Source organism: Gigantopelta aegis, chromosome 5, assembly GCF_016097555.1.
Source record: "Gigantopelta aegis isolate Gae_Host chromosome 5, Gae_host_genome, whole genome shotgun sequence".
Taxonomy (NCBI): domain Eukaryota; kingdom Metazoa; phylum Mollusca; class Gastropoda; order Neomphalida; family Peltospiridae; genus Gigantopelta; species Gigantopelta aegis.
In genome coordinates, this window is record NC_054703.1 from 19,513,724 (window position 1) to 19,622,319 (window position 108,596).

The 108,596-nt window shown below is 38.1% G+C and overlaps 1 protein-coding gene across 1 annotated transcript; it reads left to right on the forward strand.

Moving 5' to 3' along the window:
* Window positions 1–24,255: 24,255 nt before the first annotated feature.
* On the forward strand, window positions 24,256–101,603 carry LOC121373359 (tyrosine-protein kinase Fer-like). The gene is made up of 17 exons (XM_041499957.1): window positions 24,256–24,364; window positions 52,632–52,861; window positions 53,265–53,438; window positions 54,645–54,741; window positions 58,544–58,736; window positions 61,023–61,163; window positions 61,853–61,975; window positions 63,107–63,247; window positions 68,225–68,393; window positions 71,877–72,161; window positions 74,872–75,078; window positions 77,952–78,128; window positions 81,940–82,153; window positions 83,390–83,513; window positions 90,324–90,475; window positions 91,655–91,777; window positions 92,006–101,603. Exons 2-17 carry the CDS (start codon window positions 52,649–52,651, stop codon window positions 92,143–92,145), a joined length of 2,673 nt encoding a protein of 890 aa, XP_041355891.1. The 5' UTR covers window positions 24,256–24,364; window positions 52,632–52,648; the 3' UTR covers window positions 92,146–101,603.
* The last annotated feature ends 6,993 nt before the right edge of the window (window positions 101,604–108,596 follow it).

Consider the following 108,596-nt stretch of genomic DNA (forward strand, 5'->3'; position numbering starts at 1 on the left):
AAAAGTTATAAGTTCGTTTTGTTTAATGACAGTACTAGAGCACATTGATTTATTAATAATCGGCTTTAGATATCAAATTTCTGCTAAATGAGCTGCAAACGAAAACAGACGTAGATTTACGTGCAAAGTAATTTAGTACTTCTACGACCGGCTTCGTGAAATGGAGTAAATTCAGTAAACGTACACGTAGAGGTAGACGTACGACAGGTGTAAGTTTTACACGTAAACGTAAATTTACGATGTTTAGTGAAATAGGCCCCAGTACTAGTTGTAACTTCACGCCGCGATGGCCTTTACAGGCAAGCGCTCCTCCTCCACGAGATGGACAATTACACCGTTCACAGGATGCTATAGCCCGAGTACTCTGACTGTAAGAGAGCTAGACGGACATTTGGACATAAATACGCTCTCATTACAGTCAGAGACCAACCTATGTATATTTTTGGCAATTCCTGACTACCAAACGGTAGGCAAAGATTCCCGCTCTAATACCACAACAATCCTATGTTTGACGTCAAATACCTTTACATCGATCATTTTCGAGTTAACTGATACAAAAAAAATCCACATATTAATCACTAATACACATACTACAGAAAGAAACCCGACAGCACCCACATTCAGCTACGCTTCGTGACACTCCGTCGCAACAATTACAAAGCTCGGCGATCTATTTCGAGACGTAGATCACGTGATCGCCACTGGGCGATTCCGCCTTGTGCAGCAGTTACAGGGGCCGTTTCATACCAAGCGACGTTACAACATGGAAGAGTTGGCTAATGCCGTTTTGGATGAATTTGGTTTTAATTACGTCATCAATAGTTCAAATTTTGTTTTGGGTTGGTTGTAAGTATTCTGTTTGCTTAATAACTAATTTTATATGAACGATCGTTTTATCCAAGCAAATGTAAATCACATGTATGTATGGTAGTTAATAATTATTGACAATGCATTAACCTACGTAGAACACAGCCTAATTGTTTTCAACAACTGAACAAAGCCCGATTCTGTAACACAATACTCAATGATCAGCTGTAGACAGGAGTTCCGTCATAGTAGACAAGCTGACGCCTAGGGACCGATGGCATTGAGTTTCGCCGTATGCATGTATGGCCACAAATGACTGCCAGGTCCGATGTCGGGAATTAACCTGCTTATATCAGTTTGATGTTCAAGTACGCTCGTTGCTACCACGATTTCTGATCAGGGCCGCAAACTGTACTCAGAACGAGAGGGGGTGTGGGAGTTTTAAAAAAAGGTTTACAACTTTTTTTCAGCGTAGAATGTAGCCACAATTAATGAGATTACCCATCGATACGCATTGGCAGTTAACAGTACGACAATGATATTTGTCGCTGATTTACAAGTTCTTTTTTGACTGACGTTGCTGGTGATTTGTTTAGGAAAATAATAACCTCTCCGATTAAAAAAAAAATTGAAACACAATTTTTACATTTTAAACAGTTTAAAACAAAGACATGTTGTAACGTCGCTTGGTATGAGACGGCCCCTGTAACTGCTGCACAAGGCGGAATCGCCCAGTGGCGATCACGTGATCTACGTCTCGAAATAGATCGGCGAGCTTTGTAATTGTTGCGACGGAGTGTCACCCCCGGGAGAAGCCACAAAAAGGCAAAGACGGTAGGGCAAACCCCTTAAACGAATCCGCAAGGTAGCATTCAACAAAAAAAATCCTACTCTCTACCAATACTTATACTGGCAGCAGACACTGGAGAACCACCATGCCCAAACCAAAGGGGGAATTCCCGACTTGATCTACCATGCCCAACTAACGAACGGGGACACCTTCGTCAAAGGTTCGGAAGAGGCCTTAAAATCCTTAGGGACAACCCTCCACCTTAAAACCAACCCTGACTCGGACGAGCTAACCTTAATCCAACTCCTTCCAGTCATGCCAAACTCCGACCCGGCCAGCCCAACTAAATAGCCCAAATTAATGTCAGCCACCCGCGAAATCATAACAGTTAGCCAAAAAATCCACAGCGCCATTAAAGCCAAACTAATGGCAAATAATCTACCGAAATCTTGCCACAAAAAGCTTAACTTTGACCTGCAGATCAACCAAGTTAGCCCAAACTTAGAAAGCGACAACCGACCAGCCACAACCGCCGCGTCACCAATGGATAGCCAGCAGACAGTAGCAGACTCGGACAAAACGATCACACCCGCCGTCATGACAGCTGTTAGACAACTGCGGAGGGCCGATTGGCAGACAACACAAAATCCAGAGTCCCAATAGTTGATAAAAGTAGGCAAACCAAACCAAGTGGCGTAGTCAGAAAAACCTTTAGCGTTAAGAACCAAACAGGTAACCCAACAGCCAAACTTCCCCCTAGAGCTACGGCAATAAAAAGATTAGCATACCACAAAAGTAGAAGCCCACTTAAAAGCACACTTACGGCAACCAACTTCCTAAAAACTAGAGTGCAAAAAGTCGGTCAGTACACCAAGAAAACAGTTTCGCCCGTCAACAGGAAATTCAGCAAGCCCACTCCACCAACAGCCCCGCCAGCCAACCAAACCACCCCTCTCACCATCTCCTTCTCCAACACCATCCCCCACCCTCCCTCACCCCCACCACTACCCCAGCCCCAAACTCCATCTCCACCCCCTCCCACCCACCCTCCCTCACCCCCACCACTACCCCAGCTCCAAACTCCATCTCCACCCCCTCCCACCCACCCACTACTACCCCCACCCCAACCCCAGCAAGTCCCACCAGTTCCTCACCCCACCCCACCCCCCGCCCCGTACCCCATACCAACAAAGAAAACCCCACCCTGCAGGAAAACCCAACCCGTCCAACCACCCCATCAACCACCCCCCGGGATGCCCATAACCACCAAAACCCCAACCCTGCTACTAAATGGCTAATCAAACTGTACCCCGTACTAGCCCAAGAAACCTCTCTAAACCGCCTACAATCCAACAACCCGCAACTCGATAATACCGATGCCACAACATGGACAAATGGATATGTGCTTATCACAGCGGAACTAAACAATAACAGGTTCATCCAAAGCCGTCAATATCAACTCCTACCATATGAAATTAAACCCTCTAAATGTCACCACTGCCAACAATGGGGCCATGGCGCCAATAAGTGCAAACATCACAAGGAGCAGCCCACCTGCTACAGGTGCGGCCAAAAACACCCCAGGAGCTCCCGCAATTCGCCATGTACCCGACCCATCCAATGCCCGAATTGTCTAAGTAAGCACATGGCCCATGATGACAAATGCCACCACTATCAACGTGCGCTTAGACAGCTCAATAATAGAAGAGAACAACCAAAACAGCAAATAACTAGCTACCCCACGCCAAAACCAGTTACAACAAATATAACCTATGCGGAAAAAGTAAAAACAAATGAACAAACTCAAATAACCGAGCTTAAAACATTAATTGAAACACTGGTAGTTGAAATGAACAACATTGAAAATAAACTCAACAACTAAATCCGTTAAAATTTAAAGAAAAGTAAATAAATAAACTAAAATAAATTAAAAATAAATATATTAAATAAACTAATCAATTACGGGACTACAGTATGGGAGATAAGTCTCCACACGCCCATATTAATAAAAAATAAATCTATAAGTAAAGGCCTTAGCGTTCTCCAATGGAACGCTAAAGGCCTCCACTCAATGGGACATGGTGCCGAACTCATTCAACTCATTAGCACCAACAACACCAAGCCAGATATTATATGCATACAAGAAACTTGGCTAGGAAATGGCTCAAAAAAATAAATAATAATAATCATAAAATAACAACAAAAAATTCAAAATCCCAGGCTACACAACCTACTACAAAAATAGAGAAAATAGCACTAGAGGTGGAATAGCCACACTCATTAAAAGTACCATACCGCATAGCGAAATTAAATACGAAGCCTTAAATGCCAACCTGGAAGTCCTAGGACTTGCTGTATTAAATAATAAGATGCCTATAGACAGATAAATATTCTGAAGTTTTAGCATTTCTTAAAACAATGAAAAATGACAAGAGCCCCGGATCGGATGGATTTACAGCCGAATTCTTTAAATTCTTTTGGATCGATATAGGACATTATATAGTTAGATCTATTAATTATAGCTATACCATTAAAGAAATGTCTCATGTACAAAAGCTAGGCATTATAACATGTATCCCAAAACCAAATAAACCAAAATAATTCTTACAAAATAAAGACCAAACTGGTTTCATAAAAGTAAGATATATTGGAGAAAATATTAGATTAATTTATGACATCATGTCATACACTGAAGAACATGATATTCCTGGATTGCTGTTATTAATCGACTTTGAAAAAGCCTTCGATTCTTTATCTTGGTCCTTTATATATAAAGGGTTAGATATATTTAATTTCAAATCATATATTAAAAACTGGATAAAAACGTTTTACAATAACTCCCTCTCTAGTGTCATACAAAATGGATTTTTATCTGAATCTTTTAAATTAGAAAGAGGTTGTTTGACAAGGTGATCCTTTATCACCTTATATATTTATTTTATGTGCTGAAATACTTGCAATTATAATAAGAAACTCGAGTAATATCAATGGTATCAGTATAGATGATGAACAATATTTAATTTCACAATATGCAGATGATACAAGTTTCATTCTTGACGGTTCTCCCGAGTCCCTGTACAATACACTTTCGGTTTTAGACTACTTTGCATATATATCAGGCCTAAAAATAAACTTTTCCAAATCTAAAGCTATTTGGATAGGAACGAAAAAGTTTTCTAAGGATGTATTCCATCATACGAGATGGAAGTTAGAATGGGGTCAAACTCATTTTAACCTGCTTGGTATCAACTTTTCAGTGAACATGGAACATATAATCGAACTGAATTATGATTAAAAAATATCAGAAGTACACAAATTGATGAGAGTATGGTCTTGCAGAAGATTGACGGTTTTAGGAAGAATAACAGTATTGAAAACGTTAATAATGCCAAAGTTAACTCACCTATTAATAGCTTTACCGAATCCAAATGAAATTCTGATAAAACATATAAATACATTATTTTTTTAATTTATCTGGCAGAGTAAAACTGAAAAATTGAAACGAAATTTAATAACGCAAGATTATGAAAGGGGTGGTATTAAAATGATAAACATAAATAATTTTATAACAGCATTGAAATGTACATGGATTCGAAGAATGTTTTTAAATAACTCAAAGTGGATCACTTTGTTTAAGTCAATTACAAACATATCGTTAACAGACATGATTAAACAAGGTGATTATTTCCTAACGCGCAAAATAGAACATATTCGCAATAGGTTTTGGAGAGAAACACTGTCCAGCTGGATAAATATACAAAAAGTTCAAACCCACAAAGTGTGGATGATATATTAAGTATTAATATCTGGTATAACAGCAAAATATGTATAGGTAACAAACCATTTATATACAAACATTATATCAATGATGGTATCACATTTATTAATGAATTATTAAACGAACAAGGTGATGTTTTAACATACGAACAGTTTATAACAAAATATCATATAAATACAAATTTCTTGGAATATGCGTCAATAACAAATGCTGTTAAATCATTTATAAACAAATTAGAAAACATAAACGATGACACTTTCACAAGTCTTAAAAATCCTGTTTTCCCGTTCAAGATAAAACATTTGTTAAAAGACAAAAGCGGTTGTAAACATATGTATGATATGTTAAATTCACAAACTGTCATTCCAAAAGCACAATTGAAATATGCAAATGAAGGATACATGTATGATACAAAGAAATGGGAAACGTATTATGTTATTCCTTTTCGATGTGTAAAAGACACGACATTATCATGGTTTCAGTATAGAATAGTACACAGAATCTTAACTACTAATACATTTTTGTATATGATACATTACGTGGATTCTAATGCTTGCGACTTCTGCAAAGCTTCATGTGAAACGTTACAACATCTTTTCTTTGACTGTAACAAGGTTAACCACATTTGGGAATTAATACGAGAATGGATATTGACTGAAACAGGAATTGACATTATTTTTAGACAAGATATTGTTATGTTTGGTATGATCAATAACGAAAATAGTAACTTTGTAAATTGGTTGATTATCAACATTAAATATTATATCTACTATATGAAAGTACAGAAAAAACTATTAAATATCATTGGAGTTAAAAACATTTTGCAAAACAAGTTTGAAATAGAAAGATTTATTTTATATAAGAATTGCAATTACGAAATTTTTAATCAACAATGGACACCATGGCTTAATCTCTTTGATTGAAACGTATTTCCTAACAATAGCTTGTTTCGAATTCCAGGTCTTTTTCGTTTCGCGCTAATATAGATTTACACACACACACACACACACACACACACACACACACACACACACACACACACACACACACACACACACACACACACACACACACACACACACACACACACACACACACACCCACACACACCCATGTATTTATTTATTTCTTTATTTTATTTCTTTATCTATTTATTTGTTTTGTTTTGTTTGTTTGCTTATTTATTTATTTATCAATTTATTATTATGTGTTTTAACCATTATATCTTCTTTCTTTCTTCTCCTATATTTCCCAGTCCTTTCCATTATATGCGTCATAGCAATTTGTTTTGTTTTTTACCAATCTTTAATTTATACAGAAACATTACAAATGCATTTATGTATCAAATTGTTATATATGACTATATAACATTATTATACAACAAATTTGATATATGTACTTGTATATAAATTATATTACTTTGATGTAAGGCCATGAATTCAAGGCTCCCCATCCTTGACATGGTCAGAATGGACTGGGGAAAATAAATATTAAAAAAAAAAAAAAAAAAAAGATGCCTATAGACGTCATCAATGTATATAGCCCACCGGGAGCAGCCCATAAACAGCTAACTATAAACGACTACAATAAACTTATAAAACCAAATAATAACCTAATCCTAGTAGGAGACTTCAATAGCCATAACCCACTGTGGGGAGGTCAGCACTCCGACACACAAGGAGACATACTAGAAGATTTCATTAACATAAACAACCTAGTATGTCTCAGCGATGGCAGCTCCACCTACTACCACGACCAACTAGCAACCTCATCTGCCATGGATCTTACCATAACCTCTAATAATATAGGGGCAAACGCCCAATGGGAGTACTAGATACTCTAAATAGCGACCACCTACCCATCCTAACCAACTATAAAAGTAATATAGAATATACCGAACAAGAAAAATTCTTACCCAAATTCAAATTTAGTAAAGCCAACTGGGCAGGCTTTACAAGCGAATGCAGCAAAATTAAACTAGAAGCTAATATAGATATTGATGAAGCGACCACTAAAATCACCAACGAAATAATTAAAATAGCGGAAAATAATATACCCAAAACCAAACAACCTAAAATTAAAACAAAATGCGGCTTCAGAAACAGGATGCGAAAACTCTTTTAAAAAACAGGTAAACCAGAATACCACACCAAATATAAAATAGCAAAAAACGAAATAGGCAAACTAATCATTGAAGCTAAACAGACCAGCTGGCAGACATTCTGCGGGGAAATTAATAACAGAACATCTATTAGAGAAATGTGGAAAAAAGTTCAAGCTATACAAGGACAACGCACGATCGCTACAGTCCTCCAAAAAAATTAAATAGCTACCACAAATAAACAAAAAGCAGATCTCCTAAGTAAAACATTTAGTAAAAATAGCAGCAACGAAAACTTCCCTAAAAAATTCTTTGATAAACTTAAGAAAGATAACAACTTACCAACAAATGATACTATGATGGATAAACAACCTAACACGAATAATCTAGAATTTAATAAACCACTAACATTAATAGAACTAAAAGCGGCCATTAAAGCAAAAAAAAGCACCGCCACAGGTCCAAATCAAATCAGCTATACTCTACTAAAACATATGCCAGATGTAACCCTAGAGGTAGTGTTATCGCTCTATAACAGAATCTGGGAGGAGGGCCAAATGCCCACAGCATGGAAGCATGCAGAGTGTTTCAGCCTCCCAAAGGCGGGAAAAGACCACTCACTCCCGGGGAGTTATAGACCGATAACACTCACATCGCACATGTGCAAAACGCTAGAAACCATTATCAATAAAAGACTAAATAACTACCTACTAGAGAATAAACTAATTACAAATGTACAAAGCGGATTTAGAGCTAAGCACTCAACAATAGACCAGATAGTCAGACTCCAAAATAGCATAAATGTCGCCTTCCGCAAATCCAACAAAGTACTAGCAATCTTTATAGATATTGAAAAAGCATTCGATATGGTATGGCGCCAAGGACTACTCAATAAACTAAAAACTAACGGTATTAAAGGCAATATGTTCAACTTCATTAATAACTTTATTCACAACAGATCAATATCAGTCAGAGTTAATGGACACTACTCACATAAAACCGAAATAATCAATGGTATCTCACAAGGCTCGGTCCTATCACCAACCTTATTCAACATATTTATCAACGACATAAATAAAGCACTCAATGCTAAAAGTAAAATTAAATCAATTAAATACAGCACTATTCGCCGATGACTGCGCCATTTGGCGCACAGGCAGAGTAATCAAAAATCTATTTAGCCTCATGCAAAACGATATGAATAAACTAAATAAGTGGGCCCAGGACTGGGGCATTAAACTATCGGAAACCAAAACAGTCTGTATGCTATTCAATAAAGTCAACTCAGCCGATAATCTCCAAATAACTTCAAATAATAAACCAATCCCAAGAGTCAAAAAATTTAAATTCCTAGGAGTCACATTCGACTCAAAACTAACCTTTAGTGACCATATAAACAATATAATCAGACAATCTAAAAATACTCTAAATCTACTAAGAGCAATCTCAGGCACCAGATGGGGGGGGGGGGGGGGGGGGGGGGGGGGGGGGGGGGGCGCAAACGGAAGCAATGCTTATGGTTTACAAAGCATGTATACTCTCCAGGATAGACTATGGAGCCCAAGTCTACAGCTGCGCCGACCCAAAACTACTGCAAAAATTAGACGTTATCCAAAACCAAGCACTTAGAACAATAGCTAAAGTTCCACCCAATACTAGCGGCCAAAGCTTAGAAGTAGAATTTAACATCATGCCACTTAAATACCGCCGCAATATTCAACATCTCAACTACCACCTTAAAATCCATTCGCTTAAGTTAGACCACCCAGTTCAGGAACTTACTCCTATAATAACTAAACCAGGACTAGAATTTAACAAAAGTAAAAAACTCAATGACTCATTTGCCACTAGGGCTAGTAAACTAGAAATAGAGGTAGAAATTGATAATATACCAGTGGCTCTATACCATATCAATCAGCCTATGGAATGCCACACTCCATATCTAATTAAAAAAGCCACAGACGAAACACCTTTTCCACCATTTAAAAAAGTCCTGTTTGAAGCCGCAGCCAACGAAAATTACCCTGAGCACATCCACATCTACACGGATGGCTAAACACCCCCAGATAATGGTAAGGTTGGCTTCGCAATAGTCGAAGAAAAGATATCTAAACACTCCAAACTTGTTAAATACGCCAGGCTGTCAGACAATCTATCAGTCTACACAGCAGAACTGACAGCCATCTACGAGGCACTAATCTGGATTAAAAATAAACAATACCCTAAAAGTGTTATCTTCTCAGATAGTCTTAGCTCCATCCAATCTCTCCAAACTAATAAATCTACCAGGCCAGACATCTTATCAGCTATCCACAATAAACTCCACGAACTAAACCAACTTAACCTAACAGTAGTATTCGAATGGGTCCCAACTCATGTAGGGATAATTGGCAACGAAGTAGCTGACTATGGAGCCAAAACTGCACTCTCAATCACCAGTACAATTACTGCACTACCACTAGGAATAACAGAGTTAATGTCAAAAGCAAAAAAACACTACATAAATCAATGGCAAGCAAACTGGGACCTTGCAAATAATACATGGCACTATAACATCAAGCCACTAGTCAACTCAATAAGACCTAAACACCAAAACACTTATGTGGATAAACTAATCACTAAATTACACCTAGGTAAATCTTCACAACTCAACAGCTGCTCCTTTACCAAACTCTACTCGATGCTTTCCAACCTGGGGGCCAAAGGTGAACAGGTAAAAATAAGACCTACTATAGTGCTAATAAAGTATTTATAGGAATTACTCAAAACCACCCACTTGTAAGCCCCTACATAAGAGCTGCAACCAATATTGAACTCGGACCCGATGCACTCGAATGCAGGTGGCCAAAGGTGGGTCGGTAGCGAATATCCTAAGAATAACATTGAATAACCAAACAAGTCAACCAGGATAGGAACTCTAATTATCACTTTCTCTTTTTACAGCGCTCATTCATCCAAACCTGTCAACCATGATCCAGGAAAAACCACATGTATATATCGCACAATTCATGTACTCGCACCATGAACTTTATTATTAATGAACAATAGCAGACCACGGTAAGTCACCCACCCAGAGCCCAGAAGAACAACCGAACTCCAGAGAACAGAAGACAAACCAAGTAAGACAACAAACCAATAAGAAATCAAGCCTAACTAACTACCCTATACTACTAACGATTACCAACATATAGATATTAGTCAATTCATCAATTAGTCATTTCCATAAAGTAATTCAGGGGGCGGGTGTCGCTCAAAGTTATTTTACCTAACTAAACTGGGTGTGTCGTTTGAATGTGTGAATGCGGAAAGATTGTTCATTAATAATAAAATAACTATGCAAGCAATAGCCTTTTTAACCAATACATACACTATAAGGGCTTGCCCTTTAAATTAGATACCTAGATTAGTCTAATTTCCCCCCCCCCCCCAACCGCCATTGTGTTACATGCTACACAAAGACGGAGGGGGAGGGGTGGTTGTGAAGACCGTTGGAATCATTAGAGTAGGGACGTAAGACATTAAGTACAACCTTAACACCAAACTAGGACTACATACAGACTACAAGCTCACCGCAACAGTACACAAGATGCATTCACTAATGATAACAATGCATCCGCCCCCCATTCAATGGCCCAGCACGTGCTCTAATAAGGAACCGGACAAAAGAATACCGGTTCCGAGTACACAATTGCAATGCACCCGGGGAAGGCCGAACAAAAGAATATCAGCCTCCCCCACCCAATCCCCAAATACTTGCTGCTGTAAACTTGTACTTGGTGTCACTAAGGAGGAAGCGGAGGACCATGCCAACATCAGCACGTCGACCACCCCGGAACAAAACGCATTGCCTACCAGTGTCTACACAATTGCACGAGTCTCCTCTGGGTTGTCATGCCACGACCAGAAGAGGTCAGGTCCTTATAAGTGTAATGAAATTTACTTTCGGGTCCCTACGTCGGCTCCACTTGTAATGAAATTTACTTTTCGGGTCCCAATCTGGGGACCACGGGTTCGGCTACCCCTTTCGGTTGTAGACTTTTGCTGGTACTAAGAGTCGATTAATAATTCTCTAGAAGGCTGAAATTACCCTAAACCAGACCGACTTGGCTAGCACAGAAAACCCAAACTAACAAATAAACAGATTACACATTTATTCGAGGGAGTACAAATAACAAATATGTATGGTAGTCCTCTAAGAATCCATATATGAATTGACTACCACTAAATAAATAAATTTACACCCACATATCCATACAAATAAATATTTATATTTAGGGACGTGTATGAATGTGTCGTGGATAATCCCGACAAAGAGAATATTCGCGGAATTAAATTTACATCTGCAGGACAGCCCACACCAAATAATTAGGCTCTACACCTTACACGATTACCCATCCATGCCGGTGTACACGAACTCCGTTAAATCATATATATTGGACAGCCCCCTTCAAAGCTATTTTTAACCAAAACACCCTATTAAAGTAGTCGTTAATCCATATAATTAGGACTCACTTATTCGGAATGGGGTTACAAACCATCGACAATGACGAAGACCGCTTATTAAAATCAACGAGATCCTAATTTAATCAGGTTTAATTTATTCAGACGGGTCGTCCGTTCTCTAACTCAGCCAATACGATTAAGCGGACAGTTCGTGCACGGTAAAAACACGGAATTATATATGGGACGATTACACCTTACACGTAACACGGGTCATTGCATGACTCGCTTTACGTAGCTAATTTATAATTTTAATAACCAAATCTTATAGGATATACATTGGTTAAATGTATGTATAAATGGACAGACAGCTAGGAATGGAAGCAAACATGTTTACATATATATAAAACGAAAAACAACACAGCACACAAAAACAAACCTCACAGAAAAACAACCCGAGCGCAAGTGGGGATGAATAACGTGCGTCGAAAAATGATCTAACCTGACCAACCTGATTGGTTGATTCAGTCAGGCCACACTCTTGCACGGACTTCTGCCGACAACATTTAAAACGGTCGCACGACACTTATTGTATTATCCCTCGTAGCAATGAGAAAATAACGTTCCTGATATTCATAAGTGAGTAGAGTTAGATCATGCTGTTAATGTAATTAGTAAGAGATATAATCAGAATCTTAACTGAATATAATAACCAAGGAAAATATGAAAAGATAGACAGACTGAAAACCAGGAACGCTACATAAGGACCCTACGGACAACCTAGGGAGACAACCAGCATCACGAAGGTCTATAATTAACGAGCTACTCTCGACCCACTAACGAGCTATTCTCGATTCAAAACCTATACTAGCTCGCACATTTACCTTTCGACCGACCGTTCAAAATTGCGCCAACTTCCCTCAACAAAAATGCGCACCTTTTCTCTTTGGCATTAACAGCTCCATTCAAATTCCATAGCACCACCACCACCCCTGGTTCTAGTTTATTTACCCTTGCATAGGTGCTTGACACAGGTTTTATACTAATGACATTGTGTAAGCTTCAATCTTCAGCCTTTTTTAATTAGACGTGCAGACACTTCGTTTTGTTTGCATATTTGGTATTCTAATGTATATAAAGGAAACCATGTATGTATGCTTATTGAGGACAGAATACACCCATCGACATAAAGTGCATTATTCTAGACCAAATAATGCAAAGTACAGTATTGTAGATACTTGCCAGTATCTGATTACTTAATGTGCTGGGGTGTCATTAAACTAATACTTCTTCTCCTTTCAACACCACTATGCAGAACTGGTGCTTAATTACATTTACACAAGAATGAAATTATAACTTTTGCAGTTAAAAATTGTTATGGTTGGTATTTATTATATAAAAGGTACTTGGTGTGTATACTATATAGCGCACAATGGCTGTAATATCAGTTAATATTGTTTCGTGAATATGGGAAATAACTGAGGACTCCTTTTAAGTATATGTGTCCATGTAAGGCTGGTAGTGTATAATTTGTTATTGTTCATAAAAATGTGTATGATTTTGTCCTGTGAAAAATGGAAATATTTCTTAATTGTTATTTAATACACATTTGACAATGTTGATGGAAGCTGAAGAAGAATATTAATGTAAACACTGATTGCATAGATGTAAATATGACTTGACAGGTATATATTTATATTTTGTATAGGAACAAGTTAAGCCAACTTAACAACTATATTGTTTTCTGTAACGAACTGACTTGAAAAATGGGCAAGGATTTATTTTTCAGTAAGAGTAAAAATTAACAATTAAGAAAAAGAAAGTAAATGTTTGGTTGGGTTATGGCATACCAAATGTTTTTGAAAGATTGCCTTTGTTACTTTAAGGAATATTGGGTCATTCCTGGTAAATTCAACCAGGTACCAGCCTCGGTGGTCTAATTAACAAAGGTACTTATTAATTTTCTACCTCAGTATCGGCTTCCACCTTTCCTGGGAAAAAAAAAATGTTTTATGTGAAGTCATGGCAAATTATATGAGTGTTTGTTTACAGTATATAATATATTTTGGTTAGGTTGACTATATAAACACTGGCCTACATGGGATGAAGTATCATTTTATGTTTTCACTTGCCTTCACACACAGGATACTTTTAGAAGGGAGGGGAGGATGTTGAACTAGTTTTTTAAAAATTGTCAGAGACAGTAATGTATTTGATTTAATAAAGAAATATTTAATTACAAAAAAAACCCCCAAAAAACCCCAAAACAACCACTTGCTACCGATTCAATCGGGCTGCTGGTGCTCCCTTGTACCTGCCAGCGTAGGCGGTCCCTCCTTGGCCTGTTTTACATTGCGAAGGGGAGTCCCACACTGTTAATGGACGACTTGATGGAACTGACCAAATGTTATATCCAAAACAAAATATTGTACATATTGTAAGGTATGTTTATTTCGATAAGGCTGTCTGGCGTATGAATAAATAGCGAATATTTAATAATCATTTGTAGGAGACAGATCATAACTCTATATGTCAATCCACTTTCTAAAATTACATTTTCTACTAAGAAAATAACAACATTTTGTTTATTTTTAAAATATTAAAATCCTCCTCAAACGTTTTTCGTTCGTTAATAGTGTGGGCAATAAAGCAAAGTGGTAATCCACACCAAAATCTACTAACACTGTAAAGGTATTGAAAAAGAAAGTAAACACAGAATTTTTATCATTTCATAAAGAGGTGTTCAATAGTGCCCATCCCATCAATACATGACAAATAGAATAGACGAATAGAATAGCAACTCCCCATTTACGCCCATATGATAAACAAGTGTTCAGCAGTGCACATTCAACCCATGTATAACAAAGACGGGGTGGTTGAAGGGCGACTCATTCCCAGTCTGGAGCTCCACGCGGTAAGACGTGTTTGTTTCGCTTGTGCACACTGCACGTGCTTTCGTGTGCTCCACTTGGGGGTCCTTCATTTCGTTGTTTTTGTCAGCGAAATGAAGTTTTCTACTGGGATGTATGCGGCCATTGGAACTGATTGAACGCTGGAACGCTTCTCGTTTCGACAGCCTGCACCACCAGGTTGGATTCTTTTTTAGCGAGATTCCTTGCCTCCACGTCATTTCTCCGTCTGACTGTCGACTTGGGTTTTTTTCGTGACTCGTATGACGGCCAATCTGCAGAACGCCACGGTTGTTCCCGTTTAGTCTCTACATGTCCGAGCCGGTCGTAGCAGCACTGGAAGATTGACCGCCCCACTCTAAGAAGAAATAGGAAGCGCGATTGGCCCCTACTACTCTTTTTCTAAACTTTACCTTGCTTTATGGTGATACCATCTCGTATCCTCCGGAGTCGGGCCCGTCCGCACTACTATACCAAACCATGACGACTGGACTATACCCTAGTCTGATTCTCTCTCTCGTTCAGACGGATCCGGCTTCTCGAGATCTGTATTTCAGTACAGCACTACACCTTCAACGTCTATCGACTGTCAATCTAGGGGTTTTCTTAACGGGATGCAACCCACCTCGTCCCTTTAAGCTGTGCACCCAAACGGCCTTAACGAGGCCACTCGCGTGGACATATCGATCAGACTTTAAACTTTTAGATCTGCGTTCAAAATTTTATGTCGAAATTACTTCTTTCTTTTTTTTAAATATGATTAAATAGTCCGATCCTCTCTTCTTTCTCTTATTTAATTTTGGACTGTCCTTCTAAAATGCTCCAAATTATATAAATATTCGGCCGAGCAGTCAATTCTTTTTATTTCTGGCTTGTAACCTTTTTTTTTTTTTAAATTTATTCTATTAACTTTTTTACTAATTGCTATTTTCAAAATTCTGCCCATTTTCACCCCCCCCCCCCCCCCCCCCCCCCCCTCCATCCCGAGTCGGGCCACCGATCTTATCGGAGGTCGGACTCGGGGATGGGCGTGTTCGAAACCCTAGTGGTATATTGGCACGTTAAACTAGTTATCGTCAGAAGGGCGACTTTCACGATAACGCGATAAATTGGCGATACATTCAGATTAAATCCATATAGAATGATTTCTGGAATTAAACATAAACCTGACAACTGTGCGTCGAACTTGGGGATCTTTCTCTGGAGTAAAGTTATAAGGGTAATTTGGACTACAGGAAAATTATTAGAGGGTGACAAGCCATGTAATGAAATGGCACTTTCCAAACATTAAGTATATTCAAGGGTTGAAACAGAATATTTTGCATTAAAGGGGTCGTTGCCTCGTGCAATGACGCCTTCGACATTACGTATCAACTATGAAAATTATTGGCAAAGTATGCACAAAACGTAGACAAAATAGGCATGGAACTCCCGGTTTGTAGCTTTGGGGGCCAGACCCGCAAACTAGGTTAGAATCTTTTAACTGATCAATTTTAAACAACATACACTAAAGGTTTTTAAATGAAAACAAGAACACAAGCATGCAGTAAATATATTTTATTATGATACAAGCACAAACACCTTTAATGTACATATATTTTAAATAAATGGGGTAACCAGCAAATTGTCCGGTAGTGCCCGAAACGTAAATAATAATAATAATAAAAAAATCAAGGTAACGCCCCATCCATATATGTGGTACACAGTATAACTACACCACATTCGTTTACAGTCACACAATTCTGAAACTAAACATAGAAAGTTTATGAAATTCTACAGATTCATCCTCTAGTGCATGTTCTGTGGAAGTGTCTAGGGTACTTTGAGACTCTATCTGAACGTGACGCACCGTTAATTGTCGAAATTCGGAGATCAGCTCAATATTCAGATTAGACCCACGATTCTGAAACTAAACATAGAATGTTTATCCTATGATATCATTCTGTAGGAAATCCATTGTTACATGTGTCGTATGCGACCTGGCATTGTCCTGCTGAAAGAGTTCTCTCTTCTGTCGATCCAAAATGGGAAGCATGTGACGGCGAAGAATTTCATTCTGGTAGCGTACAGCTGTCAGGTTGCCTTGTACGAACCAAAGTTCATTTCTGCCGGTGTATGAGATGGTTCCCCACATCATGACACTCCCTCCGCCGAATCTGTCAATTTGGGCGACGCAGTTGTTGGCAAAACGTTCATTGCGGCGTCTGTAAACACGTTGTCGTTCATCATGTCGCTGTAGAATGAAACGTGACTCGTCGCTGAACCATACTCGCCGCCAGTTCCACCAGCGAACACGTAAATGTCGATGTTGACGTCACAGGACGGGGCCAACATACAGTCTCCTAGCCCGTAAATCAGTTCTCGAAGTCGGTTCCGAATGGTTTGTGCAGACACCCTTCTCAAACCAGGTATGCGTCCAGCAGCGTTCGTTGCTGTGGCGGTTCGGGGACGCAAGTGCAGAACCCGGATGTAGCGATCTTGTGCTGTAGTTGTTATGCGAGGTCTTCCACTTCTGGGCCGGTCTTCAACTGATTGAAACTGCTGGTACCTGTCCCAGAGACGTGTAATCGTGCTCTGATGGACGTTCATGTGGTGTCCGACTGCTGACTGCGATTCACATAACTGGAGGCGGCCTATTGCAATGTTGCGATTCGACAGGTTTAGTCTTGACATCTTGTAACTCGTCTACTTCGAAATGGACACGAGGCATCATTGCGAGAATTGCACCTGTCAATACCCATCACAACCCCAATCTTGTCCCCGAGTTTCACGTGCATTCGCCAAAATCTGAACATTTCACGCCGATTTCCTGCAACTGTCACACAACGTGCCACAACGTGCGTTAAATTTGTTTTAGGGTGCATTTGGGAATTATGAAACATGGTCATTCAACAACATTGTACAAAAAGACACCATATTTGTTTTAATCAAACACTTTTCTTCTTTCCCTATCACCTATGCGTTTCTTTTTTGACAGAGTATATATGGATGGGGCGTTACCTTGCTGGGTTTTTTTTTTTTTTTTTTTTTTTACATTTCGGGCACTACCGGACAATTCGACGGTTGCCCCATTTATTTATCAATATCCTACCTATTTACAATTAACCAGGTTCTCCTTGAATGTTAAAAATATCTGTATCTTGTTTAAAATTGATTAGTTAAAAGATTCTAACCTGGTTTGTGGGTCTGGCCTCCAAAGCCTATTTTTTCCTACGTTTTGTGCATAATTTGCCAATAATTTTAATAGTAGATACATAATGTCGAAGGCTTCATTGCACGAGGCAACGATCCCTTCGAAACACTAGTGTTTTAAGAATTTTTCTCTTCTATTAGGCCGTTCCAATGCGGCAAAATATTCTGTTTCAACCCTTGAATATACTAAATGTTTGAAAAGTGCCATTTCATTACATGGCTTATCACCCTCTAATAATGTTCGTGTAGTACAAATTACCCTTATAACTTTACTGCAGAGAAAGATCCCTAAGTTCGACGCATAGTTTCCAGGTTTATGTTTAATTCCAAAAATCATTCTATATGGATTTAATCTGAATTTATCACTAATTTATCGCGTTACCTTGAAGGTCGCCCTTGAACCACCCCGTCTTTGTTATGTATGGGTTGAATGTGTACTGCTGAACATTTGTTTATCATATGATAAACATTCTATGTTTAATTTCAGAATTGTGGGTAGCTTGATTTTACACTGTGCACGAAAATCAATCTTAGACCAACTGCATATTACGCAAGTGCTTTTACCACAGGGCTATGTCCCGCCCCAGCGCGAGAGAGAGAGAGAGAGAGAGAGAGAGAGAGAGAGAGAGAGAGAGAGAGAGAGAGAGAGAGAGAGAGAGAGATATGTTTCGAACTTTAACGGTGCGTCACGTTCAGATAGAGTGTCGAAGTACCCTAGACACTTCACATTTCCATAGAACATGCCCTAGAGGATGGATCTGTAGAATTTCATAGTCTTTCTATGTTTAGTTTCAGAATTGTGTGACTGTAAACAAGGGTGGTGTAGTTATACTGTGTACCGTATATTTTGACGGGGCGTTACCGTGTACGTTGCCCCTGAGCCGCCCTGTATTTGTTATATATCGTTGGAATGTACACTAGTGAACATTTGTTTATCATATCATAATCATTCTATTGTTTAGTTTCAGATGTGTGCCTATGTTGATGATTTTGCTATATAATCATTGTGTTTTGTAGATTTCGGCAATGCTTAGCTCTGTGCTGATTTCCGAGGCTCCACACCATATACTACCTTATATCACTAAGCCACCGTAGATTCACCATAGTATCGATCATAGGACATACACTTAAATGTATCGTAGATTTTAAAGAATGTCACATAATTGCGAGAAAAAAATGAATATTGAATGTTATTCTGTCAGAACAATATTGAATAGTGGATGTTGAACGTTAAATATCGAACTAACTTCAGCTTCCCGTGTGTGTGTGTGTGTGTGTGGGGGGGGGGGGGGGGCACTGACGGATCGGGTACAAATTCTATATCAGATTTGAGTTACAATGGCAAACATTAATGTGATAAAAAAAGGGTCACCCCCGCCCCCGGTCCCTACGGGCCTGCACTAGTGTGTGTGTGTGTGTGTGTGTGTGTGTGTGTGTGTGTGTGTGTGTGTGTGTGTGTGTGTGCGTGTGCGCGTGTGGAGGGGAGGCGCATCTATATCAATCTATAAGTTATCGACTAAAATTTGGTCCAAAATAAACTGGTTCAGGTGCATATGCGGAGGAGGCGGGGGTGGTGGTTCTAGGGTCGACCCCCTCCCTGCTAAAGGGAGTTAATTTTCTTTCTTTTTTCTTTTCTATTGAAAATATATTTTCCCGGGAAGCATGACTTGACCCACCCAACCACTGAAACATCTCTCGCCAAACTCTAAACACACCACTGCATAAATGCTAGTGCACGCACTTGTTAAAATTTAGTAACACATGCTATCACTTTTTTATTGGTCATAATAGACCGTGGGCCCACTATAACACCCCCCCATGCCCCCCCATAGGGATTTTTCAAGATGAGTATATCTTTGAAGCCTATCCATAGACATATTCAAATCAGTTTGTCTGCGGGCAATATGTTGTGGCATGTTTGACTGTAGGCACCCTATTTAGTTTTACCAGGGCACATTTCTGATCAAGGTGAATATTCTACCTAATTTTTGAAAATATTTGAAAATAATTCTGGACTATATCACTGCTTTTACTTTAAAGCTGGGTTACTGGTGAATGTATTCCACCAAAAAATAAATACATTTTTGGCATCTAAGTATAGTGAGGTAATGAATTTGAAATGCCCTGAGTATTACAAACATAATATATTTTTTTAAAACTGCATTGCAATGTTGAAGTTAACATCCAAACATATTTTGAACAGGTTTAAGACAAAATTATGAATGCTATTCATGCTAAACTCCATGTTCATAACAACAAACCACAACGCAATGCAATATATGTGGTATGGATACAGTACCAGGGGTATACTCACCAGCAAAAGTTACACAGTTCCTGCTATATAATTCTTAAAAGTTTTTGAACCTTTTATTATTGTAATGTATTTAAAGGCATACTGTCACAGATTTAAGGACCTTATTTCTCTAAAAATGGATAATAAATAGCAATTACATTAATTGTTAGAAACCAAATGTAGCTATTGCATCACCTTAACTGAACGATGATGGAGTAAAATCCATGTCAAATCTCTCGGCAATTTTAGTTTTTTAATTATGGACCATTGCCATAATTCAATTATTTTTACAAAATATCATTAATAAATGGAGTATGGTGGTTATAAAGATGGTCGAATAAAGTACATTTAAGGACAAATCAAATTATTTTTGCTCAGGTAATACTTTGTTAGACCATTAAATAGGTCAGTGGTCTGTGACAGTATGCCTTTAATATCTGAAAACTGCATTATTTAAATATGGTGCAATACATGCTGTCTAAACCATTTACATGGATGTTGTGAATATGTTTTATGTTAAACACAAGTCTTCAAACATAAAAAGGTGAATTTACATACCATTCTAGACAAGTCTGCATTAAATGTACAATTTACCTATCTCACAACAGTTTTTTGTTTGCTTAAATTTGTAATATTTTAGCACTATAAAAATCTAACTTTCATTCCCAATTCTCAATCATTTTATCTAACCCAAATATGATGTATATGAAGTTCACAATTTTCTATTTCTAGATCCTTCCTTTTATTCTACATGTATAAAGTAGATGTTATTAACAACTACAAAACAATATAATATGTGGTATGAATAATTATATACTTCTCAAAATAAATTAAGCAATACACATACTTAGGATTGCCTGAAGCTTTTATTATTAAAAACAATTTACCTGGGTGTTTTTTTTAACATATTGAGGCTTCATTATTCAAATGTGGTTCAGTAAATGGAGTTTACATACCGTGTTCACAAATTTATGAAGATGTCCCTCTATTCTTAGTACCAGCCAGTTGTAAGTACCTTTCCTCGGCATGTGTGTTTTAAATTTAAAATTTATCTATCTCACAGAAGCTTGTGATATTATTAAAAACACATTTTTATTTAAATTGTGCTTAATGTATGCTTAGGTGTATATAATTGACATGAAATATAGTCATCAGGCAAATCTAGCACTTGACTTTCTTTCCTATTTCAGTCTTATTCCAAATATAATGTCTATCATGTTCACAATATCTGTAATTTCTTATTTTTCCTTTGGTCCTTTGCTCTTGTTCCTCCCTCAATATGTCAACAGCTCTTGCATTATCAGATCACAAACCATCCAATTCAGCTTCAGTATTTCGTTAGACATTTTTCAGCCATGTCTATGTGATTGGGGAATACCAAATGAGACCATGGCAATTTGCTCTCTTGCAATTTGCTCTATTGGTACAGTGTATTTTCAGGGATTCTCTGCTGGATGGAAGGTTTGCCACTAATCCACAGTAGCATAATAACACCATTCATGGTTTGGCACCACATTTCTCATGTGAAAGGGGTTCTTCCAAGCACACTTGATCTAAGGAATCCCCACAAAGGTCTCAAGAGACTGGAAGACATTACTTTTAGGAAGAGTGTTCTATCTGTGAGATAAAGTACATGTTTCAAATGCAAGCCATGTCTGAGGGTGTTGTAAAGTACACAAGAAGATGCAGAGACAAAGATTATAATACTTCTATGTCTGTACATTGCTGCTAGTTCACCAACCCAGATACATACATTTTTATACACTAAACCTGGCAATAAGAGGCATCTTATAGATGTGCACGGCATCATTAAGGATGCAGGGAAGACACCAACTAACAATTCCAGCTGTGTTTGCCGTTACTGGCTATAATATCAACAGTGCTTTATGCAGAATGAAAAACTGATGGTTTTCAATATTCTCAAGCAACATCAAGACTTCCTTGAAATGTTGTTAGCTCATGTAAGGTCAGCAAAAATTGATGATCATATATTTAAGAAGTAGATTCTTTCATATATCTTCTCAATGGGAGTGCAGGTACGAATAACACAAAAAAAAACATTATGACTTGAGAGATATCTGGAAATGTTTGTTGACAAACCAAAGATGATAATATTGAACTACAGTAGAGTATAAATCAGCCTTCTCCACTCTACATGTATGTATTCACTGGTAATGCTCTGAGAATGCATATAAAGAAAGAAAGAAAATGTTTTATTTAACGAGGCACTCAACACATTTTATTTACGGTTATATGGCATCAGACATATGGTTAAGGACCACACAGATATTGAGAGAGGAAACCTGCTGCCACCACTTCATGGGCTACTCTTTTCGATTAGCAGCAAGGGTTTTTAATTGCATGAAAATACAAAGGAATATGAAAGGAAGTCAAAACTTTTCTAGTGCTGATGACAATATTCGATGTAGATACTAATTACATGTATATACACAGGAGCATAAGTTAAGCACAATGTAAATATAAAAGCAAATCTAAAAATATTACAAACACAGACTAGTATAAGATGAACATATGTGAGATAGATGAATTGTACATGTAATGCAAAAGAAATTACGGTATGTACACAAAACTGATGTTTAAATGTTTAACACTGATGTTTACTAAAGAGGGACATCTACATAATATTGAAACACATACATGTATACTCAACAAAATTAATTAAGGGCTAGCAAACTTTCTTATATTATAATATATAATTCTTTGTTACCGTCATATTATTTCAGCTAGTATGGGTCATATACATGACTTCTAAACATTGTTTCAGTCAAATTTGACTGGTGATACACACAAAAAACACTGGATATTTCACATATTTATGAAAAATATTGAAATGAGCATTAGGCTAGGATTTGCCATTGTGTTCTCTCTAAATTGTTATTTACATCATTAACTTTAAGAACATGGCACAATGCAAACAACTTTCAACGGAAGAAGTTGTATTTTCGCCATATTTAAAGGAAAATGCTAAAATATCTTTTGGCCCATAATTAATTTTGTTGAGTATAGTATAGGAAGATATACTGAACCATATTTGAATAATGCTGCCTCAATATATTAAATAAAGTGTTATTTTTAATAATAAAAGGTTCAAGCAGCCCAAAGTATGTGTAAATATAGAAAATAATGCATTTTAGGCATTGCTTAACGTTTGCCGATCAGTATATCATGATTCATACCACATATTGCATTGTTATTTGGTTTATTAATATTAACATCTAGTATAGGATGAATATCATTCATTTTGACTTGATATCTGCTAAAAATGTATATGGATGACAACTTTATGACTATATTTAATTTTTCCATATACTAATTTTGGAACACAAATGGCGATATATTTTTTAATCCACCAACATTTTGCTGCAGACAAGCAGATATTAAATTCATATGTAATGGGATATCGAAAAAATACTTGTCTCCAAAAATCCCTAGGGGTGTTTCGGTATTTGGCCCATAGACTATAATCTCTGCTAATACAAACACCGATATCAGTTTAAAGGATAAACAGAGGATACTCCATGAGTGTCTTGTGATATCATAATTTATCAGCACGAGTTGATACAAGTATGAAATCCGAGGCTTGCCAAGGATTTTTATACTTTTATCAACGAGTGCTGATAAAAAAAAAAAATTGTAGCAGATATATCACAAGACACAATGAGGTATTCTTTTTATCATCCATTATCATTATTTTCAACAATGTCAGTATTCTGGGTTGAATGTCACTACAAAAGCCTTTAATGAATGATAAAAGGTAGATATCGACTGCTTAGTTGATGTTCGTGTTACACTTCGATCTAGGTCGATAGGATATTTTAGGAGTTACATATTTCATGGATGCCTAAGATCGGAAACAAATCCTATTTTTATATAAACCAAAAATCTACACACAAATTGGTGACGTTTTACGCAAACAAGAACGAAGCGGAAGTATTCTACAAAAAATAAACTAAAGATAGTTTGGGGTGTTGCTTTGCGATGTTTTCTACTTATTCAGGCGTCCATTTCTCGGAATTTTTGTTCTACATCACAGGTAAAGAGATTGTTTAGCTTTTTGCTTGAAGTACTGTTGTATGGTTAATAAGTTTGAAATTGAGAGCGATTGAAAGATAGTCGGTGTTTTGCCAGCAGTCAGAAACACGCACGCATGCATGGCATGGTTGGATTGGAGCCTGGGGGGAGTTGAAACTTTATTACTGGTCCGCCCTGTTTGCAACTAATTTAGTTCATTATAAATATGTTTACAGAATATGTAAAGATTTTAGTGTATCCCCAGCACATTGAGTGTATATTGTTTGTTAGTAGAGCCTATGGATGATTATGGAAGGAATGATTCAGTGATTCATCTGTCACTGAAATGTATATTTCTGGGGGGTTTTAATATACAATTTACAATATACAAATTGACCTGACTTGAAAACTACTATTTTGTATTGGGAATTTAAAAATGAAATTACAGATACCTTGCCAGGGAACATTTTGTTCAATATCACATCACGATTCGCTACACAAAGTTTCAGAGATCGCTGCACAATTTTAAAACATTAAACGGTATCAGGTTGTTTTGGCCCTGGTGCATGTTCAGCCCTAGACGTTTTGGCCCCATATACAATATTTAAAGCATTATTGTTTGTAATTTCTAAATAATGTATATAATTATGTAGTTACAGGCCTTAATTAATGTTCCCGGCGAAATGAGCGTTGTTTTCGCAGTTATTAGCAGTAATGAGAAGTCAAAGTTATCAGAAGATTTTGGACCAAATCCTATTTCAAAAACAGAATCGCATAACAGACGTCAAGATCCCGACTTGTTTATTGCCATAGCTCACCTGGCACCTTGTCGCCATATGTCAGATAGTATTTTTTCTTTGGCACCAGAATGGGGGACCAGACAACTCGGACCGGGGGACAACTCGGCCCAAACATCTCGGCCCAAACATCTCGGCCCAAACATCTCAGCCACTGATAGACGGGGCATGCTGTGACACATTATATGCGTGTTAAGTATGATAGTTGGCCATGTCGTAGTGTCGAAGTATTGTACTATAGTAATAATAATGCATTATACTGATAGATACCGCTAACTATATGGTCACCATTAAGAATGACAATTGTTTATGTCGTAGGCGCATATCGTAGTGTCGGATGGGTTTCTAGAAGTATTGTACTATAGAAATAACGCAAAAGACATCGTTTGCCAAATTCCCACATTTATTACATTAAATACATACGCACATATGTATGCAAAAAACCCAACAGAACACATATACATAAATAGTTATAATAAAGAAATAATATAGAAATAAAACACCAATCACCAAAAGAACATAGAAATAAAACGTCCAACAAAATATAAACGTCAGTGTGCAACAGGGGCGTACAGCTTTCCACAGGCAGACAGGAATCTCGAAGTGGACACTTCACCATCTGTGTAGCGTCCCCACAGTTCGAAAATTTTCCCCTGCAGATTCCTGAAAGCCTTCCTCTGTCGCCGTCGCATCTTCCTCTCTGAGATGAACCGGCATGTCAGAGGAACCAGCCTGGCTTCAGTTTGGAGCATGGGAACCAACTTGTAGAAGGGAGGGGCTGTTCCAAGGGCACGGTGATTCAGTCGGTGATGCCAGCCCTCCACATCGTTGTTAGTCCTCACACTCTGGTTGAAGACTGACCAGGCGTTCACAGACCACACGCTGCTCCTCATCCACATAGTCCATGAGGGTCACCAGTCAACAATTTATCAATTTAACAAAAAACAAAAAACACATTCTTTTATTTCTGTGAGAATACTTTAATTTAAAAAAACAACACTTGTTCAACAATATTATTCAACAATAGACAAGATTGTCCATGGGCCGAGTTGTCTCAGAACTCTGGGCCGAGCTGTCTCGATGTGGGCCGAGTTGTCTCAGAACTCTGGGCCGAGTTGTCCTCCGGGCCGAGTTGTCTGGCATTCCCAGAATGTATCCTCTAGTAATTGTGAACCTGCTTATTAACAGAAAATGGTTTCTGTGCATGTGCATTGTAATGTGTGGTTGATTTGATGAAATGTGTTACTGTATTCAATTTATTATCAAAATCAACCAACAAATGTTAATAGTAATACTCATGCCTGTTTCTGTTGTGAAGAGATTAAATACATGTCGTAGTGTAATGTTGACATTCTTCAAATGCTCCCGTAAACATGGCTATTGTTTTTCAAAGTAACACATGTCGCACCTTGTGCCTTGACAAGGAAAACATTGTTAATCCTCGGTCATATTAATTTCAGTAAAATTAATGCCAGAAAATACCAATCTAATTAAAATTAGCTCCACTATTACATGTGGATCTAACACCAGCCAGTTGGAGCTCATGTCCACCAATCAAAACCTTACTTGCAGAATCCTGCCAGTGATTTAAAAATAATTTGAAAACATTCCGAATTATCCTGAGGGTATATAATATGTTTCATGTGAATTACGAATGCCTTATTTAGACCAGCAGAACTAATTTTAATCAGATTGCTAACGACACTGCTTATAGTCCTCAATGTCCAGGTAACATTTCGTCTGTAAATAATAATTTAAATATTGACCAATCACACTTCACCTTTTATAACGTTATTTGGGAGCATACAAATTCTAAAAATATCGGGCGAGTCTATTTTAGTGGCCTCAGTGCAGCGAACCATACCAATACATATGGGGTAGGTTATCAGTCTTCAATTTTACATTAAAAATTATTTATTTATTTATATTAAAAAACCCCAACTAAATCAGTCTTCAGTTTTACATTACAAATTATTTATTTTATAAAATAAAACATGTTTTAAGGCATTCGTAATTCACACGAAACATGTCGTATACCCTCAGGATAATTCGGAATGTTTTCAAATTATTTTTAAATCACTGGCAGGATTCTGCAAGTAAGGTTTTGATTGGTGGACATGAGCTCCAACTGGCTGCTGTTAGATCCACATGTAATAGTGGAGCTAATTTTAATTAGATTGAGAAAATACTAATTAATACTTTAATTTTAACACAACGGCACATTATCAACTACTTAATAATATCACGTTTTTAATTAAACGTACAACTGTTTTGTTTAAACTTTATTACCGGAAGTAGTATTTTATATCTATATATTACGATTAGAACCGAGTGTAAAATTCAGAATTTTTCCGATTGAACATGGAAACTGGCGAAACTTTACGAAATGTACCAATAAATGTTCACTTTTCCAATTTTTATCAAACTTCGCCCCTTTCTTCTGGAAATTAAGGGAGAAGTCACTTCTACTTTTTCAATTCTAGATTAGGGCCTGTAGTTACAGTCCCTAGTAGCATATCTAATTACCTTTTAAAAACGTATGATTGCTCTTAACATGCTAAATGGCCTCTTAATTCATTATCCAACAATGGCTAAATTAATTGTGGGTTAAACTATGTTTCATGTCAGTAATGTTAATTTTATGGAAAATAAAATAATAATTGGGATATAAGCATGTTAATACCCACCAAAGAAACATTTCTTTTTAATTTCTAATGTAGTAAAATGGCCCTCTAATAAGAATTGTTTGTGTACATCTGGAAAGTCTTTTTACACTTAAAGGCACACACTTTGTCAGAAATAATTGATAATTAATATATAGCACAAAGTATTGCACACAAACTAATTAACAAAATCTAAAATAAGTAACAAAATTTAACACACAGTGATTAAATAGTTTTATTTAAAAGTCCAGGCTTATGGCACATTATTAATACACAGTATATAAAAAAATACATAAATATTACAGTATTTAAAAAAGCAAAACAAAAATACCATCCCAATTATTAAGGAAGTGACTCTTTGTAAAATACTTGGGGGGAAAAACCCACTGCTTAGTCAATTTGACCCTTATCAGACCTGTGACGTAGCATGCGGCAGATTCCACTCATTCTGTTAGTAGGTCAACATGCCGACAGCAGACAATGATTTTTCGAAAAGCAGCTGATTCTTAATGGATGCTAGTTTGGACATTTTGGTCTTATCACATTTGTACATCTATAGCTATATATACTCTAATGGTACCTCGATTAGTCAGGAAGTGGTATATGAGCACGGTAAAACTAGTTGTGAGAAGCAGCTAGGACACAAGTTCAGCTAGGACTTTAGAAAGTAGGATATTAACATATGACTGTAATAAAAATGTGGGTTCAAACCAGAACTCATTTAAAACAAGAAGCAGAACAAATAACATTATTTTATGGATTAACATCACATGAAACAGGGGTCTGAATTTATAGTTTTATTGTTTTAGACAGATCAGTATGATGCAATGCAGGTATGAACACATACAAATAATAATATGATTTATCTTGCTACCTACACCTGTTACTACAGGTGTTGTTCATTGTTTATTAAGCTTTCAAAGAGGCGCGATTATTTCTTAACACTTTCTGTGGTGTCCTAATTACTGGGGAACTGCCGTCATTGTTTAAAAGTTGACCACTGGCAGCTACATGTAGTAGAGGTATGATCGCAGCTAATTACTACATGAACCGTTCTCTTGTTCTTGAATTTGCCTCCGAAGTCCAGAATAGAAGGCATCTGGTGTTGACAGAGTTTGTTTCCTAATAAATTAATGGTAGCTGAATGGGACTTTTGAAAAAGACACTTTTGTGGGTTATATACATTTTGTTGTATCTGTGAAAATGTCCTTTGCAATTGAATTTGAAAGAAAAGAGGCAACCTCAAGCCATGCCACTATTTTTTACACTACCGCCCCTGTACTGATACCCCCCCCCCCCCCCCCCCCCCCCCCCCCCGCCCTTTTGAGCTCTAGTTAAGCTGGTGCTCATCATGGTTTCTTGTTTGCTGTATCATGCACAATTGTAGAACATGCCGGTGTGGATACAAGCTTCGAACAGATATGTTTAAAAAATAAAATGGGTGTCATACTTATCGACCACCTTAAATAATTGTCATACTCCCCAGGGATGACGTGGTCACTGCAGATCCTATCCTATCGTGATGGTCCTTTCCATTACGCACAGGTTCGGTTTAAGAACCGCTTCCATGCAAACCCTGTGATTGTTGGTTTGTTTAAAGTTGGGGAAAACTGCAGCTTTGATACATCCAAACACTATAAACAATGGTTCACCATATTTTACATTTGAAAACTATCTCAGGTCAACTGTGAAAGGCTGTGCATAATAACATTTTCATAGTATGCCACATAGCACTTCACAGGGTCACATGACTTAGCTCGTGGAGTCAGAGGTGTTTTGGCAAGCGATGAGAAAAACGCAACTTTTTTTTTGCGAATATATTAAAAATGGGTAAATGTTTTGGAATTTATTTTATTGATACTTCATATATATTGTTAAAGGTATTCGTAGATACCAAACAATAGTGAATTATGTTTTCGATAAGCCTGGACCTTTAATCAAATGCAGATCGGGGCCAAAACGACCGGTTATGGTGCCGAAATTAACAAGGGCCATAAACGACTGCGGTTTTGGTGCTGAAATGACAAGGGCCAAAAAACGTCTGGGGCCGAAAACATCTTGAAAGTCATTAGACAGTAGTTGTTAATCAATTTTCAATTGAGTAGAAATATTGCTAATCAAGATTTTGAAAACAAAATGTTCTATACTAGAATAATGTAACTCAGTAGGCCTACCTATACATATAATATGTGATAAGTAGGACCTAGTAACTCAGTCAGTTGAGCGCTCGCGTGAGGTGCTTGCATCACAGGATTGAACCACCTCGGTGGATCCATTCAACTGATTTTGGTTTTTTTTCTCTCCCAACCAGTGCACCACAGCTGGTCAATTAAAGGTTGTATGTGCTGTCCTGTCTCTGGGGAAGTGCATATAAAAGATCCCTGGCTGCTAATGGAAAAATGTAGCAGGTTTCTTCTGATGACTACAAGTCAAAATTACCAAATAGCCGATGATCAATTATTCAATGTGAAAACAAACTTTTTGGTAACTACATAGTATGGGTTTTTGAGAGGGTACAAATTCTTACTGGGTGGGCACTGGAATTTTCACTTAAAAACAACAAGTAATTATCTGTATGGATTTTACATGTAGTAATAATTTTTTATGATTTTTTTTACTAAAATGAATAAAGTGAATATTACTGTTGATAACAAGTTGATGTGACAGAAATGAACATACACATATTTATAAGTTAACTATTTTTAACCCAGTGTTCGAAGTTAACGGCGACACAGACAGAAATTACTGCGGTTGAGATATAATAGTAAATGGCTGTGGGTTTAACCCAGTGTTCGAACCTAACGGCGACACAGACAGAAATTACTGCGGTTGAGATATAATAGTAAATGGCTGTGGGTTTAACCCAGTGTTCGAACCTAACGGCGACACAGACAGAAATTACTGCGGTTGAGATATAATAGTAAATGGCTGTGGGTTTAACCCAGTGTTCGAACCTAACGGCGACACAGACAGAAATTACTGCGGTTGAGATATAATAGTAAATGGCTGTGGGTTTAACCCAGTGTTCGAACCTAACGGCGACACAGACAGAAATTACTGCGGTTGAGATATAATAGTAAATGGCTGTGGGTTTAACCCAGTGTTCGAACCTAACGGCGACACAGACAGAAATTACTGCGGTTGAGATATAATAGTAAATGGCTGTGGGTTTAACCCAGTGTTCGAAGTTAACGGCGACACAGACAGAAATTACTGTGGTTGAGATATAATAGTAAATGGCTGTGGGTTTAACCCAGTGTTCGAACCTAACGGCGACACAGACAGAAATTACTGCGGTTGAGATATAATAGTAAATGGCTGTGGGTTTAACCCAGTGTTCGAGCCTAACGGCGACACAGACAGAAATTACTGCGGTTGAGATATAATAGTAAATGGCTGTGGGTTTAACCCAGTGTTCGAACTTAACGGCGACACAGACAGAAATTACTGCGGTTGAGATATAATAGTAAATGGCTGTGGGTTTAACCCAGTGTTCGAAGTTAACGGCGACACAGACAGAAATTACTGCGGTTGAGATATAATAGTAAATGGCTGTGGGTTTAACCCAGTGTTCGAAGTTAACGGCGACACAGACAGAAATTACTGCGGTTGAGATATAATAGTAAATGGCTGTGGGTTTAAGCCAGTGTTCGAAGTTAACGGCGACACAGACAGAAATTACTGCGGTTGAGATATAATAGTAAATGGCTGTGGGTTTAACCCAGTGTTCGAAGTTAACGGCGACACAGACAGAAATTACTGCGGTTGAGATATAATAGTAAATGGCTGTGGGTTTAACCCAGTGTTCGAACCTAACGGCGACACAGACAGAAATTACTGCGGTTGAGATATAATAGTAAATGGCTGTGGGTTTAACCCAGTGTTCGAAGTTAACGGCGACACAGACAGAAATTACTGCGGTTGAGATATAATAGTAAATGGCTGTGGGTTTAAGCCAGTGTTCGAAGTTAACGGCGACACAGACAGAAATTACTGCGGTTGAGATATAATAGTAAATGGCTGTGGGTTTAAGCCAGTGTTCGAAGTTAACGGCGACACAGACAGAAATTACTGCGGTTGAGATATAATAGTAAATGGCTGTGGGTTTAAGCCAGTGTTCGAAGTTAACGGCGACACAGACAGAAATTACTGCGGTTGAGATATAATAGTAAATGGCTGTGGGTTTAACCCAGTGTTCGAAGTTAACGGCGACACAGACAGAAATTACTGCGGTTGAGATATAATAGTAAATGGCTGTGGGTTTAACCCAGTGTTCGAACCTAACGGCGACACAGACAGAAATTACTGCGGTTGAGATATAATAGTAAATGGCTGTGGGTTTAACCCAGTGTTCGAACCTAACGGCGACACAGACAGAAATTACTGCGGTTGAGATATAATAGTAAATGGCTGTGGGTTTAACCCAGTGTTCGAAGTTAACGGCGACACAGACAGAAATTACTGCGGTTGAGATATAATAGTAAATGGCTGTGGGTTTAACCCAGTGTTCGAAGTTAACGGCGACACAGACAGAAATTACTGCGGTTGAGATATAATAGTAAATGGCTGTGGGTTTAACCCAGTGTTCGAAGTTAACGGCGACACAGACAGAAATTACTGCGGTTGAGATATAATAGTAAATGGCTGTGGGTTTAACCCAGTGTTCGAACCTAACGGCGACACAGACAGAAATTACTGCGGTTGAGATATAATAGTAAATGGCTGTGGGTTTAACCCAGTGTTCGAAGTTAACGGCGACACAGACAGAAATTACTGCGGTTGAGATATAATAGTAAATGGCTGTGGGTTTAAGCCAGTGTTCGAAGTTAACGGCGACACAGACAGAAATTACTGCGGTTGAGATATAATAGTAAATGGCTGTGGGTTTAACCCAGTGTTCGAACCTAACGGCGACACAGACAGAAATTACTGCGGTTGAGATATAATAGTAAATGGCTGTGGGTTTAACCCAGTGTTCGAACCTAACGGCGACACAGACAGAAATTACTGCGGTTGAGATATAATAGTAAATGGCTGTGGGTTTAACCCAGTGTTCGAACCTAACGGCGACACAGACAGAAATTACTGCGGTTGAGATATAATAGTAAATGGCTGTGGGTTTAAGCCAGTGTTCGAAGTTAACGGCGACACAGACAGAAATTACTGCGGTTGAGATATAATAGTAAATGGCTGTGGGTTGAACCCAGTGTTCGAAGTTAACGGCGACACAGACAGAAATTACTGCGGTTGAGATATAATAGTAAATGGCTGTGGGTTTAAGCCAGTGTTCGAAGTTAACGGCGACACAGACAGAAATTACTGCGGTTGAGATATAATAGTAAATGGCTGTGGGTTGAACCCAGTGTTCGAAGTTAACGGCGACACAGACAGAAATTACTGCGGTTGAGATATAATAGTAAATGGCTGTGGGTTTAACCCAGTGTTCGAACCTAACGGCGACACAGACAGAAATTACTGCGGTTGAGATATAATAGTAAATGGCTGTGGGTTTAACCCAGTGTTCGAACCTAACGGCGACACAGACAGAAATTACTGCGGTTGAGATATAATAGTAAATGGCTGTGGGTTTAACCCAGTGTTCGAACTTAACGGCGACACAGACAGAAATTACTGCGGTTGAGATATAATAGTAAATGGCTGTGGGTTTAACCCAGTGTTCGAACTTAACGGCGACACAGACAGAAATTACTGCGGTTGAGATATAATAGTAAATGGCTGTGGGTTGAACCCAGTGTTCGAAGTTAACGGCGACACAGACAGAAATTACTGCGGTTGAGATATAATAGTAAATGGCTGTGGGTTTAACCCAGTGTTCGAAGTTAACGGCGACACAGACAGAAATTACTGCGGTTGAGATATAATAGTAAATGGCTGTGGGTTTAACCCAGTGTTCGAAGTTAACGGCGACACAGACAGAAATTACTGCGGTTGAGATATAATAGTAAATGGCTGTGGGTTTAAGCCAGTGTTCGAAGTTAACGGCGACACAGACAGAAATTACTGCGGTTGAGATATAATAGTAAATGGCTGTGGGTTTAACCCAGTGTTCGAAGTTAACGGCGACACAGACAGAAATTACTGCGGTTGAGATATAATAGTAAATGGCTGTGGGTTTAAGCCAGTGTTCGAAGTTAACGGCGACACAGACAGAAATTACTGCGGTTGAGATATAATAGTAAATGGCTGTGGGTTTAACCCAGTGTTCGAAGTTAACGGCGACACAGACAGAAATTACTGCGGTTGAGATATAATAGTAAATGGCTGTGGGTTTAACCCAGTGTTCGAAGTTAACGGCGACACAGACAGAAATTACTGCGGTTGAGATATAATAGTAAATGGCTGTGGGTTTAACCCAGTGTTCGAAGTTAACGGCGACACAGACAGAAATTACTGCGGTTGAGATATAATAGTAAATGGCTGTGGGTTTAACCCAGTGTTCGAAGTTAACGGCGACACAGACAGAAATTACTGCGGTTGAGATATAATAGTAAATGGCTGTGGGTTTAACCCAGTGTTCGAAGTTAACGGCGACACAGACAGAAATTACTGCGGTTGAGATATAATAGTAAATGGCTGTGGGTTTAACCCAGTGTTCGAAGTTAACGGCGACACAGACAGAAATTACTGCGGTTGAGATATAATAGTAAATGGCTGTGGGTTTAAGCCAGTGTTCGAAGTTAACGGCGACACAGACAGAAATTACTGCGGTTGAGATATAATAGTAAATGGCTGTGGGTTTAACCCAGTGTTCGAACCTAACGGCGACACAGACAGAAATTACTGCGGTTGAGATATAATAGTAAATGGCTGTGGGTTTAACCCAGTGTTCGAACCTAACGGCGACACAGACAGAAATTACTGCGGTTGAGATATAATAGTAAATGGCTGTGGGTTTAACCCAGTGTTCGAAGTTAACGGCGACACAGACAGAAATTACTGCGGTTGAGATATAATAGTAAATGGCTGTGGGTTTAACCCAGTGTTCGAAGTTAACGGCGACACAGACAGAAATTACTGCGGTTGAGATATAATAGTAAATGGCTGTGGGTTTAACCCAGTGTTCGAAGTTAACGGCGACACAGACAGAAATTACTGCGGTTGAGATATAATAGTAAATGGCTGTGGGTTTAAGCCAGTGTTCGAAGTTAACGGCGACACAGACAGAAATTACTGCGGTTGAGATATAATAGTAAATGGCTGTGGGTTTAACCCAGTGTTCGAACCTAACGGCGACACAGACAGAAATTACTGCGGTTGAGATATAATAGTAAATGGCTGTGGGTTTAACCCAGTGTTCGAAGTTAACGGCGACACAGACAGAAATTACTGCGGTTGAGATATAATAGTAAATGGCTGTGGGTTTAACCCAGTGTTCGAAGTTAACGGCGACACAGACAGAAATTACTGCGGTTGAGATATAATAGTAAATGGCTGTGGGTTTAACCCAGTGTTCGAACCTAACGGCGACACAGACAGAAATTACTGCGGTTGAGATATAATAGTAAATGGCTGTGGGTTTAACCCAGTGTTCGAACCTAACGGCGACACAGACAGAAATTACTGCGGTTGAGATATAATAGTAAATGGCTGTGGGTTTAACCCAGTGTTCGAACCTAACGGCGACACAGACAGAAATTACTGCGGTTGAGATATAATAGTAAATGGCTGTGGGTTTAAGCCAGTGTTCGAAGTTAACGGCGACACAGACAGAAATTACTGCGGTTGAGATATAATAGTAAATGGCTGTGGGTTGAACCCAGGCTGTGGGTTGAACCCAGTGTTCGAAGTTAACGGCGACACAGACAGAAATTACTGCGGTTGAGATATAATAGTAAATGGCTGTGGGTTTAAGCCAGTGTTCGAAGTTAACGGCGACACAGACAGAAATTACTGCGGTTGAGATATAATAGTAAATGGCTGTGGGTTGAACCCAGTGTTCGAAGTTAACGGCGACACAGACAGAAATTACTGCGGTTGAGATATAATAGTAAATGGCTGTGGGTTTAACCCAGTGTTCGAACCTAACGGCGACACAGACAGAAATTACTGCGGTTGAGATATAATAGTAAATGGCTGTGGGTTTAACCCAGTGTTCGAACCTAACGGCGACACAGACAGAAATTACTGCGGTTGAGATATAATAGTAAATGGCTGTGGGTTTAACCCAGTGTTCGAAGTTAACGGCGACACAGACAGAAATTACTGCGGTTGAGATATAATAGTAAATGGCTGTGGGTTTAACCCAGTGTTCGAAGTTAACGGCGACACAGACAGAAATTACTGCGGTTGAGATATAATAGTAAATGGCTGTGGGTTTAACCCAGTGTTCGAAGTTAACGGCGACACAGACAGAAATTACTGCGGTTGAGATATAATAGTAAATGGCTGTGGGTTTAACCCAGTGTTCGAACAACGGCGACACAGACAGAAATTACTGCGGTTGAGATATAATAGTAAATGGCTGTGGGTTTAACCCAGTGTTCGAACGGCGACACAGACAGAAATTACTGCGGTTGAGATATAATAGTAAATGGCTGTGGGTTTAACCCAGTGTTCGAAGTTAACGGCGACACAGACAGAAATTACTGCGGTTGAGATATAATAGTAAATGGCTGTGGGTTTAACCCAGTGTTCGAAGTTAACGGCGACACAGACAGAAATTACTGCGGTTGAGATATAATAGTAAATGGCTGTGGGTTTAACCCAGTGTTCGAACCTAACGGCGACACAGACAGAAATTACTGCGGTTGAGATATAATAGTAAATGGCTGTGGGTTTAACCCAGTGTTCGAACCTAACGCGACACAGACAGAAATTACTGCGGTTGAGATATAATAGTAAATGGCTGTGGGTTTAACCCAGTGTTCGAACCTAACGGCGACACAGACAGAAATTACTGCGGTTGAGATATAATAGTAAATGGCTGTGGGTTTAACCCAGTGTTCGAACCTAACGGCGACACAGACAGAAATTACTGCGGTTGAGATATAATAGTAAATGGCTGTGGGTTTAACCCAGTGTTCGAACCTAACGGCGACACAGACAGAAATTACTGCGGTTGAGATATAATAGTAAATGGCTGTGGGTTTAACCCAGTGTTCGAACCTAACGGCGACACAGACAGAAATTACTGCGGTTGAGATATAATAGTAAATGGCTGTGGGTTTAACCCAGTGTTCGAACCTAACGGCGACACAGACAGAAATTACTGCGGTTGAGATATAATAGTAAATGGCTGTGGGTTTAACCCAGTGTTCGAACCTAACGGCGACACAGACAGAAATTACTGCGGTTGAGATATAATAGTAAATGGCTGTGGGTTTAACCCAGTGTTCGAACCTAACGGCGACACAGACAGAAATTACTGCGGTTGAGATATAATAGTAAATGGCTGTGGGTTTAACCCAGTGTTCGAACTTAACGGCGACACAGACAGAAATTACTGCGGTTGAGATATAATAGTAAATGGCTGTGGGTTGAGGGCATCACCGACAGCACTCTTGTGCTGCTGGATACAAATTACTGCTATCACTACATTGTATCAGCAAAACTCTTCAAACACAGCAAAATGTAAAAACACCTGGTTTACATTATCATCCAGTATACAACATTTGTACATTTGAAATATGTTGTCTACAAAATAACCTTTCAGTCATATTTATTTGCTGCATGTAATACAATACAATGCCACACCCCCCCCCCCCCCCCCCAATGGCCGGTCCCCCCCCTGAGCCGCCTTGGGATGCCTTCTCCTCCTACTGCTCGCTCTCTTTGGTTTATTGTCACCATAAAAGAGGATAACAATGGCCGAACTCCCATTGTGTTCAACGCGATACTCGGCCAAAGAGCCAAGCTCACGCAACACAGCCCCTAGGGTGGGGGAGAGAGAAACTTCGATGTTCGTAGAATACATCCGCATCCTTCGCTGTCTCAATTAGGAATAATTGTTGGAAATGGAACTCTATAATTTTAAGATATCTCAGTACAACTAGCAGTTTTATTTTATCTCTTACATTCGTATTTATTAGTCATGTGATGCATAAAAGCATAAATTGTTCTTTAACGGTCAGTTAAATCTTAGGCACAATATTAGTTTGATGAAGTGCATTTATGTCTTGTTATATATAAGATTGTATAGTGTCCGTAACCTTAATGTGAAAAAGAAAGAAGCTACTGACATTAGCATTATAAACTTAGAATTATAACTCCCATTGGTACATTTTCCAATAGTGAAATGGGCATACTTTTATTGAAATAAACTTTAGTTACATGTAGATTTACCATGAACTGTTAATACAAACAGAAATGCATTTTGAAACATTTTATGGATATCATATGGCATACCATAATAGTACATTTATGGCAAAGATAAAATATTAAGTTATACAACAATAATTATATCATTAAATTGTTGGAATACATTAAAAGAAGTAAATAAACATTCATTTAGGTTGTGTTTTTGTAGTTTTTTATATTTTGTCATGGTGTTATAGTACCAGTGTAGTGTCTGTATCCACCCTTTGTTGACAGATGAAAAAGAGTCATAACTTTTTTGTCAGTGATATTTGCTGAAGAAAAGTTTGGACATACAAACTTTAAACATTATACAACATATAAGTTTTGAGTAGCATAATTAAACTTTAAACATTATACAACATGTAAGTTTTGAGTAGCACAATTAAACTTTAAACATTATACAACATGTAAGTTGTGAGTAGCACAATTAAACGTTAAACATTATACAACATGTAAGTTTTGAGTAGCACAATTAAACTTTAAACATTATACAACATATAAGTTTTGAGTACCACAATTAAACATTATACAACATACAAGTTTTGAGTACCACAATTAAACTTTATTTTTGGACTCGTGTGGAAGTGAATGGGGCCCTTTATTGTCATTTAGTAAAAGTACATGTAGCCCCAGGACTTGAAATTAATGATGGCACCGATGACAATTGCTGTAGTTGCAATATGAATTGCCGTAGGTCACATGCTTTACTGTCGATGGATAAAAATTATTAATGTCAGGTGAAAGGATTATTTTTCAGTTTGTATATTTGTTGTAAAAGTGACTGATTTAAAATCGCTAAAGGCATGCTTAACATTGCTGTCATTGAACATTTTGCCCGAAGCAAAAAGATTTCAGAATTGCCGTACGTAACAAATTCTTAAGTTTGAGCACTGTATATGATATCATTGCCATACGTTTCATATGGATTGTGCACTGCGTGATGGATTGTGCACTGCGTGATAGCATTCATATGGATTGTGCACTGCCTGATAGCGTTGCCATACGTTTCATATGGATTGTGCACTGCGTGATGGATTGTGCACTGCGTGATAGCATTCATATGGATTGTGCACTGCCTGATAGCGTTGCCATACATTTCATATGGATTGTGCACTGCGTGATAGCGTTGCCATACGTTTCATATGGATTGTGCACTGCCTGATAGCGTTGCCATATGTTTCATATCGATTGTGCACTGCGTGATAGCGTTGCCATACATTTCATATGGATTGTGCATGATATCATTGCCATAAGTTGTGCACTGCATGATATCATTGCCATATGTTTCATATCGATTGTGCACTGCGTGATAGCATTGTCATAAGTTTCATATCGATTGTGCACTGCATGATATCATTGCCATATGTTTCATATCGATTGTGCACTGCGTGATAGCATTGTCATATGTTTCATATCGATTGTGCACTGCCTGATATCATTGCCATACGTTTCATATGGATTGTGCACTGCGTGATAGCATTGCCATACGTTTCATATGGATTGTGCACTGCGTGATAGCATTACCATACGTTTCATATGGATTGTGCACTGCGTGATAGCATTGCCATACGTTTCATATGGATTGTGCACTGCATGATAGCATAATAGTCATATGTTTCATATCGATTGTGCACTGCATGATATCATTGCCATATGTTTCATATCAATTGTGTACTGCGTGATAGCATTGTCATAAGTTTCATATCGATTGTGCACTGCGTGATAGCATTGTCATAATTTTCATATCAATTGTGTACTGCGTGATAGCATTGTCATAAGTTTCATATCGATTGTGCACTGCGTGATAGCATTGTCATATGTTTCATATCGATTGTGCACTGCATGATATCATTGTCATACGTTTCATATCGATTGTGGTGTTCAAGCAGACAACAAAAACTAAAATGTCATATTGTATCTAAAACTAATTTATCAACTGATTTTTATATTCATGGCACATGATGTGACCATTTTAATTTAAATTAGATGTCTTACATTTTCACGTTCCATTTCTTCAAAGTGAAATACATTTTTTTTCATTATGTTGTCCGTGGTTTCTTTTATTAAACATACTGAAAACAAGTATTTTCAGATACTTTATAACACTTTTAATGATGTTCTTGATTCTTGCATATTAGCAATGTGTCCCCTAATTTAAGTAACCTTTTATTAATGTCTTGAGAAAGGTATTCCCAGAATTTTTTTGTCCTGTCCACAACAATTCTTTCTCTTTGTTAAATGTAAATATTTCATCACTTTTGTTTTCATGAAAATTTAAATTAATAACATTTGAATTAACTGACAACATAATGCACACCTTAACTAACTAAAATGATGAGGGACAGAAAAAAATTACTCTCTATGACACCATAAACCTACATGTACCTGTACTATATAATAGCCCAGTATTTCGATTTTTCTAAATTTTAAGGTACATATTAATTTTGAACATATGTATATTCAGGGCTTTAGATCTGACTAATTTGGGCACAACATAATATATTTTGTATTGTTCCGAGTATAGCAAGATCTTTAAGGAAGACATTAATATAATTAATTGAGGATTGTATGAAATGGAAGTGATTTGAAGGGTTGTAGATACTAGTATTCAGAAATGTATTTTGAGTTATTTTAAGTTAATTTGTAAGGATTAATATTTCAGTAGTTTTTTGGGTTGAAATTGATCAGTAGTCGGTATGTTTACAGTTTTTTTTAGTTGAAATTGATCAGTAGTCGGTATGTTTACAGTTATTTTGGGGGCATACTTATTTTGGGCATACCGTTTACCATTGTGACTTTGATGCAATCTAAAACCCTAACATTGTATTCTATTCAACGAGCTACTCTCGACGCACTAATTCCAAACCTATACGTAGCTCCCTTATTTTACTCTTTAGACCGACCGTTCCAAACCTATACGTAGCTCCCTTATTTTACTCTTTAGACCGACCGTTCCAAACCTATACGTAGCTCCCTTATTTTACTCTTTAGACCGACCGTTCCAAACCTATACGTAGCTCCCTTATTTTACTCTTTAGACCGACCGTTCAAAAATGTGCCAAATTTCCTTCATCTAAAATGCGCACTTAATTATTCCCTTTGGCATTCATTTTGGCCATCATCCAAATTCCAAATTCCATAGCACCACCACACCCTCTGCCTGCTTCTGATCATTCAGGTGGCTGGTGCTCTCTTGTGCCAGTCAGTGCAGGCAGTTCTTTCTCCTATAACCTCCCCCACCTTTTTCTGTCCTGTCGTGCACATGATACATGTAGGTGTGTGCACCAACAGCTTGTTCTGAATGTACACGTTAAACCTAGTCCTGTCCTATTATATTCAAATTATCCATAAACGGAAACAGTTATGTCAAATTTGTTATCCTGGTGAAGTTACTTTTTTTGTTTGTTTGTTTTGTTTAACATATTAATATGTTAAACAAAACAAACAGACAAACAAAAAAAGTTACTAATAGTATTTATATATTTAAATCTGTTCATTAAAAGTAAAAATTAGCATAACAAATGAAATTATAAGTTAATGTACGGACACAATGGGTGCACTCCTTTTACTTCTCCTGGACATGTTTCAACTGTTCTGTCCTGGACAGCGAAAGGAATGAATTTGGAACAGGAAGTTACTTCACCAACATGGCTGCTTCTGTTGAGGAAGTGGCTGCTGCAGCATGATACTTGAATCGGAATAAGACGACAGTGATGATGATAGTCCATCACTGACCATGTTGACTTTATGCTACAGTGTTTGAAATAATAAATTTTATATATTTTGTATAAACTGCAATTAGCCTACATTTGCTGTTCGTCGCCACACTGGTCACAGGTTTAGTACAAGTGCCTATAACCTATTGTTATTAGCAATTAGGACGGAAGGAAGGAAATGGTTTATTTAATGATGCACTCAACACATTTTATTTATGGTTATATGGCGTCAGACATGGTTAAGGACCACACACATATTGAGGGAGGAAACCCGCTGTCGCCACTTCATCGGCTACTCTTTTTCAATTAGCAGCAAGGGATCTTTTATATGCATCACCCCATAGACAGGATAGCAGATACCATAGCCTTTGATGTACCAGTGACTGGAGCGAGAAATAGGCCAATGGGCCCACTGATGGGGATTGATCCCAAACCGATCGCACATCAAGCGAGCGCTTTACCACTGGGCTACATCTCGCCCCCTATTAGCAATTAGATTAGCATATTTTATTATTATTAGTAGTAGTAGGCACGGTGAAAGCATGTAGACATGGGGGGGGGGGGGGTGCTGCTGACAGATGGAGTGTGCAAAGCAAAGTTTCTTGGGAGTTCGGGGGTATGCTCCCCGTAAAATAATAACTTATTATTTAGTATAATCAAGAGTGGCACAGAGGTACGACATCACCGTACCACTTTTTTCTTCATATTTGTTATATCTGTAAAAATGTCCTTCACAGGTGAATTTGAAAGGACCGTACCACTATTTTTTACATTGCGTCGCTCCTGATAATTTACTACCAATAATATTTTTGATTCAGACAACCCAGCCCCTTCCCCTGCTCTGTCTTCTGAGTGGTAGTAGCAGCAGCAGTAGAAGAAGTAGAAGTAGTAGTAGTAGAAGAAATAGAAGTAGTAGTTTAGTCGCACCCAGTTATAAGTCGTGCCATCTGTATTTTCCATAAGCAAACTACCATTTGTTTAAGTTCACAGCACAGAAGTGCAGTCATGCAGCAAAGAACATTTTAATATATACAGGTGTTTTTTTGAAACAATAAAGGGCAAAAAGGGCATGACCCGTAATCTACATTATAACACTTTAAAAAAAATAAAATTATTGTTTATGGTGATCATGCAGAAAAGCAAAAACAAAACAACATTAATAATGGAAAAAGTGTCGTCTGCATGTGTATGTTTACATTTGCGTAGTGGTGAGTGACATCGGTAAAAGTGTGAGGTCACACGTCCATTGTTTTTTCTATGGAATCGAATCAATTCAGTTCATTTCATTTATTTCCATATACATATATAAATTATACAGACATGAATAATAATATCAACATCAAGAAAAAAAGAAGAAAAACAATACATGTTATAATGGTTACAATATCCTAGCACAATTAGGAGATAAACATACTCTGATTTCATTTACGAGTTAGGTTATCGTGGAATTAACACCGTGAAATGTCATTTAAAACCAAACGTGTTGGCATGAGGTTTTAAATGTAACATTTAGTGGTGTTAAATCCATGATAACCTACCTCGAAAATGAAATCAGAGTATGTTTATCGCCATTCTACCATGATTAAAACGTATTCAAAATTAGAACTATTTTTAATACATGGAGGGAATAGGAGTGAACAGGCAGGATAGTTCCACTTTGCTTATGTGGATAATGTTGACAGTATAAAAACATAACAAATAAATACGTACGACCATAGAACTTGGAACAAATTATTTAATCTTGTCTATTTTATTAACATATGTAACGGAAAATCCATAAACAAGAATAAATAATTTAATAAATCACCCCCACACCCCTTCCAAAACTCTACCAAGCTGCAATGTTTAATGCAGTCTTAATTCTGAAAATAATTATTTGTCACACCATTACTGTCTTCAATTTGAAAAAAATCCAGACATCCCGGCCCTTCTATTTTGTGAGATATTCAAAGGCTTGGAAACTGAAGCTGAGGCTGTTGTAAATGTGTTGCGCGCATCATTTTATAAAATAGCAGAATGGTGACGCTTTTGTGTGGTGGAAGATTCATGAGTATTTAAGAGGATAAACAAAATTTGATCGTCTGCTATAACTAGGCTACAGTATTATACAGCTGTTTTTCCATTTCTTCTTGTTAAAACTGCAGTTTGTGTACTTACTTTAAAAAAAATCTTGTTTTGGCAACTCTACATACATTTCTTCTTCAAACCAGTCTGGATTTATATAAAAAACTTCTTGAAGCGTACCGATGTCAAAGGTGCCCCTTTGTTTGGCTGACATGTTTGTAAATACCGCGTTGTATTCATACGCGAGTAAAGCGGCCTAATTAAATATTAGGTGGTTCTCCGTGATTAATCACCTAGGATTTAAGTTAACTGGTCAAACAGAATCAAGTATTTTCCAAAGTCATGATAGAATTATAATTTATATACATGTACTAGTAACAATATTTAACAAGTGACAATGTCATTAGGTAGGAGGTCTAGCAACTGAAAGTAGAAGACGTCTTTCTTCAAACATCTCATAGCAATACTGCCCTATGATTGGAGCAATATGTGCTGGGCAGAGAAGTAGAAAGAATAGTTTCTCAGTGTCTGTTTAAAATTTAATAAAGGCTGGGTTTAGTTGGTATAGTTTTTTTATATAGTAATTAGTATGTTTTTGCATTTTGTAAGGCCTCGACATTTTATTTTATTTATTTATTTCATTGTTAGGGTTGACCATCCTGTTACAAGAAGAGTAGTGCAGACATCAACACATACATATGAAATATGAAGATCAATCATAATATCTATGCATACTAACCAAATGACTTGAATTAACTATTACAGAATACTTCCCGAATTCTAAGTGCTTCACAAATAAATTTACTTAAATTCCACTTCTGTGTATGACATTCTATATTTAATAAAATTATCATTTTTAATCTATTGGGATGACACCTGTATTTTGGAGACAGATATTTTATTCTTAAATCCCTATATAATGGACATATAAACAAAAAATGGAATTCATCTCCCAATATGTCATCACAATAGTGACACTGTTTGGGCAAGTCATGTCTGTATCTATTTCTATGAGTGATTGTTAGTTGTATAGCCTATTAATCTAAATCTAAAGTTTTTAGAAATATTTTAACATCACCAATTCTTGAAATAGCCAGGCATAGCCAAAGCCGCTACGGCATAAAATATTTTCCAACTGACTTGCCCAATTATTTTTACCATTGCAACACAAATTATAAAGCATTAAGTATGTGTGTTTACATAGCCTAGAAGAAGGTAGCTGTAACAGACGTGTCCAATATTTAACAGCTTTGATTATAGTTATAATCTAAAGGGGATAATGACCAGTCTCAGAATACACCATTAGATTAGATTTGGGGTTTGTGAGGGAACACATAAAAACCGTTTACATGCAAATAAATGTACATTTTATTAAAAAGTGTAATTCATCTCCATACCAGAGTTACAGATTTTGCATATCCTTTTGAGTTGTTCAACATTTCTGTACCTACCAATTTCAATTTCAAGTTGGTGTGCACATATTCTTATTTTTGTTATGGCTTGCCGGAAGTTTGCATTTTTAACATTGTCAAGATATGTTGCATCAATATGTTTATAGTAAATTAAAGTAGTTTTTTTTTATATGTAGATATTTTGTGGTTATAGTACTGTTGGTGAGTGTTTTGTAACTGTGTTGAAGTATGATTTTTAAAATATATGCCGTTTGTGGCCATGGGCTTTAACAGGTCGACAATCCCAAACAAACAAGGGCTCTATAGAATTTAAAAAACGTAAACTTAGATACTTCCAGTACTAACTTTGAATAAATAATAAATGCATATTCAGATGAAAAAAATAAAAGCTATTTAAAAAAATCCCCAGTAGACGTTTGTCCCACCTTACCTTGCAATCAATATTTCAAATGACATGCGACAATCTGGTGACTGCTAAATCTATTTTAAAAAACAAAAAAATATCCACTCAAAACAAAAAAACACATTTTGGAACGGTTCCTTTTTTTTATCGATTGTTTCAACCATACAAATTTTAGCTTTATACATGTACTTTGTTCTTATGACATGTGGTAGAACTATACTTAAAAATAACGTGACTTAGGCCCCTGCGTTTCTTCGTTCAATGACTGTAATCATGTATGCACATTTGATGGCATTAATTATGCATTGTGGGTTCAAGTAGCAATGAAAACGTTTGTTCATTATAATACATTGGAAATCGATTTTAAAATATACTAATGAAGTTATAAAGTAACGCACTCCCCCACCCCACAAGGACGAAAATGTAAGGGGTTTTGTGTTGGCATACTCTATTTAAATAAAGGTAACAATATAGCTTGTACCCTCCAAGGTTGAATCCCCTCTCCATCAAACCAAACTGAAATTATTTACAAACACATTTTTGTAGGAGGATGGGACCTCACAAAGCAGATGACAACAAATCTGAACCATGCACGACACAAAATATCTAAATTTGAAACAATAGGTTTTAGGGCGAAACATCACTGTGTCGTAACGCATTCGTTTCAAGTATTCAACATAAAATAAATGCTTGAAATTGCAGACTACAGTCAATCAGAACAACAATGTCACCTGTTGGACTGGTGGTTATATTGTTTAACTAGTCCTTGTGAATTGGTTACTCGCATTTGGCTAGCTAATTAGTCATTTCTGCTTCCCTGAAAAACTAAACTTGAATTGTCTGCCATCTTATCTTCTGGCTGCACCACGTCATCGACTGGCAGACGTGGAGTAAGTCCTGGACAGTGTGCCCATTCCACCACGTCATCGACTGGCAGAGGTGGAGTAGGTCCTGGACAGTATGCGCGTTCACTCCATTGCTGTGCGGAGTACTCTGGCTCTCCGGGGGACCGGCCTCGGTGGCGGCGTGGTTAGGCCATTGGTCTACATGCTAGAAGGTAATGGGTTCGGATCCCAGTCAAGGCATGGGATTTTTAATCCAGATACCGACTCCAAACCCTGAGTGAGTGCTCTGCAAGGCTCAATGGGTAGGTGTAAACCACTTGAATTGACCAGTGATCCATAACTGGTTCAACACAGGCTTTGGTTTGTGCTATCCTGCCTGTGGGAAGCACAAATAAAAGATCCCTTGCTGCTAAACGGAAAGAGTAGTCCATGTAGTGGCGACAGTGGGTTTCCTCTCAAAATCTTTGTGGTCCTTAACCATATGTCTGACGCCATATAACCGTAAATAAAATGTGTTGAGTGTGTCATTAAATAAAACATTCTTTCTTTCTGGCTCTCCAGGAGAATGAATGGAGTACACCCAATGTACCCAGGTTTTGGTGCATACTTTCACTAGAACTTAAAATATATATATACTGAACAAAATAAGAAACTTCCGCTAACTTTGCTTGAACATAACTTGATGAAAACAAACCGGGGGAATAATTGTTATATATGCGTTTAAAGAGTGTTCCATGATGCATCGTTTGGTGCAAAAATCATGGCCATAGGTTAACAGAAACTGGGAGAAATTTTGACCAAGTGTGGTAGGGGTTAAAAAAAAACCCACCCACTTAATAACGGGTATGACCACCTCTTGAATTGACCACTGCAGTGCATCGCAGGCGCATAGAATTGACTAAAGTGTTGATTTCTGCCTGTGGAATATTGTTCCATTCCTGAATGAGCGCTTGACGAAGTTCGTTGATGTTAGCGGGTGGGTTGGGACGATGCCTCAATCGTCTGTCCAGACTATCCCAGACATGCTCGATGGGGTTGAGATCAGGACTTTTAGCGGGCCAGTCATCAATGAAATCAATGTTATTTGTCCTAAGACAATTTACAGTGTCTCTAGCTGTATGAGAGGTGGCATTTTCATGCTGAAAAATTGAGATGTTGGCGTTGTTATGGAACAGAGGAATGACGTGATGAGCGAGAATGTCATTGCGGTAACGTTGAGCATTTAAATTGCCATCAATGACGACTAGTGGTGAACGATAACCATGGGCAATGGCTGCCCATACCATGACACAACCCCCACCCCCGAAACGATCTCGTTCAAGAACACAACAGTCAGCATAGCGTTCATTTCTCCTTCGGTAGACACGCACCCTGCCATCACCACGTTGTAAAGAAAATCTGGATTCATCCGAAAAAAGAACGGTATTCAAGCGTCGCCGTATCCAACGAGTGTGTACACGTGCCCAATTAAGACGATTTAGACGATGACGTTGCGTTAAAATGCATCCGACATAAGGACGCTGTGCATGTAAACCGTTCTCCCGCAGACGATTACGAACAGTTTGCCCACTGATTTGGTTATTATGAAGCCCAGGTGTGTTAGCAGCAGTAGCAGTGGCAGTTTGGAATCGATTGCGCAAATGCGTGTTCATGATATAGTTGTCTTGACCACGCGTTGTAACACGCGGATGTCCACGACGTGGCAAGTCGTTGGTGCTTCCTGTCGTTCGAAATCTTACGTGAAGATTTCGTATCGCTCGACTAGAACTCCCCACTTGCCTTGCAACGTCTTCTGTCAACATGCCAGCATCAAGCATGCCAATCGCCCATTCGCGTAAATTATTGGGTATTCTTGGCATACTAAAAATGCTACAATGTAAAAAAACGTAATTGTTTTTACAAATTTTGAAGCGTTTTCGTTCACTTGACAACAATGTCAGTAAGACAAGTAAAACAAATTGACCGAATACTACACGGGACATGTCGAACCATGTATGCACGTGCAAATTGAATTTCACGTTGTCGATGATTAACAGTGCAAAAATAATCGAGAAAATTCATGAATCCTGATAATACAGCTCAAGGCTAATACTACCTATATATACTCTTCAAAAAAAGAAACGCAAAAGGGTACAAATGGGTTATAACTCCGATTTTATGTTTCCTACCGGTTCATGCTTTGTGAATATAAGGTCATTGCATGTCCCAAACACATTCCCACGGTTACATTCGATAAAACGCAGCTACTGTACAATAAAGTTCCAAAATGTGAATATTCGCAAAAACGCAGCCACGTGCAAACCATGTCACCACTGCACGTGCGTTGTCTGCACGTGCAACATGAACACCGACAGTATAAAAGTGCAGGGTGTTCGCTTGCCTGGCCTCTGTATCTGGCCGACAGTTGACAATCCAGGACATGCCACGTCTCAGTGAACCGCAGAGAAACAATGCCATTGGCCGACTAGACGCAGGCGAATCCAGAACGGCCGTTGCCAGGGCATTCCATGTGTCCCCAAGCACCATCTCCAGACTGTGGGACCGTTACCAGCAACATGGATCAACACGTGACCTCCCTAGATCCGGTCGACCACGGGTCGCTACCCCCGGGCAGGACCGCTACATCTGGGTACGCCACCTTCGGGAACGATTGACTACTGCCACCTCCACAGCCGCAGCAATACCAGGTTTGCGCAGGATATCCGACCAGACCAACGCAGTGTTCCAACATGACAACGCCAGGCCTCACACAGCACGTCTCACAACGGCTTTCCTACAGAACAACAACATTAATGTCCTTCCTTGGCCATCGATATCACCGGATTTGAACCCAATTGAGCATCTATGGGACGAGTTGGACCGACGCCTCCGACAGCGACAACCACAGCCCCAGACCCTGCCCGAGCTGGCAGCAGCCTTGCAGGCCGAGTGGGCCACCATCCCCCGGGACGTCATCCGTACTCTGGTTGCTTCAATGGGCAGGCGGTGCCAGGCAGTTGTCAACACACGCGGAGGCCACACCCGGTATTGACTCCAGATGACCTTGATCTTGGTGGTGTGTCCTATCACTTACTCACAATGGACTAGAGTGAATTGTGAACAATCCTGCAACATTTGGTAATTATCGGACTCGCCATTCAATAATTAAATCAATTCTCCAAATGTTACGACAATGTGGTTTTGCGTTTCTTCTTTTGAAGAGTATACTTTCATTACACAATGAATTCTTTAACACAACAAATACTATATGTACAAATCGGAAGTTTCTTTTTTTGTTCAATATATATATATATGCAGATGTCTTCTTTCTTCTCTAGTATTGGTATTTATTTCATGAATTAAAATATGAACGATTCAGGCACAGGTTTGAGGGCAAAATTAATTTTAAACTGTCTGAAAATGTTTCTTGTGCTTTTTATGTAGCATGAGTTACCAAAGAAGGCTGAATATTGCTCTGAAAGGAAGGGTTACAAAATGTTTACTAGGTTTACATATTATCCAGTAGGTCTACATGTAGGTCCATGGATACAATGACTGAAAGATCACATGTGAAACCAAATATTTAAAAGCTCTGGGTCCGCATTTGCTTGCATGTACAATGGTAGCAATAAAATTAGCATAATGATACACATGTATGTAACATTACATTTCATGAAAATATACATGCAGTTACCCGAACGGTAAAACTGTCATTTCAAATACAGGAAATTATGTATGCAGCTCTGTAGGCGTTAATATTTCATTCCAAATAGCATTTCATTTCATTTCAACTTATTTAAGTGCTTATATCCAATTACATGTAAGGTTCAAGCACGCTGTCCAGGACACACCTCAGCTATCTAGGTTGTCCATGACAGTGGGTTGTTAGCGGTTAGTGAGAGAGAAGAAGATGTAGTGGTCTTAAACATACAAACCCATTGAGTCGTTAAAACTCGCACTGGATGGGAACCGGTACTGGGCTGCGAACCCTGTACCAACCAGCCTTTCGTCCGATGGCTTAACCACACCACCACCGAGGCCAGTCTCTTTATTAGTCCCATACCAGCCCAACCGGAGGGGACTATAGGTTTTGTCTCTTGTCTTTTTTCTCTATGTCTGTCCATCCGTCGGTCACACATTTGGGTTTGGATTTTTTTCCCCACAACATTTGGGTCATTGTAGTAAGCTCAAATTTTGTGTATAGCTTTATCATGTACTGTTACAGATCAAGTTTGACTTTGTTGCAATATACCTATTTTTGGCAAAGTTATGGCCCGGAAGTTGACATGTATGTATTGCTTTAGCAGTATTGAAATTTGAAGTTTGTCATCTACATTTAAGTACATGAAATGCAGTGTCCAGTTTCAAAACATTTCAAACCCATAACCACATATATGCAGTGGCGTGTGTGTGTGTGTGTGTGTGGGGGGGGGGGGGGGGTCTAAGGCCCACCCCCAATCAGTTAATTTTTCTTTCTTTCTTTCAGTATTAAATGCATCATGCATACATATATACATACATACATACATCCATACATACTTCCATACATACATACATACATATTGTGGGTTGGTCCCCCCTCGATCTAAAACCTTGGCTACACCAGTGCATATATGGAGTACTTATGATCTGTTTTGTTTTGGTACTTATGAGCTGTTTTGATTTTATTGCATACCCTCAAATTATTTTCTGGCAGGAGGCCTGACCTCCCCAGTTGTTGGAAAGTTTGATGACTACAAATGTCCCTGTATGCTTTCCTTTGAAGAAGAAGTGATATTTGTATGTGTTAAATAACCACACCTTTTTCTTTCAGTAGCCTGACCTACATGTGCATGCAGCTATCTGTGTGACGTTTGTACATAATGCTAACTTTAATAAACACAGATAAGTGCTCCGATCAGAACAGAGCATGTACTACAGACATGCATATTACTTCCTGGTTCAATAATACTACATGTACTTACTTATTTATCTACAACAAGTTTAATCACATGACACAAGATGCTCCATGAGCCTAAAAGAGTTCATTGCAGGGCGGGTGAAGGTACAGATTCTTTTAGACTAAGTGCCCATTATTTAAAGAAATAAAACTAGAGTTATTTAATGATTTTTCAGTGTATTTTAAATCTATAATTTACTATTTAGTATAATAAAACTGTTATGTTTTTAACTCGAGGTCACTGATGTAGATGTATCTAGGGATTTAGACCGGGAAGGGGGACGGCTCCCAAATAAATTCATTCTACTAAGTCTTGGTAAGATATAAGACAGGCCAATATACATGTATATGGGGGAAATATTTGAAAGAGTGTTGTGCGGTGGGAGGAGGGCAGTAGCCCTTGTCTATGCCTGTGTTGTCATGTCTACAAGTAGGGTTTTTTTTTGTTTTTTTAAAGGGTCTTTGCTGTTAATGTTAAGAATATCCTACATTTGACAGCAGCATATTATTTATCCTGTTTTATTTTCATTGTGAACAAGCCCAGTGAGCTTTTAGGGAAGATATATGCATAATGTAGTCTACACTGTTTAGTGGTTAAAAATGCACTAGGATGTTAAACATTGTTTTTAGCCAATATGCTGGGGTGTCGGGCATCATTTATTCTTCTAGACCAATTCTATTAGTAAACGCATGCTGCAGCATATAGCTGTAGCTTGAAAATGTGCTGGGGTGTTGTTAAACAAATATTGATTTCCATTTGTTTTATGGATGGGCCCAATATAAGCATTAGGGCTGACCTGCAGAGGAGGATAACCCATTAAACATTTGGGAAGTTGCAGTTTAAAATGTACTGAGTTGGTATTAAACAAAGATTCCGTTACCAGCCTTGGTGATGTTGTAGTTAAGCCACTGGCTGGTAGGTACTGGGTTAATTTGTAGCCTAGTATCGGCTTCCACCCAGAACAAGTTTTAACAACTCAATATGTTGATGTAAGATCATTACACCCTCTTCTCACTCACTAATGACTAACTCACTGTCCTGGACAGACAGCCCAGATAGCTGAGCTGTGTGCCCAGGACAGCATTTATGAACCTTGATAAGCACGGAAATCAGTTGGAATGAATAAAGATTCCTTTTCTTTTCTTTTATCCAGCACTGTGAACAGGCCCAATGAGCTTCGGGGCCGACCTGCAGGGGCGGATATCCCATGAAGCACTGGGGCGGCTGCAGGACGCGGAAATACGTCTACTGGAGAACATCAAGGCGTGTCTGTTGATTCGGATCCAAAGCGACCGACAGTATGCAGCCTCACTCTCCAAGTTTGTCCAGCAAGCACACAAGGTGGACAACTCCGACTTCCTAGAGTGCTGCTGCTTCTTTAGGGTAAGAGATGGAAATGTTAGCCATTCCCTGCTTCTTTAGGGTAAGAGAAGAAATGTTAGCCATCCCTGGTTCTTTAGGGTAAGAAAAAAATAGATTTAGGGTAAGAAATAGAAAAGTTAGCCATCCCTGCTTCTTTAGGGTAAAATACTGAAAAGTTAGCCATCCCAAAAGCAGATGACCCTACATGTAGTTATTAGGCAGTACAGAATATTTTGGGCTATTATAACTTTTCTAAACTTATATTTTCATTATAAGTTTTCATTTTTAGAAAATCCTGACTAGCACTAATTCAAAGTCCCCATAAGCATTTTGTGCTAAATAAAAAATGTCATATTTACACCACTGATGAATTTCTAGGACATTCTATTTTGCTTTTAATGTGTGTTTCTGTATTTGATAACAGGCATGGGACACCATCGTTAATGAAACTGACAAGCTTGTTAATCAGTTGAAACAAAACATTGAAACACTCTCGACAAAGATTTCCGACGCTCTTACGTTTGTAATCCACGAGAAAAAGGTGGCCAAGAAATTCTACCAAGATGGCCGAAATAAACTGGAAACTGAATTCTCAAAGGTACGTATTATATGGTTCCCTTGCATCATGCATGTAGTTGTTTAATATTCATATACTGAATGAATCATCATGCCTTGAACAACAGAAAACAGGAGGATGAGCGATCATGGTTGCTTGTTCGACTGGTTTTTGCACCTAACATTAGATGAATGTGATATGCTAGAAGATGATAGTACCAATCAAATTGCTCGTGAGTCACTTTTCACATCACAACATTTTGAATGGTACAAGATGTTCTGTTATATTCATGCAGATTCTGGATCACCATAAATTTATATCCATACATTGACTAATCATACAAACTAGTCACTTTATATCCATACATCGACTAATCACACGAGTCACTTTATATCCATACATCGACTAATCACACGAGTCACTTTATATCCATACATCGACTAATCATACAAACTAGTCACTTTATATCCATACATCGACTAATCATACAAACTAGTCACTTTATATCCATACATCGACTAATCACACGAGTCACTTTATATCCATACATCGACTAATCACACGAGTCACTTTATATCCATACATCGACTAATCATACAAACTAGTCACTTTATATCCATACATCGACTAATCACACGAGTCACTTTATATCCATACATCGACTAATCATACAAAATAGTCACTATATCCATACATCAGCTAATCACACAAAATAGTCACTTTATATCCATACATCGACTAATCACACAAAATAGTCACTTTTTATCCATACATCGACTAATAACACAAAATAAACACTTTATATCCATACATGGACTAATCACACAAAATAGTCACTTTATATCCATACATCGACTAACAACATAAAATAGTCACTTTATATCCATACATCAACTAATCACACAAAATAGTCACTTTATATCCATACATCGACTCATCACACAAAATAGTTTCTTTATATCCATACATCGACTAATCACACAAAATAGTTGCTTTATATCCATACATGGACTAATCACACAAAATAGTTGCTTTATATCGATATATACACAATATAGTTCTTTGATATTCACACACCAGACAATCTTTATATCGATATATACACAATATAGTTCTTTGATATTCACACACCAGACAATCTTTTCTTCATAGACCATAGGAGCTACCATGATAAATGATAATCACTCATTTTGACAATGTGCTGGGGTGTCATTGAACAAACATTCCTTTCTTTTGTTTTGTGTGTAGATGCAGGACGAGGTTCAGAAGAACAAACAGGAGTATTCCAAGACGATTGACAGGCTGAAGCTCGACACAGCCAAGTTCATGGACATCCAGACCAAAGGTAAAGCCAGCCTGAAAACATTTCAGTCAGCAAAAGACATAGAGATTATTATACGCGCTTGTGGCTTGTACTGATTGTACGAAAGACATAGAGATTATTATACGAGCTTGTGGGTTGTACTCATTGTACGAAAGACATAGAGATTATTATACGAGCTTGTGGGTTGTACTCATTGTACGAAAGACATAGAGATTATTATACGAGCTTGTGGGTTGTACTGATTGTACGAAAGACCTAGAGATTATTATACGAGCTTGTGGCTTGTACTGATTGTACGAAAGACCTAGAGATTATTATACGAGCTTGTGGCTTGTACTGATTGTATGAAAGACCTAGAGATTATTATACGAGCTTGTGGGTTGTACTGATTGTACGAAAGACCTAGAGATTATTATACGAGCTTGTGGCTTGTACTGATTGTATGAAAGACCTAGAGATTATTATACGAGCTTGTGGGTTGTACTCATTGTACGAAAGGAGTGTCGGGATTCTTCTATTGCCTGAGTGAGAGCGAGCATAATACAAAAATCCTGACACTTTTTTTGTAAAATCAGTACTATTTAAATATGCAAGTGTAATAATTTCTTTATTATCAACATTATCCATAATATTAATTTTATGAAAAACAAGGACTGTTTCTGACATAACTAACAAGAGACAACGAAACAACATTTTCTAAAATGACTGGGGCAGCCACATTATGTTATGTTGTCGCTTTCCAAAATTACGTCATTCGTTTTGTGGATGACACACGTGTATTTCCCTGTGTATGTGGATCATAAGACATTTAGAAACTCGCCTCCAGAATTCTTTAGATCTTTCTTTTTTTATCACTATTTCTCGCTCCAGTCAGTGCACCACGACTGGTACATCAAAATCTGTGGTATGTGCTGTCCTGTCTATGGAATGGTGCATATAAGAAAATCCCTTGCTGCTAATTAAAAAGAGTAGCCTATGAAGTGGCGACAGTGGGTCTCCTCCCTCAATACCTGTGTGGTCCTCAACCATATGTCCGACTCCATATAACCGTAAATAAAATGTGTTGAGCGCGTTGTTAAATAAAAATTTCCTTCCTTCCTTCTTTGATCAAGCGGTGGGAACTAGTCAGTCGGTGGAGTGTTTGTCTGAGGTGCGTGGGTCTTGATCAAACCCCTTCAATGGATCCATTGGCATTTTGACCATCCCAATCAGTGCTCCGCAGCTGGTGTATGGTACAAGTATGGGTGTGGCATTTAGCTCTGTCGGTTGAGAGCTTGCCTGAGGTGCTTGCGTCGCAGGATCGAACCACCTCAGTGTATCCATTCAACTGATTGATAAGAGATCCCTTGCTGCCAATGGAAAAATGTTTGACATCCAACAGCCGATGAATTATGAATGAATGTGATGTAGTGGTGTAGTTAAAGAAAACAAACGTTAAGTTTGGTGCATGTACGTGTTGTCCTATCTGTGAGAAAGTGCATATAAGAGATCCTTGATGATAATGGGAAATGTGTTGGGTTTTCTCTGAACACTGTCCAGAATTATAAAATTTGTGGCACAATTGATTAATTGATCAATGTGCTCTGGGATGATATTAAACAAAACAAATCTTTATTTGGCCACATGTTAAAATTGTGGCATCCGTAGACATCAGTGTAGATGAAAATCTGCATAACCATTGCACAGAAACATTCAGGTAACCCATTTCCATTTTGTGTAAACCGTTGTGTCCACATAAATGATATCCTTAATTTAATGTGCAAACAAAAAATAAGTTAAATTAGATTTGTGGGAGCAGTGGACAAACGAACCGGCCGTTGTTGCAGTTTTCACAGTCATGTATTAGGAAGTAAACTTTATGCTGCCAGAGGTGGCTACACAATTTTAAAACCTTAACCCTTTGAACCCAAGCGGCCGGAAAACCGGCCGTGACATCAACCTCAAAATACCTTAGCGGCCGGAAAACCGGTCGCCACATGTCTTTGTTTATAAACAATATCGCTAGGCAACTTCCCGGCCAATCAACGGCTTTGCTTTATCTAAGTTTCGGTCCACATTTCCTGTGAATGTAACTTCCGTGTTTCCAAGAAAGTTTCCCTGTTTTGACACGTATAAAATCGGCAAAATAATGGCACAAAAATGTTTTAGCTGAGATACTGAGTTCCTACAACAAAGAAATAGGTGAAACAACGTACGGTAATGAAAGTGATTTTGAATTCCATTATTGATTTACAAAGTGATAGTGATAACACTGAAATTGATAACAATATCCAGTCGTCTAGTGACAGGCCAGTTGTCAGAGGGGGGGGGGGGGGGGCAAAAGTGGGTGTGGCTCTAGTGATCATTCTTGCAATAACGGGAGAGGTTTTCAGCTACACTCAAAACGTAGCAGTAGCAGGCATTCTGTTGGTAAAGGATGTGGTCAAGGTAACAATGACAGGACAGTTCACAGAGGGGCAAAAGGGATTGTTCTTTGGTTTACCTTCTGTTGGGAGTTTTTTTGGTGTACCTTCTGTAGACAGTTTATGTGCATTGAACAGCCAGACAAAAACTGCTGGTTTGACTGGCACCACAATCTTGAGAGAATATTGGAGATAAATAACAAGTAAGTCCATATTTATTTCAAATAGCCTATATTTTGATAAATTAATGACAGAAAATATTCTTAGTGGCTGAAAAACAAATAAATACATATTTTTAGATTTTCCTGATTTTCGTCTCATTAGCTTAGGGTGACTGGGCCGAACACGCCAGGAGCTCAGGGTTCAAAGGGTTAAACAGTAGCTGCTAATCAATTCTCAAATGTCTAGAAATATCCCTAATCAAGATTTTGAAAACAAAATGTTCCCTGTCATTAACTTGTGTAAGGTCCACAAATACTATTCATTGATTCATAATTTGTAAGAACAAATCTGACTGAATCACTGCTCAAATCCGACATAGCAAGACATTTCTTTCACCAGCTGCATGGTCAGTTTGGGATCAGTTTCCTTTGATGGGCCCAATGGGCTATTTCCCGTTCCAGCCAATGCACCACATCTGGTATATCAAAGGCCATGGTATGTGCTGTAGTGGTTATGCCATCTGAGTTGAGGCTGGTAGGTACTGGGTTCATATCCCACCTGAGGCAATGGAGAATGTTTCATGCCAGTACTGGCTCCAACCCAGAGTGAGTGTACTGCTGGGTACTGGGTAGGTGTAAGGCCACATACACCGAGTTTCACCCACTTCATGGGTGCGATTATGGGTGAATGACCCCACATGGGGGATGATTACCTGGCATACACTGCAGGTTCTGTGTAGACTGGGCTTGGGTGATTCGGAGATAGCTCAACTGACAGCAAGTGTGGAGCACGGCCCTGTCAAGTAGTCCCATACCAAAATGGAAATACTGCGGATTCATCTTGTTATCATTTATGCTTGTAATGTCCACACAAAAAAAATGTCATTGTCTCTGTGTTAAATGTTTGTGGCATTTTAAAAAAAGAAGCAGGTTTCCTTTCTAAGACTGTCAAAATTACCAAATGTTTGACATCCAATGGCCAATGCTTTATACATCAATGTGCTCTAGTGGTGTCATTAAACAAGTGGAAATCTGTCATTTGTTACATGCTTGTTTTGCATTCATAAACATGCATGTATATTGAGCTTCATTGAAAATGCACCAGTTAGATTTAAAGGTGTGAAAAGGATCATTAATGATGGGAAGAAATAAATAACAACTAACTGATTTTGTATAATTGGATGCATTTCACTGATCTGCTAAAACTGTAGAAACAGTAGACTAATGTATATAATATTACTGTTTTTGTTTAATCGACAGGGAAGTCGGGAGGTAAACTTGATGATGCTAGGGCTAAGAAACAAAAGACGTTTGTGAAACTTCACAAACTTCACAACGACTACGTGATATCGGTGAAAGACGTGGTGGAATATCAAGATGGCTACCTAGGTCGTTCTCTCCCGGGCTTGCTTGACTGTCACCAGGCAACACAAGAAGTCTACCTTCTACAAAGGTAATCTATCTGCTTCATGCAGGCTTATTTGTACATGGACACACACATGCAGGTTGCAGTACACCAGATAGTGTCTCACCGGATCAAAGTTCAGCTTCATGCAGGTTTATTTGTACATAGACACACACATGCAGGTTGCAGTACACCAGATAGTGTCTCACCGGATCAAAGTTCAGCTTCGTGCAGGTTTATTTGTACATGGACACACACATGCAGGTTGCAGTACACCAGATAGTGTCTCACCGGATCAAAGTTCAGCTTCATGCAGGTTTATTTGTACATGGACACACACATGCAGGTTGCAGTACACCAGATAGTGTCTCACCGGATCAAAGTTCAGCTTCATGCAGGTTTATTTGTACATGGACACACACATGCAGGTTGCAGTACACCAGATAGTGTCTCACCGGATCAAAGTTCAGCTTCATGCAGGTTTATTTGTACATGGACACACACATGCAGGTTGCAGTACACCAGATAGTGTCTCACCGGATCAAAGTTCAGCTTCATGCAGGTTTATTTGTACATGGACACACACATGCAGGTTGCAGTACACCAGATAGTGTCTCACCGGATCAAAGTTCAGCTTCATGCAGGTTTATTTGTACATGGACACACACATGCAGGTTGCAGTACACCAGATAGTGTCTCACCGGATCAAAGTTCAGCTTCATGCAGGTTTATTTGTACATGGACACACACATGCAGGTTGCAGTACACCAGATAGTGTCTCACCGGATCAAAGTTCAGCTTCATGCAGGTTTATTTGTACATGGACACACACATGCAGGTTTATTTGTACATGGACACACACATGCAGGTTGCAGTACACCAGATAGTGTCTCACCGGATCAAAGTTCAGCTTCATGCAGGTTTATTTGTACATGGACACACACATGCAGGTTGCAGTACACCAGATAGTGTCTCACCGGATCAAAGTTCAGCTTCATGCAGGTTTATTTGTACATGGACACACACATGCAGGTTGCAGTACACCAGATAGTGTCTCACCGGATCAAAGTTCAGCTTCGTGCAGGTTTATTTGTACATGGACACACACATGCAGGTTGCAGTACACCAGATAGTGTCTCACCGGATCAAAGTTCAGCTTCGTGCAGGTTTATTTGTACATGGACACACACATGCAGGTTGCAGTACACCAGATAGTGTCTCACCGGATCAAAGTTCAGCCTGCACCAAACTTTCACTGTCATCTTTAATAAGACCATGCTTGAAGAATTTGATTGTAACACTAACTAAATAGAATTGTTTTTTAAAATAAACATAAACGACACATGGTTTTCAAATTAGCTTTTTAGCGAATTGGTTATAACTTATATTTGCCAAATTCATCTTTAATGGGTAGGACATAGCCCAGTGGTAAAGCGCTCGCTTGATGTGCGGTCGGTTTAGGATCGCTCCCTGTTGATGGCTCCATTGGGCTATTTATCGTTCCAGCCAGTGCTCCACAACTGGTGTAACAAAGGCCATGGTATGTACTATACTGTCTGTGGGATGGTGCATATGAAAGATCCCTTGCTGCTAATCGAAAAGAGTAGCCAATGAAGTGGCGACAGCCAGTTTCCTCTCTCTATATCTGTATGGTCCTTAAACATATATCTGATGCCATATACCTGTAAATAAAATGTGTTGAGTGCATCGTTAAATAAAACCTTTCCTTCTTTCATCTTTAAATGGCATTTGGCGATTTGGCGAACAGTAGCTTAAAGTGCCTGCTATTGTTGAGGTATGCAACAGGACTTGTTATAAAATATAGTTTTATTTAGCCAGTAAATTCCTACTGGTGGATTTTCAGTTTGAACTGTTGTCAATGTACCAGCTACTTGTGTGTTTAAAATGTGTAGGGTCCTAATAAAGTAGGAAATTACCAAATGTTTGACATCCAATAGCCGATTATTAATATATCAATGTGCTCTAGTGATGTCGTTAAACATAACAGACTTTACTTTACTTTAATAAAGTAGGATATAGCTCAGTCAGTTGTGTGCTCACTTGATGTGCATGCCTTGCAGGATCAAACCACCTTGGTGGATCCATTCAACTGATTGGGTTTTTTCTCATTCCAACCAGTGCAACTGTTGGTGGGAAAGCTCAATATAAAAGATCTCTTGCTGCATTAGGAAAAATGTGGTGGGTTTCCTCTGATGACTATGTGTCAGAATTACCAAATATTTTACATCCAATAGCTGATGATTAATTATTCAATGTGCTTCGTTAAACAAAACAAACTTTTTTTTTAACTCTGATCCATTTGTATACTTTCAGCAAGTATGTTTTAACTGAATATTTCCGGTTGACAAATCTCGCCAGCTCGGAATACCTCAGCATGTATAATACGATGGAATCTGACCTTGACAAAATCGACCCTTCCAAAGAATACACTGCCTCTTTTATTTCAAAGTACAAGTAAGTCAGTTGGCATAATTAGTTCACCTGTTTGCTGTGCATAAGTCGATTAGCATTGTATATCTCCGAGAGTATTTTGAGGTTAAGAAATAGGTACATTACATGACTTTCATGAACAATTACTACAGACTGGTATCTTTATTTCAATCCACCCTTTCATTTATGTCGAGCTATTTGGTTCGGTTTGATTATAATCAATTGACCTGTTTGCAGTGGTTCAGTAAATTAGAATAATTCATCCACCTTTGTTAGCATATGCAATAGAATCTTGTTGGGTCGAACTCGGAAGGGTAGAATACAACGCAATGCTCGAACCAAAAACAAAGTCCCGAATTACATTTATACAATGTTGACCGAATGGTTAGGTCGAACACTATCTTTAGCACCGACAGGGCTCGAGCGAACAGGATTCAACTGTATTAACTAATTCACCTGTTTGCAGTGAACAAAAATATTAGCATAAAAAATTCACTAAGTAAATTAGCATAATTAATTCACCTGCACAGCAGATGGGGTTAAGATATTTGTCTGTCTAAATTCTGCAATTTCATCCTTTTTATTATGTTGGCTCTGGTACTATCATGGTTTTTAATAATTTCTTTCTATTTCTCGATTGTTGTTTTTATTGTTTGTTTTTCTGTAGTTTCTTTCTTCCTGGCAGTTGTTTGTTATTGCTGTTTCTCTCTCAGATCCGAACCGATAGCTCGTTTGCCGTTTGAGTTTGATGACAAGTTACTGGATGATTCCGTTGGTTGTCCCAAGAGTGAGTCACTGGAGCTGAATGATTTGACCCTAGAGAGTTTACAACACCGGTCAGTTGAGCTTTTAGTTTGGTTTTACTCAAAACACTTTATTACCCATATTGACCCGAGAGAGTTTACAACACCGGTCAGTTGAGCTTTTAGTTTAGTTTTACTCAAAACACTTTATTACCCATATTCACCCGAGAGAGTTTACAACCCCGGTGAGTTGAGCTTTTAGTTTGGTTTTACTCAAAACACTTTATTACCCATATTGACCCGAGAGAGTTTACAACCCCGGTGAGTTGAGCTTTTAGTTTGGTTTTACTCAAAACACTTTATTACCCATATTGACCCTAGAGAGTTTACAACACCGGTCAGTTGAGCTTTTAGTTTGGTTTTACTCGACACTTTATTACCCATATTGACCCGAGAGTTTACAACACCGGTGAGTTGAGCTTTTAGTTTGGTTTTACTCAAGACACTTTATTACCCATATTGACCCGAGAGAGTTTACAACACCGGTGAGTTGAGCTTTTAGTTTGGTTTTACTCAATACACTTTATTACCCATATTGACCCTAGAGAGTTTACAACACCAGTGAGTTGAGCTTTTAGTTTGGTTTTACTCAAAACACTTTATTACCCATATTGACCCGAGAGAGTTTACAACAACGGTCAGTTGAGCTTTTAGTTTGGTTTTACTCAAAACACTTTATTACCCATATGGTTAAACATACATGTGTATATTGGTACAAATCAAAGTGATACATCCCACTAGAACGCCAAGTGGAACGTAACACTTCACCGTCACATGATGACGTCATCGATTGGCACACTACAATAAAATATTGTATTATGTGTATGTCCCTTGTGAAATAATTTTCATGGTCATTCACTAAAGCTTGTAACAATTGTAAATTATTTCACTTGGGACATAAACATGATACAAAACAGAAGCTTGTTTATTACACTATAAATATCTGTCAAGTTATTCTTTTGTTTGGAGTTGACAAAAATGTAGGACATCTTTCAAGTTACTCTTCTATTTTGGTTTTACAGAAAAAGAGCTATATCTTTCCAGTATATTTTGGGGGGCTTTACAAGACGTCTTTTATCTTTCTTTTATTCTTTTATTTTCATTGGTTTTATTAAAAAAAAAGTGTCATATCTTGCTAGTTAATTTTTTATTTTGTGTTTACAGGAAAAGTGCTGTATCTGATGAACTGAATGCATGCAAGAAAGACCTGGATCAGAAAAATAGCACTCTTCAGCAGCTACAGCAGAAAGTCCATTCACAGCAGACGAAAATACATGACATCAAGTGTGTGGAACATGTGAAAGAGTAAGTCCATAGAACATTTAGTCTTACATTTACACATTAAAGAGTAAGTCCATAGAACATTTAGTCTTACATTTACACATTAAAGAGTAAGTCCATAGAACATTTAGTCTTACATTTACACATTAAAGAGTGTGTCCATAGAACATTTAGTCTTACATTTACACATTAAAGAGTAAGTCCATAGAACATTTAGTATTACATTTACACATTAAAGAGTAAGTCCATAGAACATTTAGTCTTACATTTACACATTAAAGAGTAAGTCCATAGAACATTTAGTCTTACATTTACACATTAAAGAGTGTGTCCATAGAACATTTAGTCTTACATTTACACATTAAAGAGTATGTCCATAAAAACATTTAGTCTTACATTTACACATTAAAGAGTATGTCCATAAAAACATTTAGTCTTACATTTACACATTAAAGAGTAAGTCCATAGAAACATTTAGTCTTACATTTACACATTAAAGAGTAAGTCCATAGAACATTTAGTCTTACATTTACACATTAAAGAGTAAGTCCATAGAACATTTAGTCTTACATTTACACATTAAAGAGTGTGTCCATAGAACATTTAGTATTACATTTACACATTAAAGAGTAAGTCCATAGAACATTTAGTCTTACATTTACACATTAAAGAGTGTGTCCATAGAACATTTAGTCTTACATTTACACATTAAAGAGTAAGTCCATAGAACATTTAGTATTACATTTACACATTAAAGAGTGTGTCCATAGAACATTTAGTCTTACATTTACACATTAAAGAGTAAGTCCATAGAACATTTAGTCTTACATTTACACATTAAAGAGTGTGTCCATAGAACATTTAGTCTTACATTTACACATTAAAGAGTAAGTCCATAGAACATTTAGTCTTACATTTACACATTAAAGAGTGTGTCCATAGAACATTTAGTCTTACATTTACACATTAAAGAGTAAGTCCATAGAACATTTAGTCTTACATTTACACATTAAAGAGTGTGTCCATAGAACATTTAGTCTTACATTTACACATTAAAGAGTAAGTCCATAGAACATTTAGTCTTACATTTACACATTAAAGAGTAAGTCCATAGAACATTTAGTCTTACATTTACACATTAAAGAGTGTGTCCATAGAACATTTAGTCTTACATTTACACATTAAAGAGTAAGTCCATAGAACATTTAGTCTTACATTTACACATTAAAGAGTAAGTCCATAGAACATTTAGTCTTACATTTACACATTAAAGAGTAAGTCCATAGAACATTTAGTATTACATTTACACATTAAAGAGTAAGTCCATAGAACATTTAGTCTTACATTTACACATTAAAGAGTAAGTCCATAGAACATTTAGTATTACATTTACACATTAAAGAGTAAGTCCATAGAACATTTAGTCTTACATTTACACATTAAAGAGTAAGTCCATAGAACATTTAGTCTTACATTTACACATTAAAGAGTAAGTCCATAGAACATTTAGTCTTACATTTACACATTAAAGAGTGTGTCCATAGAACATTTAGTCTTACATTTACACATTAAAGAGTAAGTCCATAGAACATTTAGTCTTACATTTACACATTAAAGAGTAAGTCCATAGAACATTTAGTCTTACATTTACACATTAAAGAGTATGAATGAATGAATGAATGTATAACGACACCCCAGCATGAAAAATACATCGGCTATTGGGTGTCAAACTATGGTAAATGGAACATTTAAAGAGTAAGTCCATAGAAACATTTAGTCTTAAATTAACATATTAAAGAGTAAGTCCAAGGTATATACAGTGACTCTTAAATTAACACATTAAAGAGTAAGTCCAAGGTATATACAGTGACTCTTAAATTAACATGTTAAAGAGTAAGTCCAAGGTATATACAGTGACTCTTAAATTAACACATTAAAGAGTAAGTCCAAGGTATATACAGTGACTCTTAAATTAACACGTTAAAGAGTAAGTCCAAGGTATATACAGTGACTCTTAAATTAACACGTTAAAGAGTAAGTCCAAGGTATATACAGTGACTCTTAAATTAACACATTAAAGAGTAAGTCCAAGGTATATACAGTGACTCTTAAATTAACACGTTAAAGAGTAAGTCCAAGGTATATACAGTGACTCTTAAATTAACACGTTAAAGAGTAAGTCCAAGGTATATACAGTGACTCTTAAATTAACACGTTAAAGAGTAAGTCCAAGGTATATACAGTGACTCTTAAATTAACACGTTAAAGAGTAAGTCCAAGGTATATACAGTGACTCTTAAATTAACATGTTAAAGAGTAAGTCCAAGGTATATACAGTGACTCTTAAATTAACATGTTAACCCTCTTGTAACGTGACGGCACACTGCACGCCCCTAATTAAATAACATCATGGATGTGACAGTGCACTGCACACCACTATTACTATACAAACTAGAGATTCCCCAACCTGTGCCGTAAACACCTCCAATAGTATAATGTACATACACCATGACGTAATTAGTTTATTCATGACATATTTATAGACGTACTCCTGTTATAAGTGAGGAATTTACCACAAAAAATTGCAATTGGTTCTTTTACATCTAGACAGTTTCGCTAACCAAGGGTTGGTATGTCGGCTACTGTGTCTAAAATACATACCATATCCTAACTCCGGTGCCATGTACCTTTAGTTGGATCATGTTTTAGTGCACTTATGATATAAAACTAACTTGTCAATGACTAGTACAAACGCTACAAGAGAAAGTAGGTCAGTCTTTCAGATAGGCACATCAGGTTTCTTCTTGTAGCATTTGTACTAGTCAACATCATGTAAGTTTGCTTTACATGCTGTAGTCTAAAGAAAAAAACTCAACTTTAAATCCATAATTTCACTCTCTTTAGGAGCTGTAAAGAAATTATATGATAATATCGTGCCATACCAATGTAAATAAAGTAACACTGCTTCATGATGTCATACGGCTCAGTCGACGACATCATTTGAGCACAAACATGAAAGGTTAAAGTGTAAGTTCAACATAAACAGTTAATTTTAAATTTATATTTTAGAGACAAAGTCAAGTATAAACAATTAATGTTAAATTAAAGTGTAAGTCCAATAGAAACAAATAATCTTAACTTAACGCATTAAAGCGTAAGTTCAATATAAATAGTTTATCTTAAATTAACACATTTGTAACGCATACATGTAAGTCTAGTATAAACAGATAATCGTAAATTAACATGTAAAAGCATAAATCAAATATAAATGGTTAATCTTAAATCAACATGTTAAAGTGTAAGTCCAGTATAAACAGCTAATCTTAAATTAACATGTTAAAGTGTGAATCCAACATAAACAATTAATCTTAAATTAACATATTATACCATACATCCTGAATAAATTGCTAATCTTAAATTAATTGTTAAAGCCTAAGTCTAATGTAGTTAATGTAGTGTTGTGGGAGAACCTACACGTTAAAGGTGTGATGAAAAGCTACATGATTGTATTTAATTTAAAAATTGCTTTTTTTCTTCAAATTTATGTAATGTATATTATATATATATATATATTTTATTAATTTTTTACGTTAGAACTTGATATTCTGAAACAGACATTGGACACACATTGTAACCCTCAATGTTAAAGAATAATTTATAACATTTAATAATTACTCTCAATCATAACTGAATGTTCAGTTATTAGTGCTAATCATAAATGTATATGTTAAACAAGTGATTGTACATTAGCTAATATTCATTGTTAATAACAAATTAACAGCATAGTTATTCTACTCTTAATTATACATTGTAAGGAGCAAACACACCCATCGTAGCCACAAAATATTAACTCCAAACGTTTTTAAAATAGATTTCATCCTAATCATTGTCATCCCTGTAGATTAAATAGTTCTAAGACTTGTACTTAGATATGTTAAATACATGTATGCAAAGTCCTAATAAAATAAAAAGAGTCCTACTAACCGATTTGAATCACATTTAACAGTTCATGACATAACCACTTGTCCAACCAGTACATTTACAAGATGAATGCCCAGTTAACCATAGTTAAGATCAGTACTGACAAACCTAGATGTGTGAAAAGAAACAATTGTACTAGGTGGTTATGGGTTTGACATAGTTTGAAACTGGACACTGAATTTCATGTACTTTGAGAAATTCTAAACAGCAGTTCTCTTACTATCATCTTTCTAAAAATTATAAAAATGTATCCATTAATTTCCAAGATTTTAGGGTATATAGAGGATACTCCCCGAGTGTAAGCCTCGGATTTCATACTTTTATCAACTCGTGCTGATAAATTTGGTATCTCACGGCACGAGGGAGGTATTCTTTTTATCATCCATTATCATTCTTTTCATTTGCGACAGTTGTAAACAAGGTCAGTAATGTGGGTTGAATGTCAGCGATAGACTCGTTAACTAGCAGAACGGCAGTGGCATGACATCAATAATGGTAGGTTTAGCACTGAAACAAACACAGTGACGTAACAAAACATTGTCTTGTGATTAAAATTTTACCAGTCAAGATTATAAGAAGTGAATTATAGAGCCAGCGATATCTCCTACAAAAGCCTTTAATGGATGATAAATATGTTTACTCTTCGTACCCTCTGGCAGAAACCCTGGATCTTGAACGTACATGTAAATTAAATGCAAGTTACACGCTTTTGTGTATTTTAGGTATGTGGAACATGCAAAATCATACCACGTGTAAAAAGACAAATTTTAAACAGCTTGAACATAAATAAAAATTAAGTTATACTTTTTTTTGGTAATTTAGCTAAGTAGAACATGCAAAAGCGTACCACGTGTAAAACGACAAATGTTACAGAGTTTAAACATAAATCAAATATAAGTTACACGTTTTTTGTATTTTAGCTATTTAGAATATGCAAAAGTGTACCACATGTGTAAAAAAACTAATTTTAATGAGCTTGAATATAAATGAAATATAAGTTACATGTTTTTTGTGTTTTAGATATGTGGAACATTCGAAAGCATACCACATGTGTAAAAAGGAGCTCTTGGAGCTGGAGGCAAGTGTGGGGAGACTAAACGCATTGGAGGACTTTATCAGCGGCCCGCTCGATGAGCTGGGGGATGACCCCCCACCGGCCACTCTTGACCTACAGGAAAACGGGGACCTCGTGAGTGATTATATTATTGTGTTATTACATCTAACAAATACAGTTTTAATCACACCGCCGGCCATTCTCGACCTCGTGAGTGTTTATATTATTGTTTTATTACATCTAACAAATACATTTTGATCTGACCGCCGGCCATTCTCGACCTCGTGAGTGATTATATTATTGTGTTATTACATCTAACAAATACAGTTTAATTTGACCGCCGGCCATTCTCGACCTTGTGAGTGATTATATTATTGTGTTATTACATCTAACAAATACAGTTTGATCTGACCGCCGGCCATTCTCGACCTTGTGAGTGATTATATTATTGTGTTATTACATCTAACAAATACAGTTTGATCTGACCGCCGGCCATTCTCGACCTCGTGAGTGTTTATATTATTGTGTTATTACATCTAACAAATACAGTTTAATTTGACCGCCGGCCATTCTCGACCTCGTGAGTGTTTATATTATTGTGTTATTACATCTAACAAATACAGTTTAATTTGACCGCCGGCCATTCTCGACCTTGTGAGTGATTATATTATTGTGTTATTACATCTAACAAATACAGTTTAATTTGACCGCCGGCCATTCTCGACCTTGTGAGTGATTATATTATTGTGTTATTACATCTAACAAATACAGTTTGATCTGACCGCTGGCCATTCTCGACCTCGTGAGTGTTTATATTATTGTGTTATTACATCTTACAAATACAGTTTAATTTGACCGCCGGCCATTCTCGACCTCGTGAGTGTTTATATTATTGTGTTATTACATCTAACAAATACAGTTTAATTTGACCGCCGGCCATTCTCGACCTTGTGAGTGATTATATTATTGTGTTATTACATCTAACAAATACAGTTTAATTTGACCGCCGGCCATTCTCGACCTTGTGAGTGATTATATTATTGTGTTATTACATCTAACAAATACAGTTTGATCTGACCGCTGGCCATTCTCGACCTCGTGAGTGTTTATATTATTGTGTTATTACATCTTACAAATACAGTTTTAATCACACTGCCCTTTCCTTTTACTCCTATCATTTCCACATCAATTCTAATGAACTCTTCCTATCTATCAACTTCTGGTGTCATCTCAACACCTACCTTTTCCTATCAGGCTGTAATTTAGGAGAAATATGCTCTAGTGGTGTCATTAAACAAAACAAACTTTAACTTTTAATCTAGGGGAAAAGGGAGAAGGTTGGAAAAAATAGGCAAAGCGAATGTTTATCGATACATTTCGTAAAGTTTTGTAAAAGGCATCTGTAACATTGACGCGAATGTTTATAGATACATTTCGTAATGTTTTGTAAAAGGCATCTGTAGCAGTGACACGAATGTTTATAGATACATTTCGTAATGTTTTGTAGCAGGCATCTGTAACACTGACGCGAATGTTTATAGATACATTTCGTAATGTTTTGTAGCAGGCATCTGTAACACTGACGCGAATGTTTATAGATACATTTCGTAATGTTTTGTAGCAGGCATCTGTAACACTGACGCGAATGTTTATAGATACATTTCGTAATGTTTTGTAAAAGGCATCTGTAACACTGACGCGAATGTTTATAGATACATTTCGTAATGTTTTGTAAAAGGCATCTGTAACACTGACGCGAATGTTTATAGATACATTTCGTAATGTTTTGCAAAAGGCATCTGTAACACTGACGCGAATGTTTATAGATACATTTCGTAATGTTTTGTAAAAGGCATCTGTAACACTGACGCGAATGTTTATAGATACATTTCGTAATGTTTTGTAGCAGGCATCTGTAACACTGACGCGAATGTTTATAGATACATTTCGTAATGTTTTGCAAAAGGCATCTGTAACACTGACGCGGATGTTTATAGATACATTTCGTAATGTTTTGTAAAAGGCATCTGTAGCATTGACGCGAATGTTTATAGATACATTTCGTAATGTTTTGTAGCAGGCATCTGTAGCACTGACGCGAATGTTTATAGATACATTTCGTAATGTTTTGTAGCAGGCATCTGTAGCACTGACGCGAATGTTTATAGATACATTTCGTAATGTTTTGTAAAAGGCATCTGTAACACTGACGCGAATGTTTATAGATACATTTCGTAATGTTTTGTAAAAGGCATCTGTAACACTGACGCGAATGTTTATAGATACATTTCGTAATGTTTTGTAAAAGGCATCTGTAGCTGTACTCTCCTACTACATGTATGCTACTTGCATCTGTAGCTGTACTCTCCTACTACATGTACATGTATGCTACTTGCATCTGTAGCTGTACTCTCCTACTACATGTATGCTACTTGCATCTGTAGCTGTACTCTCCTACTACATGTATGCTACTTGCATCTGTAGCTGTACTCTCCTACTACATGTATGCTACTTGCATCTGTAGCTGTACTCTCCTACTACATGTATGCTACTTGCATCTGTAGCTGTACTCTCCTACTACATGTATGCTACTTGCATCTGTAGCTGTACTCTCCTACTACATGTATGCTACTTGCATCTGTAGCTGTACTCTCCTACTACATGTACATGTATGCTACTTGCATCTGTAGCTGTACTCTCCTACTACATGTATGCTACTTGCATCTGTAGCTGTACTCTCCTACTACATGTACATGTATGCTACTTGCATTTGTTAGTTGGTGCCATGAAGCAGACCGTGACTGGTATATAGAAAACGTGGCATATGCTCTCTTGTCTTTGACTAAATGGTTAATATAGTGGGTCTCGTCTGAAAACTGTCAAATTATGAAATGTAGGACATCTAATAAATAATGGTTATAAGCCACTTTGATCCATTTGTGTCATTGAACAAAACAAACTATTTCAACATTTTCATCTTTGTGACAATGTATACGGTTTTTTATATACACATGTACCTGAGTAGCAATCTGTATATGGGTCGTGTAATTGCTGGAAAGACATGGTAGTTGAAAATATAATTTTACAGGCATGGAAAGGGTCCTGAATTTTGAGTTAGATCAGGGACAATCTTGATAAATTGGTTAAATATTATTTTGTGTCCATTTAAAATAGCACTAGAATTGATTGGCATCACATGAAACGTTGCAATATATTATCAGATTATGTTAATAATTGCAGAAAAATTCTCCAAAGTCCTAAAAAAAGGTCATGGAAAATGCTTTTATAATAAACAGAAATTCAAGAAAATTGGAAATGATAAAGTGCATAAACCCTGTTATTATCCACAAAGTTCAAGATATTCAGGGAAATATAATCAGTCATAATGATTTCACACACACACCGAATGATGTCATTTTGGAAGTGACGTCATAACTTAATGTCCCTTTCCCAGTCTTAGCTCTGTGTAATCGCTTTTATGAAAGTTGTGTCAGGATTCATGTATCACCCTTGTTCTCACTTGGACAATACAATAATCAAAACACTCTTTTCTTAAAAACAGTATGATGCAAGCTTGTATAATAATCTCTATTTATATTTCTCTATTCATGTTTTCAGGAGACGTGTTCGAACATTTCCTCATCGTCAATTGGCAAGAAGAAGAAGTTTTCTCTAGGGAACGTCCTGCGTCGACAGAGCGAGCCACGGGTCAAGTCTTCGAGTCGTAACAGCATTGACCGCGACAGCAAAGAAGACGACGTTTCAGTAGAGTCGGCGTCAAATGACAGCAGCTCAAAGCGTCAGGCAGCGACGCACAGCTATGAGCAACATGACCCCGCAGACATGCAGGCCAACGGGCCGCGGTCATCCATGGCTATCATGAGGAGCGAGAGCTTGTTACAGGTTAGAGACTTTAGTAGTCCCTTAACACTTTCATCCCTGTCGTGCCTGTATGTCTGTCTGTCTGTCTGTCTGCCACGACCCCACAGACATGCAGGCCAGTGGGCCGCGGTCATCCATGGCTATCATGAGGAGCGAGGGCTTGCTACAGGTTAGAGACTTTAGTAGTCCCTTAACACTTTCATGCCTGTATGTATGTCACTGTCTGTCTGTCACTGTCTGTCTGCCTGTCTGTCTGTCTGTCACGACCCCGCAGACATGCAGGCCAACGGGCCGCGGTCATCCATGGCCATTATGAGGAGCGAGGGCTTGTTACAGGTTAGAGACTTTAGTAGTCCCTTAACACTTTCATCCCTGTCGTGCCTGTATGTCTGTCTGTCTGTCTGTCTGCCACGACCCCACAGACATGCAGGCCAGTGGGCCGCGGTCATTCATGGCTATCATGAGGAGCGAGGGCTTGCTACAGGTTAGAGACTTTAGTAGTCCCTTAACACTTTCATGCCTGTATGTATGTCACTGTCTGTCTGTCACTGTCTGTCTGCCTGTCTGTCTGTCTGTCACGACCCCGCAGACATGCAGGCCAACGGGCCGCGGTCATCCATGGCCATCATGAGGAGCGAGGGCTTGCTACAGGTTAGAGACTTTAGTAGTCCCTTAACACTTTCATGTCTGTCTGTCTGTCTGTCTGTCTGTCTGTCACTGTCTGACTGCCTGTCTGTCTGTCATGACCCCGCAGACATGCAGGCCAACGGGCCGCGGTCATCCATGGCCATTATGAGGAGCGAGGGCTTGCTACAGGTTAGAGACTTCAGTGATAGAAAGAATTAAAAAATTCACTTGTCCACCGGACAAGTATACCACAAAATCTACTTGTCCACCAATATTTCCACTTGTCAATCTATGTGTTGTAGGAGGTGGATATAGAATTGATAAATTGATTAAATTTCAAATTCTTCTCCTAGATATGTTTTAACTTCATAATCGGAGCTTCGCTATGGGCTTTAACCACACAACTCTTAGGCAACAACAAACAACCGTATCTATTTTTTATCCATGTCAACAACTAACTTATGTCATCAGCAATACGTACGTCACAATTATGATGCAACACTGTGTCTTGTTCTCAATTTGCAAACGTCAGTAACAGTAAATAGTATACCCAACTCCCTATTCAGCAATGTAATACTGTTTATCTTGCACTCGTGAATTGGTGTTGTCTTCCTTTCACCAAACGCTTGGGAAGGACAACAACAATTCACGTGTGCAAGATAAACAGTATTGTCTCTTAGCTCGTTGAGTATTCTCTAAGTAGTCCCCATTGGTGGGCCCATTGGGCTATTCCTCGTTCCTGCCAGTGCACGACAACTTATATATCTAATGTCATGGTATGTGCTATCCTGTCTGTGGGATTGTGCATATAAAAGATCCCTAGCTACTAATGGAAAAATGTAGCGGATTTCATTTCTAAGACTGTCAGAATTACCAAATGTTTAACATCCAACAGCCGATGATTAATAAATTGATATGCTCTAGTGGTGTCATGAAACAAAACAAACCCACCTTGTCTATCTGTCCATCTCTCTGTACCACGTATAGTTTGCTGGATGTTTTTTAACAATGCTTTAAGATATTAATCTAAAATAAATTGTATAGATTTATCATGTATTGTTTCAGATCAGGTTTCACTTTCATGACGATTTACCCAGTTTTCACAGAGTTATGGCCCTTGAACTTAGGAGATACGAAAAATCATTTTCTGGACGTTTTTTTACAATGCCTGAAGCTATTGAGATGAATTATTGTATATAACATTATCATATGTTGTATGTAACATTATCATATGTTGTATGTAACATTATCATATGTTGTATGTAACATTATCATATGTTGTTACAGATCAAGTCTAACTTTTATGGTGCTTTGACAGAGTTATGGCCCTTGAACTAAGGAGATACAAACATTTATTGGACCTGGTAATAATATTTTTTAAAGACATGACAAACATGTAACACAGAGACGAAGAAATGTTTTGCTTTTGGTAATTCTGACACATAGTCATCAGACACCCGCTAGATTTTTCCTCGATCCTGCGATGCAAGCACCTCAAGCAAGCATTCAGGTGACTGAGCTATAAATTATCCCTTCATGGGTACATGAAACTTTCTGGGTAATCATCTCTCGTTTGGGGTCAAATTTGGGAAAAGCATACACATAATCACACCTTGTAAGTGAATGAAACTTGGTGTATATGATTCTCTTTCATGAGAGGGGCAGTGATGTTGCTCAAGTGTAGAGCACTCGGCTGAGGTGTAATTAGTTGCATGAGTAATATTTCCCATTCCAACCTGTTCCCCACAACTGGAACATCAAAGGCTGTGACAGAAGTGAGTTTCCTGACCTTCTCTCTGGACTTTGTGTCAAAATATCCCTATCCAAATTAGTTGAATGTGGCAAATTTATTTCCTTTCCTTTCACGAAGAGAGAGAATGATAAACCTTTTGTGTAATTCTCTTTCAGGATGTGGGATTTCCTTTCCTTTCAAGAAGAGAGAGAATGATGAATGTTTTGTGTAATTTTATTTTAGGATGTGGGATTTCCTTTCCTTTCAAAAAGAGAGAGAATAATAAAGGTTGTGTGTAATTCTATTTTAGGATGTGGGATTTCCTTTCAAGAAGAGAGAGAATGATGAATGTTTTGTGTAATTCTATTTTAGGATGTGGGATTTCCGAAGCCTAAAGGACAGCTGCACCTGGAGGAGTGGTTTCATGGGGTGTTACCGAGGGAGGAGGTGCAGAGACTGCTGAATAATGATGGCGACTATCTGGTGCGGGAGAGCAAGAACAAGAAAACAAACGAGACACAGTACGTCCTGTCTGTCTACTGGCAGGGCTACAAGCACTTCATCATACAGGGGAGTGAGGTACGTACACGTAACGGCCTGTCTGTCTACTGGCAGGGCTACAAGCACTTCATCATACAGTGGAGTGAGGTACGTACACGTAACGGCCCGTCTGTCTACTGGCAGGGCTACAAGCACTTCATCATACAGGGGTTAATGGAGGTTTGAAGGCAATCATTGATTGTTGTTTGTTTTCAGGGTGGATGGAGGTTTGAAGGCAATCATTGATTGTTGTTTGTTTTAAGGGTTAATGGAGGTTTGATGGCAATCATTGATTGTTGTTTGTTTTCAGGGTGAATGGGGGTTTGAAGGCAATCATTGATTGTTGTTTGTTTTAAGGGTTAATGGAGGTTTGATGGCAATCATTGATTGTTGTTTGTTTTCAGGGTGAATGGGGGTTTGATGGCAATCATTGATTGTTGTTTGTTTTCAGGGTGAATGGGGGTTTGATGGCAATCATTGATTGTTGTTTGTTTTCAGGGTGGATGGGGGTTTGATGGCAATCATTGATTGTTGTTTGTTTTCAGGGTGGATGGAGGTTTGATGGCAATCATTGATTGTTGTTTGTTTTCAGGGTGGATGGAGGTTTGAAGGCAATCATTGATTGTTGTTTGTTTTCAGGGTGGATGGAGGTTTGATGGCAATCATTGATTGTTGTTTGTTTTCAGGGTGGATGGAGGTTTGATGGCAATCATTGATTGTTGTTTGTTTTCAGGGTGAATGGGGGTTTGATGGCAATCATTGATTGTTGTTTGTTTTCAGGGTGGATGGAGGTTTGAAGGCAATCATTGATTGTTGTTTGTTTTCAGGGTGGATGGAGGTTTGATGGCAATCATTGATTGTTGTTTGTTTTCAGGGTGGATGGAGGTTTGATGGCAATCATTGATTGTTGTTTGTTTTCAGGGTGGATGGAGGTTTGATGGCAATCATTGATTGTTGTTTGTTTTCAGGGTGGATGGAGGTTTGAAGGCAATCATTGATTGTTGTTTGTTTTCAGGGTGGATGGGGGTTTGATGGCAATCATTGATTGTTGTTTGTTTTCAGGGTGGATGGGGGTTTGATGGCAATCATTGATTGTTGTTTGTTTTCAGGGTGGATGGAGGTTTGAAGGCAATCATTGATTGTTGTTTGTTTTCAGGGTGAATGGGGGTTTGAAGGCAATCATTGATTGTTGTTTGTTTTCAGGGTGGATGGGGGTTTGATGGCAATCATTGATTGTTGTTTGTTTTCAGGGTGGATGGAGGTTTGAAGGCAATCATTGATTGTTGTTTGTTTTCAGGGTGGATGGGGGTTTGATGGCAATCATTGATTGTTGTTTGTTTTCAGGGTGAATGGGGGTTTGATGGCAATCATTGATTGTTGTTTGTTTTCAGGGTGGATGGAGGTTTGATGGCAATCATTGATTGTTGTTTGTTTTCAGGGTGGATGGAGGTTTGATGGCAATCATTGATTGTTGTTTGTTTTCAGGGTGGTGGATGCATTGATTGTTGTTTGAGGGTGAATGGCAATCATTGATTGTTGTTTGTTTTCAGGGTGAATAGGGGTTTGAAGGCAATCATTGATTGTTGTTTGTTTTCAGGGTGAATGGGGGTTTGATGGCAATCATTGATTGTTGTTTGTTTTCAGGGTGAATGGGGGTTTGAAGGCAATCATTGATTGTTGTTTGTTTTCAGGGTGGATGGAGGTTTGATGGCAATCATTGATTGTTGTTTGTTTTCAGGGTGGATGGAGGTTTGATGGCAATCATTGATTGTTGTTTGTTTTCAGGGTGAATGGGGGTTTGATGGCAATCATTGATTGTTGTTTGTTTTCAGGGTGGATGGAGGTTTGATGGCAATCATTGATTGTTGTTTGTTTTCAGGGTGGATGGAGGTTTGAAGGCAATCATTGATTGTTGTTTGTTTTCAGGGTGGATGGAGGTTTGAAGGCAATCATTGATTGTTGTTTGTTTTCAGGGTGAATGGGGGTTTGATGGCAATCATTGATTGTTGTTTGTTTTCAGGGTGGATGGAGGTTTGATGGCAATCATTGATTGTTGTTTGTTTTCAGGGTGGATGGAGGTTTGAAGGCAATCATTGATTGTTGTTTGTTTTCAGGGTGAATGGGGGTTTGATGGCAATCATTGATTGTTGTTTGTTTTCAGGGTGGATGGAGGTTTGATGGCAATCATTGATTGTTGTTTGTTTTCAGGGTGGATGGAGGTTTGATGGCAATCATTGATTGTTGTTTGTTTTCAGGGTGAATGGGGTTTTGAAGGCAGTCATTGATTGTTGTTTGTTTTCAGGGTGAATGGGGGTTTGATGGCAATCATTGATTGTTGTTTGTTTTCAGGGTGAATGGGGGTTTGATGGCAATCATTGATTGTTGTTTGTTTTCAGGGTGGATGGAGGTTTGATGGCAATCATTGATTGTTGTTTGTTTTCAGGGTGAATGGGGGTTTGATGGCAATCATTGATTGTTGTTTGTTTTCAGGGTGGATGGAGGTTTGATGGCAATCATTGATTGTTGTTTGTTTTCAGGGTGGATGGAGGTTTGATGGCAATCATTGATTGTTGTTTGTTTTCAGGGTGGATGGAGGTTTGAAGGCAATCATTGACTGTTGTTTGTTTTCAGGGTGGATGGAGGTTTGATGGCAATCATTGATTGTTGTTTGTTTTCAGGGTTAATGGAGGTTTGATGGCAATCATTGATTGTTGTTTGTTTTCAGGGTGGATGGAGGTTGATGGCAATCATTGATTGTTGTTTGTTTTAAGGGTGGATGGAGGTTTGATGGCAATCATTGATTGTTGTTTGTTTTCAGGGTGGATGGAGGTTTGATGGCAATCATTGATTGTTGTTTGTTTTCAGGGTGAATGGGGGTTTGATGGCAATCATTGATTGTTGTTTGTTTTCAGGGTGGATGGAGGTTTGAAGGCCCGTCACTTCCAACAATAGGAGAGCTGATATATCACCAGCACTGCTCTGGGACTCCGGTGACAATGAAGTCACAGACGATTCTGAAGAAACCCATACTACGAGAGGAGTGGGAGCTGATGAATGACGACATATTCCTTGAAATGAAGATTGGAAATGTGAGCCTTGTTAATCATGTAACAGTTTTAGGGCCGTTCCTAGTGGCCCAATGGTAAAGTGCTCATTTGATGTGTGGTCCATCTGATGATTGATCCTCGTCAGTGGGCCCATTAGGCCATTTCTTGTTCCAGACAGTGCTCCATGACTGGTATATCAAAGGCCGTGGTATGTGTTATCCTGTCTGTGGGATGGTGCATATATAAGATCCCTTGCTGCTAATCGAAAAGAGTAGCCCATGAAGTGGCGACAGCAGGTTTCCTCTCTCAGTATCTGTGTGGTCCTTAACCATATGTCTAGATGCCATATAACCGTAAATAAAATGTGTTGAGTGCGTCGTTAAATAAAACATTTCCTTTCCTTTCCTACTGATGACTTTATATTAGAATTGTAGGGCTCAGACTTAACGGCGCTGACACTGTAGGTCAGGAGATTTACCAATTCCTTGAAATGATTTTTTTATGTTTAATTTTGTGTTTATTTGTTGCAAATCTTACTGTTTTAAAATTGCTATTGGGTAGCTCAGAATTGCCATGTAGAGTATTTTACCTGTGACAAGAACATTTCAAAATTGTTGATTCTTTGCTAGCTGCCTCCTTGTTCTCCTGCCCAATTATTTTAAGATACATATGTGTCTACTTGCTGCAGGTATGAGGGCCTATACATGCAAGAGGAATTTGATTGTAAATATATCTTGTTTGTGTGTATCAGTATAATTTTGTTTCAGGGAGGGTTGTAGTCCTGTGGTAAAGCACTCAGCTGATATAAAACATCCCTTGCTACTAATGGAAAAATGTAGCAAATTTCCTCTCTAAGACTACATGTATATGTCAAACTTACCAATAGCCGATGATTAATGTATGTTTCAGGGTAATTACGAAAGTAACCTGGTGCTCTATGTTCTATGTGTTTCAGGGTAATTTGAAAAGTAACCTGGTGCTCTATGTTGTATGTGTTTCAGGGTAATTACGAAAGTAACTTGGTGCTCTATGTTGTATGTGTTTCAGGGTAATTACGAAAGTAACCTGGTGCTCTATGCTGTATGTGTTTCAGGGTAATTACGAAAGTAACTTGGTGCTCTATGCTGTATGTGTTTCAGGGTAATTACGAAAGGTAACCTGGTTCTCTATGTTCTATGTGTTTCAGGGTAAATACGAAAGTAACCTGGTGCTCTATGTTCTATGTGTTTCAGGGTAATTACGAAAGTAACCTGGTGCTCTATGTTCTATGTGTTTCAGGGTAATTACGAAAGTAACCTGGTGCTCTATGTTCTATGTGTTTCAGGGTAATTACGAAAGTAACCTGGTGCTCTATGTTCTATGTGTTTCAGGGTAATTTGAAAAGTAACCTGGTGCTCTATGTTGTATGTGTTTCAGGGTAATTACGAAAGTAACCTGGTGCTCTGTTGTATGTGTTTCAGGGTAATTACGAAAGTAACCTGGTGCTATATGTTGTATGTGTTTCAGGCTAATTACGAAAGGAACCTGGTGCTCTATGTTGTATGTTTCAGGGTAATTACGAAAGGTAACCTGGTTCTCTATGTTCTATGTGTTTCAGGGTAATTTCAAAAGGAACCTGGTGCTCTATGTTGTATGTGTTTCAGGGTAATTACGAAAGTAACCTGGTGCTCTATGTTGTATGTGTTTCAGGGTAATTACGAAAGTAACCTGGTGCTCTATGCTGTATGTGTTTCAGGGTAATTACGAAAGTAACCTGGTGCTCTATGCTGTATGTGTTTCAGGGTAATTACGAAAGTAACCTGGTGCTCTATGTTGTATGTGTTTCAGGGTAATTACGAAAGTAACCTGGTGCTCTATGTTCTATGTGTTTCAGGGTAATTTCAAAAGGAACCTGGTGCTCTATGTTGTATGTGTTTCAGGGTAATTACGAAAGTAACCTGGTGCTCTATGTTGTATGTGTTTCAGGGTAATTACGAAAGTAACCTGGTGCTCTATGTTGTATGTGTTTCAGGGTAATTTCAAAAGGAACTTGGTGCTCTATGTTCTATGTGTTTCAGGGTAATTACGAAGTAACCTGGTGCTCTATGTTGTATGTGTTTCAGGGTAATTTCAAAAGGAACTTGGTGCTCTATGTTGTATGTGTTTCAGGGTAATTTCAAAAGGAACCTGGTTCTCTATGTTCTATGTGTTTCAGGGTAATTACGAAAGTAACCTGGTGCTCTATGTTGTATGTGTTGCAGGGTAATTACGAAAGGAACCTGGTGCTCTATGCTGTATGTGTTTCAGGGTAATTACGAAAGTAACTTGGTGCTCTATGCTGTATGTGTTTCAGGGTAATTACGAAAGGTAACCTGGTTCTCTATGTTCTATGTGTTTCAGGGTAAATACGAAAGTAACCTGGTGCTCTATGTTGTATGTGTTTCAGGGTAATTACAAAAGTAACCTGGTGCTCTATGTTGTATGTGTTTTAGGCTAATTACGAAAGTAACCTGGTGCTCTATGTTCTATGTGTTGCAGGGTAATTTGAAAAGTAACCTGGTGCTATATGTTTTATGTGTTTCAGGGTAATTACGAAAGTAACCTGGTGCTCTATGTTGTATGTGTTTCAGGCTAATTACGAAAGTAACCTGGTGCTCTATGTTCTATGTGTTTCAGGGTAATTACGAAAGTAACCTGGTGCTCTATGTTGTATGTGTTTCAGGGTAATTACGAAAGTAACCTGGTGCTCTATGTTGTACGTGTTTCAGGCTAATTACGAAAGTAACCTGGTGCTCTATGTTCTATGTGTTTCAGGGTAATTACGAAAGTAACCTGGTGCTCTATGTTGTATGTGTTTCAGGCTAATTACGAAAGTAACCTGGTGCTCTATGTTGTATGTGTTTCAGGGTAATTACGAAAGTAACCTGGTGCTCTATGTTGTATGTGTTTCAGGCTAATTACGAAAGTAACCTGGTGCTCTATGTTGTACGTGTTTCAGGCTAATTACGAAAGTAACCTGGTGCTCTATGTTGTACGTGTTTCAGGCTAATTACGAAAGTAACCTGGTGCTCTATGTTGTATGTGTTTCAGGCTAATTATGAAAGTAACCTGGTGCTCTATGTTGTATGTGTTTCAGGCTAATTACGAAAGTAACCTGGTGCTCTATGTTGTATCTTTTTCAGGGTAATTACGAAAGTAACCTGGTACTCTGTTGTATGTGTTTCAGGGTAATTACGAAAGTAACCTGGTCCTCTATGTTGTATGTGTTTCAGGCTAATTACGAAAGGAACCTGGTGCTCTATGTTGTATGTGTTTCAGGCTAATTACGAAAGTAACCTGGTGCTCTATGTTGTATGTGTTTCAGGCTAATTACGAAAGGAACCTGGTGCTATATGTTGTATGTGTTAAAGTGTAATTTTAAAAGGAACCTGGTGCTCTATGTTGTATGTGTTTCAGGGTAATTTTAAAAGGAACCTGGTGCTCTATGTTGTATGTATTTCAAAAGGAACCTGGTGCTCTATGCTGTATGTGTTTCAGGGTAATTACGAAAGGAACCTGGTGCTCTATACTGTATGTGTTTCAGGGTAATTACGAAAGGAACCTGGTGCTCTATGTTGTATGTGTTTCAGGGTAATTACGAAAGGAACCTGGTGCTCTATGTTGTATGTGTTTCAGGGTAATTACGAAAGGAACCTGGTGCTCTATGTTGTATGTGTTTCAGGGTAATCACAAAAGTAACCTGGTGCTCTATGTTCTATGTGTTTCAGGGTAATTACGAAAGTAACCTGGTGCTCTATGTTGTATGTGTTTCAGGTGTATGTGTTTCAGGGTAATTACGAAAGGAACCTGGTGCTCTATGTTGTATGTATTTTAGGGTAATTTTGGGGAAGTGTACAAGGGGCTGTACACACCGAGGAACCTGGTGGTGGCAGTGAAGACGTGTAAGGACACGCTGTCCGAGGACCAGAGGAAGAAGTTCCTGCAGGAAGGTCGGATCCTCAAGCAGTACGACCACCCCAACATCGTCCAGTTCATCGGCATCGCTGCGCAGCGCCAGCCCGTCATGATCATCATGGAGTTCGTGCCAGGTCAGTCGTAAAGTCGTATCTATGTATAAGACAGAGACAGCCAGTCATGATCATCATGGAGTTTGTGCCAGGTCAGTCGTAAAGTCGTATCTATGTATAAAACAGAGACAGCCAGTCATGATCATCATGGAGTTCGTGCCAAGTCAGTCGTAAAGTCATATCTATGTATAAGACAGCCAGATTGTCATGATCATCATGGAGTTCGTGCCAGGTCAGTTATAAAGTCATCTTTGTATAAGATAGAGCCAGATTGTCATGATCATCATGGAGTTCGTGCCAGGTCAGTTGTAAAGTCATCTTTGTATAAGACAGAGCCAGATTGTCATGATCAAAATGGAGTTCACGCCAGGTCAGTTGTAAAGTCGTATCTGTGTATAAAGGCCACCGCAGACCTTTGCAACTTTGTCGCATGCAATTGAAATTGCATGATTGCAAGCAACTTTTTTCTTATTGCACTGATCCGCACACACATGCGAAAACCAGCAATTTTAGTCTAGCAGTGATCACGTGACAGTCAAAATGGCGGGGGTTTTCCACATATTTGTTTCGACGGCGGTCAACGAGACACGTTCTACAACATATTTGTTATGACGAAGAAGACTGGATATATGTAAAGTAGCACTGAATTCGTCCTGAAAGTTTTTTTGTTTTTTTAGGATATAACCACACAATTTATGTAGAAAACATACCTACACATACTGTACCTGGTATTCCAAGCGCAGATTTAATTTCTGCAAGACACATCTACCTTTCAGCATTGTTGCTATATTCAGGGGATACTGTGTCAAAAAGACATGGCATTGTCTGCCACATCACAACTAATTCATCCTCTTTTTCTGTAGATCACATGCTGCTGGAGGCTGCCATTTTGAGTCATGTGATCACTATCTATCCGTTCATTGGCAGTTTAACTTATTGTGTCAACGTTTTGTTGTATTGAAGGTGCACACGTTTGTGACAGCGTGCAATTACATGCAATAAAATCAAACATGTTTGATCGGAGCAATTTCAGTTGCATGAAACAAAAATTGCATCGCAGGCCAGCGCACACGATGCAACGGTGGCCTTTAGACAGAGACAAAATGACCATATGTTTGACATCCAGTAGCTGATGATTAATAAATCAATGTGCTCTAGTGGTGTCATTAAACAAAACAAACTTTTACTTTTTGTCTTATTTTTGTTTGACTGTTATTTTTGTTTGACTGTTATTTTTGTTTGTCTTGTGTTTTACAGGTGGTGCCTTGTTGTCATTTTTGAAGAAACAAGGTCGATCTCAGTCTAGGAAGCAGCTCACACAGATGTGCTCTGATGCTGCTAACGGAATGGCCTATCTGGCCGGCAAAGGCTGCATTCACAGGTGAGTTAGGCTGCTAACGGAATGGCCTATTTCGCCGACAAAGGCTGCTTTCACAGGTGAGTTGGGCTGCTAACGGAATGGCCTATCTCGCCAGTAAAGGCTGCTTTCACAGGTGAGTTGGGCTGCTAACGGAATGGCCTATTTCGCCGACAAAGGCTGCATTCACAGGTGAGTTGGGCTGCCTATCTCGCCAGCAAAGGCTGCATTCACAGGTGAGTTGGGCTGCCTATCTCGCCAGCAAAGGCTGCATTCACAGGTGAGTTGGGCTGCCTATCTCGCCAGCAAAGGCTGCATTCACAGGTGAGTTGGGCTGCCTATCTCGCCAGCAAAGGCTGCTTTCACAGGTGAGTTGGGCTGCCTATCTCGCCAGCAAAGGCTGCTTTCACAGGTGAGTTGGGCTGCCTATCTCGCCAGCAAAGGCTGCTTTCACAGGTGAGTTGGGCTGCCTATCTCGCCAGCAAAGGCTGCATTCACAGGTGAGTTGGGCTGCCTATCTCGCCAGCAAAGGCTGCATTCACAGGTGAGTTGGGCTGCCTATCTCGCCAGCAAAGGCTGCTTTCACAGGTGAGTTGGGCTGCCTATCTCGCCAGCAAAGGCTGCATTCACAGGTGAGTTGGGCTGCCTATCTCGCCAGCAAAGGCTGCTTTCACAGGTGAGTTGGGCTGCCTATCTCGCCAGCAAAGGCTGCTTTCACAGGTGAGTTGGGCTGCCTATCTCGCCAGCAAAGGCTGCTTTCACAGGTGAGTTGGGCTGCCTATCTCGCCAGCAAAGGCTGCTTTCACAGGTGAGTTGGGCTGCCTATCTCGCCAGCAAAGGCTGCTTTCACAGGTGAGTTGGGCTGCCTATCTCGCCGGCAAAGGCTGCTTTCACAGGTGAGTTGGGCTGCCTATCTCGCCAGGCTGCTTTCACAGGTGAGTTGGGCTGCCTATCTCGCCGGCAAAGGCTGCTTTCACAGGTGAGTTGGGCTGCCTATCTCGCCAGGCTGCTTTCACAGGTGAGTTGGGCTGCCTATCTCGCCAGCAAAGGCTGCTTTCACAGGTGAGTTGGGCTGCCTATCTCGCCAGCAAAGGCTGCTTTCACAGGTGAGTTGGGCTGCCTATCTCGCCGACAAAGGCTGCTTTCACAGGTGAGTTGGGCTGCCTATCTCGCCGACAAAGGCTGCTTTCACAGGTGAGTTGGGCTGCCTATCTCGCCGACAAAGGCTGCTTTCACAGGTGAGTTGGGCTGCCTATCTCGCCGACAAAGGCTGCTTTCACAGGTGAGTTGGGCTGCCTATCTCGCCGACAAAGGCTGCTTTCACAGGTGAGTTGGGCTGCCTATCTCGCCAGCAAAGGCTGCTTTCACAGGTGAGTTGGGCTGCCTATCTCGCCAGCAAAGGCTGCTTTCACAGGTGAGTTGGGCTGCCTATCTCGCCGACAAAGGCTGCTTTCACAGGTGAGTTGGGCTGCCTATCTCGCCAGCAAAGGCTGCTTTCACAGGTGAGTTGGGCTGCCTATCTCGCCGACAAAGGCTGCTTTCACAGGTGAGTTGGGCTGCCTATCTCGCCGCAAAGGCTGCTTTCACAGGTGAGTTGGGCTGCCTATCTCGCCAGCAAAGGCTGCTTTCACAGGTGAGTTGGGCTGCCTATCTCGCCAGCAAAGGCTGCTTTCACAGGTGAGTTGGGCTGCCTATCTCGCCAGCAAAGGCTGCATTCACAGGTGAGTTGGGCTGCCTATCTCGCCAGCAAAGGCTGCTTTCACAGGTGAGTTGGGCTGCCTATCTCGCCGACAAAGGCTGCTTTCACAGGTGAGTTGGGCTGCCTATCTCGCCGACAAAGGCTGCTTTCACAGGTGAGTTGGGCTGCCTATCTCGCCGACAAAGGCTGCTTTCACAGGTGAGTTGGGCTGCCTATCTCGCCAGCAAAGGCTGCTTTCACAGGTGAGTTGGGCTGCCTATCTCGCCAGCAAAGGCTGCTTTCACAGGTGAGTTGGGCTGCCTATCTCGCCAGCAAAGGCTGCTTTCACAGGTGAGTTGGGCTGCCTATCTCGCCAGCAAAGGCTGCATTCACAGGTGAGTTGGGCTGCCTATCTCGCCAGCAAAGGCTGCTTTCACAGGTGAGTTGGGCTGCCTATCTCGCCAGCAAAGGCTGCATTCACAGGTGAGTTGGGCTGCCTATCTCGCCAGCAAAGGCTGCTTTCACAGGTGAGTTGGGCTGCCTATCTCGCCAGCAAAGGCTGCATTCACAGGTGAGTTGGGCTGCCTATCTCGCCAGCAAAGGCTGCATTCACAGGTGAGTTGGGCTGCCTATCTCGCCAGCAAAGGCTGCTTTCACAGGTGAGTTGGGCTGCCTATCTCGCCAGCAAAGGCTGCTTTCACAGGTGAGTTGGGCTGCCTATCTCGCCAGCAAAGGCTGCTTTCACAGGTCCCATAGCTAGTGTTCTAGTCAGTAATGTGACAGAAAATGTTGATAGTTTAATTGTATTCAATTTGTTCTGCCAATATCACATTTTTTAAGACAGGATATTTTACAGTCAAAATACATCTCATTTTAGAGTGAGAGTAAATCCTCTGTAGGATTTATTCTTCTGAAATTTGCCATGCACAATCCATGTATTTGTAGTCTACGGGGACTATAAAATTTAAAGGAAATAAGTAAAAACCCACACGTCTGACATGTCATTTTGTGGAACTTTAGGGTTTTCCTCTTTGTTACAGCATAAACTAATACTGTTTTTATATATTCGTTATCCACCAAAACAAAACATTATCTCTCAATGTGTACAAATTTCTGTTGTTAAAGCACGAATGGAAAGAGGAAGTAAATTATGGCCTGTTTTAAATAGCAGGCCAAAACATAGTTAGGCACAGCTAAGATTGTATCAACAATGTCTGTATAAGATGAGGGGAGAGGTGTCTGATACAGCTGAAATGCATGGATCTGTACCCTCCATAAAGGGTGTGCAAAATTTGGACCTCCAAGATGTATTTTACAGCATTATGAAAATAAAATATAACAGAATCACATGTTAAATAGCAGATGAGATAATCATACATATATCTGTCTCTTGAAACATTACCTGCGATTGTTCGCTAGTTTTAGGAGGTACATTTCACCTGCCAATTACAAAATGGACTGCTTTTCACAGGCTGCTATTTCAAGCCCTGAACAGTGATAAATATATTTCATTTTGTATCTTGTTTTAAAACTAATTGTGAAATGTAAAGTAGGACTTTTAAAATGAGGGACGGTGATGAAGTGATCTGGAATTACTGGTGGCCACAAACACAGTGTACAGGTTTTACAGCAGGACGGCCACAAACACACCGTACAGGTTTTACAGCAGGACGGCTACAAACACACCGTACAGGTTTTACAGCAGGATGCCCACAAACACAGTGTACAGGTTTTACAGCAGGATGCTCACAAACACTGTACAGGTTTTACAGCAGGATGCCCATAAACACAGTGTACAGGTTTTACAGCAGGACGGTTTTACAGTAGGATGGCCACAAACACAGTGTACAGGTTTTACAGTAGGAAGGTTTACAGCAGGATGCCCACAAACACAGTGTACAGGTTTTACAGCAGGACGACCACGAACACACCGTACAGGTTTTACAGCAGGATGCTCACAGACACAGTGTACAGATTTTACAGCAGGATGCCCACAAACACAGTGTACAGGTTTTACAGCAGGACGACCACAAACACAGTGTACAGGTTTTACAGCAGGATGCCCACAAACACAGTGTACAGGTTTTACAGCAGGAAGATTTTACAGCAGGATGCCCACAAATACAGTGTACAGGTTTTACAGCAGGATGGCCACAAACACACTGTACAGGTTTTACAGCAGGATGCCCACAAACACAGTGTACAGGTTTTACAGCAGGACGACCACAAACACAGTGTACAGGTTTTACAGCAGGATGCTCACAAACACAGTGTACAGGTTTTACAGCAGGATGCTCACAAACACAGTGTACAGGTTTTACAGCAGGACGACCACAAACACAGTGTACAGGTTTTACAGCAGGACGACCACAAACACAGTGTACAGGTTTTACAGCAGGAAGGTTTTACAGCAGGACAAACACAGTGTACAGGTTTTACAGTAGGACGGCCACAAACACAGTGTACAGGTTTTACAGTAGGAAGGTTTACAGCAGGATGCCCACAAACACAGTGTACAGGTTTTACAGCAGGACGACCACGAACACACCGTACAGGTTTTACAGCAGGATGCTCACAGACACAGTGTACAGATTTTACAGCAGGATGCCCACAAACACAGTGTACAGGTTTTACAGCAGGACGGCCACAAACACAGTGTACAGGTTTTACAGCAGGACGACCACAAACACAGTGTACAGGTTTTACAGCAGGATGCCCACAAACACAGTGTACAGGTTTTACAGCAGGAAGATTTTACAGCAGGATGCCCACAAATACAGTGTACAGGTTTTACAGCAGGATGGCCACAAACACACTGTACAGGTTTTACAGCAGGATGCCCACAAACACAGTGTACAGGTTTTACAGCAGGACGACCACAAACACAGTGTACAGGTTTTACAGCAGGATGCTCACAAACACAGTGTACAGGTTTTACAGCAGGATGCTCACAAACACAGTGTACAGGTTTTACAGCAGGATGACCACAAACACAGTGTACAGGTTTTACAGCAGGACGACCACAAACACAGTGTACAGGTTTTACAGCAGGAAGGTTTTACAGCAGGACAAACACAGTGTACAGGTTTTACAGTAGGACGGCCACAAACACACTGTACAGGTTTTACAGCAGGATGCCCACAAACACAGTGTACAGGTTTTACAGCAGGATGCCCACAAACACAGTGTACAGGTTTTACAGCAGGATGCCCACAAACACAGTGTACAGGTTTTACAGCAGGACGACCACAAACACAGTGTACAGGTTTTACAGTAGGACAGCCACAAACACAGTGTACAGGTTTTACAGCAGGACAAATACAGTGTACAGGTTTTACAGCAGGATGCCCACAAACACACTGTACAGGTTTTACAGCAGGATGCCCACAAACACAGTGTACAGGTTTTACAGCAGGAAGATTTTACAGCAGGATGCCCACAAACACAGTGTACAGGTTTTACAGCAGGATGCCCACAAACACAGTGTACAGGTTTTACAGCAGGATGGCCACAAACACACTGTACAGGTTTTACAGCAGGATGCCCACAAACACAGTGTACAGGTTTTACAGCAGGACGACCACAAACACAGTGTACAGGTTTTACAGCAGGACGACCACAAACACAGTGTACAGGTTTTACAGCAGGAAGGTTTTACAGCAGGACAAACACAGTGTACAGGTTTTACAGTAGGACGGCCACAAACACACTGTACAGGTTTTACAGCAGGATGCCCACACAGTGTACAGGTTTTACAGCAGGATGCCCACAAACACAGTGTACAGGTTTTACAGCAGGATGCCCACAAACACAGTGTACAGGTTTTACAGTAGGACAGCCACAAACACAGTGTACAGGTTTTACAGCAGGACAAATACAGTGTACAGGTTTTACAGCAGGATGCCCACAAACACACTGTACAGGTTTTACAGCAGGATGCCCACAAACACAGTGTACAGGTTTTACAGCAGGATGCCCACAAACACAGTGTACAGGTTTTACAGCAGGACGCCCACAAACACAGTGTACAGGTTTTACAGCAGGAAGGTTTTACAGCAGGACGACCACAAACACAGTGTACAGGTTTTACAGCAGGACGCCCACAAACACAGTGTACAGGTTTTACAGCAGGATGCCCACAAATACAGTGTACAGGTTTTACAGCAGGATGCCCACAAACACAGTGTACAGGTTTTACAGCAGGATGCCCACAAACACAGTGTACAGGTTTTACAGCAGGATGCCCACAAATACAGTGTACAGGTTTTACAGCAGTATGCCCACAAACACAGTGTACAGGTTTTACAGTAGGACAGCCACAAACACAGTGTACAGGTTTTACAGCAGGATGCCAACAAACACAGTGTCCAGGTTTTACAGCAGGATGCCCACAAACACAGTGTACAGGTTTTACAGCAGGAAGGTTTTACAGCAGGACGACCACAAACACAGTGTACAGGTTTTACAGCAGGATGCCCACAAACACAGTGTACAGGTTTTACAGCAGGATGCCCATAAACACAGTGTACAGGTTTTACAGCAGGACGGTTTTACAGTAGGATGGCCACAAACACAGTGTACAGGTTTTACAGTAGGAAGGTTTACAGCAGGATGCCCACAAGGTTTTACATGATGCCCACAAACACAGTGTACAGGTTTTACAGCAGGACGACCACAAACACACCGTACAGGTTTTACAGCAGGATCCTCACAGACACAGTGTACAGATTTTACAGCAGGATGCCCACAAACACAGTGTACAGGTTTTACAGCAGGATGCCCACAAACACAGTCCTGCTGTAAAACCTGTACAGTGTGTTTGTAGCCATCCTGCTGTTCGTAGAGGTCTAGTGTCTTAACCTTCATTCAACTTATTTTCGTTCTTATATCTAGTTACGGTTTAAAGCATGCTGTCCTGGGCACATACACCTCAGCTATCTGGGCTGTCTGTCCAGGACAGTGGTTTAGTGGTTAGTAAGAGAGAAGAGGGTGTAGTGGTCTTACACTTACCCATTGAGTCATTAAAACTCGCTCTGGGTGGGAGCCGGTACCGGGCTGCGAACTCTGTACCTACCAGCCTTATGTCCGATGGCTTAACCACAACACCACTTAGGCCAGTTTTTATTAACCTGCCAATCCTTTCCTTTTGTTTGCAGAGACCTGGCAGCTCGGAATTGTCTGGTTGGAGACGAGAATGTTGTGAAGATCTCCGACTTTGGAATGTCCCGAGAGGAGCAGGAGTACACAGTGTCCGAGGGAATGAAGCAAATCCCTATAAAGTGGACTGCTCCAGAAGCACTTAATTATGGTTGGTTGTCTTGGGCTTTTTGGGAAAGTCTACCTTAATTTCATTTTAAAACATTGACAATTGCTCCCTGCGTCTTATCTGCTGATGCGGGTTATACAATCCTTTTTTTAACTCAATAACCATTTATTGTCAAAAGCGGTGTTGAGACAAAAGTTTTAAAAACCCAGCATGGTATGTCAAAATTTAATTGAACTGTTTATATTGACGAACTCGTAAACTGCACCGGCTGTATTCATATCTAACCTAATCGATCACAAATGATACTAATTCAGTCATACGGTGAAAACAACTCACTAATTGTGTTCACTAATTTGCCAGTGTAAGTTAACACTCAGAGCAAAATAACAATGCAAGCTACATGCGCATATCAGTAATTAAGATCACTGGCTGACAGTGGCTGGTATTTTGATCATCAGGCGTTAACTGCTCAAGCTAATGCCGACTATCTGTTGGAGCAGGCTATCTGATAATCTTTTTTACTCAATAACCATTTATTACCACTTATCCGGCTGTACGCGTCAAATTACGGTACTTTCATTTTGGTTGTGGATAAACTTTTTGAAATTTGCCCCTCTTACTGTCCATGGTCCTGTTTCACGAAGCAGTCTTTAGCTATAAGATCATCGTAAGTGCATAAAGTAGTTGTGCACTTAACATAATCTTAGTGCTAAGATTTTTTTATGGAACAGGGCTCTGGACAGGATCTTTGGATGGACGTGTGTAAACCATCTATGGATATAGGCATGCTAATACTTTCCCTTCCGTTGCCAATGAAATAAAATGTTATCAAATCTTGATTGTAGACATATTTTCATTATGTTTCAGGCTGATAAATCTCTGTGTGAAATGTACAGAGTTTTGAAATCTTGAGACATATTTATTGTGTTCAAGGCTAATAAATGTCTGTGTAAGATGTACAGAGTTAGTGACATGTATACAGTAATGAGATCTCGATTTGTGACATATTTTCATTATGTTGCAGGTTGATAAATGTGTATGTGGGATGTAGGATCTCTCTTGATGTGATACAAATTTTAGATTGGGATGACTGTGTACTTATTATGGTTATCTTTAAGGACGGCATACATCTGTGTGTGATGTATTGTGTTATAGAATCTATAGAATCCTAATGTAGGACATATTTTCATTTGGGATGATTGTTTACTTGTTATGTTTTAGGTCGGTATACGACTATGTGTGATGTATGGAGTTACGGAATCCTGATGTGGGAGATATTCTCATATGGGACGACCCCATATCCAGGCTGGCCAAATGCTCAGGCTAGGGAGAAGATTGAAGAAGGTTACTATATTCTTCTATTTGTGGTGGAATCTATCTCAGTACAGCACTCTAACTCTCCTTCCTTCACTCTCTCTCTGTCTCTCTCTCTCTCTCTCTCTCTCTCTCTCTCTCTCGCTCTCTCTCTCTCTCTCTCTCTCTCTCTCTCTCTCTCTCTAAACATTGCTTACATTAAACTAACATTGCCTTCCTGTCATTAATTGATAACCGTTGAGTTGTGTTGTGTTGCAGGTTACCGAATGCCAGCGCCTTCGGGGTGCTCCGATGATGTGTACAGGTTGATGAAGCGATGCTGGGAATACCAACCAGAGGATCGGCTAAAATTTGACGATATTTATAGTGAACTGGAAAAAATTCTCAAAAGACTATGATTTTCTAAAATGACATAATAAGAATTCTATTGATTATTTAAAACGTCCGAATGCATCATTCCTTCGCTCCTCTCAACACTGTGCCGTGTGTCATTTCACTTGATGTTGAGTGCTTTGTAGAGATTTTCTTGCATCAATGCTGGCAAAAAAAATAATATATATTACATCAATGTCTAGTAAAACTAAATTAGATTTAGAAGTGTTAACAGTGTTTTGGTCAGATGTGATCTAATGAACATCGGTGATGAACTGCTGAATGAATTTAATATTCAAGGCTTTATTGGAATTGGTTGGTAACACAAAACGTGTTTGTATGGTTACTAAATACCAGCTAGTTTTTGTTATACCGTGGAGGCTTGTCTTGTTTTGTGCTGCTAGACACCGCTGTACAGTATGGTGCCTAAATGCTGTTGTTGAGTCCTGAGTCACATGATGCCTGAAGACTACTGTGAGTCATGTGCTGCCTTGAGACTGCTATGCATCAGTAGTTCTATATTGCTTGAAGACTCACAAGTCATCCGAGTCTTAATTGTTGCTGCCTGAAGACTATCATGTGCTGCTTCAAGACTTCCTTGAGTCAAGTTGGTGCTGCCTGTAGACCACCAAGTCATGAGTCATATGGTGCCTTGAATCGTGTATGAGTCCTGACTCCTATGCTGCTTCAAGACTCATGAGTCATAGATTGAGTTGATGCTGCCCTAAGACTACCATGAGTCAGTTTACTGCCTGAAAACGTCATGAGTTAAGTTGGTGCGGCTTGAGAATACTGAGAGTCATGAGTCATGGTACATGAAGAAAACAAAAGTCATTAACTGCCTGAAGACGTAGCTGCTTGAAGGCCTGTCAATCATATGCTGCGTAAGGCATGTTTTGAGTCGCTGCTGCATTCAGATCACCATTAGTCATGTGTTATATGTTGCCTGATGACTCTTTGAGTCATGTGTTATGCGCTGCCTGATGACTCGTGAATTGTGTGATATGCTGCCTTGAGATTACCATTAGTCACATAAGATTGCTTTGAGGTTATCTTATGACAGTTCCTATATGGACCAGACTGAGTCCTTTCTGTTCTATGCAGGCTAGTAGACCTTGTGCTGGTAGAATTTTAAAAACAAATTTTTACAAAAATTAAATCTTTTTAAATTATTTATTTGATATGCAATTTGTTAAACCATATATCTGGGGTGGAATCTATGATGTCATTTTTGTTAAATTATATCCCATCATTCCTTGTTACAAACTGTGTCTTTGTCCATCTGTCAGATTTTCACTTACAGTGACTCAGGCCAGTGTTTTAGCAGTTGGATCAGTCAGTGGATATTTATAAAATTTTATATATTCTATTTTATTCCAAGGGATAAATTACAGCTCTTTAAATGATTGTTATAAATCATGCTATACCAAACAATATTTTTTAAAGATTATCTATTATTATTATTATTTTAAATTTTTAGGGATTTTTTTTTTTTTTTTTAATTTAAAACTATTATTTGTACCCTATGTGAATTAAGCTAAGGATTTTTTCAGAACTGATAATATCAGATGGTGTTGGGAGACAGTTCATATACATGCTCACCACCCCAGGGCCGTAGCTAGTGGTGGGGGCAGGTGTTTTTTTTACTGGTTGTTGATATTGACATTTTAAGTATATAACCTCCCTGAAATTGCTGCAAAATGGTATTTCAGAGCCTTTGAAAACTTCCAGGGAGCATGCTCCCGGACCCCCTAGTGTCTTGCGCCTTCCATGCTCATTCGTTTCAAGAATTCATCTTCCATAAAAAATCCTAGCTGCGGTCCTGCACTTCCGAAATGAAATGTTATTTGAACCAGGTATGCATATGCAATAAGTGGCATACCCACCTGACAAAGTGATAATGACTGTGCCTCCCTGGTGACCAATCTTGGTGCCACTCTAATGAGATTACGAAGGCCATAATTTATATATTTGTTATGTAAATACTAATTATTTCATTGTGTGTATGTTAATTTTTAAAATCTCATTTGTTACATCATCGGCTAAAAGCTGACTTTGCCCTGTTAACACTGTTTGGCATCGTCAGTTGCAGACGATATTAGTCATCAGGCTTTTATTGCTCAAATTTAGCTTGATGGTCATGGGTCTGTCTTCGAGAAGTTTTCCTTTATATACATGTAAAATTGGTCATTTACCTTTTTGCTTTAAAAACATAGAAGTACAAGATACATGTACATGTATACTGATAAAAACTAATTTTTAATACTATTTTTTATATTTTATTTTATTCTGTTCAGCAGTTATTATATATGATGTTAAAATAATTGTTAATGTTTAAATATCCATGTAAAGGATTAAAAGTTAGGAATTTTACATTCAAATTTGGATTATGCATGTAAATTTGAAAAAAAGCGTTGTATGTTTTGGGGAACGGTGCCGAATATCGAAGTCTAGCATAATTTCAATTTTTTTTCAAGAAACTGTAAAATGTCCCAAATTAAACAGAAATTGTGTTGTACTGATTGCCATATTATCTATATTTGTGGCATAAATATTTCAGATTTGAATAGGATTATAAAATATAGCTGAAGCTAAATGTGTTCAAAAAGCATGTACATGTTCTTTGACCTTCACCTAGTGAGCAACCTTTTTTTGCGTTATGATAAACCACCAAATTTTAATTTATTTTCTGTTTCTGTTTGCCCCCTCAATCTACAATTATACCATATCACATGAAAAACCACCAATGACTGGAATAAACTTGAAATGAACATTCAAACTAAACTGAATGATGCTGCAAACTACAAACTTCTGTAGCTATAATGCACCATGGCTATAAAGTACATTCCAAATCACAGTTCTCTTCATAGGAACAGCTTTTTATTCTGATTAAAGGTGCAAACTAGTTTCAGCCATAGAAAATGGAGACTAAGTTTAGATAATCTACAAAGCTACAACACTTTGAATAAAGTTATAAGAGAGAGAGGCTAACTCTGTACTGTTTAAATAGGGAAATATTGTCTAAAAATAACTAGAGCTCGTCTCGATAACCATTACTTCTCAGATGAACATGCATTTTTAGAATGATTAAAAATACATTTTCGGGTATGAAAATCCTAATAATTGAGATTTATTTTGTGTTATATTGTTTAAAAAGTTTGGGTTTTTTTTCCTGTGCATTACTATTACTAAATGATTTAAAACCAATGTTTTTTTAATTCCATTCCCAATGTTGTGTACTTTAGGAAATCACTTGTATGTTCATGTACATGTTGTGTGTATGTCAGCAGTGTATGCATTACATGTCTTACTTAGTAACTACTGCTACTTCATTATTCATTTGAAGCAATATACTTGGTATCTTGTGTGGTAGAAGTGTGAAGCAATATACTTGGTATCTTGTGTGGTAGAAGTGTGAAGCAATATACTTGGTATCTTGTGTGGTAGAAGTGTGAAGCAATAGATAAACTGCAGAGCTCCAACTTACATGTAACAACGGCACGAATGGCAATTGCCGTCATTAAGATATTAATTGCCATAGGTCACCAACGGCACAGAAGATGGCTCTTCAATGTTTACACTGGTTTACATTATCTGCCATTATCAGTACATTTAAAATATGTCTACATACAGCAAAATAATCTTTCAGTCTTATTTATTTTAAAATAGGCTGTTTCACCCACAGCAATTTTATTTTTAAATTGCCCTGAGAGACAAATTCTCAAGTTCAATTCCTGAAACTGGTCAGATGAAGTTTGTGTTTAATAATGTGTTTAACTTGAAAGAGAACCATTTATTATTCATCTCACAGCTAAGTGTAATTATACCATTATATGTTGGAAATTATATGCTGTCATTCAGCCGTCATAATATTATAATATTTGTTTGTTGTTAAAATTTGCTCATTCTCTGAAAGTATTATGCATTATAATTGTTATTTTGTTAATATTTTTTTAGATACCAAAATAATGTTTTTACAAAAATATCAGGAAAGATTTCTACTCGCACCCCATTCACAAGCCAACACTATTATTCTTTATCTGTTTCACTCTGGGCTCACCTTGTACATTGCCAAATTAGCCAATTGCTAATTTTTTTATATAAAGTGGCTACAACATTTGCTAATAAAATATTCCTTAAATTAACCACACATTAATCATTTCCAAGGAAAAAATGCTAAACATTTGAAAATTGGCTAAACCAAAATTTGTTCCAGGGTGAGCCCTCTTCACCACATATTTACATATAGCCATAGTTAAAAAAGTGTGGAGGTTTCCTTAACTAATATTCCTTTCCTTTCTACATTATTCCATAGCACGTATATGGCCTTTTCATAGACCAGAAGTGCTTCATGAGTGCAGGTACATCAGCCCAGTGTGTGTATGTGCTGTCCGGTCTAGGGAAGGGGCATATATGTTGTGATTAGCTTCTTCTTACATATGCTCTAGGTATGGTGTCAGAATAACCATGTGTAATGCCTAAGTCACATTTGCTCTACGGCTAGGATACGGCGGCCGTACGCCCCTGAAATCAAGAAATACCTGCGGCGGCCGCAGAGGATCTGCGGTGGCCTCAGGGTCACCCTAGGGCGTATCCCTATATTTTACAGGCCGTAGGGGTCGCTGTAGGATTATAGCGCGGAGTTATAACCTTTTTCATTTCTAGGTTCGCCATAGCAATTCGACACGCCGTAGAGCGGTTCACGGCGACCATACGTCGGGCGTACGGTGGCCTTGCGTTTGCCGTGCGGCTGCCAAAGGGTCTTATGAATTACAATTGACTTTTGCGGACCCCTCAAAAATTGCGATTTCATTATTTTATTTCATTTTATTATGATTTCATTTTTCATGCAACTCCGACAGATGCACGATAATTGTAACAAGTTAATTTTACGTCACACCGCTGTGTCACAAAAGTATGGTCCCCGTACGGCCGCCGCAGGGACGCCCTAAGGCGACCGTGCGTCATCACTTCAAAGGCCGTACGGAAGCCGCAGGTTTTCTGTTACCACAGATTCAAAATACGCCGTGCGGCTACCCTAACGTATGTGACTGCTACAGGATGTGACCATGGGAATGCTGCGGCGGTCCTATAATTGCTATTGTCCGTAGATATTTTAGACCCCACGGCCGCCACGGCAAATGTGACTTGGGCTAATCGAGCTAGTTTAAAATGAGCTGCAGTGTTAAACATACCTTTGATGGGGAATAATATCCTTGGCTTGTGAAAATAACCGTGGCCCAGCACAGTGGCCGAGTTAAACCTTGTAGATCATGAATGTTTTTCACAGGTTTCTTATAAAATATAGTGGTCTGAATTTACAAAACATGTTTTTCTTAAATGCAGGTCTTTGAGCATTATACACATAGTTACCCATGTGTAAGTAAAAAAACAGGCTTTGTAAAGTCATCACAATATTTTTTTAATTTACTGTATTGAACATCACAAAACGGGGACAAATTAAACAATATATTTAGTGTTTCTTTAAAGTAAATTACCAGTGCTTTCAGTAGAATCATGATCTCCAAAGAAGGCAGCTTATACAGGTAGCTACTGCTAAAACATCGGACATTTCTTGTAACGTGACTGAACATCATGGCCGAATTTACCAAGCCTGGTTTAGACTTGCACGTGTGTGTACCTACAAACATTTACAATGCTTAAACACCTGCGTTTAAGAAAAACAGGCTTCGTAAGTTTGGCCTTATATTTTTTATGATTGGGGTTTTAACTGCTCCTTGATTATTTGGAGTGATGTGTTTTAGGTCAGATGAAGTCTGTATATTGTAACACGTTTTTGTATGAATGACCATGAGGTTACATGTATGCCTTTAATAGACTTCATGTCAATAAGATGCAAATTGTAATGTGCTCTAACCGTGTCTGGTTTCAGTGGTTTCCTAATAATGTTGGGTAAAATAGAAAGTATACACAAATATTTACTCACATACCACATAAAAAAAACCCAGTAATAATAATAATAATTTGTTCTACTAGTAGATACAATTATTTGGTATTTTGTATGGACATGATATTCAAGGTACATGTATAATCTTTACATTTAAAAACAAATTAATTAATTAATTAATCATTTGGGTATTATGTAACTTTGAGATAGTTTTTTTAACAAATCTATACACAGAAAAAATACCAAGTGTAAAATAATGGCATAAAATTTAGTTTTGTATGTGTATATATATATATATATATACACATACTGAATGGATTGTGTAAATACTTATTCTATGTAATTTTATGAGATATTTTATGTACAGTATGTATTTTGTTAAAGGTATATCAGGTTTGTATGTTTATCTATAAAGATGCATGAGCATGTATATATAAAACTGCTGTTATGATGTAATATAAAATGATCTACATTTATTCAAGTGTCTGGTTAGAGAATTATATATTATTTTTACATTTATTTCTAGAATGAATGAATGATTGATTGTTTGTTATAGGAAACACATACATTAAGAAAACTGTCTTATCAGAGTTGCTCCAGAATGTACAAGGGAGGGGTAGTGTGGGGAGGAGAGGTTTTGTTGGGATGTTAGTTTTTTGGAGGGTTTTAATGACTTACCATCTAAAGAACAAACCAAACCCCCTGACCACCAAAAAAAAAGAACGAAACAAAACGACAAAACAATAACAAAAAGCAAAACAAATAAAAACAACAAAAACAAATCTGCCAAAAGGTTTAATTTCCATTACAATCTTATTACAGCAGACTCACTATAAAAACAAATTAGGATGAACCTGTTCTATCATTTACCTCACCTAACCACCCACCCACCCACCACCTTTCCAACCATATACTCCCCTTTCCCCTGTCATGTGATGCAGGCCATAGTACGATAGTAGTGTGTTTACCATCATTGTGTTTTTACCAGCATTCCATATGTGTGTACATGTAATGTCTGTATGTAAAAAAGTACATACAAATGACTGGTTACCACTGTAAAATACTGTCATAATAATGCAGTTGGGGGAGGGGGGAGATGTAGTTCAGTGGTAGAATGCTCGCTTGAGGTGCATTGGCCATCATGGGTCAGAGGATTGATCCCCACCAATGGAATCAGGTTTCCACCATTCCAACCATTGCTACATGTATATGCTTGGTACATCAAAATATGTGGTAGGTATTGTCTTGCGACTTGGTGGAAATGCCATATGTGGCAGTAGCTGGTTTATTAAAATAACCATGGTAGACACAAATTGCTATAGTATATGTGCTGAGGTGTCATTACACAAACATTCCTTTCCTTTCTTTTATATGACACTTTCTGGAGCAACTCTTGACATATTTTAATGATGGAATCAGTACTTAAAGGGAGATAACCCCCTCAGTCTAAAACTGGGGAAATAGTTATCACAACTTTCTAGTAGGTATTCATAGATATTTATTTCCATGTATTTAAAAAATATGATTAAAAAAAATAAAAAAAATAAAAAAAATAACACCAAAACATTTTGATATCAAATCGATCTGTTAGGTTGTTTGCTTTAGAGCACAAACCATGTTTACTTTCATGTTGAAAGAATTGTTGTATAATGTTACTAATAAGCACAATATTGACACAGCTTTTGATCTCTTTGTTGTCTCGGCCTCACAGTTACAAAACACGGCCCAATTTCACAAAACATCATCAGCCTAGTTTGCATGTAAACGTAAATCTATGACGAAATCAAATTCTTATTTCTATTAACATTATAACAAATATAGTTTGAAGTACACATATTTCATTTTCTTTTGTCCTTAAAATGCTCCATTTTTTTTTTAATGACATGATTTTCTTCATAAAATAGATGTCACACACTTGTAAATATATGCCTGTTATAACTGCTAGTCTTGGCCCCTGGATAATAATACAGAACACAGCAGTAATGTTGGCTAAGAATGTGTAGTGATTAAATACCAGTATACATGTACTTGTTATCTAGGAGTTCCTAGAACCGTCAGTTGCTGGTTCACTGCCACTACATGTACTTCTACACCTTAGTTTAGTTTCACCCATCACTTGTGTTTCTCTAGGCAATGAAACAATACATCATTGATAAACTTTTTGTGACCAGGGTGTGCTGTTGATTAAAAAATAAAAATCATACCTTTAATAAATATGTGGAAATTTAACTTTGATTCTAAATTACAAGATTTAACTTAATAGTGGAGGTTATTCTTCATTATGTGGTTATATACATTTGCATAATTATCATTCTGATATTATTATTTTAAAAGGAAAAAACTAAACGAAAAAACAACATTTAGTGTTGACAAAACCAAGGGAAGACAGTCGACTGGAAAATAGAATATGAAGGCAAACAAATGTTGTATATTGCCTGCATTGAACATTGTAAACACATTTCCGTAGATGTACATTACTTTTGGCTAGATCAGTGGTTGAAAGCATACATACATTTTATTTGTTTAAATATGTTAAATTTATACTCTAACCTTTCATTTAAAAACTTTAACCTTCCTCAGGGGAATACGAAAACAAAGTTGTTTTGAGGCTAAAATCAGATTGTATGGGCTTTCACGCACCTTGAAGCACAAGGCATGTACACTGTCATCATAGGCAATTGGTGAAGCACAAGGCATGTACACCGTCATCATAGGCAATTGGTGAAACACAAGGCATGTACACCGTCATCATAGGCAATTGGTGAAACACAAGGCATGTACACCGTCATCATAGGCAATTGGTGAAACACAAGGCATGTACACCGTCATCATAGGCAATTGGTGAAACACAAGGCATGTACACCGTCATCATAGGCAATTGGTGAAACACAAGGCATGTACACCGTCATCATAGGCAATTGGTGAAACCGACTGGAGCAATATCTGGCCCAGGTGACTATTGTTGGGTTGTGCAGTGCAGCTATTGCATGTATTACATGTGTGATCACATCTTAAAGTCACTGACTACTTTTCTTGGCATGTGTCTTTTTTTTCTTCTTTTTTTCACATAAAATTAATTCTGAGCAGCTATAAATATCAGAACAACGAGAAACGTATTGTATTTGCAAAACCTAATCAATGAAACGAAAAATTGTAAGCTATTGGCAACAAAAATACTGTTAACAACTAAAAATGTTTAACACTGCTGAATATGTTGGGTCAGTAGTTTTAATAAACAGGAGCCCCATTTTATGAAGCAAAAAGACACCTTAATTGCCTAACTACCTTTTGGCATTAAGATCTCTTCTGAAAACAGGGCCCTAGCTGGCTTGTAAATAACTAGATTCTGTGACTGGTGTTTGGTGAGACATTTGTTCATAATTTCGCACCTTTTGTGCTGTGCTTTTGTTAAAAATAAGGTGAATCAAAATCTACCCATAACTAAATTGGGTATGTTGTTGTTAGATTTGTACTAATGTTGCTGCAATCCTTAATCATTAACAGATCTCATTTTATACGACATGTTTGTTTGGCTTGTTTAGAAATGAAACAGAAAAATAAAAATATACAAATGTCTGTCAGGTAGGGTGTTTTTTTGTTTAGTCTGTTTTAATGTTATATATTCCTAATTGTCTTTAAATCATAATTTATTTTAAAATAAATATATTTTTTTGGTGTGTGTTTCAGGATCAATAAACATGTATGTTTTGTTTAAAACTAAACAGAAAAACCAAAATATATGTATACATGTACAGTGGACTCACTTCGTACCGTCGAAATAGTCCGGTTTACATAGAGGACCGGTTTAGTCTCTTTTAACCGGTTCACCCAGAGTTATGGTTCTTGAATGATCGATAATGACATTTGATCAAATTCTTGTATTAATTTGACTTAGTTTCTAACGAAAGTTCAATACGTTGCCGTTTTATGGGTTGTTCCACCATTATAAATGAAATAAGATAACACAAAATATACGAGCGATTCGCACCTATTTATACATGCTTTAGGCTGACAAGTATAACTCGCCGAATTCATAAGAGTGAAATCAGTTAGGTATCAACACACACACTAATATTAATCCGATTGATCTAACGGCCTACTGCAATAAGAGTAAACTTCACACGTGTGCGATTACATTTTGTATTTGGCGTCCTGATTACTTGGCAATTGACAATCATTGTTCAACTAATTAAGCAGCCCGTCGTTCAGTCAAATCCAAATCCGGTGTAGACAGAGGTAATTAATGCATGAACGGTTCTTTCGTTCTTGATTTTTAATCCGGAGTACGGATTAGGCAGAGATTTATACCTAAGAGATAAACGGTAGCTGGATGGGACTTTAGAAATGGACCAGTTTACGCAGAGATCCGGATTACACAGAATCCGGTTTAGACAGAGTCCACTGTACATATATTTTTGGGGGTACAGTGTATTTTTGTTAAATCTGTTTTATGTTCTTAATTATCTTTGTTTAAAAATTAATACAAATTTGTTGTTTTTTAAGGATTGATATGCATTTAATGTTTAGGGCTGTTAAATCTTTATTGATGTCACTGTATTCTGCAGTACCAAACACTAGACTTAAACAAGTGGTGCTCATAATTCCAGATTTGATGCATAAATATTTTTACAATTATATCTGTTAATTAATTTTACAATGATGCATTGCTTAAAACATAATCCCAGTTGTGTTTTTTACAATCCCATTAGACATGTGGCCTTTACAAAAATCCTGGACAAAAAATCTGAAGCCACAAATTGAATTGCCAATAGAGGCCAGGTCTGTACTATTTTAAAAGAGAAAGACAAAATGTTTTACAGGTATGTTGCTACATCTGTTTTGATGGGGTTTTTTAATAAAAAAATTAATTGAATTAGATCTCAGTTTGTAGATATGTAGTCCATACAGTTATTGAATGTAAATTTTCTTTTCATAATAATATCTGATCTCTTAATTGTATGTACATTAGGTGACCACAAACAGGGTAACCGTGACACATTGGAAGGTTTTGGCCATAGATTGGTTTTTGACGTCAGACCAGACTATTGAAAAGGGGGTTACAATTGCAACTATTGCTTTCCTGTCCTTGACAGGAGCCGGAATAAGTCGACACCTGCACCCATGCGCTACATCGCTACATCGCTACATCGGCTTGCTCTAAATGCATGTACACATTAAGCCCTATGAATTGACCTGACCTGTAATTATTGACAGGTCAGGTCAAGTATTAGTGAAAATAGAAATCTTGATTTCGCTCATTTGATATGTTTTGAAACAATTGTAAGATAAATTGTATTTATTAATCAAATGGGCACTCTTAACTGAGGAAATAAAAATCATAATTGCTCAATGAACAATTATGCATTTCTGTATTCGACAAATTGGCACTTGCAAATCAAATACCTTGTTGGTACTAATTAATTTGAATCATCACAATTTGGCAAATGCAAAATTTACAACTCTTTATTCATGAATTTTGTAATAAATAGAATGAAAAAGAAACAAACAAACTTGATAGCACTTACTGTCTGTCATGAAATAATTTCCATTTATTATGTTCTTGTGACCAGTGAAAATTAGTTTATTCAAGACAATAAATTAGATAATAACTGGTCACTCCCAGTATAATCGTCTGTTCAATGGCCTCTCATGTACAGCTAATAGCCAATACATGTATGTATTTGTGTACTGGGGTGTTGGTAAACACTCATTCATTCTCATGTACTATTCTTATGTATCGCTAAAGATTGAAAGGCATCCTAAGTCAAGAAGCATCCTATTTTACATTCAGCTTGTTTATTACGAATCTGTGCACGCATGAATTTTGACAACACAATAATTATGAACCAGGAATTACTTGGTACCAATGAAGAAAAATAAAATGAGGAAAAAACAGGTAAAAAGTTATTTTTATACAAAATGCATTATACACGATCGTTATTTTAAATAGTAGCATTGATTAAAATCATATGCTATATTAATACCTACCTACATCTAAATAATCAGCATTTGTCAACAGCGAAAGAATCCTGTTGCTGTCACATCTGCTTTCATCTTTGGATCATGTCACGTGACGTACATATTCTTTCAACATAAAATGAAGTATATGGAAGCCCATCTTACCTATAGCATGCTTTCCAATCCAGGCCTTGGAATGTACACATTCAGCTGTGGCATGTGTGTTATCTATCGATTGGAATACACTGGTACGGTTATAAACATGTTATTAATTGATATTTGTAGTTAACTGAATAAGGTAATAGATCAAATAATCAAATTGATCGTGCAATTACAATGCGTGTGCATTGTAGCTATTTTCCCGTTAATAGGATCTTCACGATCCTACGAGGATATACCTTACCTTATGGGTGGGGTGGGGTGAAAAGGAAAACAAAAAGAACAACCCTAAAATAAAACTGAATATGTAATTAGTGGATTTAAATAGCATACTTTTTTGAAAGATTTTTTTAAGTCATGGCTGCACTTGATTGTACTTTATTTCAGCTTTTCTATAGTTTACAACTGGCTAGAAGAGCAAGCTCCTATCTCCCTTGTTCAACAGTATTTTGTGTTTGTAGCACTGCGATGAATTTAAAACATAATAAACATAAGCATGTTTTTGTTATAATTTTTAATGTTATTTTATTTCTAACTTGTATTTATGTGACTGTGTGACCTTTGAAGTTGTGAATTGTATACCATATCTACATATCTATGTCTTTCGCTTTGATCTCACTATAGCAGAGCTTTGGCCTCCATCTTTGAGGAGAACCTATTTGTTAGCACTGAACTTGTAGATTGTTATTCACAGGTGTAAGACCACTACACACTCTTCTTTCTCACCAACCACTAACAATTAATACACTGTCATGGACAGTCCAGATAGCTGAGGTATGTGTCCAGGGCAGCATGCTTGAATCTTAATTGAATATAAGCACGAAAATAAGTTGAAATGAAATGTTTGTTAAAGTTGGTGTTTCAGTGATGTCATTAAGAATAGAAGTAACAAGTGAAATTGAAGTTATAGCCACTTATTGTCATGTCAAGTAACATAGGTTGATAATATAGCCAAATATGAGATGCTTTCATTGTTTATCTTACATGTTAATTTTATACACAAACAGTAAGCTAATACATATATTAACCAATCAGGAACAATCTTACAGATTCACATGTAACAGTGTTGTGATTGTTGGTTATACAATTGTACAGAACAATATAAAAGCTAATATTAACCAATCAGGAAAAATATTACAAAAGCATATGGTATATAACTGTTGTCCAATCTAATAACTGACATATTAGATTGTTGCTTGTACAATTATACATAACAATAATAATAAAAAACATTAATATTTTATTTATTTATTAATGATACTTACTTTGGTAAGAAGACAATCAAAATTAGTGATATGTACACAAGACATTGATAGTTTTAATAGAAATTACCAAAAACAAAAAAGTCAAGATAACTCAATTAATATTCATGTTTTTGTGGGGGGTCATTTATTTTTATCTTTTATTATCATCATGCCATTCATATCAGCAATCATTGAAATAGAATAAAAACATTCAACAGTGCCTAGATGACTGTGTATAATAAAACAAAAACAAAACTGATGGTGTATGCTCTTCAGTTAATTTACATGTATAGTACGTGGAAAATATTTTTTTTATTTGTTGTGATTTAAATAAGGTTATTTGGTGTAATTTATGGTAATTTGTTGCCCATTTAATTCTGGAGATCCTTTTTTTCCTTCTTTTTTTTCTAATTTAAATGAGGTGCTTTTTGTTGCAAAGTTTAATTTGAAAACTTTGCTGCTTATAAATTGGTTATCTGGCAGATTAAAATATGTTTACTGGTTGCAATTTAAATTATTCTTTAAATATGTTTTAGATTAATTTTTTAATCTACTGCCTGTTTAAATTAGGCAGTTAGTTGCCAGTTTGAACACATGAACTTGTTGCTGATTAAGTCGGAGCTGTTACGACTAGTGATTTTGTTTCTACTTAATATGCACTGTTACGTTTTTAATTAATTAAGCACAAGTTTAATCTATTATGGGCCACCTAATAGATATAATATCATATAAATTTAATGCAGTATGTTATATTCTAACATGGTATAGGGTTATAAAAAGAAAAATATAAAAATTTAAACAAATATAAAAATATTTAAAGTATCCCTTTCTGATAAAATATATTTTTTCATATGAACTATATTTTGTCATAAACATTTTAATTTTTTCCCCCAACAATTTATATAATGTGTAATTTATTATATTGCAAGAAAAGTTATGAATGAGAGTAATTTGATTTTTGTTTTCATAATTATACAAAAATTATCTTACGTACATGTATGTGCTTTGTGAAATATACTGATGTCCAAAAGAAACTATACCACCACTCTGAGACACTACTGACGAAAAACCCAAATATGTTGCATGTCTAAAACATATATTCAAGAGAGTAGTGTTTTGGCATGTTGGGAACAAAATTTCATTCTATAAAAGCAGAAAGATACATGTATTTAACCTCCATTTTATTTTCATTATCCAATTATAAAGGAATTCAAATGAATTTTTCTTGGCATAGTTTCTGTTGGACATCTGTGATCAGTATCTAGCATTAAGGTGGGTTTTCTTTCCTATTTTGTTTTTATCATTGAAATTGTTTTCTTCTGGGGGTTTTTAAACTTAACATTTTGGTTACCATAAATTCTCGATCAAGACCCTTTCTCTGATGTTTTTGTCCATGTAACATTGTTTTCCGGTACAAACGCAAAGACAATCTTAAACCACCTGTATTTTATTGAATTGTGAATATTTAGGTATACATGTATGTATGTAGAAGACACTTTTCTTTCTTTCTTTCTTTCATTTTTTTTTTTTGCACAAATGTGGGTGACAGAAAAATTATTTTATCAGTTTGTTTTGTTGGGGTGTGTGGTTTTTTTTTGTAAAAGGATATTTTTCACTTATATAACAGAAAAGGAAAATATTTTATGTAGATTTTATGTATATAGAAGTGATTTGCATATGGTTTATTTTCTATCCAGCTATGCATAAATACTATAAATACTGACACAAAAAAGATCAAATGTATCACGTTTGTCAAAGAAACCTTTTAGTTTACCAGTGTTGAACAACACTTCAGGCCATTTTCATACCGGCTGTTTGGTGTGTAACATATACATGTATATACAGTGTCATGTCATTAGTCTAGATGAAGAAGAAACCCACACTCAGGCTTGGTGTGTAACATATACATGTATATACAGTGTCATGTCATTAGTCTAGATGAAGAAGAAACCCACACTCAGGCTTGGTGTGTAACATATACATGTATATACAGTGTCATGTCATTAGTCTAGATGAAGAAGAAACCCACACTCAGGCTTGGTGTGTAACATATACATGTATATACAGTGTCATGTCATTAGTCTAGATGAAGAAGAAACCCACACTCAGGCTTGGTGTGTAACATATACATGTATATACAGTGTCATGTCATTAGTCTAGATGAAGAAGAAACCCACACTCAGGCTTGGTGTGTAACATATACATGTATATACAGTGTCATGTCATTAGTCTAGATGAAGAAGAAACCCACACTCAGGCTTGGTGTGTAACATATACATGTATATACAGTGTCATGTCATTAGTCTAGATGAAGAAGAAACCCACACTCAGGCTTGGTGTGTAACATATACATGTATATACAGTGTCATGTCATTAGTCTAGATGAAGAAGAAACCCACACTCAGGCTTGGTGTGTAACATATACATGTATATACAGTGTCATGTCATTAGTCTAGATGAAGAAGAAACCCACACTCAGGCTTGGTGTGTAACATATACATGTATATACAGTGTCATGTCATTAGTCTAGATGAAGAAGAAACCCACACTCAGGCTTGGTGTGTAACATATACATGTATATACAGTGTCATGTCATTAGTCTAGATGAAGAAGAAACCCACACTCAGGCTTGGTGTGTAACATATACATGTATATACAGTGTCATGTCATTAGTCTAGATGAAGAAGAAACACACTTGTTACATCAGTCAAATTATCCTGTTACATTTTTGTCTAACACAAGTACGAGTACAAACAACTATAAAATGGGTTGGGTATGTACTACTAATATTCCAAATAAAACCATTGTAATAGTGTTATAAAATGGGTTTGGTATGTACTACTAATATTCCAAATAAAACCATTGTAATAGTGTTATAAAATGGGTTGGGTATGTACTGCTAATATTCCAAACAAAACCATTGTAATAGTGTTATAAAATGGGTTGGGTATGTACTACTAATATTCCAAACAAAACCATTGTAATAGTGTTATAAAATGGGTTGGGTATGTACTGCTAATATTCCAAACAAAAACATTGTAATAGTGTTATAAAATGTTGTATACTACAGAGCTAGTTTAATATTATATTGGGTACCTGAATGTCCTATATTATTGGAAACCTATCCGGATTGGGTATAGTTTAGTGCTACAGTGTTCTGTTCAGTTCAGATAGGTTGCAGGCTTGATCAACAGAAGTGGACTCTGAG

What these genes read in the sequence shown, in the direction of transcription:
- LOC121373359 (XM_041499957.1), top strand. Translation starts at nt 52,649, where the DNA reads ATGAGCTTCGGGGCCGACCTGCAGGGGCGGATATCCCATGAAGCACTG. An exon ending in TCATCATACAGGGGAGTGAG is followed by an intron (nt 75,079 to 77,951) that starts GTACGTACACGT and finishes GTTTGTTTTCAG; the next exon opens with GGTGGATGGAGGTTTGAAGG. An exon ending in TAGGGAGAAGATTGAAGAAG is followed by an intron (nt 91,778 to 92,005) that starts GTTACTATATTC and finishes GTTGTGTTGCAG; the next exon opens with GTTACCGAATGCCAGCGCCT.